Source organism: Macaca mulatta, chromosome 4 (genome assembly GCF_049350105.2).
Source record: "Macaca mulatta isolate MMU2019108-1 chromosome 4, T2T-MMU8v2.0, whole genome shotgun sequence".
Lineage (NCBI taxonomy): Eukaryota > Metazoa > Chordata > Mammalia > Primates > Cercopithecidae > Macaca > Macaca mulatta.
The window spans coordinates 82,465,330-82,609,508 of NC_133409.1; positions in this window are offsets into that span (position 1 = coordinate 82,465,330).

The following is a 144,179-nucleotide window of genomic DNA, read 5'->3' on the forward strand; positions in this document are numbered from 1 at the left end:
TAAACAAGGAGAGGAGGTTAGAATCACCCATGTGGCTGGAGACATCAGTGTAAATTCATTTTTACCTTAATGTAGATAGAAGTGGTTTATATACAAATAAGTATAAATAGGTTTTCAATTCATAGGTTAGTACATACATGTATATTTCACTGCTCTGTCAGATTAGAGGGTCTAAAAGCAATGAAACCTCATTAGCAATGAGCACATTTAGTGTACAGATCATGGTTTGTAACTCCATTTTCCAATAAATAAAACCAGGGATTCTCCGAAAAATGTCTGATTCTAAGACTATAGACATATATTTCACTGCTCTATCGGATGGGAGGGCCTAAAAGCAATAAACTCAACTAGCAATGAGCACACTTAGTGTACAGATCATGGTTTCTAACTCCATTTTCCAATAAATGGAACCTGGAATTCTCTGAAAAATGGTTGATTCTAAGACTATAAAAGATGAGCTTGGAGTACTTGAGTGTCGGCGATTAAGAGTATGCTAAAATAAAACAAAACAAAAAAACAAGAACAAAAGGCCAAAATCTACATTGAGTGGTCTATGGCAACAGGATATAAGTGCCAGCTGAAAATGATTCAAATGATCAATAGCTGTAATCATTTGAACAAAACTGATGAAATAGTATTGGATTATAGCCTAAAGTATAAAATAAATAGCCATAAATTCATATACATATACGTAAATATTTGGATTAACAAATAAAAGGGACAAAAGAGACATGTCTCCTTTCCAGAAGAATTATACATAATTTATGTAAATAAGTCTACCTTCAGTAAAGTATAGCACAAATCTCTACTTCTTAAGTGTAGACTATATAGTGACTTCTTTCAAAATATAATGTATGAAAAGAAAGAAAAAATATAACTTTAGAGTGGAGAAGCTTGACAGTTTATCGGCCAGATGACGAAAGTCAGTATTCACAGTGATAAATCATATTAATAGTGTGCAATTTTGATACGATGTAATGAAAAGAGAAATATATCTCCACGGTTTTTCTCCTAAAACCCACAACCCCAATTTAACCATGAGAAAAATATTAGACAATTGCCAATAGAGAAAAATCTCACAAAATACATGACCATTACTTCGTTTAATAAAAAGTGTCAATTATTCAAAAGTTAAATATACATCTGCCACATGACTCAACCATTTACTCATAGGAATTTACCCATGAGAAAAGGAAACACATGTCCTTGCATTCTCTTCCGTTGGCCTATGGTAATACTGTTTTCCATTATTGCTAGATTTTGGGTGCCTCAACCAGCATCTCTTATTAATTCTTTTAGCCTTACAAGTTTCTTAAAGTCTCTCGACTTATGTGAGTTGAATTCTGCTTCCTGATAAAATTAAGCCTGAGAATATTGCTTAGATAATCAAAAACATATGTCATCATTACAGGAATTAACTTTTTGCTATATTTGTATCTAATCTATTCCCCAGATTATCATTTGCTTTTTTAATTTCAGGAATGATATTAGTGTATTTATTAAAATTTAAATAAACATTAATAAGTAGTAAGTTAAATGTCAGTATGTTTTAATGCATATGTTAAGAGACAGGAAAATATTGATAAATTTCACATAAACTTTCTATTTTTTGTGCCACCTATAACTTTTACACTTGGTCTGCCTTTGCAGAAATTTTTAAATGTCATATTTATGTGATATTTTTATAATTATTTCTCAATGAAATCTCTTTCTTCTTATTCACACTATGGTTATACTCAGTACAGCTCATGCCATCATGTTTCTGGATTTTATTGGTGCCAGAATATCAGTTCAATGATTTGTATTCTTCATAATATACTATATGCATAGACAAAGACCTTTCTCATTTGCAGGAACTTGGAAAATTATTATTACCCTCAAACAAAATAAAGGACAAGGAGGAGTCAATCCAAGCATTGTCTCATGCCTTTCTTAAAGTTGTGTTTTTTTTTTCCACCATGAGGCAAACATCCCTCTTTTTTTTGTTTTTATCTTTTCCAGATACCTCAAATACCTAAATTTCATAACACTAGTTTTAAGGAGTCATAGGTGATCCTTAGCTTGAGAACTATTGCTTCTAATATTTTTACCAAAGACTTACTAACTTCTCCTTGTGAAATCTTGTGCATTTTGTGAGTATTCATATACGAGTCACAAAGAATCAAAGTTTTACTAGGCTAGTCTCTATGTGACTATTTCTAAATGTCCAGATTTAGGAGGTTGATAGCCAAGCACTAAGAATTGCATAGGTTATATATTTCAATTAAACATTTCAAAAATAATTTAAAATAAAATACAAGTGAGAGATCTGAATGGAATGATCACTTCAAATTCTAGAACAAAAGTGAGGATGTTTAACTCTGTAACTGTTAATGTTTAATCTCAAATATGAGCTATTGTAGTGTATGCTCTCTGATTTCAGCCAAGTATAGAGCCGTGGTAATATGTGTGAACTCTGGAATCATAAGAATGTGTGTTCAGAACTGTCACCCATCAATTTCCCAGCTGAGTGACCATGAAGAAATTATTTTATTTCTCTAAACTGTACTTTCCTTATCTATAAAATAAGAATATTAATGTCCATGCTTTATGTATCTAAGAACTAAATTAGATAATGTACATATGTAATCAAACTAATACCCAAATTTCTTGGTATAGAGTATAGAGTTTGTGGTATTTCGGTCTCTGTCTACCTTCCTACCCATATATTTCTGTATATTCATCCTCATTTACAGAGTTTCCAGAAAAAGGGCTCCTGATCCAAACCCCAGGAGAGGGTTATTGGATCTCACACAGGAAGGAATTCAAGGAAAGTTGCAGAGTGCAGTGAAAAGAGACAGTTTATTTAAAGCTACTCAGATACAGAATAGGGTAGCCTAAGAAAGCAAGGGGAGGCACATGCCATCTTTCTTTTAAACTCTTCTTATATAACATATTATCTATGTAAAAGCTAAGTTATGTCTATGTGCTGGTGGACTGACAGCATGACAACCTTTAGTATTTTATTCAAAGTTATTACTGGCATTTTAGTGTGTAAACACATCAAAGCATGACTATAATCATCACAAAAGAATATACTTTTATGTGATATTTGGGCATTTGGACATTTTGTTGTTGTAGGAGTTTGTCCTTTCAGGTATTACTAACCTGTTTCCTTAGCTGTAAACATCCTAAGACCATGGGTCATGACTGGCAAGAAATGTGCCTTTCCAGAGGCATAAAATCAACTCATAGGAGTTGATTTTAAAATGGTATCACCCTACACCTGTAATCCCAGCACTTTGAGAGGCCAAGGTGGGTGGATCACCTGAGGTCGGGAGTTCGAGACCAGCCTGACCAATATGGTGACACTCTTTCTCTACTAAAAGAACAATATTATTCTGGTGTGGTGGTGCATGCCTGTAATCCAAACTACTCCAGAGGCTGAGGCAGGAGAATCACTTGAACCTGGGATCCAGAGGTTGTGGTGAGCCGAGATGGCACCATTGCACTCCAGCCTGGGCAACAAGAGAGAAAAACAAACAAAAAAAGGTATCACCCTGGCTCTTCTATGCTCCTTTTTTTCCCCAACATAATCCCCTTTTATGAGAGAACCCTTACTCTTAAGGGGAGATGAAGGATGCAGGTCATTCTTCTGTAACTTCTCCTACTGACGATGGATGTTGATCTTTGGGGCAGGATTCTCTTGGAAATGTTTGCAGCTGGCCTCTAGGGAGCCAAGGGAGTTCCTCGTTTGTGTGATGTTCTGATGATACCATGGGCATAGGCCCTGCCTAGTACTGGAAGAGCAAAAATCTCTGGATTCCTGATCTAAGAGGACTAGAGGTAGGATGTCTTTATTTCCTAAGTGAGAAGATGGGATGGTTTGGAAGCCTTGTGCTACCATCATGTTTGTTTAGAATTGTTGTCATTTGAAGACACAAACTTTATCAAGAGTTAAACAAGCAAGGGCCAAAAATTAGTAATAACAAGTTAGCTATCAAAGGTATAAAAAGGACAAAAAACAAGGGAGACTCAGGAAGGCTCTTTCAATTGTGGACCAAATATAGTTGGGATCAGTGCCTTGGTTATATTTGTGCCCCAGACAGCTTTTTCATATATTTTCTGTATATCTTCTTCTATTTGACCTGAAGTATTTACACAACTGCAGCAGGTTTGATTATAACATATACTCCTTCTTGTTCAAGCAACCAGTAAGTAAGTGTTAATTTAAGATCCATTGCTATATCTGCTAATAAATCAAGGAAGAGTTTTAATGTGTCGCCTGTTTAATGGACAGTGCGTAGAATGAAGAAGTAAAGTTTTTAAGAGTTGCCTTATGGTAGGTAAATTTTCCCCAAAGAGCCAACAAACTGACAGCAACTTCAATCCCAGCCAATATAAGGCCCATTGCTTGCTTAATGCTAGGGTGAGTGACGTTATACAGTTGTATATTAGAGGGCTTTGCTTGTTCTATTGTACACTGACCCCTGAAGTAAATGTTATCAATACACTGGTTTCATGATCCCAAATGAGAGACAAATCACTTATAGGTTAATTGAATGAATGACCACATAGCCATGGATATGCACTGGGGGTACAAACCTGTATGGATGGGAATCATTAATAATGTTGAGTAGCAGTACAAAAGACTTTGGATGTTACTTATCTGTTTATTTGCAAAACAACAGCCTTAGGTCTTCTAAGGGTTCAAAAGTGTAGGTCTTGTTGTCTTTCTCAGGAGTCTGCTGGGACTCTTAAGAAACAGGTTTAATCTTGAATAGGTGTACCCAGCTAGTGATTCCCCGAATTTCAACAGCAATAGGAGTGCTTAACAATACCTGATAGGGGCCCTTCCATTTTTGTGATCTACAGGAGATCCTTCTTTTCAAGTTTTTAATAAGACTAAGTCTCCTGGTTAAGCAGGAGAGCTATGAATATTTATGAAGGTGGTTTTTATACATCTATATTGAACAAACATGTATGTGAAATATACTTTGTTTATGTTGGGGTGGACACTCAACCCTTGACTGATATGATCTTAGATTCTGTTTATAATTCGATATCTTATTACCATAAAGAATCGGTTCTGTAAGTCTTATGATTTCTGTTTTAATGTTAATGCTGATCTATTGTGCCTGATTTTCAAGTTGGGGGGAAGGTATAGGAGGTGTATCCTCCCTCCATCCAACCCTGTTCCCTGTCATGGCCTCAACTAGTTTCTCAATTTTTTTTTTTAATTCCCTTTGTCCAAGAGGCAAATACACTCTGTAGGAGGAGGGGTGATTAAGGTTAATTAGTTTATTTTTATTAATTTTAGTTTATATTTCCCCTTTTTAGTTAAGACATGCCAGAGGCAGTATAAATGGCCAAGCTTTTATTTTGTTCCATAGTGATGTGAGGGTGGTGTGCTACCTGCCCCAGGTCCATCATGTCTCTTGGTGGGAACCCTATGGTGAAGAGACTTAGAGTCAAAAGACATATAGCCAATTAAATGCTCCAGGCCAGATGCAAATAGAGGTAGGCAGGCAGTAATTAATTTAAAATCTCTTTTAAGCAACATAAGAACCAAAATACTAAAAGCCAAAATGCAAGGTTATAAAATTATCTTATCTATAAATTCTATGTATTAAGCTACTATAATCTTGACTTGCAGCAATTAGCTATACAAAACACCATCATTTTGTTCAGCTGTTGAGGCATTTGTGTGCCAATCCTTGATTTGGAAGGTCTAAATTAATTTTAGCCCTCAAAACTGGCCCTTGCAATGCAATAGTCTCTAGGCCTGGAGGGATTGGATAGTTTCAAATTCTGGAGCTAAAACATGAGGAGTTAACAATATTTTAAATGAAAAGCTAATACATTATTAAATTAACCTTAATGTTTTTGAATACAAGCCTGACCATATGTCTCATGAAAGCTGTTTATTTTGATTGTTGCTTTTGCCTGAATCTGAAGATGAAGTTTGTTTAACTTGAATTTGGTATTAGAAACTGACAGGAATCAATGCCTTCTTTAGATAAGATAAATGCACTCGGGAGTTGAAGCCCTGTAACTTAACAGCACAAGGATTTGTTAATAGCACCTCATAAAGACATTTTCTAGGGGGCTGGAGGGAGTCCTTTGACTGATTTTTTTTCAGCATATGTAATTATCAGGTTGGGAGTGGTAATACTGGAGTTCATGGTCTGACTGGAAGCTGTAAAATGATCCTACAACCTTGCAGTGAGTAATTTTTATAGCTTTAAAAAGTCCCAGCAATAAAAAGTAAGTCAGAGACTTAATCAAGGATTTTGATTTTGGGGACATTTGTTAAAAATGTAAAAAGACTCAAAACATTTGATTAAAAGAGAATCACCGGTCATTGTGAAATAATAGTTATTCATTTTATTGAAGTGATAATCAAAATGACTTTGAAAGTCAATAGATGTAAAATCCTTAACCCTTTTAAATCTTAAAATTTGGCAACTAAGAACCTAATTCAGACAGTGTAAGAATTATAAAATCTTGTTTCCAAAGCCAGTTACCAAAAAGGCAAAACAAAAAAATCTTTTGCACCATGACTGCTTCTCCTTAAGGAAAGCCCATTTATATAATCTGGAAGTCAAACTTGATGAAAAAAGTGCTTGGTTTAATCAGACACAGAAAGAATGTTTTCAAGGTTATGAGTATAGCAGGGGAATACTTGGCTCTTAAGAACAGCATGGGTTTTCTGATTACACTGAAAATTTAGATATATCAAGAAAAGCCAAGAGTAGAGAATCAAGTTATACTAGACGAAAACATTACTTTTTTGCTTGACCTTCAAGATAAAATATTTCAGTATCAAGCCATAACAACAGTTAGAACCAGAGGATAAAACATTACAGGGGCTGATGAAAAAATCAAAGGAGAGAGTTGTCATTTTAGGTCTTCTCAAGGGGAAAAAACGCTGAAAGCAGTGAGACACAGCAAAAGTTGAACTTTTGAGATATGGGATTCTGAAAAGTTTTTAAAAGAGAAAGATTTTAAAATTAAAAGTAAAATTTCTTGTAATTCCGTTGAGAGCAAATCAATACCTTGAAAAACATGGTTTTATGTAGGAGACCAATCTTACAGAAACTATTATAAATGATTTCCTTTTAATTATAATCAACTTAATCACATACAAATTCCTTTATAAATTCTCCTTCACAAGCCTTATTGTAACTTACACAGGCCATCTACAACATGCTTTGCCTTTCTTGTTCTAAACTTCTGTCTCTCTTAACTAATCAGTCATTTTAATTTAAGACAACAATTTAACATACATGACCCTTTTTCATACAAAATTATTCTCTTTTCTTCATAACTTTTCTTACCAAAAATACACCTTTATATTCATAATTTTCTTCATCTCTCTCTCCTCCCTACATATTGGTTCCTTTCTACCTTGTTTCACAAGTAACTATTTTCAAGTCCATAATTTAATTGACCTTTAGATAATTTCTGATTTAGACAAAATTATGTTTTTACTAAATAAAACTAGATCCCAGAAGGCTTTTGGCCTCCAATGCTGTACACAGAGATAACAATTAAGCAATCCAAAGAATAAAAATCATCAAAACCAGAAGGAAAATGATAGGTATAAATTTCAGGGTGATATGAATCACTAGTGAGGCACAGACAGCAAATATGCAGCCAACAAAGGAGACACGGAGATCAAGAAGCAGAAGGTTCTGGCAAACATGCCTCTGAGCCACAGTTTATCCATCATGGCAACATTGTAACCTGATACCTCTAAAGGCCAAAAAATATTGTACAACAAGGTGGTGGAGAACCTGGGAGATCCCACCAGGCCAGGTTCCCTAGCAGACATAGCCCAAAGGATCCAACAACTCTGGGCAGGGAGCTCTAATCCCTAGTCTCTGGAGAATATTAAGGAACATGGTATCCTTGTGTCTCCTGGGACTCAGAAGACTAACTGCATTGCAACAAGGAAAAGGGACAAGAAAGGGAAGGGAAGTGACAACAAAGTGCACTCACCCAGATCCTACTTACCAGAGGTGGCCAATTGGTGCTGCAAACTGAATTTCCTTAGCCTAGGGCCTCATCTTAAAAATCCCTTTGATGCCAGGAAGAAGTTATCAAAAAAAAAGGACTCTGATCCCAATCCCAAGAGAGAATTCTTGGATTTTGCACAGGAAGAAATCTAAGGCAAGTCACAGAGTGCAGTGAAAAGAGCTAGTTTATTGAAAGCTACTCAGATATGCAGTAGGGCATCCTCAGAAAGCAAAAGGAAACACCCATCATCTTTTTTTTAAACGCTTCTTATCTAGGGGTCTTGTCTATGTAAAAGCTACTTCACATTATGTCTACATGCTGGTGGGTTGACAGCATAACAACCTTTAGTACTTTGTTGATTTAAAGAAAGTTATTCTTGCCATTTTAGTGTGTAAGTGCAACAAAGTATGACAATAATCATCTTAAAAACATGAATTATTTTGCAATATTAGATCATCTGTACATTTTGTTGTCAGAGGAGTTTGTCCTTGCAGACATTATAAAACTATTTTCTTAGCAGTAAACATCTTAGGACCATGGGTCATGATTAGCAAGAAATGTGCCCTGCTAGTTTAAGATGGAGTTGATGTTAAAATGTTTTCAGTCTGGCCCTCCTATGTTCCTGTTTCCCTAATAACAACATGCCTTCTGCTTTACTGTGAGCATAACTAATAACCTTCAGTCTCTTGAGCATGATAATTTTTTTCTTTTTTCAATAAGTTAGTTCATATTATTTCCACTGCCTAAAATCGTCCTCCAGTTTCATTCTTCTCAGTGAATTCATATTTCCACCTTGTCTGTAAAAACTTTTCTTATCCCATAAACATAATGGACCACTTTTTCCTTTCTCTATTGAGCTACATATAAACATTGAACACCCTAACTGGTCAAATGTGTTAGAATTATTGATTTATATATTTATTCCTTCTGATTGCAAGTCTTAACAGATTGTGACTGCATCTAATTGGAGTTTGCTTTTCCATCTTGTAGCACATAATGAGGGCATAACAAATACCTTATTACATGAATTTCTGACTTTGTAGATTGATTTTAGAATGTTTCATCTTGTCATATCTAAATAAGTCTCTTGCTTGTTTCTATATTGGACAAAAAAGGTGATATTATTTCTTGGAGACAGTCTTCTACCTATGTCTCTATCCATTTTTGAGGTAGGAGTTCAGCAGGACTTGTTTTCTGAGCCTTAGTTATGACCCTGCTGAACAAGAGAGGATGTAGCAAAGAAACCAGCCAAAACCTGCTAGAACCAAGATGGCGATGAAAATGACCTTTAGTTCCTGTCACTGCTTATTTGCATTTGCATAAGACACTCCCACCAGCTATATGATGTTTTGCAGATGCCATGGCCACAACCCAGAAGTTGCCTTACGTGGTTCAGGGAACTCCCCATTCCTTTTCCAGAAAGTTCATGAATAACCCACTTCTTAATTAAGCATATAATTGAGTGGGTATAAATATAGGCAGTCGGTAATTTTCCAGGGCTACTCTGGAGCACTCTGCCTATAGGATAACCCTACCCTGGCTGTGGAGTAGCCATTTTGCTTTACACTGTTGCTCTAATAAACTTGCTTTCTTTCACTGTTGGCTCGCTCTTGAATTCTTTCCTGAGTGAAGCCAAGAAACTTCCCGGGCTCAGCCTTTATTTTGGAATACGTCTGCACTATTTTCATTATATGTTAGTTGAGTGTACAGATGCTTCTTGACTTATGAAGAACAGGCTTACAACCTTATAAACTCATTGTAAGTTGAAAATATTCTGACTCAAAAATGCATTTAATATATAGCATAATGAATATCATTGCTTAGCTTATCCTGTCTTAAATGTGCTCAGAATATTTATATTAGCATAGAATTGGGAAAAATCCTCTAGTGAATAGCTTATTTCACAATCAAATGCTGAAAATGTAATTACAATGAAAGTGAAAAACAGAATAACAGAATGGTTGAATGATATGTGAAGTACCGTTCTACTGAATGCACATCACTTTTGTATAATTGTAAAGTAAAAAAATCATAAGTCAAACCATTGTAAGATGGGAATTGTCTGTATTTAATGTTAGTTATTAATGTTGTGGAGTTTTTGTTTATTAAAATGTATGTTGCATGTAGAATTAAATTTGACCTGAGGCTGCCTTCATATATTAAGTTTTTATGTAACAAACTGCAGCCTAACTTAATACACAAACAAACCAAAACCTAATTTAGGTCTCCAAAAAACAACCAAGCTTCAGCTAATCACAAACAGGCAGGGTTCAGCCAATCATAGGGATCCAATTCATCACACCATGCCCAATTAAGGGAAATGCCTCATTACAAGATGCCCAAATAAGGCAAATATATCACTTTAGCCAAAACAGCTGTCATAAGAAAATATTGCCATTGATTATTTTTGACAAATACTCTGGAGATAGGCTTTTTCCATGGAGCTGGATTTCATTTAGTCAAATAACAGTACCTGAGAATGGATATTTCTATAGAGCTATGAGACAGTTTCTAAGTGGCAATGCTATGGAATAGGATTTTTTGAAAAGTCCCAAATCCAGTCTGCTTTCTCCAGAGCATTCAAAGCAGCTGGATTTCTTTTCTTTTGTTTTTCTTTCTTTCTTTCTTTTCTTTTTATTTTAGACGGAGTCTTACTCTGTTGCCTGGGCTGGAGTGCAGTGGCACAATCTTGGCTCACTGCAACTTCTGTCTCCTAGGTTCAAGCCATCCTCCTGCCTCAGCCTCCCTAGTAGCTGGGACTACAGGTGTGTGCCAACATGCCTGGCTAATTTTTGTATTTTTAGTAAAGACTGTATTTCACCATGTTGGCCAGGCTGGTCTCGAACTCCTGACCTCACAGGATCTGCCTGCTTCACCCTTCTGAAGTGCTAGGATTACAGGTGTGAGCCACTGCACCACTCAAGCTTCTGGATTTTGAAGCTACCACAGTTGTAGAGAAGGTAATGGGAGTAGGCCAAGTTTAATGGACACAAACCATGCTCCAAATTCAGCCATTTTTCTACAATAAACACTCTTAGGTTGTTGGAAGCCTTTGGTTTTTACAATCCTGAAAACATCAGTTTTAACACTTTTTCTACTGTTTTTCTTATTTGTTTTTCAGGAATGTCCTCCCTCTGCCACTCTAGAAGAAATCCTGCTAGATTGCCTCATGTTTACAATAGTTTTCTATAAGAAATATATCACTTTGCATATGTATTTCTATGTAATCTGCTTTATTTCTGAAAAGCCTCTAACAATTAATATTCCCTCAATAAGGATATGAAAGTGGCCATCTTGTCCAACACAAGTAGATTGAAATTGCAATTTTTAAAGGTAATGAACTATTATTTTTTTCATACAGGTAAGCCATGAATAGGTACATAGTATTTTTATTATCTATCTGGATCTACTGTTAACTTTCTGTGTAATTCTGAGAGTCTATTAATAGTTCCTCTATATTGGTTTCTTTAGTTATAAAATGAGAATTGAATTAATAGCTTCACTCATGATTTATTATATGAATAAATAAAAGTGATTCATTACTTTGCATATATTGAGTACATAAAAACTAGAGTTTTGCTACAGGGGTGAAATCAGGCTCCTTATAACCATTAACTGAATAGATTGAGAGCAATGCATAGTTTTAACTTTTGTGTGTATCTGTGACCCCCTACCTATCGCACTTAGAGTTCTTTTTTTTTTTTTTTTTTAAATGTGAAGCTTTTACCTCCCCAAGTATTTTGAAACAGAATTCCTTTAGTCCATTTTGTGAAGAGATTTGATGGCAAATCATGAAGTAACTAGTTTTTTTCAAAATATTGTAATTAGTCACTTATTTTTAGAGCTGAATGTTAATTAGTCATTTCATGTTCTTAATTAAAAATGTTTCAGAATGGCATTGAGGCATAGAACAAATGAACAAATTAAGTCCATTCTGCATGATAGTTCATTTACCCTTTTAAATACATAATATATTTTAAATGTTGAAACTAAACACTAAGATTAATACTATAATAGAACGAGCTAAACTTAGTACTTAAGTGCTTTTTTTGACAAAGTCACTTTAGGGTCATACTTTTCTATCTAATATCCTTTTTAAAAAATTCTGCATAAATAGATCTCAATTATCACAGTGAATCGCCTAGCTAATCACTGTTTTCTCATTCTCATTCTACTCAGCCTATGGCATTCAGAAACTTTATTTTTTTATTACTATTTATTATTTGTTTAGCATTGTTTATCCAATTTGTATTTCATAATCATTTTGTCTCATTCACCAATATAGTTTCATTTTATACTTGTTATTGTTTTTTCTTTTTCCTTTTACATATGTTATTATTCTCTAAAATTCCATGCAAAAATAAAAAATTTTATCAATTTTTATTTGGGAAAATTTCCAGAAGATGAGCAGTGGTTGGGATCTAAGAAGCAGACAAGATACGGGAAGAAATGAGACAGTTAACTTTTAAAATTTTAGGATTATCTTCACTTAAGTCTAAGATTTTCTTCAATAGCCCAGAAAGGCAGATTTATTTTATTACTTATGCTCTTGTTGTTTGACTGAAAACTAAGATACAATTGAAAGGCTAGTATTTTCTGTTATATTTCTGCACTTACAACAAATTTCCTCTGTAATTCCTGTGTGGTAAAGATAAGATATGCAATATACTGACAAATGCATTTGTCTGAGTGTTTGTGTTTATTGGGCACAGAGGTGGTGCAGTTGCCAAGGATAGCTGAATGTATATAGCTATGGTATTCTTGACTTTTGTTTCTTATACCACAGTGTCTCTGTAAGATTTTTATTGGGCGTGTAGTCTGTGTGTATTATAAACCTGTTACAAACCTGTGTCTTTGGATGTTTGTCATTTTGTGTGGGTTTATGTTTGTAATATAGACTTGTTCCTTTGATATATGCCTGCTCTCCCTGATAAAATTTATTCTAAATTAAATGTATTTTGCCTTGGAAACACTTCTCATACTTTTTGTTGTGTCTAAGTGACCTCTCACTACATTTTAGTTGTAGCTCTCCAATGTTCATTTCTCATCAGCCTTATTATTACAGAAGCCCTGTGAAGGAAGACTGTTTATTGCTCTGTGAGCATGTTTTACTCCTGCCTTCACAGATAGCATCAATGACACAGATACAACTCACAGCTGCTCTGCCCACCTCCCAGTATCCCAGCAGCTTGAAATGGAAAGTGTCATTACAATTGCTTAACAAGGATATCTCATAACAGCTGCAGAAATCAACATGACAGAATCCAAAAGAACAGACCTAAATAGTAGAACTCTCAAAAATATTAATTCAAATAGTGAATTCCACAACCTGCTTCACTTGCATGCTTTGCAGTCTGGTTAGGCTTAATTCCTGATATAACTTCTTAACTAGAGCTGTCCTAACAGGAAATCTGGCCTGTGATGTCATAAAATTCACATTGTATTTTCTCTTTTTTTATTTTCATCAGGAGGTTTTTTCTATACTTGGTACATATTTTCAATAAAGCACTGACAGATGCAGATGTACATGTCCCATTTAATGAAAAGTGTTGTCCTTCAAGGAGGCCTAGATTGATTGTTAGAAAATTGTATCAAAAAATAAAAGAAGAAATAACATTAATAATATATAGACATTTTAAGAAAATAGAGTAGTGAGGGGACACTCACTAAGTTTTATAAGTCTAGCATACCATGATATAAAGAATTTGACCAATAGACCCATCTAAAAAAACTTAAATCATAAATTTCTCATAAATATGGACACATTTGAATCAAATGCTATTAAATAATATACAGTAGTGTCTCAAAAATTTTTAAGATAACCACGTGAATATTATTGATGAGAGAGAAGTTGTTTTCAACATCCTAAAATCAATCAAAAGGAAAAAAAGGCACTTAATCTCAATAGAAAAAAAAATCCCTTCATATAATCCAACATCTATTAGGGTGAAATTCTCAACAAAATAAGAAATGTGTCATTGATAAATAAATAAATAAATACACAAACAAACTAATCTATGAAAATTCTACTTAATAGTAAAATACCAAACACTTAGCCTCTATGATCAGAAAAAATGTAAGGATGTCTGCACTGATCACTTCTATTAAATACTTTACTAAGGGCTAGCACAATATAGCCAGAAAAAAAATAAAGGTACATAATTCCGAAGTGAAGAAGTAAAATTATTTTTGCCAATTACATATATTATTGTTTACATTGAAAACTTTAAAGTATCCTTAAAGAAAATTTATCATAAATAATGAGTGACTTCAGCAAGGTAGCCGGCTACAAAGTTGATATTCAAAATTGTTCTATTTCTATATGCTAACAGTAAATAATTGGGAAATAGATTTTAAATTAACTTAAAATTTTCAAGCATAAGTATAACAAATGATGGATTCTCTGAATCTTCATGTTTAGAGGAACTTTAAATCTTCAAAGTATTTTTGAAAGAAATTAAACAATATTTTAAAAATCCATGTTTATTGTTATAAATTAATTCACAACACATCAATTTATTGATTTAGCACACCCTCTTTAAAATCTGGAATGGCTTTGCTGTAGAAATTGATAGGTTGATTATAAAACTTGTTTGAAATGCAAAGGACCTAGACTATTCAAACAATCTTAAAGAAAAATGTAGACAGAGTACTCAAAGAAGTAATCAGTAATCAGTGGACTATGGCAATGCCATGAGAATTGACATAAAGTTCAATGGACATAGACCCCTACATATATATGGCCAGTTGATCTTAAAGACACTATGACAATTCAAAGTTGAAACAAAAGTCATTCTCAACAAATGGTGCTAGAACAACTGAATAAACATCAAAAAAGGCATCAATTCTCACTTCACATTATATACAGATATTAATTTGAGATTGGTCATATACCTAACATAAAATCTAAGACTAAAGAAACTTCTGGAAAACGAATGAAGCTTCTAGAAGAAGTCACAGGAGAATATCTTCACAACCTTGAGGTAGGTATCTATTTCTTTGAAAATATTCATAATACGTGTATCTGACATAGAATTTGTAAGAATACATAAAGCACTCCCACAAATCATTTAAGACAAACAATCTATTTAAAATGGGTAGAGATTTTAGACAATTAACACGATAGGATACACGAAATGTCAGGAAAGTTATGGGAAGTGCTTATTGAGAAATGCTAGTGAAAACTGTAAGGTGCTCAGCAGGAAATCAAATAGAAAATACAACTTTAGACATCCTGGATTAGCTAGAACTAAAGAGATTCAACTTTTAAGAGAATGTGAAACAACTGGAACTCTCATGCACCACGTGTGGTGGTGTGACATAGTACAACTACTTTGGAAAACTGCTTGGAATCTTTTTTTTTCTTAGATTTAAACATGAACCTAGATAACGATACACTAATTTTACTCCCAGAAAAACAGTGAAAATATATGTCCTTAACACATGTATGCAAGAATGTTTGTAGTAGCATTATTTATTATGGCAATGGGTAAAAACAAAGGCTGCATTCATGAAAAGAAGAATTTATAAACACATTATGATATAGTCATAAATGGAAGGCAGTTCAGCTATGCAAAATGAAGACAAAATTATCAATAGAAGCAACACGTTTAAATGTCAAAACACTACGCTGAGCAAAAGAAATCAGATCTAAAACAGAATATATTTGACATTATTCACAGGATATTCAGAAACAGTCAAAATTTATCCAAAGAGATAAAAGCTGCATGCTACTTAGTGTCACCTATGGAAGGTTAGAATAACTGTAGGAAGGAACAAGGGAAATTTTTTGAACAATGGAAACATACTATATTTTAATAGGATTGCTAATTATATACATGTAAACATTTGTAAAAACTCCTTGAACTCTACATTTAAAATGGGTGCATTTCAATGTATGTAAATTACACTTCATTTTTTAAATATATGTAAATTACACTTCATTTTTAATGTTATTTCTAGAAATTACTAGAAAAATACTTCACTATGATTTAAAATGGGCCATCAATTTTCAAAATAAAATTTTACCTACATTTATGATTTTAAGTTATTTTATAAAGATGTATAAATGAAGCAATCACTTCTATAATGTTTATTATTCAAGAATATGTTCTTTAAAAATAAATTAAGGTTGTTAACGAAAAGATAGAATACATTGTAGAATCCAGTGATAAGGAATATCAGAAGCATCAAGACCTAAATAAAATAGTTCCCGTGCAGAAAGGTTAAAACTAAGTCCTAAATAAACAGTTAGGAATTTTATGAACTACAGAAATTTTCAAGAAGAAACCTAACTAGTCAATAATCAATTTCTAGTGTTGCAATTTATTTCATTATTCCTGGCTGAAATTATGAATGTATTTTAAATATAAACTTGAAGACAACATCTGTTTTCAGGTAGATAAAAGATTCCTATTTGATTTTTAAAAAATTACAATTAACTTCACTTAATATTATATACTGAGATTACAATTAAATAAAAAACAGTATCTGTTTATTGGATATATTTTCTAAAATTTGATTTATAGCTTTGTTATACAATATTTTTCTAGAGAAAAACATGTAATTTTATAAAGAAAATAAAACTCGAGTTTTTGTGAAGTGCAAAACCATATAATGTTAATCATGTAAAACTTTACCAAGACATATTTTCTGTTTTTGTTGCAGAAATTGATAAGCTGATTATAAAACATATTTGGAAATGCAAAGAATCTAGAACCAAAATATTTCAGTTTAAAAATCATGTGTTCCTTTTTAGTGTAGCTTAAATAATCTTTATTTTTATGCTCTTTCTTAATTTTTTTTTAAAGATATGTCATTTAAAATTAAGATAGAGAGTGGTAATTTGCTTCACAGGCTTTTAGCACTAATAACCCTATATTAGGAATTAAAAGAATGTTTTGTGAGGCTATAAACATTCAAAATTTTGATGTATATTGGAGATAAAAAGTGCCGTTTAGGTGAACGTTGGATGTATTTATCTTCAAATAAACAATTTTATTTATTAGATGAGAGATTTAAAAATGTTGAGTCAAATTGCTCATATTAAGTTCCAGATTCTTTTAATATTTATACTTTTTTTGCCACTTTCACATATTAGTCTGAATTTATATTTAAATAGAGTATACTACCTTTTATAATTAGCAATGGAAATTATTTCAGTTATCTTCATGAAAACTCCATGTTTTCTAAAATATTACTTTTTAAACAGGAATATAATAAATGATTACAAATAAAATATATCATTCGTTTTCATTTAAAAATTTAAAAATGTTATCTGTAGCAATGAATGAAATTCTTTTAGCTAAAGATCACCATATGAGCTAGCAATGCTTGACCTGAAAGAAAACTATTGGGTTAGTGCCTCATCATTATTGTTTACATTGAAAACTTTAAAGTATCCTTAAAGAAAATTTATCATAAATAATGAATAACTTCAACAAGGTGGCAGACTGCAAAGTTGATATTCAAAATTCTTCTATTTCTATGTGCTAACAGTAAACAATTGGGAATTAGATTTTAAAATTAACTTAAAAATTTAAAGCATAAATATAACCAATGATGGGTTCTCTGATGATGAGGATGATAATAATAATAGTCACTATTTAGTGGTGATGATGATATTTTATTTAGAAACAGTAACACCTTTTATGATTGGTGTATCTTACTTCTTCATAAGCATCATTCTAGCAAAGAGAAACATCTGATAAAAATACACAAAAAAATGAAAGTAATTACCATGTGTTGCACATTCTGAGGAAATAATTTATTTGGGAAATAGAACACACTGAATTACCAGTTTCTAGTTTACCTAAACGTTTGCACTTAACCTAAATTTTTCTACTATGAGCAAGGAATTTATTTAAAAACAAATACACATTTTTTTTTTAAATTTGAAGACCCAGAAAAAAGATGTTTGACAAATCAATAATGTGATTTTCAAAGAAAGAACCCTTTTATATTTATTAGTAGTAAATGTATTTTTTTTACATAGATTAGAACTTTTGAAGGTAAACTAGATAATCTTTCTTTCTCTTTGAAGAATTTTTTCCCCTGTCAGTCCATGGCCTATTTGTGCCTGTTAAACACTTAGAACAATAAAATTGCCTTTCATGAAACAGAAAAAAAGGCAAAATGCTCTATAGTTTTACACTGAGGTTACTATTTGAAATTTTTAAACCTTACTAGTTTTTCTCTTTCAAAATTTTTAATTTTTCTTTTCATATAGAGAAGGGAGGAATTATTGGAAAGAATGCTTTTTATTTCTTTATTTTAATTTTAAGAGGGAGGTTTAGCTGCATCACAAGTAATACAAAATATGACAAACTTTAGTAATAAAAACGACGATGTGAGGTTTATTTCTACCAGAATCTCAAGAAGACATGAAATGCTCCCATCTTGAAGTTGAAGGTACGCGGCAAACCTATGAATGCCTTTGGTTATTCTGTAGGGGGCAGCAAAATCTAAACAAAATAAGTATTGAAGGCCTACTGACAGGAACCATTTAGCAGCTGGTTTGTTCTATGAACAAAGGGGTGGAATATACCTGAATTGCTTCAAAATTATCATCATGGCTAATTAAAATTCTTTACATTCACAACAGGGGTTGCTTGTATTCCCCTTTATCTAATCTCTTCCTTTATATACACAACTACTGAAGCTGAACAAAACCAGTGAGATAAAATTAACACACAAATTGTTTTTCCTCCCTTTGGGCAGGACAAATCCTGTTTACAAGGAAAATGATATTATACATAAATATTTATGAAAAACAACAGAATCAAAATGATTGTGTTTTTGTGTAAACTAACAAAAAATAACATGAGGTAGAATATTTGATACATTTATTAACTGTTCCACAGTGTCCAAAAAAAAAATTTATTTAGAACATATAACCATTTGCTATCAATAAATAATTTTAAGTTGTGCCAATTAAGAGAAACTAAAGACTTAATTAACCAATACATTTATTCACATTTCCTGTCCATCTTATAATGGACATTTTAGTATATTGCTTTATAATGCTTTCATTTTAGTATATTGTCAAAAGATGATCTCTTCATTTCCTTCCCCCTCACAAAAGTTTTGTTAGGAAAGAATTAAGAAAGCAAAAAGATACATTATCTTTGTTAGGATTCTAGGGGCGAAATTTAATCTAGTCAGAAGTATAAGTGGAATGACTTGAAGGACAACATTTTTCATTAAATGGGACATCTACATCAACCTATAAAATCATGTGATTTCAAAACTGCAGTATTCATTATCTTTCAGAATTAAATCACCAGGCTTTTGTAAAAAAAAAAAAAAAAAAAAAAAAACTTACATAAAACGCTTCTTATATCATGTTCTTTGGCTTTATATTTCACTTATTGATTTTTCAAACAAATAATGTGTGTTAACATTAGACACTGATCATGATATTTCTTAGGTATATATAAAATCTGTAACTGGCAAATTAAAGAAATACAGTAATTTATGACATGGAGGATGTATCTTTAAGGTATTTAAATAAAAGTGAAACGAGATAGTATTAAATTAGCCAAACCTCAAATAATATCACATAAACAAAGTTTCACTTTTTTCTTCTATTTAGAAAGCTTATATACATATCTTAGTTTCTCTAAACTTTCAACATTAATTTTATTTCTTTTCTATTAGTTACTGCTTATTCAATTTCTTCTCTCATTAGAACATTCTATGAGAAACTGTATTCAGTACTAAGAGTGTAATTAAATCCAAAGTGTTTATTTTTTTCTCCAATACTATTAGGTTGGTTGAAAGTAATCGTGGATGTTGTCATTACTTTCAATGGCAATGGCATTTTGATGTATAAAACCTATAAATGGTAAATTAAAGAAGCACAATAATTTGTGACGTGTGGGGGATGTATCATTAAGGTGCGAAAATGAAAATGAAGTGAGATATTAAATTGGCAAAAAATCAAATAATATGAAATGAACAATCAAAATTTATCAACGTGCTTTCATCTCCAGAGTTTGGATAGACACTCCTTATCCAGTCTCTGGAACTGAAGACATATAGATAAATTGTTGTAATGAAATCGTTTCAAGGAAACACTCTCTCTGGCTATCTGACCTTTTTGTTCTAACTTGGGAATCCAGCAGATTTGTATACTGAGAGATACATGCATCAACTTGAAATTACACTCTTTCTGTGTTCTTGTTCTTAACAGTATACTTTCTTTAATAAAATGGAAAACAAATGTGCATGAATGTGTGTGTGTGCGTGTGTATGTATGTGTGTTTGGTTATTGAATCCATTCTTACAAATATGTTGGTCTCCAATTGCCTTAAAACAACTACACCAAACTGCCTCTTCTCAAAATCACGATAGTAGGAGTGTAAAAATATACAACTCATGATAAGGGAACTTTGCACCAACCTAAGGTAAGAAAGTGAAATATTACGAGATGGATACTATTATTAAGAAAGAATATTAATTTATGTTGTTTCTGTCTTATACTACTTAAGACATTGTTTAAATCCAATTTCAATTTTCATTCTTAATTCATCAACATTTCAATATGATTTATTGATATTATTAGTTGTGTTTTTCTCAAATGGATAGAACAAGCTGTGGGTAATGTACAGACTGCACCAAGAGAGCTTTAATTTACTCAGAATATTTCGTGCACTGTTTTGTAAAAATTATATTTCACAGGAAGAAAAATCTTCCATCATTTAAAAATTAGGATTTTTCCAGGTTATACTTACATATTTTAATGTACAGGAATAAATGTAATGGGCTTAAAAGAGCAAGACTCTCTCGTACATTTTTAAAAAGGGCTGAACATAGAATCAGAACTCTGTTAAATTATGAACAATTAATTTAACTTTGAAAATATTTATATTCCTTCAATTTCTAAAATTATATGTCTTATTTTATTTTGTTTTATTGTAAGCCTGGTTTTTAAAGTCCATTGATTTATCTACATCAGCAATTTATCAAACATATTTTTCTTGCAATCTACTAGTTCAACCATCATAAGCTGCTTGCTAATTGTGATAATGTTTCACTGGACTCTTGTAAAAATAAGAAAAATAAAATCACTGCACAAACTTTTCCTTAAAGCCAAATGACAGATGTATTTTACTATCTAAACACTCACTATCCAATCTCTGGAGCTGAAGACATGTCGATAAATTGTTGTGATGGAATCGTTTCAAGGAAACACTCTCTGGCTATCTGACCTTGCCGTTTCAACTTGAGAATCCAGCAGATTTTTATACTGAGAGATACATGCATCAATTTGAAATAACATTTTTTCTACATTCTTGTTCTTAAAAGTATACTTTCCTTAATAAAATGGAAAACAAATGTGTATGAATGTGTGTGTGTGTGTGTGTGTATGTGTGTGTATGTTTGGTTTTGGAATCCATACTTGCAACTACGTTAGTCTCCAATTGCCTTAAAACAACAACAACAAACTACACCTTTTCAAAATCATGGTATCAGCAGTGTAAAAATATACAACTCATGATAATGGAACTTAACAGGACAAAATTTTCATGGAACTACTCTAATACCTGTTTCCCCAACTCCTGGGATACTGCTTGTTAAAATAATATGTATTCCTTCTTTTCCCTTGTCCCTCAAGCTTCCCAAACAGTTTACAATAATTTCTATGGTAGATTGAGTACTGTTTATTTTCATGTTCCTTTATTGCTGAAATAAAGACTAATACTTTCAAACTTCCAGACTGCTGTTATTTTTGCTTCAAAGCACTTAAGAACCAGTTTTTCAAAAGGTAATGAAATTGATATTCTCACGTAAAAGTCTCAAGTAAAGGCTTAGATAATTCTGAGACTCACATTTAGAGTAACAAGTAGTCAACAATTTTCCGTTTGTTTATGAAAATGCTACTAAAGCACGCTTTGATGGACATGAATTATGAGTCATTTTATAGTGGTTGCTGGTAATGATGTGCTGGATTTCATTAAACAGTCTGCATCCTTTCATTTTATCTGTTGAATCCATAGCTCATAAACACAAATTAGTTGGTTTAAGATTGGGGGTAGTACATAAAATAATCATGCAATAATTATAGTAGCTCATTTATGTATACATTAAACAGAAAGAATGGAAATTAAAAAAAAAACTATTTCAGTAATTTCTTGTAACACTTATGATATGAAAGGTTTACAGAGACAGTGGGTTACTCAGAATAACATAACCGCCTAATTCAAGAGCCAGAACCACATCTTGTCTCCTTTATCTCTGTCCAACACTCCTTTTACTAAAATGGTAGCATGCTACAACTCATATGAAAGTGTTGAATAATCACAGCTAAGGCATTTGAGACTGAACAAAGAGCTAAATAAAATGACATCACACTGATCATACTCAAACCTCTGACATGTAACTCATCAAGGTGATATTCTGCAGGTCATTCAAACTCTCTGATCTTGGTCTTCATTTTCATATCTGAAAAAAACAAAGATAATATTATATACCCAATAACCACGTAAAACTTTCAGTACAGTGCCCTTCACCTGGTAAATATGTCACAAACATTTATTACTATTATTATTATTATTACTACTCAATTAGTACTCTTTCTATTTTTATCTTAATGTACATAGTGTTCTGGGACAATTACTCTCTTCAAGTAAAACACTTAACAATAGTATTTTGTTCTTATATCCAAATCTAGAAAATTACATTTTTTCATATATATACATTCTTTTCACTATGGGTATATATGGTTATATGTAAGTGATTACATTTAAAAAGTCCGCACCAAAACTTTAGCATTAAATTTGCTGTCAAGTTTTTTTGAATTTTGTCTTTCATTTTTCCATGAAACTAAATTGGCTATTTTCTCTACAGAGTTTCCCATGAAATTTGTGGAATTATTAATTTAAAATATCTCCAGTATGTGCACTGCCCCTTGAGTTGTCACTTGTGACAGTTGACATTTTCTCTCTAGGAGTCCCTATCTGTAATAATGGTTTGAGAAGAGAAACTTCTGTTAGAGGCTCCTCAGTGATCATAAGGTAGGCTTTGCAGGTTGACAAGTCAAACAAATGTCATTTATTATATTTTTGGCTCTTCTTCCCTCATTGGGATCATTTAAGTTTCCTTATTCTGTGATCCCTAGAGATCTGTGCAACTCCATTTGAATTAGATGCTGTCAAAATCATTACATCTGTCGAGAATTCAAATTCCTTGCAATTCAATATTAAATTTTCCTTGTCATTTCAAAAAAATACTGAAGACAGTTTTCAGCAAATGGAGATAGAAATGTCAAAAATTCTCAGCTCTCACACTTTAAATACTGAATTAATGAGTGTCAATCAATAATCTTATATCAGGTCATCTTTCCTCCATGAAGTGACACCTAGGAATAAAAATACTCTGCCACTCTGTGTCATTACTATTGTAAATATTTGCATCTGAGAAATGGTCTACTCTAGGAGTGGAAGACTGAGAAGATACTTGCTGTTGGATGACTTTCTGGCAGAAATTGAAAAAAAATATAATCTGAAAAAAGTAGCAGTTAATAGTTTATGTAACAAATAAAAATTGCTAGTTTAGAAGACTCTGGAGAGCTTTATTCTAAAAAATTTACTGTAATAAAGATCTAAAAGTATGACAGGAAATTCAAACTTCTGATCTTACATTCAAAAATCCCACTCTTGTCTTTCAGCCTCTCCAACCCTTATGCTCCAACATACCGTTCTTTCCACGTTGTTAAAAGTAGACAAAATTTCAACTCCAGCTATATCAACTTGCTTTCCCCTACATTGCCAGGTTTAGCTAATAAAAAGTTCCTTTATAAAAAATGATACAATGACTTTACGGTTTTCTTTTCTGACCTCAGCTGTGATTCAGGGCTGTTTCTCATTTCATTTGCTTTTCCTAATTATAATCTCCTTCTATCTTCATTATTGCTGATCTAAATGTTTTCTTTTGGATTCAGGTTCTGAATCCAATTCTACCTAAACTGCATTTGGCAGACCAGAATAGGTGTGTGAGCTCTTTGACACTTTTAAATACGAAGGCAGGAATCCACAGAAATATTTAGAAACTTTTTTATAGCAATTTGACAGAGTAATTTCATGCTGATTAAATTTTATATTAATACAAAATTGGATGGTTTGTACTTTGTGATTTTTCATCTACTTTTTCAACTGATTCACTTTTCTTGCATTTTGCGTTAAGTATCAGTTTACACCACATTAGGATTTTTAAAAATAAATATCTGATCCTTTACCACAGATAGTTTAGAAAATGTGTTCTAATTTATCTCCAACTTACTGCCTCTCAAATAATGACACTGGATGTTTAAAATATGTCTCCATCATATGTAGTGCTCTTTGAATTTCTACTTATGACAGATGATGCTTTGTTAGTTTTGTTTTTACTTACAGTAAAATAGAGGCCTGAGTTCAAAACTGCTCTGAAATACATCAGTAAGGTAGGCTGCATTGTACTTTTTCCTAGACTTAAGCCAAGTTTGTAAATAAAGCTACTGGAATCTGCATTCTAATTAAAGGAAAGACTGGTTCAAATTATATACTCCAGGGCCAGAAAAATAAAATTCAAAGATAACTGAGGTTGAGAGAACCCGCATTTGCTCATAATGCGTGGGATTGGAGCTGACTTACGGCAACTGTCCCAGACCTTCTTGCATTGAAGCAATAATTCTAGACCTGTTTTTCATGTGGAGAGGACAGAGGTTATCATAAAGTCTCAAAACCTTCACCCCCACCCCGAGTGTATGATCATTAATAGCATGTCCTTCTACCCAGTCTAACAATAAAAGATTTCATAACTACTGTCCATTTCTCTTTCCCGTTCCCAACCACAAATAGGTCACCTGGTCCAATTCACTCTACAAATATTTATTACTCTTATCACTGCCCTTTTCCAGCTTAAGCCCAGACTCATCACTTAAAGCACTGCAATATGCCCAACTCATCTCATTACATTTGCCTTGTGCATTTTCTAGTAGAAAGCAGTAGAATGCAGACATCTCCACTTGGGATTCTCTAGCATTATGAAGCTTACTAAAATCACTGATTTCTGCTCTTGAGTGGTCTCCTTAAGATGATATTATCAAAGGTTGTAAAAGTCAGAACAAGACACCCAGAATATTTTCGGAAGCTTTTAAATGGAGTTTAGTGTCAACATGGCATCAAGCTTTATATCCTAATAATGTGACATCAGTGACAGCTTTAAATTTCATATTAAATGATAGGTTGAGCAGGACCAAATGCTTTCTGAACCTTTATTTTGAATTGCTGAGGAAAGCAGAATTGACAGTTTCAGCTCTGTAATCATCCTTTGAAACTAGTTTGACGATAGAAAGGGTTTCAAACTCTAGTTAAGAATTGTGTAAATGAAATGCAAGAAAGTTCTAGGAGTTCTTATTCCAGTGTAAATTTGGAAGAGCCCACGTGCAAATTTTATTTTGCTTAATGGCAGTTAATAAATTACTCTATCTTATTTTAAATTACCACCTGCAGTATAATTACACCATAGGAATCGTAAAGTACTTCTGAAAACAAACAAAACACTTTTGTTTTCCTTTAACCTATATAATCATCAAGGATCAAAGACAAAAATGACAATATGACTGGAAGGGTAAGACGAACATTTGTTTCAGGAAATGTAAACCAATTGTTCTTTCTAGCTAGAAACAACCCTTAACATTCTTCAAGGGCATATTCTATAGTGAATTATATATGGAAAAATTGGAAACCATTGTTAATGTAGATTTTATTGTTATTAAACCAGAATACTTGACATATTTTCTGACAATATTAATAGATATTTTAATCCAAGATTCTTGTAAAATACAGGGATTACAATCTTTCTACCCAATATTTTAAAATATTTTCAGTTTTTAAAAAAGTTTTATTTCTTCCTCCTATTCACATTTTGAGAAATTAATTAAAGTACGGGATTGGATAGAATTTCTGCAAAGTTACTGCCTGATTTCTAGCCAAAAAACTAGGGCCTATTTAGTTGAAAAGGAGCCTATGTTAAAACAGAATAAACTTCTTCTGGTCCTGACATTCCAATTCATATATTTTCATACAGGTCTGAATTAAATCATAAATCATGGTTTAATTTTGAATGTGGAAAATACTTTGTGATCTTAGATTAGCAGTCATCTTCATCACACAGAAGATTTCAATTAATGTGTAGAATTTTATGATGAAAAGCAGATAATTGTTACTGAAACTGACATAGATACCTAAGAAAACAATAACTTTACTCAATAATAAGGCCAAACATTTATTGAGTGTTATGTGCTAGAACAATTACTTGTGTTTTACAGTCTTTAACATGTTTAATTCTCACAATAACCTTACCTGATAGCTACTATTCTATTCTATATAGAAAATGACATTGATGCACTGAGAGATGAAATTATTTTCTAAGGTCTTACAAATAGAAAAAGGCAGTACTGAAAGGGGTCAAGATTTACCTAGATTTTTGTGTTCTGGTATGCTTGCTATATGTAACATAATTACTATCCTGTTTTTCAAATATTTATGCACCTACAAAACTTCTTTGTTATTTAATATGGTTTCATTCATTCAAACATTGCTCATTAAGAGCAAGAAATGCTTCTACATAATCCAGTTATAATAATGGGTATACAAGAGAAGTTTGCTGTTCTTATGAAGTTTACAGACATATTAAAAATTCAATCCAATTACAGATTCAGGAATAATTTAATTATTTCATGAAATCAACACACTATTTGGGTTTGGGAAATGAGAATAACTTGGATCTTGGTACCAAGATAAGCAGAGCACTATGGAAGTAAAACTTCTTGAGGATAAACAACCTTGAAAAGTAGAAATTTTGAGCAATTGGAAAAACAGAAATGAGAGGTATACTAGATTTAGACAGTATACCATTTGTAACATGGTTGTGGACTTCTGGACTTTTTTGTGGAGATATTGTGAGACACTTGTGGTCTTTAAACATAAGCCTTGGGGCAATGTTTTACTTTTATCTTTTCTTATTTCCTCCAGGATGTACTGGCAAATGGCATGCAGCCTCATTACATTTAACTTAATTTAATCTCATTTAGCTAGAGATTTCATTAATTTACAACTTGGTATAAATTAGCTCTCAGAGACAAATATGTCCACACATGTATGGTCTCTTACGGTGAAGCAGTTTAGTGTCTATGAACTTGTCCCAGAATTGGTAATTATTCTTAGGGCTGGAGTTCAAATTTGATATTTTTTTTTTTTTTGGTGGACTCTGAATAGTAGTGATGCCAGACATTTTCTTGATCCCTTCGCAGGACTTGCAAGATGGGTGCCTCATTTACTCAGCCTAGCCCGGTCAAATCCTTGTGGGAGGGAGCGTGCGAGCAAACGAGTGCAGGCACCAGAACAACCTAGTGTAAGAACCAGTTGCTTTAGCACCCGCAGGAGCGAAGTCTGGGCGGGCTTCGCAGCAGTGTCCAGGTTAGGGGTGCCTGTGGCCCCAAAGTTCCAGAGGGCATGTTACAATGCTTACTTAGCTCTGCCGTCTGCAGACAGCAGTGTGTTATCAGCTCAGGTGGCCCTTGGCCTCGTCACGTGGGGAAGCTGCTTTTCTCCAGTGAGGGCAAAGGGCCAGTGTGACAGCCTTTTTGGGTACCCGCATCCAGTGGATCCCAAATTCTTGTTCGGTGCCCAAGAGGAATGAGGTCATGCAGATGAATTGAAGGATGGTGAATGTGGAGAATTGTACTGAGTGATGAAAGCAGCTCTTAGCAGAGAGGGAGCTGGAAAGGGAACAGGAACGGAAGGTTCCTCTCCCCTGAAGTCAAGCCGCCTCTTGGCATCTGTCTTTCGAGGTCAAGTTGCCTAGTCCAGACACCATCTCTGAAGTGAAAGCTGCCTCTCCCAGATATCCAACTGCTTCTCCCTGATGTCTGGCCACTTCTACTGTCTGCCAGCTGAGTCTGGGGTCTTTATAGGTACAGGATAGGGGCGGCCATAGGTAATTTTGGAAAAGGCAGCATTCCATTGGTAAAAAGACATTATTCAGAAAGAACCAATCCGGAGAGAGCAGGCACACAGAGATGGAAATTCTCACTTTGGGCTGTAGGTTTCAGGCCTTTTGGCTCAAAGGTGTTTTGCCAGGGACCCACCCCTGTCTGCCTAGACGTTCCCTCCCTCCTATAGCTATCAGCAGTACAGTTTTCAGAGTTTCCCAGTTGAAACTAATATTCAGTTGGGAGTGAAAATGGAAATCCTAAAGAATATCACCCAAAATTTTATATTTCCTAGAGTCTTTCATCTCATGAAAAGAATGGGAACTGTAGAGGTCTTGTAATTTGTAGTCTTGGCTTACTTGGGTTGAGTGATATTGGTGACAGAAGAGAAACATAATTTATCTGGTATTTTATTAAAAGATAATGATATAAAGGTGATTAAATGACAGTCACTGTTCCCAGGAACTATACACTACAGTTTACAGTATAATGGATAATAGTAGTTTTATAAACAACTAAGTCTAAATTTGTGAGAATGTCTTTTATAGAGATGTATACCAACTACCAGAGTAACAAGTGAGACCATTGTTCTCTCAGGATGGATGGGGTGCATAGATAAGAAACACCTGACTCAGGACTTGAAAGAAGTAGAAATTTGACAGATAATAAAGGGATGAAGAGAGTAAATGTTTTAGAGAGTAATAATGGCACATATAATATTAGAGAGAAATACATAAAATATATTTCAAAAATGATCCTTGGCCAGGTATGGTGACTCATGCCTGTAATCCCAGCCTTTTGGGAGGCCGAGGTGGGCAGATCACTTGATGTTAGGAGTTCAACACCAGCCTGCCCAACATGGAGAAACCCGGTCTGTACTAATAATACAACAATTAGGTGGACATGGTGATGTTTGCCTGTAATCCCAACTACTTGGGAGGCTGAGGCAGGAGAATCACTTGGACTCGGGAGGCAGAGGTTGCAGTGAGCCGAGATCATGCCACTGCACTCCAGCCTGGACAACAGAGCAAAAATCCATCTCAAAAAACAAAAAACCCAGAAAAACAAAAATGATTTTTAATTTAGTGCAGATAAAGCATAAAGTGGAAAAAGGAATAATGACAGGAGATCAAGTTAGCAAGGCTGACCCAAGCAAGATTGTAAAATTTGCATCCTACCACAGCAGTGAAACCAATATATTTCTCCTAACAAAGCAGCCTAGAATAATTTTAAAAAGAGAGTCTACATATTGAAAATTTTATCTGAAATGTCAACAGCCTAAAAAACTCCACATATTTTAATCTTCTTAAATATGAATTATGTTGCGTTGACATATATCAAATATTATTTAGTCAAGCAATTTCACTTAAACTCATGGTTCACATTTATTTTGAACCTTTCAGCAAACTTTATGTGAATTGTGTGACACGTTATAAAATTGTTTATCAATAAATTCTCAACTAGTTTAATAGAAAATAGGAATAATGAAATATTTAAAAAATAAAATTCTGGCATTGCATAGGGAGTTCACAATTTAGTGCATAAGCAATAAATGTTTTAATAAATGTTTATCATGCTAATGTAATGTAATGATACTTATTTACTTTAAACCTACGACTTGACAAAAGTAATTAGAATTAAAGCAATAATTGAGTACATTTTAAAGTGGAAATAAAAAAATGTTTTGTCTCATGTGGAAACAAGTGTTCAGCATTTTGAAATAAGGTTTATTGAATTGTGTTAATTTTCAATAGAGCAATACATTGATAATTATTTTTCAATGTATAGAATGCAGTTTCTACATACATACCTTCTATATACATAATTGTCTATATCTACATGATAATTAGTTCTAGATCACAAATAAATATATACAAAAATATAATAATTTGAAAATAACAAGCAATTTGACTTATAAAGAAACTGAATTATTGAGCCATCTTGCCTTTTCTAATTTGTAAGTTTAAAGTGGTGTATATTTCAAAGCAATAAATTTGAATTGATCAAGTTAAATTGAAGGATGAGTACTGTTTACTGTGATGAAAGAATCTCATAAAAAGAACAATTACTAATTATTCATATGAAAGAAGACCCATTTAGCATAATAGTTAGCTGTTTATAGTAAAAGAAGGTAACTTCAAAATGGTTCTATACACATACATACATACACACACACACACACACATACATACACTCACACAGACAGGAGCCTCAGTCAAGGGCCTTGTGATATTTTTCAAATCACACTTAACATTTTCAAATTCAGAAAGAATTTTAAAAGAATAAATTTTGAACAAATTCAATTGGAAATGTTTTAGTAATTTTTACAAATCATAGAATTACAATATGAAATTTTCTATTATTGTCTCCTTTATATTTAAAGGAAGGAAGGAAGAAAAGAGAGGAAGACATTCATGTTTTCTTTACAAAATTCATGGAGTCTTATGTTATTTTACTAACTAAAGTTTGTATTTCATAATTACATCACAGAATATAAAAATATTGATATTTTTGAAAAGGGCTTTTTATCTATGATTTTGATAAATTAAGGTGAATAAATACATGAGATGACCATTTTTAATACATGAGATGGATTAAAGGAAATGAAAAATATTATTTATTGTTAGAAAAACTTTAAAGTTAAAGGGGAGCTTCTGGATGGTATAATCTCTATATTACCAACCAGAGCATGTCAAGGAAAATAGACATGATCTTACCAGAGAAGATACCCTCACATACACACATGCACATGTATTTAGCTGAATTGGAGGGTGGTACTGTGCACCAGATTCTAAGAGCTTCTTGCAAAATGAGGAAATTTTTTTACTATGTTAGATGACTTACATATAGCAAAAGTGCTAGCTCTTAACATGAAGGGAAAATGAAAGAAACTAAATTAAGCACAATTTCTAATATTTCACAGTCACTTAGACATGTGAAGAAAAGGACTGATATCAGATGAAAATTACTCAGATCTTCTCTATTTTGGTTAAAGGATGGATAATAATGTCTTCTCCTGGAATGAAGAGTGAGAAGAGTAGCAGATTAATTACTTCGTCTTTGGTATCGATCACTAATGCATATGTGATCTAATATTCAGTTTCGTTGCTTAGAGAAAGGCAGATTGTGGGAGTAAACCAAGAGTTAAGAGACTTATGTTCATGGCATTGCTCCTTGGTTAGTTAAATTTGATAAAAGATTTAAAAATAAAAAAAGAGATTTAAATTCAGTTGCATCCCTGTTAGCAAATATCATTCCCTAGAATATAATGTAAATATAATAGGCTAAAACCAAAGCAAACCTAGAAAAGCAACATTTGGAGACATAGTGAAAGTGTCCAGAAAGTTAGAAGACTGAAAAGTAAGAAGAGTATTTAGAAAGCCTCGTTTGAAAATGGTACTGAGCATTACATTTATTACACTGTATTATAGACATTAATGGTGATAGTGATATTTCATGCCATTATTTGATTCCACTGGTGAATGGAATGAAATAGCACAAATGGGTATTCAGAAATCTTCTGTTCAAATCTTTGGCCTAATGGCAGATCGCTGTGTAAACAGTGTAGAACAAGTGTGTGTGTGTGTGTGTTTTTCTTTTTGTCTTTTTGGGGGTCTCAAACATTTCTAAAACCTATATTAGTAATTTGTGCCTGTGTTTTGTCTTTTGTTGCCTTATCATTTCTTTACTCAAAAATCATACTTGCTGAATCATCCACTGTGTTGCACACATTGCAGACACTGTTAGAGGTGATCAAAAAACTAAAAATTAATAAAAACAAAAAAGAAAAAAATTGGGCACCATCCCTGTGATACTTACAATAGAGTAAACTTTTGCTTGTAACTGGAGCTTTGTGCACAGTTATTTTCTTTAAATAAGAGACAACCCAAAATATAAATTAATCACGGTTTTGGTCCTCTCTTCCTTAGGTTAAAGAAGAAACTGTCCTGGCTGGGCGCAGTGTCTCATGCCTGTAATCCCAGCACTTTGCAAGGCCAAGGAGCCTGGATCACGAGGTCACGAGTTTAAGACCAGGCTGTCCAATATGGTGAAACACGGTCTCTACTAAAAATACAAAAAATAAAAAACCCATCCAGGCTTGGTGGTGTGTGCCTGTAGTTCTAGCTACTCCAGAGGCTGAGGCAGGAGAATTCACTTGACCCCAGGAGGCGGAGGTTGCAGTGAGCAAAGATTGCACAACTGCACTCGAGGCTGGGCAATAGAGGGAGGCTCCATCTCAAAAAAGAAAATAATAATAATAATAAACTGTCCTATATTTAATAATTTCCCCAATTTTCTGAATTATTTGTTTCAACACAGTCACTTATGACTGTTGTTCTGTAAATTTAGGCACCAGTGTCTAATAGGGCTTGATAAACTCTTCCTCAAATTTCCTGTTGAATTCACGTGGGTATCTTCTACTGTATGCAAATGTTTTAGATCGCAAAGCCTTTCAGAAAATGAAAAATAAACACATTTTAAATAAAAAGGAACATCATTTCTGGAACTTTTCATATATATGTATATACTTCAATACTTTGCAAAGTGTTGAGTCAAGTCCTCATTGAGTATGCAGCTAGAAAGACTCACAAAACCAAAAAAAGCAAACAAATAAATAGAAACAAATTTTGCCTTTTTGCATCATCATGTATTGTACAAACACATATACACATAATATATAACAATGAATCAAACAATCATCCTAATCAACTGTCTAATTTTGTTTTATTGTAGCCTTCCTGCTTGGAGAGATGGGATCTTAGTCCCAGCGCATCAAAGATGGAATGAGAAGCAAAATTCTAAGACATATTTTTATATAGACAATTCTGCCTCTTAGAAAGAGGTTGGGCCGGGTGCGGTAGCTCACGCCTGTAATCCCAGCACTTTGGGAGGCCGAGGTGGGCGGATCATGAGGTCAGGAGATTGAGACTATCCTGGCTAACATGGTGAAACCCCGTCACTACTAAAAATGCAAAAAAGTAGCCGGGCATGGTGGCGAGCGCCTGTAGTCCCAGCTACTCGGGAGGCTGAGGCAGGAGAATGGCGTAAACCAGGGAGGCGGAGCTTGCAGTGAGCCGAGATCGCACCACTGTACTCCAGCCTGGGCGACTGAGCGAGACTCCATCTCAAAAAAAAAAAAAAAAGAAAGAGCTTGAAAATTGTGTGCTGAATTTCTGAAATGTTACTTCTTTTGTGTTTTTAACTATAACATTTAATATATTGCATAAGGTAGCATAAATGCCTTGTTTTATGATTGGCATCAATTCTTAAATACTTTTTTGTTGTACTCATTCACTTATTTTCTGTATTTTCAAAAGCACATATTTGTTTTTTTTTTTGTCTGTCAAGGCAGAGAAGGGAAACGTAGTAATTTTCTATGTCCTCTATTAGCTGGAATTCTCTGGTTAAACGACTTAATTATCTAAATTTTCTTAAAATGTACCAGCTTTATAATGTTATTCTAAAGACTAAATACATTTACACGTTGTTAAAAAATGCTTAGCATATTATATTAAAAAAAAGATAGCAACAGTTCTTATTTTAGATATTGTTACAATTATTGTTGATTTTCAAAAATTATACAGATTTATTTATTTATTTATTTATTTATTTATTTATTTATTTATTTTGTATTTTTTGAGATGGAGTCTCACTCTGTCACCCAGGCTGGAGTGCAATGGCACAATCTCGCCTCACTGCAAACTCAGCCTCCCAAGGAGCTGGATTACAGGCACGTGCCACCACGCCTGGCTATGTTTTTTATATTTTTAGTAGAGACGGGTTTTCACCGTGTTAGCCAGGATGGTCTCAACCTCCTGACCTCGTGATCTGCCCGCGTCACTCTCCCAAAGTGCTGCCATTACAGACGTGAGCTACCGAGTCTAGCCATATTTTTTTATTGATTAAATGTACTTTGTGTTGCATTTCATGGCATAGAGAATGGACACATTTATTAGATTCCAAAAATAAAAACTTCAAAAACAAATAGAAGACAAAAATTGAAAATATAAAACAAGTTCTGGATATAAAGAAAGCTTTGTGTATTATACACACGATTTGTTAGAAAATTGGAGAAGCATTTTCACGTTTGGAAAAGCTAATATGTAAATATGAGATGTATTTGGTTTTGACTTCTTATAACATTCGAACTTCCAAGAATTTTCTTATTACTGAGAAGTGAATTTTCCAAATGGAAATTTTTATATTTGGACAAAACATACCAGCATTTTAGGAGATCATTTTTTTCATATACAAACAAGATACAGTATTTCTGTGGGATATTTGAATGTGTATATTGTGTGATTATTTTTCCATAAATCATTTGTTGAAAAAATGAAAATCTATAAATAAAACGTTTTAGGACACCCAATATTTTTATATATTTTTGTCTCAAATATAAATTTGACATTTTTTATATATATATTTGTAAAATTATACATTCATGTTTATAAATAAAGAGTAAATACTAGATTAATTATAATTTCTTAATTTAGCCACTAATTATTTCTAGAATTTTATGTGCAAGATATTGAGTAATCAGTGAATCATGGAATAAGATCGCCTATTTTCTAAATTCAAGGCTAACACGTTAGCCAATAAAATGTTATTTCTTTCTATGAGATGATTTAAAACATATCTGTCATTGAATCTTATTAAGTAAAGGTTTTATAAGAAAAAGCCCAGGTTCCTGCCGAGCGCGGTGGCTCAGGCCTGTAATCTCAGCACTTTGGGAGGAGGAGGTGGGTGGATCAGGAGGTCAGGAGGTCAAGACTATCCTGGCCAACATGGTGAAACCATGTCTCTAGTGAAAATACAAAAATTAGCTGGGTGTGGTGGCACGTGCCTGTAATCCCAGTTACCGGAAAGACTGAGGCAGGAGAATTGCTTGAAGCCAGGAGGCAGAGGTTGCAGTGAGAAGAGATCGCGTCACTGCACTCCAGCCTGGGTGACAGAGCGAGATTCCGTCTAAAAATAAATAATAAAATAAAAGCCCAGTTTCCAAATGTTAAAATATTTAAAAATTATTTGTAATTTATCTCATTATTGACATGTTTTTGAATCTTAGATTTTTAAAAATGCTACTTAAACATTAATAACAATCTTTGAGCTTTTATAATTTAAATATTTCAGTAAAGATCTTTCTATATATACTACGTTAAGGAAAACACATACGCAGAGATAGACAAAACCACTTCACAAATATAAGAAATTGCTATGTATTTGTGTGTGCATGTTTCTGTGTAAAAAAAAGATGAGTTTATTAAAAAACCACTTATTTATAATTTATATTATATAAAAAACATGAACTTTATAACACATGTAGGCTGAAGGTATAACCCTGTTCTGAATTTTTTCTCATGGCATGACTGTTTTCGTTATTTACATTTCTGTTTGAATGGAATCCTCATAGGTCCTTCCTTGCTAAAAATAGTAAGTTTATTCCTCTACCCAGTTTTATTCTTCCCAAAACTACAACAATAAAAGTGATATTATTTAATTAGTTTTTACTCAATATCCTCCTCAACTAAACTGTAAGCTCAATATAGACAGACTTTCTTTTCATAAACTGTAAGGTCAAGAGCCTACAGATAGTAGATGCTCAATTAATATTAGGAACTGGGTAGAGTATTGAATTAATTAGAAAGTTACTCTGAAAAGAATGCAGAAGCCAGGATGTTGATTTGATTTCAGGACATGAGAGTTACTTAGAATTCAAGACAGTCTTTTGTTTTGTTGTTAGCTATCTATATACAAGCTTTTGAAAATTACTTAGTTTCTCTGCCCTGGGTTTCTCATATTCAATATAAAAATTTAGGTACAAGTTTGTGTTTGTAATAAAATATCTCTCTAAAATGAATAAGATATGTAAAATCTAAAAGTCTGGGCCCTAATTCCAATTCCAGTTGTGCCAGTTACTAAGGCCAGTTCTTGTAAATGTAAAGGGAGAATGATTAGACTTAATTGGATTCCTAAAGCACGTAACGCAGAGCAAAAGATCTTCTAAATGAGTCCAATATATAACTCTGTATGTCATTTTTTCATTTTAAGGTACTTTTAGCTCTAAATAATTAATAATTTGCTTACATAATTCTGTACTAAGGTAATCAGGAGGAAGATGGGTATTATCAAGCCAAGCCGTTTTGGAAGCCTAAATCTCCTCTGTTTGGATCCTGGATGGTACTCAAGACCTCACTGACCAGGTAGGTTATAATGTCAAATAATGAAAATATCATACACAGGTCTACTTCTGTATAATACTCATTACAACTTCCTAAAATCAAACACATTAGTAATGTGCATCTCTGGAGGAAACTAATCCAGAATAAGTCTGAGCATAGTTTTTAATGCTGACTGTAACTCAGAATGAGTAGAGAAAGACAGCACTGCATGATATTGGCTTGAAACACATGACCACTGAGCTGTCATTGTATTAGCAGTGAGGTGCAGTGACAGGTGTATTGGAGCTGTGAGCAGTATCAAATATATCCAGGACATTATGCAATCATAAAGCAGTAAGAAGATCTCCTCTCTGAATGTAATATTCACTTCTGCCTAAAATCAGAAAATATACACGTGGATTGCAGCATACTGACAATGACATGACAGAAGTTGGTTAAGTTTGTGATAAAGCTGCCTCTAGCTCAACTCTAAATATAGTCATCTCTGACTGCTAGATACTGCTGATGAAGCTCCCAACTTATTTTGCATAGGAATCTAAATATTATCTGAAGACAACTTCTAAATAGATATTTAAATCAGTATTCACTAATTGGAATATTCCCTGTTGTCATCAACTTGCAAATGTTGTAACACAGTTAAAATTAATTCTAAGTTCATGTGTGTTTTCTGCTAAAAAAAAAAAATGCACACTTTTAACAATCCATTACATATTGAAATAAGAGAAAGAATTGAGAAAAGCAAATAAGTTTAAGGAAGTTAACTTTGGTAATTGGTTCTAAAGGAAAACTATGCAGTAATGTATTATTATTTCTCCTACAGTAAAAGATTTTCTATTCTGTATAAATGAGTTCAATTAAATATGCAACTTTCCTTGATATTCACTAGCTGATAATGTTATTAATAAGTATTTTTTATTCTCTTCACTTTTGCGCACATCTTTATGATCCTCTGCCTCTTAATGTTAAGTGTGTAATATAACTTGTTTTGGTTATACAATTTGAGAAGTGATATTTGTCACATCAGGATTAAATCTTTAAGATTTAAGGAAGCATTCAATTGTTTCCTGTCACTATAGATTAGTTTTAGTTTTATAGAAATGAGTATATATAAAATAATATGTTATTTACTCTTTTGACTGGCTTTTATCACTCTACATATTTTGATATTCAGTCTTTTGTTCAGTGTCTCTCTAGGTACTATTTTTATTGTTGAGTAGTATTCCATTCTATAGATATGCCACCATCTTTTTACCTAATATATTATTCTGGGCTCTCCAGAGAAACAGAATCAATAGGAGATACGTATCTATATCTATCTATCTGTCTATCATCTATCTACTTATATATATATGTATACTTACATATAGAATTTATTATGAAGATGTAAAGGCTCTCATGATTATGAAGACTGACTAGCATCATAATCTGCTATCTGTAAGCTGGAGGCCTAGGGAAGCCAGTGACACAGTTTCAGCATGAGTCTAGAGGCCTGAGAACCAGGGAGCCAATGAAATAAATCCCAAATTTCCAAGGTCCAAGAATCAGGGGAGCTAATAATACAAGTCCCAATATGAATGCAGGAGAAGACCAAAGTTCCAGCCCAAGCCATCATTCAGAGAGCAAATTCCTCCTTCCCTAACCCTTTTGCTTTATTCAGATCTGCAAGGATTGGATAATGCCAGTCTACCCTGAGGAGGGCAATCTTGTTTACTCACTCTATCAATTCAAATGCTAATTTCATCAGGAAAAGTCTATACAGATACACCCAGAAGTAATATTTAGTCAAATTTCTTTGTACCTTGTGATATGATGGTCAAATTGACACATAAGATTAATCATCAGACTCATTCACCTGTGGATTGGCATTTGGGTTATATCTAGTTTTGCCTATTAAAAATAAATCTTCTATGAATATTCATGTACAAGTCTTTGCATGGTCGTGTACCTTTATTTCTCTTAGGAAAACACCTAAGAGAATGCCCTTCTGTTTTCTAAAGTAGTTGCACCATTTTACGTTGCAACCAGAAGTGTATGAGAGCCTCTGTTCCTCCACATTCCCACATAACTCATTCTAGTAAAGTATTTTTAATTTGCTTCTCCTCAACTATATTAGTGATGTTGAGCATATCTTTGTGTGCTTATCTGTCTTTGTCATATCTTCTTTGATGAAGTATCAACTATTTTTCTTTTTATGTTGGTTGTTTGATTTTTTATTATTGAGTCTAGGAGTTCCTTATATAAGCTGGATTTTTTTTTAATACAACATATGGTTGTAAATATTATATTCTAGTTTGTGGGTCTTTTCATTTTTTTCTTTCTTTTTTTTGAGACAGAGTCTCACTCTTGTCACCCAGACTGGAGTGCAATAGCGCAATTATGGCTCACTGCAACCTCCGCCTCCCATGTTCAAGTGATTCTCCTGCCTCAACCTTCCAAGTATCTGGGATTACAGGCACCCACCACCACACCTGGCTAATTTTGTATTTTCAGTAGAGACAGGGTTTCACCATGTTGGACGTGCTGATCTCAAACTCCTGATTTCAGGTGATTTGCCCGCCTCGGCCTCCCAAAATGCTGGGATTTCAGGCGTGAGCCCCTGCGTCTGAACCTTTTCAATCTTATAACAGTGACTTTGTAATTTCTGAAAAATTACAGTTTATCTATTTATTCTTTTATGGAAAGTATTTTGGTGGCATATCTAAGGAATCTTTACCTAATCTATGTGTGATGATTAATTTTACCTGGCAATGTGTCTGGCTATGAGGTGCCTGCATTAAACATTATTTCTGTGTTTATGCCTATATGAAGGTGTTTCTGATAAGATTAGGATTTGAACTGGTGGCTGCAGCAAAGTAGGTTGCCCTCCTCAATGTGGGTAGGTATCATCTAATCCTATTAAAAGCCTGGTATAGAGCAGGCAGAGAGGAAAGGAATTTGCCCTACTTTTTCGCATCTCACTGTTTGAGTTGAAACATCTCATCTCATTTTCTTCAGCTCTTGAACTGGGGATTTACGGCATTGGCTTCCATGGTTCTCAGCCCTTTGGACTTGAACTGAATTATACTAACAGCTTTCCTGAGCTTCAAGCTAGCTGATCTCATGAGAATTCTCAGCCTCCACAATCATATGTGCCAATTTCTCCACAATCTCTCTCTCTCTCTCTCTCTCTCACGCACACACACACACACACACACACGATATTAATTATGATAAATTATACTGATTCTGTTTCTCTGGAGAATCCTGACTAATACATTAAAGTTAAAAATACTCTATATTTTTTTCCTAGAAGTTTTACATACATCTATGATTTTTGTTTATAGTTCAAGGTAAGTATCAAACTTGACTTTTGCATATGCACATCTAATTATTCTAGCACAATTTGTTGAAAAGGCTATCCTTTCTCCAATGCTGTGTCTTTGAACCAGTATTAAAAATATATCATCCTTATATGTGTCAGTCTATTGCTTGACTCTCCATTCTACTGATCTATTTGTTTATCTTTATAAAGCTCTCACATGGTCTTGATTACTATAGCTTTATAATACATCTTGGAAAGACTAATACTGCAACTTTGGTCTTATTTTCAGAATTGTTTTGCATGTTCTAAGCCTGTTGAATTTTCATTTGAATTTTAGAATATGTTCGTCAATTTCTACAGAAAAAGCCTGCCAGAATCCTGACTGGAATGATACTAAATCTAAGATTAGGCCGGGTGCAGTGGCTCACGCCTGTAATTCTAGTACTTTGGGAGGACGAGCCGGGCAGATTACAAGATTAGAAGATCGAGACCATCCTGGATAACATGGTGAAACCCCATCTCTACTAAAAATACAAAAAAATTAGCCAGGCATGGTGGTTGGCACCTGTAGTCCCAGCTACTCAGGAGGCTGAGGCAGGAGGACAGCGTGAACCCAGGAGGTGGAGGTTGCAGTGAGTTGAGATCGCACCACTGCACTCCAACTTGGGCGACACAGTGAGACTCTGTCTTTAAAAAAAAAAAAAAAAAAAAAAAAAAAAATCTAAGATCAAAATGAGAATTGACATTCTAATAATATTGTGTTTTCTTTTATGCTAACACATATCTCTATTTTTATTTATTATTATCATATTGTTTGATTATTTGTTGGTGAAGTTTAACTTCAAGACATTATTTATATTTTCATATTCTTTACTTTTAGAACATATGGAATAAAGTTGTATTAACTGTCTTAAAGTACTTTAGCTCTAATTCTAACTACTGTGTTATGTCTGGGATGCTTTCAATGGATTATTTTCTTTAATTATGGGCAATATTTCCCTGTTTCTTTAAATGCCTGGTAATCTTTGATATTATGCCAGACATTGCAAAATTTTTGTCATTGTGTTTTGAACTTTTTATTCCCTGTAAGTGTTCTAGGTATTTTTTTCTGGGATTTAGTAAGTTACTTAGACATAGCTTGTTCCTTTCAGATCTTGATGTTATGACTGGTTAGGCAGCTGCAGAGAAGTAACCAGGCAGCTAATTATTTCTCATTAATTAGGTATGGTCTTTCTGAGTTTTTAACCTTTTGCTTCATGAATTATGAGTTTTTTTCTGGTCTTACTAATGAGAACATACACTGTTTCTGGACCTATGTGTGCACTGGTCATTGTTATTGCTGATCCTTTTTTGTAGTTCTTTACCCAGTCTCAGGTAGTTTTCTCACAGATATGTACGGATTAATATTCTGCTCTTTGAGGGGGACTTCTGTGGATTTCTAGGATTTTATCTCCTTGCCCCTCTGCGGTTGTCTCCTTTGTGGTACTCTGTGCTGTGAACTCTTGCTACCTAAGTCTCCTGGTAGTCTTAGCTCCATCTCCTCAATTCATGGAACCTGCCAGAATCCTCTTTCCTTTTCGTGAGCACGTCCTTTCTAAAATGTAAATATGATCTTTTAGTTTTCCTACTTAAAATCTATGTTTTAGAGCTTGGCGTAATTTATAGGAGTTCTTGTGATCATGTTCTTGCCTACTCCTCCAAACTTGTATTGTTGTACTCTGACACACAGAGAAAGAAAACAAAACAAACAAACAAACAAAAAACCAACACACTGCTTATGTAATAAAATCTCCTGGGTGCATTTATTTACATTTTTAAATATATTGTCACACTTACTACAGGAATGGTTGCAAAAAAAAAAAATATAGATTTTTCATATTCCCTTACCAAACTTTCCCTAATTTTAACATCTTACATAGCCATACTAAAATGATCAATACCAGAGAACTAAATTGTCACATACTTCTCTCTCTCTCTCTTTTTTAAAATAGATAGAGTCTTGCTCTGTCTCCCAGGCTGGAGTGCAGTGGCACAATCTCGGCTCATTGCAACTTCGAACTCCTGGGTTCAAGGGATTCCCCTGCAACAGCATCCCTAGTAGCTGGGACTACAGGTGCACATCACCACGCCTGGCTAATTTTTGCAATTTTAGTAGAGATGGGTTTTTTCTTTCTTAGTTTTATCCTTTCTTAACAGTTGCCAGGTCTTTAATTTTCCTTCGCAGCATTGATACTTTAGAAAGTACTGGTCAGTTACTTGGAAAATGCCTATCAGTTTGAGTTTTATTGATACTATCTCTTATTAAAATGAGATTGTGACATTTTGGAAAAAGTACTATAAAAATGATATTGTTCTTTTTAATGAATGATGTCAGGGACTTCGCAATGTCAATTTATTTTATAAGTGGTGATGTTAGCCTTGACCACTTGCTTAAGTTAGTATCTGCCAAGTTTATTAATTTTAAACACTATTTTTCCCATTGAAATTTATACATATTTTGGGGGTACATATATTTAAATTACACAAATGTTCTGTTTGTTTTCAAATTTCCTTCACTATTTTTGTTCATATATCATAGGTGTGCATATTTTGGTGATATGTGCAATATTTTGATACATGTGTACAATGTGGTTCCCCCCACTAATTTTGCCAACCATAGAAAACTTTTTCCTAAAATAATTATTACACTGGTGTTTAGTGTGAGTGGTTTCTTCTTTCCCTCTTTTCTTCTAAATTTTCAAATCAGAATTCTTCTATGAGAAAGAATTCCTTCTCTCTTATTTATTAATTCAATATTTGTTTGATTCATGAATTTTTATTATATAGACTATAGCTAAAACTATCATTATTTTATTGTTTAAATTATTTGGCCATTAGGATCTACTACAGGTTGCCTCCTGTGTTCTTTTGTTATACTGTTATCCTTTTGTGATAACTTTTTTATATTCTGGCACCCCAAGATGCTTTAGATATATTTTGTAATTTCCTCACCCTAGTCCTGCATTCAACCATTATTTTAACATGAAACCCTAGTTCTTTTTATTGGAGAATGATGTTTAGGATAAAAGATTGTTTAGGATATAATACTAATATAGATTATTTAGGATATAATACTAATTGTGCTCATTGCCACTGGAGTACTATTAATACTTGGTCTTCGCCTTCTCAATAAACAGCTAGGGAATATGTATATATATATATATATATATATATATATATATATATATATATATATATATATACATACACACACACACATACACACACACACACACACACAAGATGATTGTTGACTGGATGATCAACATATGTTTATTTATCCATATTTAACCAGTCAATCATCTTGTATCATATACCGTATAATTTTTCATGATCAGTTTAACTGACACCTCCAGTTCTATCATTTGAGCTTTTTCCTTTTCTTATTTTCAACTTCATTCTCCGATACTTAGATAGCCAATTCTTATTTTTATTATCCATTTTTATAGCTTTGTTTAATGCCAGTGTGTAATAATTTCATAAATTCTCACTCGTCTCTGAGTATCTATTTTTAAATTTTATTGCACAGATTACAATATATATTTATGTACAGAGATTTTGTTTTGTTTTGTCTTTATCTTTAGAAAGTAACTTAGTTTATATTTTGCATTCCACATACCCTTCAGTGTGGTTATGTTATTGATTTGCAATACAGTTAGGTTAAATTTTTATTCTGGAATTATATTTTTGTTTTCTTCAATGTCCTGGTAAGTTTTAATCATTTGTTCATAGTCACAGTTACGCAAAAAATATATTCAGAGATGAGTCACCATCTTGTTATTTCTACCACCCATTGTCCTTCCCCTCATCTTTCTACCCCTTTTCGCCCACTCCTTACCAGGTGATCAACATATATCTGGAATATTTTCAATTTCACCTTTTTTCACTTACTTAGCTCTTTCTCATTATTTATAACAATTATTTTTTAATTTATTGGGCCTAATCCTAGGCCTGAGATCATGCTACATAGTACATAGTTTGATTCTCAAAAAAATCTTATGAAGTAAGTAATATTCCTAGCCCATTTTTAGGAAGAAGGGAACAAAAGCTTAGAGTGGTAAAGTAAATTGACCAGGGCTTCACAGGCATGTAAATGATCCAGCTCACATTTATGTTATCAGGGGTGTCTGATTTAAATATGCACTACTATCTCCCAAATATTTTTTAAGACCCAATGATACTTTTACATTGAGGCCTTTAGTGATCTCCCAGGGCAGCTAGGCATTCTTTCTCTTCATCTTCCATGGTCACCTGCTTATTATTCATGTAACATTTTGAATCCTAATTCTGCCACTTACTATGTTTATAACTTTATGTAATATAGCTAACCCATCTGTACCTCGATTTTTTTATCTGTTACGGTAGCTACCTCACATGGCTGTGGTGAATATTAAATTGGTTAATATTTGTAAAGATCTGTATTTCATGTAGAAGATACAGTGTAATAATTGAAAAGTGTTTTAAACACACCAACTTCTGATTGCTAGTTTAATTTTTAAAACATTCGTTTCTCACTTCCTACTTTTTATTTCACACTAGATTAAAAAGATTTTTTTTGGTCACCCTTGCAATTATTTCCACTGCATAAAAAGTGCCTAGAATATACATCAGTGTTCAATGTATACCTGAAAAAAAAAATTTCATAAAAATTAAAATCTGTGAATAGCATTCCAAAGGTTAAAAAAAGATAAAATGAAGTGTTAATTTAGCAGTCATTTTAAAGCCAATATTAAAATTAAAATATAATTAAATATCTGCATTGACATACAAATGTATCCTGGGAAACTAGTGAAGTTTTTATTGAAGATTGCATGCATTACAAAATAAATTTCAACTGAAAAATAATTTTTACCGAATGATTTCTGGATTTTCTTTTTCCTAATTTAAAAATTATGAAAAGTGTTAGCATTTTTTATAAGACTTTGGAGGTGAATCATTACATACTGCTGGCTTCCTTTCTGCCAACATCAATAAAACAGTAAAGTTCTTTGGCTTTGGGGTCCTGAGGGACAGCCATGAACCTGAACTTGATGCCCTTCTCAAAACTGTTTCCTGAGAAAACTCTGGAGTGAGCCACAAAAGAAAGAGAGTGAAATATTTGTGTTAACCAGACTTTCTGGATGTCAAAAGGTCAAATATTACTGTATAGATAGATATTTGAACCTTTTACACAAATCAAACTGTTATGCTTCCATGAGTTGTTCAGGGTCTTTATCTCTGCTCACAATGAGGAGGAAAGGTAAACAAATATCTTTATATATCAAATAATTTTATGGAAAATGAAAATGAAATGGTATTAGGTACATTTAATGTATGCTTTATTTAATATTTTTAATTGTATAAATGTGGGGGTACAATTGCAATTTTGATACATGGATTTGTTATGTAGTAGATCAGTTTGGGCTTTTAATGTAACCATCATTCAAATAGTGTACATTACACCCACTAAGTTATTTCTCATCCCTCACCTTCCTCCCACCATTCCAAGTCTCCAATATCTATGAGTCCACTCTGTATGCCCATGTCTACACCTTATTTATCTCCAACTTACAAGTGAGAACATGTGATATTTGATTTCCTATTTCTGAGTTATTTCACTAAAGATAATGGCCACTAGTTCTGTCCATCTTTCTGCAAAATACATTATTTCATTTTTTTTTTTTTTTTTTTTTGGCTGAGTAGTATTCCAAATGTGTGTATGTGTATATTTTGGCTGAGTAGTGTATGTGTATATTTTGACTGGGTAGTTTTCCATGTGTGTATGTGTATATATACATATATAACATTTTATTTATCCAATTATCCATTAAAAAATGTATTAGTCCTGGCCGGACGCGGTAGCTCAAGCCTGTAATCCCAGCACTTTGGGAGGCCGAGACAGGCGGATCACAAGGTCAGGAGATCGAGACCATCCTCGCTAACACGGTGAAACCCCGTCTCTACTACAAAAATACAAAAAAAAACTAGCCGGGGGAGGTGGCGGGCTCCTGTAGTCCCAGCTACTCGAGAGGCTGAGGCAGGGGAACGGCGTGAACCCGAGAGGCGGAGCTTGCAGTGAGCTGAGATCTGGCCACTGCACTCCAGCCTGGGCGACAGAGCGAGACTCTGTCTCAAGAAAAAAAAAAAAAAATGTATTAGTCCATTTTCACACTACCGAGAAAGACATACCAAGACTGGGCAATTTACAAAAAAAAAAAGGTTTAATAAACTCACAGTTCTAAGTGGCTGGGGAGACCTCACAATTATGATGGAAGGTGAAAATCACGTGTCACATCAGAGCAGGTAAGGGAGAGAATGAAGGCCAAACGAAAAGTGTTTCTCCTTAAAAAAACCATCAGATCTTGTGAGACGTTTTCACTACCAGGAGAACAGTATGGGGAAACCACATCCATGGTTAAATTATCTCCTACTGGTCCCTCTCACAACATGAGGGAATTATGGGAGCTATAATTCAAAATGAGATTTGGATAGGGACACAGCCAAAACATATCATTCGGTTCCTGGCTCCTCCCAAATCTCATGTCCTCACACTTTAACACCAATCATGCCTTCCCAGCAGTCCCCCAAAGTCTTAACTCATTTTGGCATTAACTCAAAATTCCACAGTCCAACATCTCATCTGAGACAAGACAAGTCCTTTCTGCTATGAACCTGAAGAATCAAAAGCAAGTTTGTTATTTCCCAGATATAATGGAGGTACAGGCGTTGGGTAAATACAGCCATTCCAAATGGGAAAAATTGGCCAAAACAAAGAGTCTACATGCTCCATGCAAGTCCAAAATTCAGTGGGCAGTCAAATCTTAAAACTCCAAATGATCTCCTTTGACTCCATGTCTCACATCCAGGCCATGCTGATGGAAAACGTGGGTTCCCAAGGTTATGGGTAACTCCGCCCTTGTTGCTTTGTAGGATAAATTCTCCCTCCTAGCTGATTTCACGGGCTAGCATTGAGTGTCTGCAGCGTTTCCATGTGCGTGGTGCAAGCCGTCAGTGGATCCATCATTCTGGGAACTGGAGGAGGGTGGCTCTCTTCTCATAGCTCTACAGGCAGTGCCCCAGTGGGCACTCTGTGTGCGAGCTCCAACTCACATTTCCTTTCCACACTGCCCTAGCAGAGGTTCTCTATGAGGGCCCTGCCCCTGCAGCAAGTTTCTTCCTGGACATCCAGGCATTTCCATACATCTTCTAAAATCTAAGCAGAGGCTCCCAAACCCCAATTCTTGACTTACCTACACTGAAAGACTCAACATCATGTGGAAGCTGCCAAGGCTTTGGGCCTGCACTCTCTGAAGTCGCAGCCTGGACTGTACCTTGGCCCCTTTCAGTCACAGCTGGAGCAGTTGGCATTCAGGGCACCAGGTTCCTAGGCTGCACACAGCATGCACAGCATGGGGACTCTGGGCCCAGTCCATGAAACCAATTTTCCTCCTAGGCCTCTGGGCTTGTGATGGGAGGGCTGCCATAAAGAGACATGCCTAGATACATCTTCCCCATTGTCTTGGGAATTAACATTTGGCTCTTTGTTACTAATGAAAATTTCTACAGCTTGCTTGAATTTCTCCTCAGAATATGGGATTTTATTTTCTGTCGCATTGTCAGGCTGCAAATTTTCCAAACTTTTATGCTCTGTCTTCCTTTTAAAACTGAATGACTTTAACAGCACCCAGGTCACCTCTTGTATGCTTTGCTTTGCTGCTTAGGTATTTCTTCTGCTAGATATTCTAAACTGTCTATTTAATTTCAAAGTTTCACAAGTCTGTAGGGCAGGGGCAAAATGCTGCCAATCTCTTTGCTAAAACGTAACAAGAGTCACCTTTGCTCAAGTTCCCAATAAGTTCTTCTTGTCCATCTGAGACCACCTCGGCCTGGATTTCGTTGTGTGTATCATTATCAGCACTTTGGTCAAAGCCATTTAACAAGTCTCTAAGGAGTTCCAAACTTTCCCACATTTTCTTATCTTCTTCTGGGCCCTCCAACCTGTTCTAGCCTTTGCCTGTTACCGAGTTTCAAAGTTGCTTCCACATTTTCAGGTATGTTTTTAATAGTGCCCCACTCTACTGGTACCAATTTACTGTATTAGTCTGTTTTCATGCTTCTGATAAAGACACACACAAGACTAGGCAATTTACAAAAAAAAAAAAAAAAAAAAAAAAAGAGGTTTAATGGACTCACAGTTCCATGTGGCTCATGGGCCTTACAATTATGGCAGAAGGTGAAAGGCACATCTCACATTGCAGCAGGCAAGAGAGACAAGGAGAGCAGAGTGAAAGGGCTTCCCCTTATAAAGCCATCAGATCTCGTGAGACCTTTTCACTACCGTAAGAAGAGTATGTGGGAAACCGCCCCTCTGATTCAATTATCTCCCATAGAGTTTCTCCCACAACAAGAGGGAATTATGGGAGCTACATTTCAAGATGAGATTTCGTTGGGGACACAGCCAAACCATATCAAGCAATATTTAGGTTGATTCCCTACCTTTGCTATTGTGAATAGTGCTGTGATAAACATACAAGTGTAAATATCTTCCTGATATAACAATTTTCTTTCTTTTGTGTAGATACACAGTAGTGAGGTTTCTGGGTCAAATGGTAGTTCTTTTTTTACTTCTTTGAGAAATCTCCATATTGTTTTTCTGTAGAGATTGAATTATTCTACAACCCACCAACAATGTATAGACATTCCCTTTTCTTCACAACCTTGACAACCTCAGTTAATATTTTGACTTAAAAATTATTTTAAACTCAGAGGAGATTTAGGCATGTTTGTTACATGGATACGTTGCATACTGGTGGGGGTTGGTCTTCTAGTGTACCTGTTACCCAAATGTGATATTTTATTAATAGCCATTCTTACTGGTATAAAATGGTTCTCATTGTAGGTTTATTTTGCATTTCTCTGGTCATTAGTGATGTTAAGCATTTTTTCATATGTTGTCTTTTCTGATTTTACTTATTTGAATCTTCTCTTTTTTCTTGGTTAGCAATCTATCAGTTTTGTCTGTCTTTCCAAGAACAAAATTCTCATTTTATTGATGCTTTTATTGTTTTTTTAGTCTCAATTTTATTAGCTCTGCTCTGATCTTTTTTATTTCTTGTCTTCTGCCAGCTGTGAGTTTGGTTTGTTTTTTATTTTCTAGTTCCTTGAGGTACAATACTAGGTTGTTAATTTGAGATCTATCTTTTTGATTTAGGCATTTAACAGTCTAAACTATTTTCAGCACCATTTTCACCGTATCTCAGAATTCTTGGTATATTTTGTCTCTGTTTTCATTCATTTCAAAACAATATTTGATATTTGCCTTAGTGCCATTGTTCACCAAGTTTCATTCAGGGACAGGCTGTTTAATTTTCTTGTTAGTTAATAATTTAGAAAGTTTCTCTTGACACTAATTTCCAGGTTTTTTTTTTTCTTTCCACTGAGAAGTGGTCTGAGAAGATACTTGACAGGATTTTGAAACTTGGGAATTTATGTAGACGTGCTTTATGTGTAAGTATATGGTCTATTTTGGAGAATGTTCCATGCACAGATGAGCAAAATCAATATTCCGTTTTTGGGGGGTAGAATGTTCTATAAATGTATATTTGGTCCATTTGGTCTACAGTCTTGTTTAAGTCCAGAATTTCTTTGTTGATTTTCTAACTTGGTGATCTGTCTAGTATTGTCAATGAGGTGTTGAAGTACCAATTATTATTGTATTGCTGTCTGTCTCTTTTCTTAGGTCTAGTGGTATTTGTTTTATGAGTCTGAGTGTTTTAGTGTTAGGTGCATTTAAAGCTGGGCAAGGACATGACAAAAAAGAAAACTGTAGGCCAATATTTCTGATGAACACAAATCCTCACAAAATACTAGTATGCCAAATTCAACACCATATCTAAAAGATAATACATCACAATCAAATGAGTTTTGGTCCAAGGATGCAAGGATAGCTCAACATTTACAAATCAATAAATGTGATTCATCACATAAATTCAAAACAAAAAATATATAATCTTCTTAATAGAAGCAGAGAAAGCATTTGATACATTTCAGCATCCCTTCATGATAAAAATTCCCAAGAAACTAAGCATTGAAGGAATATCTTTCAAAATGATAAAAGTTATATATGACAAAATCACAGGTAACATCATACTGAATCAGAAAAGGCTGAAAACATGCCCCTTAAAAACTGGAACAAGAGGAGAATGCCCAGGTCCTCACTCCAATTCAACATCATACTAGAAGTCCTTGCCAGAGCAATCAGGCAAGAACAAGAAATTAAAAACATCCAAATAAAAAAAGAGAAAGTCAAATTGTCTCAGTTAACTGACAATATGATCTGTATTTAATATTTAAGAAAGACAATTTTGCAGTAGTTAAAAAAAAAAAAAAAACTACAGTGTAGCCATCAACAATGAGCTGCTTCTCTCTTTCTCCTTTCTTTTCCAGTTTTTTAACATCAGATGCATCAGAACATTAATGTGGTTATGAATAATCAAGACCTTGTGCTATAGGAGAGGACGCTGATAATAGCTGTAGTTCCAAAGGGGAGCTAACCTCACTTAGCAAGTTCTGCCTCAGAGAAGGCCATTGTTAGATTCCTCAGTGTTTGCAGAGCCAACACGTGATAAGATGTAACTCTATACTTCTTGAGACAGGCTATACTGTTTACTGACCAAATATTCTGGGCGCAAATATGAAAACTGTTTAGTGAATGAATAATCTGCTTTTGGCCATTTAGAAAAGCACTATTAATTCTAGAAAAGTCAATTTTGTTACTATTGATTAAAGTGAGTCCATGGATTTATTTCAACTAAATTATAAAATTATTGATAATTCTTATTGCTCAGAATCTATGGTACCATCCTAATCCTTAAATGAAAAGGATAATTGCAACTTCATGTTTTGCATGTGCATGAAATATTACCTAATGTTTCCCCACCCACAACAGAAATTACTGACTCTAAACAACAGATTAAATAGAACAAATTTGTTTCTCTCAGTTACCAACAGAGTTCTATTTTATATTACTGATTCTTAGTAATGTGTGTATATATATATATATATATATATATATATATTTATTTCTAATATATATTTATAGTTTACATTTATATTTACTTCTATTTGTATTATAATACTTAGATCCTGCAAAGGCTCTATGTTGGGTTCAGCAAAATGTCAGGAAAAATCTCCTGGGTTACTACAAGGTATCAAAAGGTTGAACCTTGAATTCAGGGAGTTTTGCAGTTTCTGTACTACTATACTTTTACACACAATAATTCTCACATACTGAGCACCTTACTCCTCAGCTGTGCTGTAAAACCAGCCAGGCCTTCCGAGGTCTAGTTCCCCCAAACAATTCAGGTGATCCTGCCACTGAGTTTGTAGAACCCCACTCCTCACATAGAGAACAATATATGGTTTTGTTCTTTGTGCAAAGTTTTTCTTTGCAATCCATTTTCTTTTGCTTTATGTTTTTGCTTTTTTTTAAATCTTGATTTTGATGTTCAGCTTTGTTTTATTTTGTTTTCTCAATTTTTCAAGTAATTTACTTACAGAGGGATATTGGAAAGCAACTATGCTTACATAGTTTTCAACATACATAAAACATATAAAAATATTGTGTTAGTTTATCTCTGTTTGTGGGAGTGTGAGCAGTTATGCCATAAATATATTGATTTTGAAATAAAAGTAATGTGGTTGGTTAATTAAAACATGGGTACTCTTCATGAAGTAGGGATTAGGATGGACATTGAGAGATAACTGCTAATGAACAAATCTTTTTAAAAATGTATTATTACTGTACTTTAAGTTCTGGGGTACACGTGCAGAACGTTCAGGTTTGTTACATAGGTACACACATGCCATAGTGGTTTGCTTCACCCATCAACCCGTCATCTATGTTAGGTATTTCTCCTAAAGGTATCCCTCCCCTAGCCCCCCAACCCCTGACAGGCCCTGGTGTGTGATGTTCCCCTGCCTGTGTCCATGTGTTCTCATTTGAACAAATCTTTTCTTAAATTTTTTGTCCCTTCTATTTTCTAGTTGTCTTATAGATTTAGAGGGAGGAGTCAGTAAGATAGCATTTAGATATTAAATTTTTCAGTGCAAGAAATGTATAGTTTATTAAAAAATATTTTATAGTATATGTTCATCTGCTGTAACTCTTGTGAATACATAGGAAGGATTTTGCACTAGTTATTGGAGTTATAGCATAAAACATTATGGAATTGTCCTCAAGTGCCCAAAGTTTAATAGTGAAGAAATAATTGAACCTTTCTCCATATGTAAATTTAACTTTCTTTTGTTGTTATTGTTGATTTTTTTTTTTTTTTTTTTTTTTTTTTTGAGACGGAGTCTGGTTCTGTCACCCAGGCTGGAGTGCAGTGGCGCGATCTCGGCTCGTTGCAAGCTCCGCCTCCCGGGTTCATGCCATTCTCCTGCCTCAGCCTCCCGAGTAGCTGGGACTATAGGCGCCCACCGCCACGGCTGGCTAATTTTTTGCACTTTTAGTAGAGACGGGGTTTCACCTTGTTAACCAGGATTGTCTCAATCTTCTGACCTCGTGATCCAACCGCCTCGGCCTCCCAAAGTGCTGGGATTACAGTCATGAGCCACCGCTCCCGGACAACTTTATTTTCTTATTAGTGAATATGAGACTATTAATGATTGGACAAATTTTACATATTTTAAATGTCTTATTGAGACAATAAAATTAATAAAAATATAATTTATATTCAGCAGTCTACTTCTAATTTTGAAGGCATTCAATAATTAAGAGTGTGTTTATATATGCAATGTTTGAATGATCAGTTTTCAAAGGTTCAGAACAAAATAATGTGCACTAAAATCCATAATTAAACAGAATGTAAATTTTTCAATTCTTCAATTTGTTTAGACACTCATCTTATTTTTTGTGACCACCAATAACTTTTCTGTGATGTTTTAATTATATACAGAAGTAATAAATGTGTTTAAATCTTATGAGGATACTTGGGCCTTTCTCATTTTGAAATAAATATTATGTATTGTTGCTTAATATTTTGCCATTATTTCACATTGAACTGCAAATAAAACCCTTGTTAATGTTTCTGATTGGTTAGATAGACTTTTTCTTTGTCTTAACTTTCAAATATGTGTACGTGTACATGGTTAAAATATGGTATCACAATACACTTTTCATTTCTGAATCGTTGTTTTTTAAGCTAGTGAATAAATAAATTGCATAGTAATTCTCACTACAAATGTTAATGGGAGAGCAACTCTAGCAGTACTGCTAAGAATTAAATACGTTTAATTGTCTCTAAAATTCTTCCTCTTCTTTGAATTATTCTCAGGTTTATTACAGAATTCAACTGATTCCTTTCCCAACTGAATTTATCCATGATAGTTTACCTACCTATAGTTATATAGTTATTAGTTTTCCTCTGATCTTAAATTTAACTCTCGACAAATATCTAGAAATTTGAATTATTTATTATTCCCTTTTAAAAGAATAAGGCTTATATTTTTTAGTGTGTGTTAGGCTATGCAGATAGCCTAGCTAGGCACAGCAGCCTAGGCTAATTTTTTGCATGTGCCTAGTGCAATCGCATGGTGTATGTATATTTGATGAAAACTTTTTGATGATTTATGATAACTCATTTTGCATGCCTAAAACATACAAAAAAAAGTTATTTGATACTTTTTTTTGAAGTTTTTTTTTGTGTTTTTTTGTGTGTGTGATTTTTTTTTGGTTTTAAAATGTGAGTGTGTGATTAAAGCCAGTTGTAACACAGCTGGCACAGAATTCCTAAGGTGTTTACTCCCTAGGGAAAACAGCATTTTTATGACAACTCTACTTAACATACACAACCTTTTTTCCCTAGTAAGAAAAACTACATATATTTTAAAATGTGATATAGTAGAAGACCTGATAGTTCATACGGTTTACGGAAACATGTTCTTAGATATTTTAATTTCTAGGACTTGTCACACCCTCTGTAATTATTTCTACTCTTCCCCCAAACTGTCAAAGCGTGTTTTAAAAATTTCATTTAATCTGTATTAACAGTGTTCAGATTTCATTTTACTCAATAGTAAGATAGATTCAGTGACAGATTATATTGTTACATTTTAAGTATTTCATCTCTCCGTCTTTGGTCTTCTTGTCTGTTTCTCTCCTATTCCTAATCTTTGTTAATAACATTGCCATTCTTTCTGTCATGAGAATCAAAACCTTAAAGTCATGTGTGACCTCTCATTTACTCTCTAACCCTTATATAATTGAGTGCCAATTTCTGACAATTCTACTTCTTCACCTTCTTTCAATCTCAACCTCTTGTTTCTATTTCTATCACTATGACCACACTCCCAGCCTTCAATCACTTTTGCCTGGGTTTTTGACATCCTCTGAATATTTTCTGTGATTCAAAGCTATACTTTCTTATGTTGTAGACAGATTTTTCTCTTTAAATCAAATCCGTGATCAAGTAATCCTCCTTTTCAAGAATGCATCATTGTTTTTTGCACAGTACATAATAAAATGCACAGATTTCAATCTTTCATTTAAGATATTCAAGAGCCTAATTCAAATCAATATTTTATAGTTTTTCTGTTTTTAGTTACATTTGCTGGATGTTTTATGGTAAATAAAATGCCTGTTAAGGAGATTTGAAAACATAAACAGTACAAAAAAAAAATAAAATCTTTATTTGTAATTCTACTATAAACAAATACCATAACCTTACTTTTACTTCTAGATTTTTGCATGAATGGCGTAAAAGATACCAGCATGACTATTCACAATTTTACTTTTTAAAAATTTATGCAAGTTTTCTTAGAAAAATGATTTTAATTGAAGAGTATTATAGCTTCCATAATGATCACATATGATCATAGCAAGATGCATAACCCTTTTTCCCATGGTTCTTATTTTGTAAATCACATTTTTCAAAATTATATTTTATTTTCACATGCATTGTCTTATGAAATAATAGAGTAGTAATTCTATTTTCTATAGTTTATACTTGTATGTCTAACTTCCTGTTTCTTGAGTTACTAATTTTGATTCAGTTCTTGAAATTTCTTAGTTTTCATAGCAGTATCAACATAAAGTTCTGGAAGCAATTTGCTACAGAAAAGTAAATATATATTTTGTTTTCTATTCTCTCCTATATTAAATACCTTTCAATTGTCTGTATAGTTAAACAAAATTTTATTTGTACATAAAAAATCCTGGAGTTAGATATTGAGCCTGAAAACATTTATTGGTAATGCACATTGTGTTCTGTTATTTGTAGGAGTCTTAACTCATGAATGGTTTTTGTTTTCATTGATCTTTGAAATTTTATTTTTATTTTTGCTTTCTGATTGCTTGCAACATATTTTAAACTTATAATTTAAACATTTGATAATAAGGGTTTGGCTTACAGATCACTTTTAGTTGACTTTATATGAATCATTGAGGGTTTTCAATTTCCTATATCTCTTGTTTTTATTTTTCCCCTCTCTGCCTGTCAATAGACTAATATTTTCCTCTAAAAGGTAACAGATAGATAATTGGTATTTGATGTGTTAATGATACCCTAAGTCTGGTATGCCTTTGTATACAACACAAAAAGCAATATGCCTACTCATTTTCTGTTGCCTGTTATCGTAATGAATAATTAGATGCACCTTCCACACTATTTTGTATGTGAAAGCCATCTACACATATTTATAAAATTTTAATCACCTTTTAATCTGAATAGAATACATTTGAGTATGTTTTTATTTCAAATGCCAGAAAACCTCTGGCATTTGAAATACAAAAAAAAAAAATCGTATATGTAAATATTTTCTTACTACTGACCAAGAAAATAATTCAGTGTTCCTTGAAAATTTCTACTTTAAGAAAATGAGAAATACTCTTCTTAACTAGCTGATGCTTTAAAATAATATCTCTAACAAACTCCCGTAGTGCAGAGCATGATGAGTGGATATAGAAAGTGCACTAAATTGGGAACTGGCCCCTAAATTCTAGAGTGAAGTTTGTCACTACTATTTACATGCTGCTTATTAGTCAACCAATACGATGGAATTTCAAGTTTCTCATCTTTAGAGCAAGAACTGGTAAGGTGTAAGGGTTTTTTAATGTTAACACTCAAACAAGTAGTATTTTTGAACTGTTTTTTAATTGAATGTAACTACCTATTATTTTCACATTCTATGTTTTCTGCTATCTGCTGTTAAGACATGCCACAATTTTCCCTAAGAAAATTACCCCATGTGTATTTTGTTTTATTATTCTCACATGTCTGATTTCAGCTTCTGGATGTCTCTAATATTTTTTTTCAATTTCAAGTTTTAGAGTTGGCCCCATTCATTTTCTGATTTTAAGCATTCTTCAGATATTATAAAATATACTTAGAATAGACTTTGGTTAAGACAGCATATTAAATAAGGTAAAAAAATAGCATAAATGACCCTCAAAGCTCCTAGAATGGAAAATCATACATTCACAAAATTTGAATTTGTCTGTTTGGTTCTTTACTTTTGCAAAAATTTGCTATAACATGTGTGCTTTACTGTTCTTTATTTTGACACCTAAATGTTCAGCAAAACATTAGCAAACATGAGGTATTTTCCTATAATAATTCTTTTTGTCACACACACAAATAAGTACAACTTGACTTAGTTAAGTCTAGTTATGTTATTTTTGTTTAAATACTGCTAGCTATGATGTTTAAGAAAGCATTATCACACTTTACAATTACCCATGCAAGATTTATGACAATTGTAACAAAGTTATTTAATACAATATAAAAACTGAAGTTACTTCCTTTTTCTGGGAGGCTAGAATCTTATAAAAAATTGAGTAAGAACTTTCCCCACAACTTTATATAAGAAGTTTTATTAACAGAAAATATTGGATAATAGGTATATTAAATCAAAATATAAACAATAAATGAGTAAAATTTCCGTGATTGACACATAATATAAAACTTAGTCAAGGTTGGGCGCAGTGGCTCACACCTGTAATCCCAGCACTTTGGGAGGCCGAGGCAGGCAGATCACGAGGTCAGGAGATCGAGACCATCCTGGCTAACATGGTACAAAAAATTAGCTGGGAGTGGTGGTGGGCGCCTATAGTCCCAGCTACTCGGGAGGGTGAGGCAGGAGAATGGCGTGAACCCGGGAGGTGGAGCTTTCAGTGAGCCGAGATCACGCCACCGTACTCCAGCGTGGGTGACAGAGTGAGACTCCCTCTCAAAAAAAAAACTTAGTCAATAAAACTTTGAAAACCTCTCAAACAGGATCTCTTTGAGAGACACAAAACTTGATCAAATTTGCTTATTTTGCTTTTCTTATTAAAATTGGTATAAAAATAACTGCAACTGCTAGCCATTTTCTGTATGCTTGCATTAAAATCTATTCGACTTTATACCTACAAAGAATCTCTGCTTTAAAGTAGAGAGATGTTCAGCTGGAACCCAGGAGAAGAATTACTGTTAGATATCTGAAGTCTAATGATTGATGAACATAACACTCTTCTCAAATTCAATTTTAGATCTGAGTTGATGGCTCTACTACTAGAGCAAACACCTTAGGGCCAGATAGCACTTTTCTCCAAAGTTTTCACGTATTAGGAAAAAGGTGGAGCTCTGTCATTTACAGAAAAAGGAGATTTTTTTTTTTCTCAACTCAGGGAAACTACAGTGGCTTCTTTATAAGTCATCAGTAGATTATCTTCTTCTCATATATATACTTTTATTGTTAGTTCTTTCCATGACAGAATTGATCTCAGGTGAGTTTATATGTTTTTATAAGTTGGCCAGAAAATTTTGTTTTAAATTTTTTAAAAATGTGATTTCATAATACAATGCAATTTTATGTATTATTTATAAACATTTCTTATGTACTTAAACACAAAGAGTAACTTATTAGATAGGAAAAATGTTCAGCATATTGATAATTTTAGTGTATAGCTTAAAATTGTTAATTACTATTCACTGGAAAATTAAATTAAAAAGTAAAATAGCATTATTAAAATTATTCAGAAAAACAATGAACAAATACTTAGATTAAATATTATGAAATAATAAAATCCTACTCAAAGGAAAATGTGCAGTCTTTTCTCTCTCTCTTTTTAATTTTTTGAGATGGTCTTTTCCCAGGCTGGAGATCAATAGCATGATCATGACTCTCTGCAGCTTCAAACAATTCCCCACCTCAAGAGAACCTCCTACCTTAGTCTCTCAAATACCTGGGACCACAGGCACACACCACCATGCCTGACTAATTTTTGTTTAAATTTTGTAGAGAGAGGGAGGTCTCGCCTTGTTGCCCAGGATGTTCTCAAACTCCTGGGCTCAAGTATATATAATTATTAAATTTTAGAAAGTAGGAAAATAATAGTGAAATAAGAAAAACATGTGCAAGGATAATTTTAATAAAATAGGTTGAAAATAATTTATTAAAGAACAGGAGATATAAAATTATACGATAAAGTCCATAGCAGGTCCATCCCAAAATGGATAAATCAAATAAGCCCTTGGTAATACTTTTCTAAAAAGCTTGATTAAAATAAAATTCATATGCCACACAATTATCTGATTTAAAATATAAAATCAATTTTAAGTGCATTTGCGAAGTGAGGAAAACATTGCCACAATCTAATTTTTTGTTTCCTTCATACACATTAACATAACTGCGTCCCACCCTCTCCTCCAGGCACAAGAATCCAGTAACTTTTTTTCTGTCTCTTTATATTTGCTTATTCTGAACATGTAATGTAAGTGGAATTGTACTATATGCAGTATTTTGTGACTAGATTCTTTCACTTACATTGTGTATTCAAAGTTCATGTAATGATATGATCACCTGATTTTTCTTCTTACAGCTTATTGGTGTGATGAAGTACAGTAATTGGTTTTTGAATATAGAACTTTGCATAGCTATCATATTTGCTTGTGATATATATTTTTTAGTAATTTCGTGGAAATTAGACTAAATTTGCCAATATATTGCTGAGGATTTTTGTATTTATGTTCAAGAGAAATATTGGTCTCTGGTTTTTCTTTTTTTTTTAAATCTGTTTTTGATATTAGGGCAATAGTAGCCGTATTAGTCCATTTTCACACTTCTATAAAGAAATACCCAAGACTGAGTAATTTATAAAGGAAAGAGGTTTAATGGACTCACAATTCCACATTTCTGGGGAGGCCTCTGAAAACTTATAATTAGGGCAAAAAGCAAAGGAGAAGCAGGCACTTTCTTCACAGGGCAGCAGAACAGAGTGAGTGCAAGCAGAGGAAATGCCAGATGCTTATGAAACCATCAGATCTAGTGAGACTCACTCATTATCAGGAGAACAGCATGGGGAAAACTACCCCATGATACAATTACCTCCACCTGGTCCCACCGTCGACATGTGGGAACTATGGGTATTAAAATTCAAGGTGAGGTTTGGGTGGGGAAACAGAGCCAAACCATATCATTCTGCCCTGGCCCCTCACAAATCTCATGACCTCACATTTCAAAATGCAATTATGCTCTTGTAGCAGTCCCTCAAAATCTTAACTCATTTCAGCATTAACTCAGAAGTCCAAGTCCAAAGTCCCATCTAAGACAAGGCTAGTCCCTTCCACCTTCGAGCTTATAAAATCAACAGCAAGTTAGTTATTTCCTATATAAAATAGAGGAATAGGCATTGGGTAAATACACCCATTCCAAATTGGAGAAATTGGCCAAAACAAAGGGGCTACACGCCTCATCCAGGTCCAAAATCCAATAGAGCAGTCACATCTTAAAGTTCTCAAATTATCTCCTTTGACTCCATGTCTCATATCCAGGTCATGTGAATGCAAGAGGTGGGCTTCCCAAGACCTTAGGCAGTTCCACCCCTGGCTTTACACCCCTGGCTTTACAACTCCTCTCCTGGTTGCTTTCACAGGCTGGCATTGAGTGTCTGCAGCTTTTCCAGGTGCATGGTGCAAGCTGCCAGTGGATTTACCATTCTGGGGTCTGGAGGGATAGTCATCCTCTTCTCCCGGCTCCACCAGCAGTGTCCCACGGGGGACTCTATGTGAGGGCTGTGACCCCACATTTCCCTTCCGCGCTGCCTCAGCACAGGCTATGAGGGCACCACCCCTGCAACAAACTTCTGCCTGTATATCCAGGCCTTTCCATACATCCTCTGAAATCTCGGCAGAGGTTCCCAAACCTCAGTTGTTGATTCCAGCATATGCACAGGCCAACACCACATGTAAACTACCAAGGCAAGGGGATTGCACCCTCTGAAGCAATGGCCTGACCTGTACCTTGACACTGCTAGAATGCAGGGTACCAATTTCCAATATTGCACAAAGCAACAAGGCCTGGGGCCTTAGGCCTCCAGGCCTGTGATGGGAAAAGTGCCATGAAGGCCTCTGACATGCCCCAGAGATATTTTCTCCATTGTCTGGATGATTAACATTTGGCTCCTTGTTATGCAAATTTCATAAGCAGACTTGAATTTCTCCCCAGAAAATGGGTTTCTCTTTTCTATCACATTGTCAGACTGCAAATTTTCCTAACTTTTATGCTCTGTCAACACTTAAGAGCCTTGCTGTTTAGAATTTTATTCTACTAAATACCCTAAATCATCTCTCTCTTCAGAGTTCCACAGATTTCCAGAGGTCTCTAGAAATATTTGAGATCAACTCAAATATTTATAATTTGCCTGTAGTGAGAATATTCAAAATCCTATCTTCTAGCTATTTGGAAATATACAATACTGTTAACCATAGTCACCCTGCTGTTAAATAGAATACCATAAATTATTCCTCCAATTTAACTGTACCTTTGTAACCATTGACCAATCTCTCCATTTCCCTCCAGCTCCTCCACCCCCTCATAGTGTCACAGCTTTTTCACTCCAGGTGTTCAGCTAGTGAGAGAAAGTGTTACAGCTCATTTACTCCCACCACTGGCAAGCTTAGGGTTCCTGTCCCATAACCAAGAATAATAAGCCACATGCACACCAGAGAGTGAGTAAGGCAGAGTTGAATTTGTTAAGCAGCAGAAGAGCTCTCATGAAGGAGAAGGGATCTGAAATAGGGTTTCTGGCTGTGAGGCTAAGTTCAGGGTTTTTATAGGCTTGGAAGGAGGAGGAATGCACTGATTGGTCTGTGGGCCATCTTGGAGGAAGCACCAATCAGAAAGAGACATGTTAGTAGAAAGACAGAGTTGAAGGCAGAGTAAAGGCTCAGCCTACAATCAATCAGGGGCTGCAGTAATGTTACACTTTATGCAAATGAATGTTCTGCCCATGACCAAACACAGAAATATAGGTATATGTAAAATAAGTGAAAGATAAGGACAATTGGGAGGAAGTGTGTGAAATGGGACAGAGGGGTAAGCCAAGGAGAGGGAAATGTGTCCAAAACAGGAATGGAGTTTGTTCATCCGAGTTCAAAGACTAGGCATTTCCATCCAAGGATGCAGACTCTTTCCTATCTTATGGGGTCTGTGGTTTTATTTTCAGGCTGTTCCTAATTTAAAGGAGTTTTACTGAGGACCCACTCTAACTGCCTGCCTGACCAGTGTCTTTCTTTCTCCTCTCTCCCTAACTCTGGAAATCACTATTCTATTCTCTACTTTTATGAGAACAAAATTTTTAGTTCCCACATATGGATAAGATCATGAAATACTTGTCTTTTTTTGTGCCTGGCTTAACATAATTTTCTTCATGTTCAACCATGTCTCAAATGACAGGATTTCATTTTTCAATAGATGAATTATATTCTATTGTGCATATATACATTTTGTTTATCCATTGATCCACTGATGGACACTTAGGTTGGTTTCAAATTTTGGCTATTGTGAATAGTGCTTCAATAAACATGGCGTGAAAGTATCTCTTCAACACATTAACTTTCTTTCTTTCTTTTTAATATATACTCTGAAATGGGATTTCTGGATACTATGGCAGATCTAGTTTTAGTTTTTGGAGAAACTTCATATTCTTTTCCATAGTAGTTTTACTAATTTACATTCCTTTCTCAGTGTGCAGGCATTCTTTTTCCCATGTTTATGTCAGCATTTGTTTCATTTTGCTTTTCAATATACCCAATCTAATAATTGGGAGGTGGTGTCTCATTGTGGTTTTGATTTGCATTTTCCTGATGATTAGTGACATTGAGCACTTTTTTCAAATACTTTCTAGTCATTTGTATGTTTTCTTTTAAGAAATGTCTATTCAGTCTTTTGTCCACTTTTGAAAATAAGTTATTATTATAATTATTATTGTTATTTGCTATTGAGTTCTTTATATATGTTGAATATTAAAGCATTCTCAGATACATAGTTTGCAAATATTTTCTCTCATTCTGTAGGATGTCTTCTCAATGTGTTGATTTTTTAAGTTTTCATGCAGAAGATTTTTATTTTGATATCATCACAGTCATTCATTTTTCTTTTTACTGCTTGTGGAATCTTATTCAAAAAATTCTTGTCCAGACCAATATCAGGAAGCATTTTTTCCCCACATTTTCTTCTGGTAGTCTTATTGTTTTAGGTCTGGGTTATCTATTTTGTTTCATTGATCTATGTGTCTATTTTTCATTCAGCATCATGCGGTGTTGGCTACTATAGATTTATAGTACATTTTAAAATCAAGTAATATACCTCCAGTTTTGTTCTTTTTACTCAAAATTACTTCGGCTATTCAAGGTTTTTGTTGTTTCATGTGAATTTTAGGATATTTTTTATTAGAGAAAGGACAGTTTTCTAAATAAGGGATGCTGCAAAAAACTGGCTAACTGTATGCAGAAGAATAGAACCAGACTCCTGTCTCTCATCATACACAAAAATAAAATCAAAGTGGTTTAAATACTTACATGAAAAACCTGAAACTATGAAACTACTAGAAGAAAATGCTGGGGAATGCTCAAGGATATAAGTCTGGGCAAAGATTTCTTGGGTAAGAACTTAAAAGCACAGGGAAACAACGATATATGGGCAAATATGTTCACATCAAGTTAAAAGGCTTCCGTACAGCAAAGGAAACAATTAACAAAGTGAAGGGATAATTCACAGAATAAAAGAAGATATTTGCAAACAATTCAACTGAAAAATTAATAATCATAATATATGAGGAACTCAAACAACTCAATAACAAAAACCCAAGTAATTAAGAAAAAAGTGGATACAATAATTGAATGGACATTTCTCATCGAGAGGACATAAAAATGGCCAAGTGGTGTATGAAAAAATGATCAACATCACTAAACATGAGATATGCAAATCAAAACAATGAGATATAATGTCACCTCAATTAAAATGGTTTTTATTAAAAAAAAAACTAAAAAAAAGATACTGGTGAGGATGAAGAGAAAGGAGAAGATTTTTATACTATTGTTGGGAATGTAAATTAGTAGAGCTACTAAGGAATTACAGTGGAAATTTTCCCAAAAAAACTAAAAATAGATTTATCATATGACCCACCAATCACACTGCTGGGTATATATTCAAAAGAAAGAAAACCAGTATGTTGAAGAGACATTTGCACTCCCATGTTTACTGCAGAAGTAGTCACAATAGCCAAAATATGGAATCAACATATGTGTCCATCAGAGAATGAAAGGATAAAGAAAATTATATATGTTTACACATACAATGTAATACTATTCAACCATAAAAAAATAAAACCCTGTTATTTGGAAAACATGGACAAAACTAGAGGACATTATTTTAAGTAAAATAAAACAGGCACAGAAAGACATATATCATATATTCTCACTCATATATGGGGGCTAAAAAAGTGATCTCATGAAGATAAAGAGTAGAATAATGACTACCAGAGGCTGGGAAGAATTATACAGGTAAATGGATAAAGATGGGTTGGTTAATGGGTAGAAAAATACAGTTAGAAAGAAGGAAAAGGATCTACTACAATAGGTAGATGTTATTAACTATTAACTACAGTTGTCATAACAGGTGTTTCTAACATGAAGAAATAATAAATGTTTGAAGTAATGGATAACCCAATTGCCCTAATTCGATCATTACAAATTGTTTGCTTTTATGAAAATATCACATTTACCACATAAATATGTATAACTATTATGTATTCACAAAATTTAAAATAAAAATGTTATTCCTAAGTATTTTGTAGCTATTATAAACAGAATTGTTTTCTTGGTTCTTTTTTCAAATGGTCATTTATTCGTGTATAGAAATGTTACTAATTTTTATAGGTCAGTTTTGTATTCTAAGCGTTACTGTATTTGTATACTGGTTCTAACAATTTCTAGGGTGGTCTTTAGGGTTTTCTCTATGAAAGATCATGTCATCTGCAAACAGGGACAAGTTAATTTCTTCCTTTTAAATGTGTATTGCTTTATTTCTCTCCCTTGCCTAATTGCTCTAGCTAGACCGTTCAGTATTATGTTGAATAGAGATGACAAGGATGGGCATCCTTGTCTTATTCCAGATCTTAGAGAAAAAGTTTTTCAACTTTTCCCTGTTCAGTATGATATTAACTGTGGGGTTGTCATATTTGACCTTTATTGTATTGAGGTACATTCCTTCTATATCTGATGGGTTGATAATTTTTATTATAAAAGTGTCTTATATTTTGTCAAATGCTTTTTCTGCATTTGTCAAGATAATTATGTGGTTTCTGTTCTTCATTCTGTTAATATAGTGAATCATATTTATGTATTTACACCTTTGAATCATTCTTGCATCCCTGAGATGAATTCCACTTGATCACTGTGAATGATCTTTTTAATGAGCTATTGGATTCAGTTTGCTAGTGTTTTGTCATTTTAATGTCCATGGGATTTATAGTGATGATCCCTCTATCTTTTCTGACATGAATAATTTGTATATTTTCTCTTTTTCTCTTAGATAACCTTCCTGGAGGGTTCTCAGTGTACTGATCTTTTGTAAGTACTCTTTGTTTTGGTGTTCTTCTCTATTTCTTTCTTATTTTCAATATTATTGATTTTATTTAATTTTTATCATGTATTTTCTTCTGTTTGCAGTGCATTTAACTTGCTTTTCTTTTTCTAGATTTCTAAATGGAAGAAAGATGTTAGATCTTTCTTGTTTTATAATAATATGCATTTAGTGATATAAATTTCCCTGTAAACACTATTTTTGTTGCATCCTACAAATTTTGATCAGTAACATTTTTATTTTTACTTAGTTCAATACATATTTTCAATTTCTTTTGAGACTTCTCCTTTGACCCATCTTTTATTTAGAAGTATGTTGTTTAATCTGTAAGTGTTTTGGGTGTTCCAGTATTTCAGTTATGGATTTCTAGTTTCATTCCATTGTGGGCTGAGAACATACTTTGTAAAATTTTTTTTATTTTAAACTTACTAAGGTGTGCTTTATGGCTCAAATCTGGTCTCTCTTAGTAAACGTTCTCTGTGACCTTAGAAAAATGTCTATTCTACTGTTGTTAGATGAAGGAGTCTATAGCTGTCCATTGTGTTCAGTTGATTGATAGTACTGCTCAGTTAAAATATATTTTTACTAATTTTCTTCCTACTAGATTTATCAATTACTAATAGATGGGTGTTGAAGAGTCCAACTATAATATCGAATTTAGCATCTCTCCCTGATGTTCTTTTAGTGCCTCACGTTCTATCGGTTTTAAGGCTCTGTTGTTACGTACATATAAATTAAGAATTGATATGAGTTCTTAGAGAATGGATTCCTTCATTATTGTGTAAAATTTGTAAATTCTTTGTGTTATTTTCTTGATGTTCTTTGGCTTACATTACACATCTTATCTAATCCGAATCTACTTCAGTTTTACACAAACTTAGTTTCATAATATAAAGTTTATTTTTGTATTGCTCCACCACCTGTATTTTCTTGTGCTATTACTATTATACATATTACGTCTATTTGTGCTGTAAACCCAATGGCACATTGTTGGAATTGTTACCTTATATAAACATATGTTTTAAAGAAGATGGAATAAGGGAATTTTGAAATGTAGCTTTGAACTGGATCTCCTAATTTTCATGTAGGCATTTAAAAAATTCGCTGGATATGAAGAAACAAAGGCATTATCTGGATATTTGGATATGAAAATATCTTTTGATGGATAAGGGGATACATTAAAACAGGGATTCTACCCCTGGCTAGTTTTATGGTAAATTTATTTTAAGACAGATAATCACATAGCACAGGTCTTAAATTTTGCTTTGTAAAAAATAAAAATAAAACAAATCTCTGCTAGGAGATATCTCTCAATGTTTGGTATCAAGTACCAAATCTGATAAAGCACGGTCACATTGATATTAAAGATATTGACTACATATGGTTTTTATTTTATCTGTGTTTACTGGAGAAATGACATTTTAAATCTTCTCCTGTGTACTGAAAGGTATGTTGAAACTATGAGATGATGTGCAAAACAATGTATTAATATTATACAAATTTTGGGGTAAGAAACATCAGAAGACTGTGTTCACAAGAGACTGTGAATATGAGAAAATAATCTGAATTTTAGGTCAAAAAGATTAGCATTAAAAATCAGTAAGTTAGAATAAATAAGAACTAGTACTTGATAGCACAATACGGTGAATACAGTTGACAATAAATTACTGTATATTTTAAAATATCTCAAAAACGCAATTGGAATGTTCCTAACACAAAGAAATAAGAAATGATTTAGGTGATGTATATCCCAATAACCCAGATTTGATCATTACACATTGTATGCATGTATCAAAACATCACATGTACCCAATAAACATATATAATTGTTAGGTACTCATAATCATTAAAAATATTTTTCTAAAAAAATTGCTTCTCAGGAAAACAAATAAGTAAGCCTTAATCTGTGTTCATATCAAAGTATTGTGGTAGAGTTTTAACTATGCAAATATCTTAACAACATAATAGCCTGTCATAATACAATAAGTACACTAAATAATAACAGAAAATCTAAGTAATACAAAAGAAAATGTGTGAGAATAAGAACATAACTAATATAGGGAAGAAATAAAATAGTCAAATTTTTTTCTACTTGAATAGAAAAAAGTATTATGACTCTGCAAATACATGTTCTTTCCAGTTTATAATCTTTAAAGGATGCTATTCCTTCAGTAGAAGCCTTCTGAATTCACTACAGTTGATGATAATTGCCTACAGTCATTTTTAGAAACTATAAGCATAAATCTAATTATTGCATCTAAATATGCATAAATGGTTGCTATCATAGCTATCCATTTTAGCTTACTATTAAAAAACTTTTTCCCTTATGAAAATGAATCTTATGTTTGACTGGAAATATTTCTTTAATTTCGAGTTATGGGGAAAACCCATTAAGGTAATAGAGCTTTAAAATGAAATAAATTTTTTATCAGTAAAAGCTATATTTTATGTTTCTGTTTTGAATTATTCATGGAGTCCTAGAATTTAGATATTGAAAAGGGCATGAGAGATGATCTATTCAAGTAAAATATTTAATCTAAGTTATGCTATCTCTTGGGGAAAAAAGCCTCGATGCTCTTGTATAAAATCAACAAACGAGGTATTTGCTGAGGCAAAGAGCTATTATTATAAAATGATATAAATCTTATATAGTATACTTTTTGTTTATGTTATATACAAATATTTTATATTATATGTTATAATATAAATACTACATGTAAAAATATATAAATATATTTAATATTCCTTCTATATTTTATAGTATATATTCCTCTGGTATATATTATTTACTATGGTAATAAAGTAGCAATAACTAAAGTTACAAAGTCATTAGGTAATTTTTCAAGGCCTAAATATAAAACCTAAATATAAAACTTAATATTCTTCACTCCTGGTGCAGGACCAAAATCAAGAATTACTTTTTTTTTCTTTGTGTCTAAAATTTAATATTTAATTGGTTAGGTTTCCATGAACACACACTTATTCTCCTCCCACTTCAACAGAGTTATATATACATCTTAATAATTTCAAACATGCTTGTACTCCAGTAATACATTTATTTTCTTTTTCTAACCTTTATGAGACATCTGCCTCCAAGTGCTCCTGTTTACAGGCCAGACTGTGAAACTGACTGACCATGTTGCTTGCTCTGTAACTGTCATCTTGGGACTTTATTCTGTAACATCAACCTGGAATTTCCCCTCATATAATCTTTTTACTGTTCCTCTATTCTGTTTCACCTGGTCCTTTCCTTTTTCTACATTTACTTTTTTATTTGGTAGAACATCCATCCTCTAGTGGCTTTCTGTGGATACCTGGAAAATAACATTTTGACACATTGTATATTTCATAAAAGTCTTTTTGAATCTCCACATTTCCTAAGTAATTTTCCTGAAAATAAAATGTTCAGTTGACACTCCCGTTTTCTTGGAAATTCAAAGACTTTGCCCCGTTTTGTCTTTTGGGTTCCACTATTGCTCTCGCAAATTCCTAACGATATTGTGACTCTTTTTTTTTTTTTTGATGTTTTCAGATTTTTTTTTAATTTATTTATTATTATTATACTTTAAGTTGTAGGGTACATGTGCATAACGTGCAGGTTTGTTACATATGTATACTTGTGCCATGTTGGTGTGCTGCACCCATCAACTCATCATTTACATCAGGTATAACTCCCAATGCAATCCCTCCCCCCTCGCCCCTCCCCATGATAGGCCCCTGTGTGTGATGTTCCCCTTCCTGAGTCCAAGTGATCTCATTGTTCAGTTCCCACCTATGAGTGAGAACATGCGGTGTTTGGTTTTCTGTTCTTGTGATAGTTTGCTAAGAATGATGGTTTCCAGCTGCATCCATGTCCCTACAAAGGACACAAACTCATCCTTTTTTATGGCTGCATAGTATTCCATGGTGTATATGTGCCACATTTTCTTAATCCAATCTGTCACTGATGGACATTTGGGTTGATTCCAAGTCTTTGCTATTGTTAATAGTGCTTCAATAAACATACGTGTGCATGTGTCTTTATAGCAGCATAATTTATAATCCTTTGGCTATATACCCAGTAATGGGATGGCTGGGTCATATGGTACATCTAGTTCTAGATCCTTGAGGAATCGCCATACTGTTTTCCATAATGGTTGAACTAGTTTACAATCCCACCAACAGTGTAAAAGTGTTCCTATTTCTCCACATCCTCTCCAGCACCTGTTGTTTCCTGACTTTTTAATGATGGCCATTCTAACTGGTGTGAGATGGTATCTCATTGTGGTTTTGATTTGCATTTCTCTGATGGCCAGTGATGATGAGCATTTTTTCATGTGTCTGTTGGCTGTATGAATGTCTTCTTTTGAGAAATGTCTGTTCATATCCTTTGCCCACTTTTTGATGGGGTTGTTTGTTTTTTTCTTGTAAATTTGTTTGAGTTCTTTGTAGATTAGAGACTTAAATGTTAGATATTGTGACTCTTAATTCTATGTATAGGATTGTTTTGGCTATTTGAAAACTTTTAGAATCATCTATTTATGGTTTTCTAGATGTTTAGGGAAATTCATTTTAGTGTGTACTTTTAAAATTTATTTTATTAACATATGGATCCTTAAAACTGAACACTTCTGCAGTAATATTTGTAGAGATTCACTTGTGTAATGTTTTTGAATTATTTTCTTCCCTCAATTTCTATTTTCTTTCTTTCTGAGACTCCTCCTAGTCATATGTCTAACCTCCAATTTGATCATGTAATGTTGCCAGTTTGTCTCACTTACTTTTTATTGTATTTGTCTCTTTTTCTACATTTTGCAAAATTTCCTTAACATTAACTTTATTACCTTTCCATGAATTTTCTCTTGAATCATATCTTTAATTGACAAGAACACTTTCTTGTGTATAGAACTCTTTAATCTTATTTGATAGATGTAATATCTTTTAACTACCTAAGAATATTAACTATAGCTCATTTAAAACTTTTTGTTCATTATTCCTGCTTCCTCTGAAATTCCTTTGTTTCTGACTTTTATGATAGATAACTTTTTCCATTTCTGATGATCTTTCCTATCCTTTCACATTGTTTTCGTCAAACCTCAACCGGAAAAAAAAATGAAATACTTTAAGTATTTGAAACAGGGAATTGGTACAGGAGGTTAGCGACATAGACAGTGGCTCATCTGATAATGCAATCATGGGGCAGTGCCTCACTTTGGCAACATAGAGATGGTTTTGGAGAATGAAAATATGAAACCAAACAGAGCAAGATATGGAAGGAAATTAACTTTAGGGAAAATAATAATAGAACTAGCAAACATATTTAAAAGAAAGTTAGGAGGATTTTATGCAAACTCTTACATGGGTGAGACCTCTCCAGTAGTTTTATTGTTGATTGATTTGGTTTGAACCAAGCATTTCAATTGGTATCTTCAAAATTGAATGACCAGGAAATATTTTTTCACGTGATGATCCACCTCTCTAGACAGGAATATTTTAACCTCCTTTCTGGACAGTATAAGCTGAGCTGGAAGTTAAGCATGGAAAAATGGCTAGTGACCTCACCATTCATCAGCAGATGCTCACTCAGTGGCCCAGCTTTCTGCCTTTGCCTAAGACTCACACAGCCTTGTGAGTTTTCTTTTTGGATCTCATCCACAGAGTAAACTCCCTGTCTCCAGCTACTGTCAAGAAGTGATAGTATCAAACTGAGTGATTTAGTGGAAAAGAGGTGGAACTTAACACTCTTTATGTGGGGTTTCAATCACTCTTTCTGTGTTTACACCCAGTTCTCTTTTTACATTTGGTGGTGACTCCAATTAGTGAATCTTTCCGGTGGTTCCATGGCACAACAGTATGCCTCTTATTTACATTTTTCTCTGTAAACCGATTTTGGCTTTTGTCATAAGTAACCCAACTAATACCTATTCATTCAAATTCCCACCTTACAAAATTGTGCTTATTTCTCTCATTTGTTCTTGGTTTCTCTAGATGCTTGTGGATTTACAACTTGTTCACTTTGGTTTCATTTTAGTGAGAATTCAAAGAACAGAGATTTGTATGAGTGTATAATATCTATCTTTTCTTTTATCATCTTAATGACAGGTGATATTGTATAGATAAGAAACTTAATGAGTGAAACCTTAGTAACAACACTGCTTTTAAAAACAAAAGAAAAGCTTTAACTAGCTTCTTATTATTGCAAAATTATGTTATGCATGTTTATTTTGTTCAAAATATATATACAACTTTTATTTTTAATATTTCTCTCCTAATCATATTTGCATGTCAGGATTATAGAAGTCTTATCAGAAACTGATAGATCACTTATGTAGAAATGTCTGTTATTTTAGAATGCATTATTATTTCACAAATGCTGTGAAATTAGAAATAGTATAAATATTATATTTTGTGTTACTTTCTTCAATGTGTTTGTCAAAAAGAATAGCACATCTGTGGATGGTTAAACAATACGTACTGTCAGTCTGTGTCTTAGTGATTGTCCACTGATGAGAAACTCCAATTAGCCTATTATCAAAGCATAATTTCTCATGAAAAAGTTTGTTTTTCTAAATTTTTACTAGATACAATCTATACTTCAATGATTAAGTGAAATACAGTTCAGCAATTCACACATTTCACATTTACTTTTTTGATTACTAAAAATTACATGTTATTAAATCCATGTGTGCAAGCAACACAATAAATTTTTTGTGCCTTCACTTTGAAGGTAGAAAAATATTTCTTGGGTTACATACTTGATCAATGCATGGCATTAAGGGTGAAGATTAGGAACTTAAGGGTGAGCTGATTTGAAAATATCACTTCAACATTTGCAAAAATAATTGGTATTCATGCATAGATTTTCACAGCTTGAATACGCATAAATTGTTCATTCAAGCATTGTGTATGATCTCACTCACCTTACTAGAGGTAGTTTACAGAAGTGGAAACAGTATTCAATTGTACAGGCTTTTAAAAGAATTATCACTCTAACATTTGAGATAGTTTGTGAAAAGTGAATTTTACGTTATTTTGAGTGAGAAGTTAATGCCCACATGCCTTTCTAAATTCAGAGAACCAGAGCCAATTTTTCTATATCAATTTTTCCTCTGAGAAAGAATACAACTACATTGTCAATGCAGGGACAAAGTTTTAATCAAGCTCTGCTTAAACCAATACTTAATGCAAGTAGCAAGAATACCTGTTCTTCCATGAACTGACTGGAAGCTTTCCTGCTGACCGAGACAAAACTCACTAGGAATGGGTATTGAGAGGACGTCTATTCACTAACAGGTTTGGAGTCAACTTCCAGAGTCATAGAACACTGCAAGGCTCATGAGAGTAAAGTGAGAAAACACTGAGAACTCCTTGAGTATTTTGAAAATTCCAAGAAAAGTGCAGCCAGACAAAGCAATTTGAACATTTCATGGGCTCTTATTTTTGACATTTCTATAATTTTGCAGTTGTGAATATGGGTATGATATTTTCTCCTTTTCGCTTGCTCATGTTGAGTACCTACAGACTTAAATGATTTTCAGGCATTGCAAAGATACCCCCTGCAACTTCAGGCAAAGGAAGTAGGGTTTGCTCAGCATAGACAGCATTTATTTGGAGAGCAGGTCCGTATGTTTTACCAGAGTCTCAGAGTGGCATCTATATTAAAAAATGATTTAAAAGGGACTTCAAGCTTCCCCCTGAAAGGAAAGTAAGACCATCTCAGTTTATCAAACGACATAATAAATCCTGGGTTATGTTAGTTTTGCATTTCTCTTCTAGAGCCTGTATGTATTGACTGATAGACAAGTAGAGTATTCTATATCGGTGATTATGCTGCTAATTGAGTGTAGAAGATAATATTTATTGTTAAATGAAAATAAAATAAGCTCAATAAACAATTCAAGTTAGAACTTCACTCTCATGGCAGCCTTATTTTTGGTCTTATTTTACTCTTTAACCTCTAATTTTATGTACATTTACTTACATCTTAAGATTTTAATCAAAATATATATATATGCTATGAAAATGGATGCCTGGCTTAAATGTAGTCTCACACAGAAGAATATGTCTTAAATTTTATTTAATAATATTTATGTAATCAATAAAATAGATGTAATAACCAGAATATTAAATATGTATGGTTTTATCTTTCTTAATCAGGAATTATGAACATAGATGTAGTTGTTTTATATTTCTTTTTACTCAACGAAATATATACCATTAGAAAAAATGTCTTAAAAGTAAAAGAACCTTTCCAAAGGGAAATTTATATAAATATTACTAAAGGATCTTGCTAAAATAAATCAAATTTAAAACCTGTTGAAACCCCCCAAAGCACAAAAGTCTTACATTGAACAATGTTGAAATTATCTTAAACTTCCCTAAACTTTGTCTATATAAACAATCCCAAACTTCTGTTCTATGAATGATTGACTCTCTGGCAGGGTAGATCCTGGTATACTTGTTTGTTTGTTTGCTTTGTTTTTTAGCCCATAGCAATTCACTCAACAGCTGTGAACTCCATTTTCTTGCTGTTTGTTCCACCTCCTAGAGTTTTTTCATTTGCTTTTTATGACATAATATGATATCATTAAAAATGAATTTTGTAAACTATAAATTAGATAATCATATTTTGTAATGTGTAAATGTTTGGGTGACAAATATTGCTCATGGAATTATATCAAAAAAGTTAACCTTGTTTTACTTTTACCTCTATATTTATCACGCTGTTTTCATGGCAAATGCACATCTCGTATGAGTTGGTGAGGAATTATTAAAGCTGCAAAAGTAGGATCATTTTATTCTACATTTATGTTTAGTTGGTTCTTTATAAAATGAAGTTTTTACATAATACCTTTTTAAAAAGGAAAATTGCATGTAACTAACGTACATTTACTCAAATGTTTTAACTTTTATGACAGAATCAATTCAGACTTGAATACATGTTGTGAACTACTTCTAATTACCAACAAACAAAAAAAATACAATTCAATTAAATGTAATTAAATTAAATGTACCTATTGTTGTTTTGAATATAAAGCAAGAGAAAGCAAATGTATTTATTTTCAAAGAGGGAGGTAAATTAAAAAAAAAACTATTTTGAAAAGTTCTGCATAAAAGGGTAACTTTACATTGCATTAATTTTTCAGTGAAGCAGCAGTTTAATTTTATACACATCTAGCCAGTTATTATTTTAAGATTCCAATGAAGGCTACTGAATAAATAGGTAAGTTAATAAATCCTTGTGTTTAAACATATGGCATTTAAATCACAAAATAAAATGGCATATTAGTTAGTTAATCAAAATTAATTGATGCCGCTGAAGAAATTATGCCCATCTGTAGCAGTTTCTTAATAAATATAAACCTGAAAATAACTAAGACCAATAGATTTTAAATTGCAGCAGTAGTTTTAATAACATCATTAATTTCCTTCACCTCTAAAATGTCAAAGATCCTATGAGTTAAATTAGATAGCATTTGGATTTGATGATGTTAGATATTTTAGAATATATTTAAAAGAAATGATTGTTAATTTTATCCATTTAGTAAATTCAGTGGGAACTTAGTGTTCTCTATTTTCTACCTTCAGCAATTTCAGCATTTAATTTACATTACCTATTCCTAATAAACACACACACACACATACTCAATTGACATTCGCAGATTTTTTTCCACCTAAAAGATGTTGATAATCTTCCTTCAGGATAGGACATTTATCATAAATTTGTTCTCCCATAATCTATGTCTATTCAATGTTCTTAAAGTCACTCACTGTCCTTAGGACACCCAGACATCCAGCAGTTAGGTAGCTTGCCCAAGACTACAAAACTCCTAAGTATTTGAGTTGAGTTAGATTCAAACACAGTACTCTTACCCTCTTATGAATGATATTGCTTTTTCAGCAGAATTATCTTAGCTCCTGAGATAGGCACAAAAATATTGTATAAAACAATGGTTCAAAAGAGAAAATAAGGATATCAATATTATTTCTTAAACATCATAATGATTTTTAAACTATCTATATACTTTTACTGTTTTGAAATCAGAAACTATGAGAGGAATCTACTTTTAAATAACATATTAAATATAATTGAAATTCCCACTGTGTTTTACTCTCCTTCAGGAAGAAATCTACAAAATTTGTCTCGAGGGTATATTCTGGCAGGACATAATGTAAGATAATGTAAAGCTAGACAGTTTTTACAAAGAAGTTGCCCACTTGTAAGTATGTTCTAGAACAATAATTGTTTTAAAACAGGGCATTGAGATATTTGGGTAGGCTATCAGGACATTTAAATGCAACAAGAACATAACATGCACTATACAAATATAAACCTCATTTACATTTTTTTCACACCAAAAGAGCTCTTTGAGAAAAATATATAAAAGTATTAAATTTGCAAAAAACTTTTCCTGTGAAATGCCAGTCACTCAACAGAAGAATCTTAGTTTTAAGATAAAATCTTTCCTCCAAAAGTGTATTAACGCCCCTCCCATAGTTATTATGTTGAGATTTAGACAAAATTTTCTCTATTTGATCTTGAAAACTGATTTCAAAGCCACTAAGTCACGACAATAACGTAAGGGAAAGTCTAATCCCTTTATTACTTTTCTTTTTTAAAAACTTGGCTAAAGAATTAGAGAATATGGAGTAAGTTCTTATTCCCACAGTAGTACAACTGCCTTTGCTCTGAAGATATGATTGGTGCCGTCAGCAAAAACAGTGATAACCTACAATGACTCAAGCTCACAGCTGTAGATAGCTCTGGTGTGGGGCAACACACCTTCTAATGATTTAGAAAGTAAGATTTTTTAAAAAGCAAAAGAGTAAAGAGAATGCAGACAGAAAAAAGAAGTCATACTACAGTATAAATGAAATACTTATATTTTATTTATCAGAACACTAAAATATAACCATAAAATACACTCATATTCCAACTGATTCAAAACTAACCTCTAACAAAATGCCAAGGACATGCATAGGACAATCTACTCTTTAAATGAAATTTATTAATGTTGTTCTGCTTGGTTATCATTAAAAAAGAAGGCTTTAGGAAAGCAAAAGAAAGCAAATTCTAAGGATTAAACAAAAGTGTCAGGAAAACAGAGAAATTAAAAGTAGTTTTATAGGCCATTGCTTGGCATTATATTATAAGCAATTTCTTCTTAAGTTCTAGTTTTAAAAATTCTTTTTTTCTCTTTTTAAGAAATTTAGTAACAATATAGACAATTTCTTTCATTTAAAAAGTATATTGCATAAACAAGCAAGTACGATTTATTTGTCAAATGTGACAAACAGCTGTTTTAATTAATATTTGCTAATTTTTGTTTTTTACTGAAGTATAAAGTTTAAGTACTTAAAAATATATATTGACTACTCGCCTGTCAGCAAGTCCCTTTGTGCTTTAATGATTTGATTTAAATTTAGTATTTTAAGTTTGTTCTACATTTTCTGAAGAAGAGAGTAATGTAATGGATACTGAAATAATGTAATGTAAAGACAACTAGTGTATAGAAAGAGAAATATTGTAAGGGAAAGAGAGCAGGCATCAGAGTCAGAGCTGGTTTTGAATTTGAACTGTATATATATATATATATATATATATATATATATATATATATATATAAATGTATGACTATGAGTTAGTTCCAAATGTCTTTTCAGTCAATTTTTTTTTGTGTGTGTAAAATAGGAATAATACTACTTATAATGAAAAACGTTTACAGGAATTAGAAATTCTTTTCATGATATGTCAAAATATAGTTGATTTTCTAAGCCTGTACTCTTCAATGTAGTAACCACTAGCCACATGTGCTACTAAACTAAAGAACTGTGGATGGTGCAACTGAACTGCTGAGTTTTTATTTTATTTAGTTGGTTAATGTAACTTAAAATTTAAATTTAAAAACTAATAATTTTACTTTAAAATATAATCAATATAAAACCTGATGAAATGTTTGATGAAGTATTTGTGTAAAAGGTAAGTAGGCTTAAAACAAATTGTATATGTGAATCTAATGTTTTAATCATAAATTTTATACAATAAAGATCCAGCACTTTAGAAACTTTGTCTAATTTGAGATGCATACTAAATATTTAATATGTCAAAATTTTAAAATTTGGTAGAAAAATAAATGTAACTATCTTATTTTAAAAATTTTGTGTTACTTACATTTGAAATTGTAATATTTAGGACATATTAAGTTAAATATTTTTGTAAAACTAATTTTATCTCATTCTCTTTACATATTTCACCTGACTAGTAGAAAATTTAAAGTTACATGTATCTTTTAATATATTTCTATTATTCAGCGTTGTTCCATAAATGCTATTTCTTATTAAACTTACTGAAAAATAGCAAAGATTTAATATGGAGAGAAGAAAAGATAGTTGTTTTGTATTCATATAATCAGTAGTTCTTTACCTTGGCTTCATATAAGTCTTATCTGGTTTGCTCAAAAAATATACACCTGGACTATATAATAATTATATGGGAAGTTGAGAACCACTCTTCTAGCTTTTTAAAAAGCATATTCTTGTCACTAGAAAAGAACAGAGCAAAGATACTCATGTGAGAGACTTTTAACTTCTTATTTTAGAATACTAGTGAATGGACATCCAAGTTGGGTTGACTATTCATCTATATTACCTTTTCTCAGCCTCTTTTAATTCTATTTTTCACAGAGAAAAAGCTTTTAGAATTATTTCAGTATCATGAAAAATTAAAGTGGTAAGGACTTTGTCAACCATGACAATCTTTCAGCCACCAAAGCTACCTTCAGTAAACTGCCTGAGCATAATGTACTGAGTTACGTATCTTCTTTAATTCATTTTTCCCAACTGAATTTATTTGTGATTTTTTTTCTTACTTCTCTTCATTGAACAATATGCTTGGGTGGAGATTGTGTATATTTTTCTCACTAATGTTTCTATATAACTTGACAGCTACTAAAATTTAAGTATTTTTTAAATTAGTAATTAAATATGTTAATGTGTAAATAATATTAATTGGAATATGATGTAAATTAATAATTTTCATTTTCTTGAAAATATGGAAACTTCTTGCCAATATTATCAGACCATTTTTCCTATTTCTAATCATGTCTGGATTATTAGTTTTTGATCTTTCTTTGAGGCAAGGATATTAGTATATTTTTATCACGGATTATTATATGTTTTAGATAAACTTTAACTTTTGTGTATCATCAAAAGTAAACCTGAATCATAAGAAAACTTTATTTTCCACCAAATAAACTGAAAAAAAAAATCACCACTTCTTAAAGTATCACATAAAAATGGCACTTCTTTCTGTGTGAAAGGTGGTCCTGCAATATACCATCTGCTCTGTGAATTTTGTACTCTCGGTCAGTTGTCTCTGTCTTCTAATTTCTTTTACGTAAAAAAGGCTTTCTTTCACATTGGGAAAAGTATCTAAGTACTATTTCCTCATTGGAGTAAAATGTTGTAATATTACTCATCTACAACTAGTGAATGTCTCCCGCTTTGAGAATAGATCAGTATATGACGTGTCTAATTAGCAGTAATTTATTATTTTCACTCAGTTTGGCCGAGTCTTTTTTAACAGGATTAATCAAACATTAAGCCTTGGAAGAAAAAATGAAAAGTCTAGTCTCTGGTTTCCAGCTTCTGTCACAAAATTGTCATTCATGATTGCAGTTCTGGGAACAAGATCTTCAAGCCAGCCTGTTTGTCTATCTAAAGCGTATCTCATTCTCTCCCTATCTCAATTTCTTCTCTTAAAATAAAAATTTAAAAATATATAACAGTTATCAATTCCTAATAAAAATATTAATTTGAATGCAAGAATTTGGGAATTCATTAAGTTTTTTTTCTCTCTTAACTGGCCATGCATGTAAATTTCTCTGCCCCTTTGACACTTGCGAAATCAATGTAATTTTGAGCAGAAAATAAATAAACTAAGGATATGAAGAGTATAATATGGAGGCTTGTCCTGAGTATTTGCTGTATAATTAGGAAAAGATGATGTAACCATAAAAGAATAAATGACAAGTATCATCAGCCAAGACCAAACAATTGAGTTAATAATTGCTAAAGGAGTTGAAAAGAGGAGAAAAGACTGTGGCATAATCAGACAAAAACTATTAGAATAGTGAAGAAGGCACTCCAGACAGGAGATAAAGTGTGATTAGCTGCATGACATACAGGTAGTAAGGGCCAATAGGACAAGCTGGAAATAAACTATTTGCATTGAAGGATATGTTTTGATTGAAGGATTAGTTTACTTATTCATTCATTTGTGTGGATCATTCAATTAAATTATAAATATATTGACACAGTTCCCTCAGTGGGACGAGGGAATGTTTTTAACTCTCAAGGATTAAGAGAAATGGGGCACTTGACATCTTTAAATTTGCAAACTAATAACAGGGGCCCAATGAATGAAACGTCCAAGTATAAAAATAAAATGAATACTTCTGCTTCCACTTGAAACAGAGTAACAGGGACCAAATTTGCCTTCAATCCTTAAATAAACTAAAAATATAATAATAACAATTGGCAAAATATATGAAACTATACATCTCAAGGTATCAGTAAAGAAAGAACCATTTTCTCTGAGAATTGGATAACAGAAGATATGAATTCTATTATTGCCCAACTTATAGCTGAATGCAAGTGCAATTCCCTTTTGCATATTGGTCTTATGAAAATTTTATTAATTTTTATAACTCTATATTTCTGTAGAATACTTCACTCCTATGTAGAAAACTGTATTACAAATCGTGAACTATTTATTTATTTTCTACCAGTCTTTTAGGTATATTAGTACATAGAAACTTGAACTTTCATTTGAAAATAAGTGGTGATATGGGATATAATTGTCTTCTCCCTTCTTAAAAAGTCCTTTTTATTAGAAATAAAACGTATGCACAAGAAAGCACAGATAATAGTTCACAACCAATATCTTCTCACGAATTGAACCCATTGTGTACAAAGAACATGGATCAAGAAATAGAATATTGCCAAAGCCCCTGAAGTATTTACTGTGTCTTTCTCTGATTTTACATTTGAAACCTGGGCAGAGTTCTGATTTCTAATGTACAGATTTGTTTTAACAGTTTTTAAATTCTATAAAAATAAAACCAACCATATGTATTTTTCGATTTCGGATTGTTTTTCCTTAAATTATGTTTGGGATATTCTTATTTATGGAGCAATAGTTTTCACCCTAATTGCTACATATTATTCAATTTTATGAATACAGATGGTTAATTTATTCATTTATGGTTGTTTGATGTTTGTCTTTAGATTTTTGCCATTATGACTACTACTACTGGTAATATTTTCTCTGTATGTATATACATGTGCATATATATATGTAGTATTTTGATTAAAATGTATTAATTCTATCTGGTATAAAGAAGCATAGGCCAGGCGCGGTGGCTCATGTCTGTAATCCACTTTGGGAGGTCAAGGCAATTTACTTGAGATCAGGAGTTCGAGACCAGCCTGAACAATGTGGTGAAATCCCGTCTCTACTAAAAACAGAAAAATTAGCCAGGGGTAGTGGTACGTGCCTGTAATACCAGCTATTTGGGAGTCTGAGGCAGGAGAATCGCTTGAACCTGGGGGACAGTGAGCCAAGATTGCACCATAGTACTCCAGCCTGAGTGACAGAATGAGAATCTGTATCAAAAGAAGAAGAAAAAGAAGAGGAAGAAGAAGAGGAAGAAGAAGGAGGAGGAGGAGGAGGAAGAGGAGGAGAAGGAGGAGAAGAAGAAGAGGAGGAAAAGTATAATTCCTGGGTCACAGAGTCGGCATATGATTGGCTATAGTAGGTTATGCCAGTGTTCCAAAATGATTGCTTAAATTTACATTCTCTCTGAAATGTTCATTTTCCAGTTGTTGAACATGCTCACTAGCACTTGATATTGGCCAATGTTTATAACTTTTAGCTATTCTGGTGAGTTTGTAGAGGTATATCATTGTAGTTTTAATTTATATCATAGAAACTAAACATCTTTGCAATAGTTGCCCCTAGATAACTTCATCTGTGATGTAGCTCTTCCAGTACTTTGCTACCTTTTTAAATTAGATATCCCCATGCTTTCTAAATTGGTATAAGTACTCTATATATTCATAGAGTTTTGCTGATATCACGTTTCTGGTCTTTTCTATTTACTTTAGGCTTATTTTGTTCTTCTTTTTCTTTAAACCTTTTAATTTCGATGTTTAGCTAGTTAATTTTCACTGCCTTTTCTTAAATAATTACACTGAAGGCTATAGCCTTCTGTTTAACCAAACTTTATTTTGTATTCTTTGTTTTTTAATTATATTATCTATGAAGTTACATTTTAGGTAAATAAAAGATTATTTTATAGTGTTTAATTGAATTGAATCTTTTATCTGTGTGTATATATACACATGTACACACACATATACATTGCTATATATAATAAAGTTTACCTTATTGTCTGTTTGGTCTAACATAAATTGAGTTATACCACTTTCTTTTGATTAGTATTTGCCTTGGCACCTATATTTTTATGCATTTCACTTTGAAATTCATGTCCTTATATTTTAGTTTTTTTTTTTTCATTTTAAAAGCATGTCTCTGGATTACTTTTTCTTTTATTGTGATATAATAGTCATCTTTTAATTGATGGTACAGTTCATTTACATTTTGGTAATTAATGATGAAGTTAGAGTCATTGAAACTAAATTTACTGAAAGTAAATTCACTGAAAGAATTAAATTACTACTACTAAAAAGTAATTTTACAGTTTCAGGTCTTAAATTTAAGTCTTAATCCATTTTGTGTTGACTTTTATATATGGTGTAAGAACAGGGTCCAATTTCATTCTTCTGCATGTAGACATCCAGTTTTCCCAACATCCTTTTTTGAGAAGATTGTCCTTTCCACATTGTGTGTTCTTGGCAACTTTGTTGAGCATCAATTCACTTTAAATGTATGGGTTCATTATTGCCTCTCTATTCTCTTCCATTGATTGATGTGTTTATTTTTGTAACAGTACCATTTTTAATTACTGTAGTTTTGCAATATATTTTGAAATCAGGTAGTGATGTCTTCAGCTTTCATTTTTTTAAATTCAGGATTGCTTTGGAAATTGTGTGTGTGTGTGTATGTGTGTGTGCATGTGGTTTCATATGAATTTTAGGTTTTATTTTTTCTGTGAAAAGTAAGTTTGGAATTTTGATGAGAATTGCATTGAATCTGTAAATTCCTTTGGGTAGTATGAACATTTTAACAATATTAATTATTCCAAACCATAAACATAGAATATTTTTCTATTTATTTCTCTCTTTTTAAATTTATTTTATCAATGTTGTATAGTTTTCAGCATACAGATCATGCACATTTTTGATTAATTTTATTCATAAGTATCTTATTATTTTTGGTAGCTGTTATAAGTAGGGTTGTTACTGGATAATTTTAATTTTTAATTTGTTCATTACACAAAAAGTTGAAGATGGACATGTATCCCTTCAGTTTCTAACCCAGGACTAGGTTTTGTTTTGTTGTTGTTTTTAGTATTAGTTTGTTTTGCTTACTCTTCGAAGAGAAGATAACTTTAAGAAGATAGGTGTTTTGGTTGTAAATGGGGATATCAAATACTACTTCCAATTTTACTTTGATTCCCATTTTTTTTCCCTTTCCCCAAACTCTGAAGTCCATTAATACTACTTTGTCTTTTGCCTGAATTTTGAACAAATTAACATTCAGCATATATGGTAATGCAAAGTATATGATTTCATAGAGAGATATTATTCATAAATTTAATCAATAATTTAACTCAAAAATATGGCATCTAGTTAACTACACATCTTATTGCTTTTTCTATTCTGCTCACTGTCTATTAATAATTTCTTCTCTAAATGACTTCATTTTCTTTCTCAGGGATACCTAAGAAGTTCTTACTACTCAGTAGGCGAGGTGAAAATATGTGACTTCATTTTCCTTATAAACGTCTAGGAAACTCTCAAGATAATTCTCAGATTATTTACATGCTTTTCCACACATTTTACTGAGAGTCTTACGTTTGATTGTATCAGTACCTGAAGTCACATACTACTTCTGTGAAATGGCTAGTGGTATCAATAACATTGTCAAATTTTAACATTCATCTTCTCCTCTTGAGGGTGTGGTTTAAGTTGTAAAGGGGATATAGCAAAAATTATTTAAAGTTAAGCCTTCCTTGAGAATACCTTAGGATAACTATCAAATATGAATAAAAGTAATCATTTTTCAACTAACTCAGCACAGCAGCTTTTCTTTAAGGGTTAGAAAAGATCACTGTTATTTTACCAGGCAATCATGTTAAATAACTGAATTCGAGTTTGAGGCCATGATGAAATATATCTTTATGCCCTTGATTCTCACACAAAGTGGTAGGAGCCTTGCACAAAATTAGTTTACAGAGTTTACAGATTCACGAAAATACCTATAAGGAGTAACTCTTGGGTTTATACTAATTTCATGAAATTAGAATGACCGTCTCTTGAATTTTACTTCTCATTCTCCTTTGCTGTGTTTTTATGCATACCTATGAGTCATAGACAAATTCTAAAAAGCTAAGTGTTCATACAGTGTTTACTTGATTTGTACACCATTCATTATTTTCTGTCTCTTTCTTCTTATAGTTTTTTCTCCAAGAATATATTTATTAAAGGTTATATGTAAGCCATGAATCCTTCTTCTTGGTGTCCTACTGCTTTCTTTTCACACTCAGTTCTGCAAGCACAGTACCAATTATCCTGCCTAAAATCTAATCTAATTATACTAAGCTAATGACTCTTACATATTTGTATTCAATGAGCTCTCATATACACTCTCATATATTACTCACAGATATGCTTCTGAGTCATATTGTACCAATGCCTAAACATCAAATAAATTTATTTTCCCCCAGATCCACAGTCTTCAATGTTAAATTTATAATATATATATAATTATATATAACATACATAATATAAATTTATCATTTATTCAGGTTCTCCAAGGATTTTTTAATTTTTGTAGAATAAATTATTATGTTTAATTTTTACTTTTGGTCATGTTTTTATGTGTCCTCTAAGACACAGAGTTTACTTTTTGGAAGTTTACACATGCCACCTTTTTCTCTTGATTTTCTGCATAAATAGTACTATCCCTTCCTCAATGTTTGATTGAAATATTTCAATATTATCTAACTGCATTTTTGTTGTTGTTAATAAGAAAAAGTTATTTTAAAATTCCTTAGTAATTGGAGCTACAAATTCTACCACTTCTTGCATCTCTCTCCTGGAGTCAGTCTCTTCATCAAAAAGTTATACTTCATGATATCTTTTTATCAAAATTCAAATTTAACTCTTACTGTTTCATGACAACATACATATAATACTATATACAATTTGTTATAAATTGCATTGTATAATTATTCATTTTGTAACATACAAAACATATGTTAATACTACATAGTTTTTTAAATACTAAATTATTCCATATATAATGAAACTACCTCTCCTCTAAAACATGTTTCATAAAAATAATTTCCCCTGTGTCTTCTGAAGATGTTTATACATCTCTTCTTGCACTCATCATCTTGTATAGTGGCCAGCTAGGGGTTTATGTGTCCTCATTGCAAAAGACTGTGTTGCCTAATGGGTACAGACCATCTTATTTATCTTTATTCCCCTAGCACCTAACACAGTGGACAGTACATTGTATGTATTTGGTAATTGCTTGTGAATTGAACTGAAATTGGTTTACAAGTGTTTCTCAAAATTAAATAGCCAATAACACATAGCTTTCAAATGATTCTAGTAATTGGAACTGATTATATTATACATTTTTCTTAGACTATCATATATTGTATAATAAACATTGTAATTCTATTTTATGATAATGAAACATTAGCACAGATAAAAATAAAGGTGCCATTAAATTACTCTTTATTGCTGTGTTATGTTATTTTAAGAATTGGACACAATGTTGCATTAAATTTTTAATTATTTTTGATAAAAGGGATATGAGTTATCTGTACTCTGAGATGTTTAGGAAATATGTTGACTAGTAGGTATTTTTAACTGTTTTAACTTCCACAATTTAGGGATAGGGCTTAAGAGGGGATAAGGACTCAACTCAAATAATCAGGGCTGATCATTAAGAATATGTTATGCCTGGTAATTTAACAGACCTTAACAAACTTATATACTTAATAAATTTTAAAATCGTTTCTGAAAGCTGATAAACGACATATAAAATAGGCATTTTCCAATGTAAATTTTTAACAAAACATAATTTTTAAAAATGAAGTAAAATACAAGTATTTATTAAAATATTAATGATATCTAATTTTCTCCAGCTCTGATATTTCCTCCCCTTTTTCTCTCACTCTTTCTATTCTCTGTCTTTTTCTCTCTCTCATGTGTATCTTTGAATAAGGTACTAAAGTATAACAGAAGTGTAACAGAATAGTTTGTTTTTCTACATTTCCCTATGACAATAGGGAAGGACCACTTCTTTCCAATTATTTCTAAAAGGTGATGGAAAGGAATCTGCTAAACTATAGTGCAATTTATTAAACATCGTACTCCACTGGCAGTCACTGCTTCCAGACATCTTTCTGTCTTACTGCTGCCATTGTGCCTGTCTTTGAGTCTGCTATTAATTCTCTTCTCCAATTTCATGTTTTAGAGTATGCTTCTCTGAACAGATATATATAGAGAGAGTAATTGACTGGGACAGAGATACACCAGGCTTATGGATGCCAAATTGCTCAATTTAGGGGAGGGAGGTAGATAAAATATGCATTAGTCCATGAAATGATTCCATGAAGTTTGCAATGTGTAATCAGCATTCTCAGCAGATGCTGTGGCTCTCAGTGGGCTATACTTTGTCTTTTTCTAGCTAAATTCAGGTGAGTGAATGCTTTACATTATTATCTGTTCATGGAGCTTCTGTGTTTTGATTTAGGTTTATATACAGAAGACAGTCAAAAATAGTTTCTGTTAATTGGTCATATTTGTCTCTTTTGTCTTAAAATATTTAGCACCTATTTTAAAATCAGCGTGGTGACTACAGTTAATAATAATGTACTTTTTATTTCCAAATGATCAAGAGAGTAAATGTCAAATGATCTCACCACACAAAAGCATCTGTTGAGTGATGAAGTGATGGATATGGTAATTAGCTTGCCTAATCATTCCATAATGCTTACATATATCAGAATATCACATTGTACCCCACAAATATATAAAATTATTTGTTAATTGAAAATTAAAACATATTTTAGATTAACAGTCTATTTAATGAATATGTTGTCTATGTTTTATTTCCAATGTATCCCTTTACTTGTATTTTGCATGCTATTTCCTAGACAATTACTCTTATCTTTGATCTTAAATTTACTTTGCAGGGAATGTAATGAGAAAATGGCGGCCAGAAAAGTGAAGTAACTTCAGAAACATCAAATAAAAATGTAGTGTACTTCAGCGTTAGGTCTTGAAACTTAGATTCTTGGCTACTAGTCCTGTATTTAATGTGTGACAGCATAGAGATATTGAAGAGTGACATATGGGTGACTGGGAAGTCGGCGCAGCCTTGTCTGAAAAAAAAATCGGAATGGTCTTCAGGAACTGGATAGTGAATCATGTTTCATATCCACAAGAGCCATAATGGATGAAACTCTACATCACTAAAATATTATTTATTTCATGAATTCTGTAGATGAGTACATTTGTGGAATGTTGAATTTACATGTTGAGGGTATATTCATACCCTACTAAATTTTCTGGAAAAAGAAAAATAGAGTTCCTAGAATGGGAAAGTTAATGCCTGCAAAATCTTACCAATTTTAACTTGGTGTTAACAGAAAATTTAACACAGAGTATATTATAACAAAAAGAACTTAGCTAAATCATGTATGGAAAGTTAAATTCCCTACTTTTGCTAAATAGGCTAGGAAAGTTGTCAGTGTGACTTTACCAGTGACTTCCATGATATGTTAAAAGCAGTTCTGTATTCTTTTCAACTTCCCCAGGTGTGGTCAATAGCTACTAGCATTTCCATAAAGTAAAAGCACAGTATCCTTATTGCACATCCTCTGGTATATTTCTTACTCTGGTTTACCTTGAAATTTGATGAATATATCATATGGCTTTAATAGTGAACAACAAGTAAAAGTAATTATTTTCTTAATAGCATGACATCTCTTATTTCACCTTATTCTGTGAAGCATTTCTTGGCACCGTATGGTTTATTTAACTGAACATCAATTTTAACCTGACTTAGAGTTTCTCATTGCATTATACATTTAGAAATGGGCAAGGAGATTATTTGCTCTGTTCTTGTAATTTGAAAGAGTTCAGATGTCAGAAAACTATATATATATGTCACTGTCCCTCGGAATCTGGCACTCAACACTGGCAAAACATGACCTGTAACCTAAACACCAACTCACAGGGTGACTAACAACAGAGTCATCTTTACATTTCTAGTCCTGTGTTTCTGAAACAAAAGACTAATGCAGCCAAATATTATAAAAATTTTACGTCTGACATTGTAGACTGATGCTGGTTACGAGTAGAGAAAAGTTTCAAGGGTAGGGGTGCTTAGTTAAAAAACAAACAAACAGGCCAGGCGCGGTGGCTCACGCCTGTAATCCCAGCACTTTGGGAGGCTGAGGTGGGCAGATCACGAGGTCAGGAGATCAAGACCATCCTGGCCAACACGGTGAAACCCTGTCTCTACTAAAAATACAAAAATTAGCTGGGCGTGGTGGCGCGTGCCTGTTGTCTCAGCTACATGGGAGGCTGAGGCAGGAGAATCGTTTGAACCCGGGAGGAGGAGGTTGCAGTGAGCCGAGATCCCACCACCGCACTTCACCCTGGCAACAGAGAGAGACTCCATCTCAAACAAAACAAAACAAAACACACATACTTAACTTGTCAAATGCTGCCTCTCAGATATCATGAACACAAAAGATTCTTGCACATTGCAGTATCTGTGTATTATTTTCTAAGAAAGCAAAACATGAAGTTTATTACTTTTCTTAGTATTCCAATTCCAGTTTTTAAAAAACTGCCTGAATTTACAATATTGAAATGACATGTATAGCAGCTGATTAACAATGTTTAATATTAAATAATTGACACTATACTTCAAATTTGAATACAGGTACATTTATTAACAAGTGTAAAGTATGGTATTTATTCATTTTATTAGCAACTAGAATAACATTGAATGTCATAATTTTTATTTAAAAAATACAATATAATCCACATTACTATTGTGCGTGTGCCATGCATCTGTTGTGCGGGTATGTGTGTGATGAGGACACTTAAACTTTGCTATTTTATCGAATTTCAAGTAGACAATGAGGCATTATTAACTATAGTCACCATGCTGTACATTTGATCCCCAGAACTTATTCATCTGATAACTGATCAATATCTCCCCATTTTCCCCAACTCCCAGCCACTGGGAGCCACTCTTTTAGTCTCTGCTTCTGTGAGTTAAATGTTTTCAGATTCCACATGTAAGTGAGATCATGCAACATCTGTCTTCCTGGGTCTGGTTTACTGCACAGAGCTTCAAAGGTCCTCCAGGTGCATCCATGTAGTCACAAGGACAGGATTTTTGTGTGTGTTACTGGACAATATTCAGTTCTGTCTATCATCTCTCTAGCTATATATCTACCTCTCTATTATTTTAAAATTTATTCATCTATTGATGGACACTTAGGTTGTTTTCATACCTTGGCCTCTGTGATTAATGCTGCAATGAATACATGAGTGCAGATATTTGTCTGATACTGACTAAGTGAGATTGCTGGATCATATGATGGTTTTATTTTTAGATTTTTGAAGAACTTTAATAATGTTTTCCATAATGGCTGGACCAACTTACATTTCCACCAGCAGTGTACAAGAGTTTCTTTCCTCTACACCATTGCCAACACTGGTTTTCTCTTTTCTTTTTGATAATAGCTATCCTAACAGGTGTGAGGTGATATCTCATTGTGGTTTTAATTTGCATTTCCCTTATGATTAGAGTTGTTGAGCACTTTTTCATATAACATTTGAGTGTTTTATGTCTTTTTTGGAAAAATATATGTTGAGGTCTTTTGCTCATTTTAAAAAGAAATTATTTGGTTGTTCGCTACTAATTTATGTGAGTTCTTAATACATTTTGAATATTAACTCTTCATCAAACATACAATTTGTAAAGATTTTCTCCCATTCCCTAGGTTGTCTTCATTTTGTTGGTTGTTTCTTTTGCTTCCAGAAGCTTTATATTTTGTAGTCCTACTTTTTTAGTTTTGCCTTTTTGCCTTTGAATTTGATGTTATATTAAAAAACATTGCCAAGACCAATGTCAAGGAGTTTTTTCCCTGTTTTCTTCTAGGAGTGCTATTATTTCAGATGTTACATTTAAGCCTTTGATTTATTTCGAGTGAATTCTGTATGTGGTGTAAGACATGGGTCTAATTTTAGTATTTTGCATGTGAATATCCAGTTCTCCAAATACTATTTATTGAAAAGACATATACAGATTTTCATAGAATTGTTTAGTACTTTATTACTTTTTCAAACATTTGTATAAAAATTCATTTTTATTAATTAAACTAATATAGATTTGCAATTCAAATAGTTTCATTATAACTTACTCTTTAACTTTATTGAATAATATCAATTTTTGTTGTTGTTGTTGTTGTTGTTGTTGTTGTTTGTTTGTTTGAGACGGAGTCTCGCTCTGTCGCACAGCCCAGGCTGGAGTGCAGTGGCGCGATCTCGGCTCACTGCAAGCTCCGCCTCCCGGGTTCACGCCATTCTCCTGCCTCAGCCTCCCGAGTAGCTGGGACTACAGGCACCCACAACCGCTCCCGGCTAATTTTTTTTTTTTTTTGTATTTTTAGTAGAGACGGGGTTTCACCGTGGTCTCGATCTCCTGACCTTGTGATCCGCCCGCCTCAGCCTCCCAAAGTGCTGGGATTACAGGCGTGAGCCACCGCGCCCGGCCTCAATTATTTTAAAATACTATTTACAATATTAGAATATTTGAAATTTTTGCCTTATGTCATTTGCATTAATTTTAAATAAAGTATTTACATTTTGCTCTCTTTTAATGTAATTGCAATTTTTAAAGATGAGCACTATTAATAATATAACCATCAATTACATCCTCATAATAAAAGCTGAAGCATATTACTATTCTCTCCACTAAACATAATTATGCTATTCTGGTAGAAATTTATTTTAGTCATTTTATTTGTATGATTTTTGCAGTGTAATAATATCAAGAGTTTGTGTAGTTTCGGGAATCACACATGAATAGTAATCTACTTGGAATCAACAAGTTTATTCAGTTCAAATAATTTATTCTAAACACCAATGTAACATAATGTTTTGAACACTTTATGCATATAAACATGGGTTACACAGATACTTATGTAATAAGTATAATAGTTAAACAGTAAATATATTATTGATGATGTGATTACATTTTTCTCATTTAAAAATATGTATAGAAATTTTAAATGGGAAATTCAAGACATATTATTGATTCAAAATTGAGTGAAGGTGTACTTAGTAGATATCAGTGAAGAGCAATATAAATAAATTGAACAAGTATCAAAAACCACTGTACCATACCAACTCCTGTGGGCATTTTACTTATGGCAGACCCTATTAAGAGTTGTATTTATGGTTATCATGTAGGTTGTAGATAGGGCTTAGACTCATTCAAACTAAGAGCAGGTCATTATAAATATCCAAAATTGTGTCAGGTTTTCTAATAACTTAGAGTCCTAATAGAAAAAAAAAAAAGTCCGTTTATAATACCTGACAGTAAGTTTTTTAAGGTTCATTTAGATTCTCAACTTTTTAAAATTTTGTTACTTTATTAAGCATGTAATAGTTTGTTTTAACTTATTTATCTTATTTACTGTACATATATATTTAGTATATAATAGTATGTTTTAACTTATTTATCTTATTTTATATGTATCTTGTAATATATTCTTTAATCCACTGGGTTTTGCTCTATTTGAAAAACATAGGGAGAGTCAAATCTTGACATTCTCGAAGGCTATTTTTTTGAAGAATTCTGACTATGTTTTAATTTCTTTAAATCACTCCTGAAATCCAGTTCCAATTGGATTAGATTTGGATTGAAATTGTAATTTCTTAAGAAAATTATTAATATTATTCAATATTAATGCAATATGTAGTGATGGGGAATAAGAATAGAATTTACATTCATGTGTAGAGGTTCTGACACTATTCAATTTCTCCTGTCCTCAAGAAAGAAATCTAAGCCTTCTTTGCAATTTGTTGTAGTACTTATTTATTCTTGGCTCAAAGGCCATTACAGAACAATTTGCATATTTAGTCAATTTAATACTATAATATGCTTGCATAAATGAATAGTAAGTATTTCATCATTATGTGCCCCACAAAATCATAAGAAGTTACTAAAATTGATGAGATGAGAATATTGAGGAAAGCCATGATAGATGACAGTTAGGACCGCATTATTAATATTATACAATTATTCTGTTAATAAATGTTTTATGATAAACATTTTATATACTTAGAATACATATAAACAAAATGTATTGAATATACGTACTAATCTCAACATATCTATCTGTTGCTCATTCTCTTACATAATTTTAATACTGGCATGTAAATTTAAAATATTATTTTAAAATTATGATATATTTTTCCGCATTGTACTTTGGCACCCGGGTTTATATTTGTAGGGCAATTATCAAATTGTTCTTAATATGCATTGAAACAGTTCCTTTGCAGATACTATGCATCAGTTTTTCTGTCACTATAGAGTTAAATCATAATAGAGTTTACCTTTTTTTATTTAAATTAAGATTTTTGAATACATTATTTTCAGGCTTAGAAAATATTATGTATGACATTCTTAGAGAATGCTTTGCTTGGGTTCTCTGTTTCTCGTGAATAATTTTGATTACTATTGAGTGAAATGATATTACAAATTAAGCCTTTATAGGCCATAAGAAATAATTCTCATGTGTGTTGTACAAGCATATTTTAATAGTTTTCTAAATCATTACAAAAATTTGTAACAAAAATAGGTTATGTATACATATACACACACACACATTCACACACATACATGTGCACACAATATAGTGAAGAAAACCAGCATAATGAACATCCTTATTCAAAAATAAATTTGAAAATAATAAATATGTTACCTTCAACTTTATATGTGAAATCAATTATAATCCCTAAGGAACTTTTCAATTATTATTTTTCAGATTGAGTTTTGTACTATGAGAGAAGTACCAAGACACATTTTTGTAGTTTACCAAGGGGAAAAACTGCTCATTTTGTGCTTTCTGAAAATGCAAACTAAATTATGCTACAGGAGATATAAAATTGTGTCATCTACATGTAAATTGGTTTTGGAACCTGAGGAAGGGGTGTATTTTGTATATATTATGTTAAGATCTTATCACAGTATCAAATGGATTAGATTTTATTAAGAATAATATAAACAACTTTTTTAAAGAAACTAAATTGAACAGAACTACACAATTAATTACTAAGACTCATTAATTCCTTCACAATACAGTTATAAAAACAGTAAAAGTGTAATGTTTTATGAACATTAAAGTATACATTCTTGCCTAATGAAGCTTTTAACCCTCTAGCTACTAAAGAAATTATGGTTTAAAAATTCAATTATATCTTAAAACCCTTTCGAACTTCAAATAGCTAATGAAAGAAGATTGTTTTCACTACTTTTTTGTCTAATCACAAAGGGCATTGCCACTGATAATTACTTGGAAAGGTCTCAATTTTAGAAGTCTTTAAAATACTAAGTGTAATAACTTATTCAGACATAAGAGCAATTTAATAATTTCCTAATGCTTGAAAATATATTTCAGCTGCAGGACATCCAATGGATCCAGTAAACTATCCCATATTGCCTACCCTTGCATTATGAAGATAACCTATTCTACAAATACTTGTGATTTGGCTGATATTCAGGGGTGGCTATAGTTTAGATGTTCATTCCCTGAAGCCTCATGTTGAAATTAGATCTCAATGTTGGAGGTAACTTCTTAATGGGAGATGTTTGAGTCATGGGAGCAGACTCCTCATGAACAGATTATAATGCCTCACAGGGCAGGGCATGTGACTGAGTTCTTGCTCTGTTAGTTCTTATAAGATCTGGTTGTTAAAAAGAGCCTGGAAGCTCTCTTTTCTCTCTTCCTTCCTCTCTCACCATATGATCTTTGCCCATGCTGGCTCCTCTTTGCCTTCCAAAGGAGTGGAAGCAGCCTGAGACCCTCACCAGATGCAGATGCCCAATCTTGAACTTTTCTAGACATCAGAATTATGAGCCAAGTAAACCTTTCCATTTTATAAATTACACACTTCATGTATTCCTTTAAAACAACATAAAAAAGTCTAAGACAGAAAATTGGTACCAATCAGTGAGACACTGATGTAAAGACACTTGAAAATGCAGAAGTGGCTTTGGAACTGGGTAATGGGCAGAGACTGGAAGAGTTTGAAGGGCTCAGAAGCAGACAAAAACATGAGGGAAAGTTTAGATCTAAGTGGTTGTGACCAGAATGCTGATAGAAATGTAAGCAGTAAAGGCCATGCTGATGAGATTTCAGATGGAAATGAGGAACTGATTAGGAATTGGAGCCGAGGTCACTCACGTTATGTTGGAGCAAAGAAGTTAGCTGTATTCTGTTCATGCCCTAAGGTTTCGTAGAAACCTGGACTTTAGAGGGATGACCTAAGGTATAGCAGAAGAAATTTCCAAGCAGCGAAGTGTTCAAAAAGTGGTATGGCTACTTTTAACCACTTACAATCAGGTACAGCAACAAAGGAATGATCTAAAGGTGGAATTTATAATTGAAAGGAAGGCAGAGAATAACAATTTTAAAAATGTGCAGTCTGTTCATGTGGTAGGAAAGAAAATAGTATTTTCGGGACAGGAATCCAAGCATGCTGCGGAGCAACCATTTACTAAAGAGATTAGTGTGACTAAAAGGGAGTCAGGTTTTAGTAGCAAAGAAAATGGGAAAAAGGCCCTGAAGTCATTTCAGAAATCTTTGAGGTTGCCTCTATCATCCCAGGCTCAAAGGACTAGGAGGAAAGCATGGTTTTGGGGGCCAGGCCTGGCATGCTGCTGCCCTGCATCACCTTGGGATGCTGCTCCCTGCATCCTGGCCATTACAGCTTCACCCATGGCTCAAACGGCTCCACAAACTCCTTAGTCCACCACTTCAAAACACAAAGCTGTAAGCTCTGACAGTTTCATGTGGTGTTAAGTCTGCAGGTTCCCAGGATCCAAGAGTGGTGGAGGCTTGGTGGTTTCCACCTAGATTTTGGAGGATGTATTGAAAAGCCTGGGTGCCCAGAAGAAGCTAGCGACAGAGGTGGAGTCAGCTCAGAGTTTCTACTACAGACTTGCCTAGTGGATGTTTGGGAGTAGAGCCACGACCCTCCAGTCCCAACAATTAGAGAATTATAGAGCCATTGGAAGCCTGCGCTCTCACTCTCAAAGACCACAGGCAGTTGACAACAATCTGTGAGAGTAGCCACTTGGGCTGTGTCCAGCAAAGTTATTAGGTGAGGCTGACCAAGGCATCGGGAGCTGACTCCTCACACCAGGATTCCCAGGATGTGGGACATGGAATAAAGGAAGATTTTGCAGCTTTCAGATTTAATGTCTGCCTTGCTGGTTTTTTTTTTTCTTTAAATGGATATTTTTATTTATTTTGCTTTTAATTTTCACGGACACAAACAGAACATATAGAAGATCTTTCTAGAGATGTGAGGTATGTGTGAGAGTTTCTTTTATTTTGTATACCTAGAAGTAGAGTACCAAGAAGAAAGGGTCAGCATGTCTCCAATTTTGTTAGATGTTGCTAAGTTGCTTTCCAATGTGTTTGTACCAATTTGTACTCCTTTTTTTTTTTTTTTGAAAGCACACAATAATTCCTTTTATTTTTGCAGCAATCACCTAAAACTTGAATTTGTTTGCAAAATACAAAACTTTATCTTGTAATAATTCAATAGGACTGGTTAATTTATGGCAATAAAAATAATCCTCAACTGTAAATATCATCATTACTTTTGTTTCTCACTCATATAAACATCATGAATACCCTATCTGACTCAAGACTTGGTAGTAAACTGCAATAGTTGCATTCTTTATATTTGAAAATACATTTTCCTCATTCAATTATTAACCCTTTCTTTCACTATTTATTTATTTTCTTAAAGAGACAGCATGAAAAAAAGAAACTGATCTGCTCATTAGATTCTTATTTCAAAATGTCTTTGTAAAAAGTCCATCTCTCTTGATCAGGAACCCAATTGTCCACAGATTCTTAATATACATGTCTTGTATATATACCTATCTAAGTGTACATCTCTTGGTACCTACCAATACGGAACATCTATTTTTCTTACTTTAGTAACATTACTGAACAAGCTATTATTCTAATATACATGTACATAATAATGATATATCATTTTCCAGCATAATACCTTTGTACTATAATTTGTATGAATTCTTTTGATAATTTTGGTATTTTAAATGTATATGGTACCTCAGAAAACAATTAATTTTAGAAACTAATTTATATTCTGATTGGATGTGGTATTTGTGTGGGGACTGAGACCCTTTTGTTTTGGACAATTTCTTCATTTTGAAAAGGAAATGTTTACCCAATGCTTGCAAAATCATTGTATCTTAAGAGTAAATAAATTTTTATTGATTCTAAAGGCTCATAGCTGAAAGGAACTTGCCTTGAATCTCACATGAAACTTTGGACTTTAGAGTTGATGCTGGAACAAGTTAAGACTTTTGGGGACTACTGATATAGAATGATATGACATTGTATTGTATTTTGTATGTCAGAAGGACATAAGATTTGGAGAACCAATGTCGGAAGGTGGTGTTTTGGTCAAAGAAGCAGACCTCTCATGACGAGATTAATGTTCTACCTGGGTAGGAGGCAGTGAATGAGAGTTCTCTTTCCATTAGTTCTTACAAGAGCTGATTGTTTAACATAAGTTGGTACCTCCTTTGTCCCTCTTGTTTCCTGAGTCTGGGGCACTTACGGGCTTCAGACGGGAGGAAGTGCATGCTGATTGGTCCACAGGTGGCCATAGGCAGACTGGAAAAAGCACCACAAGTCCGGGGAACTGGCAGTCTGGCCCCCAGGCTTCAGGCCCTTCCCAGCTTGAAGGTGGGGTCTCAACAAGGACACACCCTCTTCTTTTCAGAAGCCTGTCTGCCTCCTGCTGCTGTTCATGGTGCCCAGGATGTTTATGCCAAGGGGCGCCTGCAGACCAGTACAAAGCTGCCCTCAGCACAACCTCTGCCTCCCTTCCATGCTTGTCTATGCCCAAAGTCTGGACGGGGCTGAAGTGCAAAAGGGCTGGTGTGTAAACATTGCCCTGAGTGTACGCACACCTGTTTGGGCTGCAACAGCACCCTGGCTGCTCAGCCCCAACCTTGGTACAAGATCAGGGTAGGTGCTGGGAGTAGGTTGCAGCCAGGCAGCACAAGCAGACACCTCCAAGTCTGTGGGGGTAGTGGGGGTCTTCTGTGTCCCCAAGAGTGCAGATATGGCCATTCCACAACCATGACTTGGGCAGCTGCAGCTGCACCCAGGAGGGTGGAAGTCCTGCTTGTTCCCAGACCCCAAGAGCACAGGGATGCCTGACTTCACAGCTGCAACTTGGGCAGCTGCAGTTGCATGCAGGAGGGTTCTCCCAGCTCCCATCAGCTCCATGGAGCATGCAGCCTAGCTGTGCTTTCCCTGCTGCAGCTGGCATGTTGGCAGCAGTGGCTCCAGGTGAGCCTCCACTGCCATCATAAGGTTTCCTTCTTCTCTTAAGACTATGATTTTTCTTTTAGCATTATGACTTGTTTGGTGAAAGTCAGATACGATGTATTACACAATATAAATTCAGGTAAACAGGATTTTAGCTTCAGATTGTATGCTAATCTAAATGAATCTTAGACAGAGTTGAATCCTTGCTGTAGCTGCAGGTGCCAGAGGATTCAAATTCCCTCTTAGCCCTTACTTTGTCTCCATTTTTGTCTTTAGCTTTGTCTTAGAATTTCTCCTTACATGGAGTCTGTGCCTTGATGTTCTTTCTGGTATAATCCAATATTATTTAACTGGAGCCCTATTGGTTAGGAAGTAAATTGTTGGGGAGTGGAAGCATTCTATAATCTTATTATTAAATCTCTATCAGTGTTCCTAGGCTGTGTCCATAGACCTTCACAAGTGTTTGCTAGCTTTCTTTTCCTAACTTTTAGATGAGAAAAGAAGGCTATGGGGGCTATAATGAGATAAATGTCTCTTCACAAGGTGAGATAAAGGGCTGCTGGCTGGGCGTGGTCATGCCTATAATCCTAGCACTTTGGGAGACTGAGGCAGGCAGATCACTTGAAATCAGGTGTTGGAGACCAGCCTGCCCAACATGGTGAAACCCCATATCTACTAAAAACACAAAAAATTAGACAGATGTGTTGTTGGCTGCCTGTAATCCCAGATACTAGGGAGGCTGAGGCAGGAGAATCGCTTGAACCCGGGAGGTGGAGGTTGCAGTGAGCCAAGATCACAAAAGTGTATTCCAGCCTGGACAACAGAGTAAGACTCCATCTCAGAAACAAAACAAAACAAAATAAAACAAAACAAACAAACAAAAAACTCTGCTAAACTCTTTTACCTTGGAGAATAGGCCTGCGTTATGAAGAAGGATCTGATTTTATTTCAAAATGTTTACTCTTCCCTTTTCTCTACCAGCACCACGAAGAGATCTCTTTAAATTCTTCATTATGAGAACTTGATGGAGTTTCTAGAAGTAAAATCTCCTAAAGTGTATGGGCCTCCTTAAGACTGAAGTTCTTAGTAGTTCCTCCATTTCAAACCTGTCCCAACATGCAGACTAGTATGGCACATCATCAAAATTACCATTTAAATTTTACTACCAATTGATGGCTCCACCAGGTTCTGCTTGAAGTAACCATAACTTGGGTATGACTTCTGGAATTGACGGTGTTTTCACATTTTAGGGTGACATTTTTGTCCTGTGACCTCAGTTATCTAATAAGTTTAAAGAAAGTTGTTGATTTCAATTCACTTCGCTTTTTCTTTATGTAAGTATAAGAAGCACTGTATCCAAGATCTTTATATGTGAGAGCTAAAAGAAGTCCTCATATCTAGTTTTTTTTTTTTTTTTGGACTCATTCATTTAACCACCCAATCCATACTTTACCAGCAGTTTCAAGTAACCTGTGTTTGAGTAATCCATTATTATTATTTTATGAGACAACATCTATCTTTCTCTTTACTTTCCAATTTGGGAAATGCCTATTGGCATCAGTGAAATCTGAACTTTGGAAGAAATATAAGCAGATGGGATTAACTGATAGAAAATTATCGGTTTCAAACCTTTAAACATATTATTGGAGGTAACTTATTTTGTAAGGTAAGAAAATTCTACAGTAGATTAAGAGTCCGAGTTAACACCTTCTTATAACCTCTTAGGGCTACTGGTAGATGTTCAATGTAATCCAATTGCCGGCTATATGGCAAGTCTTATACTTTTAGTCATAGCCACTTGCAAGCCATCCTCACCTTTTGACACTGAATGTAGTTTCTTATTTTACTATCAGTTTCATCAAGTACAAGGGGAATGTGCAGTCCGTCAGCCTACTGTGCATGGCATAAGCAACTATATACTTACATAAAATATATGTACATATATATGTATATTTTATGAATCCTGATAACTAATTCTGGGAATTGTATTTAGACTTTTGCCTTAGCATTTTCATTTTCGTCTGAGACTGCAACTGTTTTGCTAGTTTTTGTTGGTTATTTAGTGGACTCATTTATTCTTACTCTGAATTCCTATGGAGATTGTCTATGAAGAAAATATTAGTTGGGTAGGTATGGTGGTTCATGCCTGAAATCTCAGCACTTTGAGAGGGTGTGGCGGGAGAATTACTTGAAGCCAGGAGTTCTGAGACCAGCCTGGACAACATAGGAGACCTCATCTCAGCAAAAAACTTAAAAATGAGCCAGGTATGATGGCATTCACCTATAGTCCCAGCTACTCAGGAGACTGAGGCTGGAGAATCACTTGACCATGGGAGTCCGAAGTTGCAGTGAGCTGTGATTGTGCCATTGCACACAGCCTAGGTAACAGAGCATGACCTAGTCTCTTAAAAAAAGGAAAAAAAAAATCAAAGAAAAAAATGAGTCCTCTTTAAATAGGCTTCTAGAAATGGCAAGTGTATTTAGATAGGAAAAACAGAAAATAAAACAACTCTGCCAAAACAAAAGAAAAGTAAACCCTGTGTTCTAGTTGATAAATTTGTTTTTCTTAGATGTACCAATTATTAATACCAAAACCACTTCACATGTAAACTAGGTTAAACAAATATTTGAAAAAAAATTAGATACTAGATGCGAGTTTTTGCTGTTAGAGAAAGAAGTTACAAATAAGCAAAAAATGTTGTCTCATATTAACTCTGTTGTTCATAGAGTCAAAAATATCAATATGAAAAATAAATTTAAAGATTATTTATTTTATCTTATAAACATAATACATAGTATATAAAATAAAATTAAAAGTTTATTTTAACATGTATATCCAGATCAGTTACCACAGAATAAGTATAAATATATTGGTATATATGGCCAGATCTTGGTTTCCAAGTACCATTTTCTATTGAAAGAAACCAGAGGTCTTCGGCAAGATGGTTGATTTTAGTACTGGGGAAGAGATTATATAAGACAATTCTGGAACATCTTATAGTCCCCTCCCCAAAAAAAGGATATCAAAAACACGCTGGAGTAAACCTGAAAACTTGAAAGCCTTTCTGATTATGAAAACTGACACAATTCGAACCACATAATGAATAATATTACTACTGGATTTTAACACAGAGAATAGAATAGATATCCATGAGCCTATACTGATAGAAATAAATGGAAAAATAAATGAGAGAGACTAATGTAATTTCGTACAACTTCTAAATAACATTATAGATACCTCTTCTTCCAGGATGCTTCTCCTCCTCTTGAAGGCGTGCTTGATTTTGTGACTTGCTTTCAAAGAAGAGGCAGGCTCTGAAAATCCTTATATTTAAAAGGAGATATTAAATATTTTTAACTTTGCATGCCAGAGATCTCTGTGACAAATACCCAACTCTGTTATTGTAAAAATGTTTCAAAGCTTAGATAAAGCATAAACTAATAGATATGGCAATGTTTCAGTAAAAAGTTCATTTACAAAAATGAATGGTAAGCCATATTTGGCCTTTGGGTCACAGTTTTTCACCCTTTGAATCGATCATGGAAAAAGGAAAAAACTAGTAACTTCACCGTGGATAAACCTGTCAAACAGAACTTTAACCAAGTGATGAAGATTAACATCAACAGTGACAAGGCATGTAAATATTATGTGCCTCTTGATCAGATGAAATGAGATGAGCACTCACCTTTATGATATTCTTCGCCAAAACCCACAACCCCTGTCTAATTATGAGTAAACATCAGACAAATCCAAATGGAAGTGCACTTTACAAAAGCCTGCTCTTAATCGTTCAGAACTCTCAAGGTCATGGATAACAAAGAAAGACCCAAAGATACCTCTTAAATCTCCTATTGAAATAGCTCTTTATACTTCAGTGTGAATGTATTTTAATTTAATTATGAGGATTAATATTTACAGTGGAAAGTTCTTTAACAGAGAGTTGAATTTATCCCCTAAGCTAAAACCAGGGGGTCTTAAAAAGATTAAAACTGAAAAAGGTAGAACAGGATGTACTTTCCCAACACTTGGGCTGGGAGACATTCCCAAATAGCCTCAGGTGAGTGTGAAAAACTTTTTGTGATTAATTTTTGGGCACTCTTCATGTCTCAAAGTTGATACTTGAAGATTTCATGGTGATGGATAAAGTCATAGGAAATGTATGATTCAAAAATTGACTGTAAACAGTTTTCTTGTTTGTATTCCCATTACCTGGATGCATAATTGAAAAAAAAAAATAGGTGAAAATGGAAGGCTCTGCCTTTTCCATCTTCATATGGAATGTCAAATGTCTGCTTTTTGTCCAATTTTAAACGGACGTGCTGAAGGGAGACTTCAAAATATCCCATATTTACCCATCATAAATATTAAGCTATATAGGATGCAACAAGAGATCATTGCTATTTTTGGAAGTGATCAACACAACAGCAATACTTTCCATTAATTCCCTATTTAATATTTCTATTAGACTAGTGTTCTAGCCAGATCATTCATAGAGATTAACAATATGAATAACTATTTATAGAGACTCATCACAAACTTTCAGAGATTAAACAAAATGGTTCTCCAGAGTCCCTCAGCCATGTCTGATACAATAAAGACTACACAGGAACTGAGGAAGGCCAATGATGATTAGTAGAACACAGTACGCTGATTAATGCTTTATTCTCAATTTTTATCTTAGAATACAGTAAGGCAAAATTTGCATTTTCCAGAAATGATATTTAATATTTAAGGACTTCCTGTAGGCATAGTGACTTTGCCTGCATACCATCTTAATCTAGTTCAGTGAGGCTTGGACTTGGACTTGCTAAATTTTAAAAGCAAGGTAATGTACTACAATGCTTATCTGATAATTCCCTAGAGGATGAACTGAGATATTTAGGAATTTAGTAGTCACTCATATGACCACTAAAGAGTGGATCCACATTCAGCTAAATTTAAAGTACAACCCCGTTCATGATGTGTTTTGTAACAACATGGGTAGAAGTAACTGGAAACATCCCTTGAACTGTGAGGAATAAATTATTTCTTACAGTGCCACTAAAGAGGAAACCCAGGGACTGGTGGAACCGTTTGGGTTTGGACAAAATCACATTGCCCATTTAGAAATACTGCTGGTCTCTATTCACAAACTCACCAGAAAGAAATGTGAATTTGAGTGTGGCTTTGAACAGAAACAGGCATTAAATGCTTCACAAAGGTTTACAGCTCAGGCTTTCCCACTGAGATCTTATGACCTGACTGCTCAGATGATTTTAAAAGTGACTGCAACAAGAAAGCACATTAGGAGCATGTGGTAGAAACTGAATAATGCAACTCAGCAGATACTACTGGGAATTTAGATTCAAAAGCTGCCTGATATGGTCATTCATTATAGTCTTTTGGAAGATAATTGATAGCTTTTCACTGGACATTTGTAGAAATGCCCCCAACATAGAAGTATACAAAATAATCCTGAAACAGGTAATACCTGGTGTGTTTGGGAAATGTAATAGAAACATGCAAATACAGAAGGAGCTGCTCAGCAGAACTCATTGATAAAATGGATGTGTTATATTCAAGACAATGAAACATAAAGAAGATCAGGGTGATTTACCACAAACATGAACAGATTGCCTGAGGACCATGACTTCATCCCTCTGGGGATCTCCCAACTCATTGTTCTATTTCTAAATTTTGTAATCATCTCCTAGCCAAGCTAAAACAAGCTGCTCGATTCTCCAATGGGAGTCCCCAAATGGAGATTTACTTGCTTTTTTTTTTAAATTGACTTGGCTGTATCCAGCAGATCATAAACCTCTGATAGAAGACAGTTAAGTCAAATGTGCACAATAAGCAGAGCAGTGAACTATTTATTTAGGGATGGAGGAGGTATTACATTTGTATTCTCTGAATAGTTTGGATATTCGTATAATCTTACCCCTGAGCCAACAATATTGTAGAAAGGTGGAGTAGTCAGGCAAATGGGCCCAGGATAACCTGACAATAAAATATTCAGGTGGGGAACTGTTGTTATAGAATTTAGAGGAAGGTGAATTGCCTGACATAATAAAGGTAGACCTTGGAGACGGACTACTGAGAATGTGCTGGAATTCTGAGAATATTTCTTCTGGGCTTTGCTCTCCAAATGGTGGAAGCAACAAGAAATAATGTAATTAAAGTTTTGAAACTGTAAATTGTCTAGCATTTTGACCTATTTTAATATACTTTATCAGATTATGTACTTCATTGCATAATTTTATTCTATTTACCACTTTACCATTTTACTGCCACTAATGTACAAAAAATCAACACAGAAACATGATATTACACAGACATATCACATTCTTTATCAGCCTAAAAACAAAAGTTAGATTTAGAATGGACAATTAAAATACATGCTGCTTAAACAGATGGTGGAAAAACTTTGGAAAAGCTGAGTAAGTTGATGAAAAACTATATCCTCACACTAAATGAGACAGGAGATGCGGTGTAGTGGGAACTTCAGTGAATTTTTTTTGCAATGGGACAGTTGAAATAAAATATGAGGAATGATGCAGTACATAACTTCGTGTATTAGCCATGTAATATTTTTCTTTTATCTTTCCTAATTTAATTTCATTGAAATCATGGTTGTGTTGCCTGTATTCGTAGAGAGAACTATCAATATACAATTGACAGAGTGTATTTATTCCTAAAGGAATTTCATTATGGCCATAAAGTCACTCCATCTAATCATAGTAGAGTTAACTAATTATAGCCCCTTTACCAAATGGAAGAGAGAGTTCTGTGACTCTTTTTACCTCCTAAATCCTACTACACTTTCCTAGGAGCTGATGTTACTGCATATACTAATGTACTAACAGTATAACCTAGCCAAGCCAAACCCACACCAAAAGAAAAACACATCAGGAATAGGAGTGGGGAATATGAATTAAACAGATAATAAAGGAAAAATGCAATAAATTATGAAAATAATGAAAGGGCTCACAGATGGGTTATCACCCCAGGGAAGGAGGCAACGGTGTTATTCCCAAAAGTTTGTGTCACAGCAAAAAAATAATACTCGTATTTATTGCTTTCAGATCTGATGCTAACAGATGGCTAATGCTGGAGGAGCAACCTCACTTCTTTCATATACAGAAAGGAAGCTGGTTGGTAGCTCTGCTTTAAAAATCCACCAGGATAATCTGAAAGAAAGATAAGATTCAACATCTTCTGATTATTGAACTGACCAAGAGTTGACTCAAGCTACCATGTGACTCATGAGTTATAAATTTTTTTAATATGCTATTTTTTTCAGGTATGCTAAGAGAACTGCCATCCTTGAATTGCATAGGTAGGGGGCTGATTTGCAGTTAGGAATTTTTTTCACTGTGGCTGTAAATTATGGTGACACCTGCCAAGACAAATATCTGGATATAATGGGAAAAAGACAGCTGCTGTACTTGCCCAATATGTCAGAGCTTGATTTGCTTCTTCAAATATATAGACTGTGAATGTGGAAAAATACTTATAAGGACAGTTTTTACACAGCTTGCATGACCCAAAAGGAGTGATATAGAGGCCACATAACACTAATGATTATCTTTTGAAGCTTTCCAGGGGCACCTCATGGCACAATCAGACTGAGTTGTACTTAAGGCTAGAATATCCCTGATTGGCTGTTACATGGCATACACAAAAGTTTTGTGTGCACATGGCATACTCAAACTGTCCTGAAACCAAGAATATATAATGTCAACAGTACATGGCTGGTCCCATTGTGCTAAAATTTTAAAGCTAGTCTCAGGTGACCATGTCCAGAAAAATTACATTCCTGGAGACTAGTCATTATAAGATACATCATTCATCAAATAGGGAGACTACCTAGCAGGGAGGTAATCATTTTATTATGCAAACAAATATTTATCACATAGTTACTATGTATTTGGCATTGTGCCAGATGTTGGGGTGGCAAAGTCATTGTTACCGAAGCTGTGATGTCCCTCCCATATCCTCAGGCCAACCACCAAGCTTGTGACATTCATTTCCAGGATATTGGCTACTGTTGGAAGTCAGCTTGGGACACTAATAAAGACATTTAAAAGGATTGGATATGTCATCAAGTTGCTAGAACAACATGGCTGACAACAATGCCTGAAGGGTGCTGCCTCCTCACCGAGGAGGGTCTATTGGATACTTTAATCACTTTAGAATTTAATGTGGCAACAGAGTTTATCTGAAGCTAAAATGAGAATGTGCTTTGTCTCGGAGAATGCCTGAATCTGCCTGGACTCTCAACCAGGATAAGTGCAGTGAGATTTATGATGTAGTGTTAAAGTCTGAAACTTCCCTGTCGACCTTCAATGTTAGCTTCTCTGCTGATGACTTACAACGGGCTAGTAGTTTTGCCAACCCTGTCTTGACTACTTAAAAAGCCACTGAGATCTTTTACTGGCTGTTGACCCAAAGTCAAGATTTCTGCCACAGTTTTTGGTGGTTCAAGTCAGAGGTAAAACCTTAGTGCAGTATATGTGCACAAAGGTTGAACCTGAAGGGACCTTGTGCTATGGGATATCTCTTAGATCTCACTTCAGACACTTTCCCGCACTCTTTCTCTCTCTCTGCACTATATCCTTCACCTTTAAATGAAAACCTTATGTGAGTGTACTCTGTAAAGTCTGATGAGACCTTGCAATATTCACACTGAGAAAAACAATACAAATGTTCCTATGGATCAATGCTAGAAGTCTAAACTACCAGAGCACATTTATGGGGAGATGTCACTGGACAATGGCCACATTCTTGTTCGCTAATCACATTGGCACAATGGATAAAATTGAACATGTTTTTCTTGTTATTGAAGAGCCTGTCCTTGTGAGGGAGCCTGTCCTTATGGGGAAAAAAGTGTGCTTTATAATGATACTTGGAAGCTGATGTCACTGAAAACCTGTGCGATGATGCCTATGGTACAATTACATCAATCATATGGCTTGGCTCTGTGTCTCTACCCAAATCCCAGTGTTAGAGGAGCCTGGTGAGAGGTGATTGAATCATGGGAATGTACTTTCCCCTTGCTCTTCTTGTCATAATTAATGAGTTCTCATGAGAGCTGGCTGTTGTGAAAGTGTGTAGCATTTCCCCCCACCTCCCTGCCGTCCATGTGATGATACGCTTGCTTCCCCTTCACCTTCCACCATGATTGTAAGTTTCCTGAGGCCTCCCCAGAAGCAGAAGCTTGTACACCTCACTGAGCCGTGAGCCAATTGAACTTCTTTTCTTTATAAATTATCCAGTCTCAGGTAGTTCTCTACAGCAATGAGAGAATGGACTAATACATTGTATAAACCAATTAAAATAGAAAATATACTGAATAATACTATCTAGCCCCATCCCTATCACTGAAGATGGGTAGTACATAGAATAAGGTTATTTCTTTGGGGAAGAAATAGGAAATGATACTGTAAATTAATTGATTTATGGTGTGTTAAACATTATTTAAATCAGTGTGGCTATATGGTGTAACAAGGGGCTATAGATTTATTAATAGAACTAAGTGGAAGTGAATGCATGTAGCTAGAGATCTTCCAGATTAGAAAATATTTCATGTGGCTAATCTGAAGCCTTCAGTAGATTTGATAGCTATGAAAAATAGTATCCAGTGGAAAAAATGAAATTGGCCTTAGAACAACTAAGAACACAATTACATCTCTTCATCAATACATGTATAGATTTTCAAGAAACTCTCAATGATGGAAGAAAAGAATAATTCAGTGGTTAAGAGAACATCAAAGAGCCTGTGAAGAAGGAATATGGTTGCAACTAACATGTCATATAGAGGAAATTATCACTTTCTATTGAACGGCTTAAAAGCAAGACATAATTAGGGATTTAGTAGCTTATTGTTTAATATAAAATATCATGTAAAACAAATTATCCAAAATAACTGAGAAATATGTGGCAAGGAGATAATAAGTAAAGTCAAATGAGTGGTAAGGACCTGACTCACCTTTTCATTGAAAAGAGATGTCTGAAGGAATGAATAACCTGGACAAATTACCCTTGCTAACACATAAAACAATCCTAAAAAGATTACTTTCATAATATATTAATGATACTTAGTAGCATAAAATTTTAGGAGTTCCTATATATAAAACATACATAGTGTGGTATATCTAGTGTGTCTCAAATGCTTATTAAAAACAAGAAGTAAAAACCAACCCATACATTATGAATATATGTGGCAGGGCTAACGGTGATGACAGGTCATCATTACAACTGTGTAATTAGTGGAATCTCAAATGAAGTCAAACTAAATGGCTTTATTTGTGTCATTGTTTTTCCATGGATTGTTTCAATCTCTCCTATTTATCTGAAATAAAAAGGAATCTGAGTACAGGAGAAAAATAAATTTTGGAAAGTGAATGTGGCAGTATTCTGATCCTTCAGGACAAGAATTTTTCATCTATTTCTGAGGTTTTCCTTATTATTTGAATCATTCCTGAAGATTGGTGTCACATAAGGTCAGTGATTTCCATTGAGTTTGCTTTGACAATTAAACCATTTGGATTAACACAAAATTCATGTTATAAAATGGACATCTTAAAATTCCACTCAAGAAGAAAAATATAAATATATACTATTCAATTAAAGACCTAAATTTATTAATAGAATTAAGTGAAAAATGAATTAGTAAGAAAATGAATTAGTATCTTAAAATACACCCACCAATGTATTCACAATTACACAAAAAATAAGCAGCCTCTCTTATGGAAAATAAGACATGTTCAGCAATAAACACAATTATAATGTAAAGCAACTTATGAAGCAATTTCAATTAAGGTAAATTAAAACCCTTTAAAATATTAACAAACCTATTGAATCAACATTAAAATGCACACACACATTTAGACACATGCATTACACATCATCATGCATCATTGGCTGAATAAATTCTAATGGTGAAGTGAAAGTTGGTTTTACATCAGCAAATATATTAATGCAAGGTAGCAAGTAAATGAGGTCAAGGATATAAAATATGATCTCATCAATAAATGCGTCAAAGATCTTAAAGGTCTTTAATAAATTCAACCTAAGTTTTATGAAAATAACTCTCAGAAAGTTAGGGATTGAAGTGCATCTACAAAAATATAACAAACAAAAAATATATATATAAGAGAAAGGAAGGGAAAAAAAGCAGTCAACTAATTATCATCAAAGGATTAAAAGTTTAACTACAAGAGTAAGAATTAATCAAAGATATCCACAACTGCCACTTCGCTTTATATTATAGAGGAAGCCAGAACTAGTACAATAATGTACGAAAAACTTAAAAATTGATAAGTACAGGATATAAAGATGCAAGATTGTTATGATTTATGGATGATGGACTTATATATGTTGGAAACTAAATAGAACCTACAGAATAACTATTAACATTTCTAAAAGAGAACACTTTAGCCAATTTGCTGGACATACAATCTTCACGAAATAGTTAAATCTGTCAGGAACTTAGAAAACAGAATTTTTAAAAAGTTAAATAGTATCAAAATATCAACTATCTTTGAAAAAATGTAAGAGAATGCTTTATTCTTGATTGACATAGACCTGAAGATGTTTTGCAATAAAATAATAATGTTACATATATAACTTAATTTATATAAATATATTAATTAATTTATATATAATTTGATTTATATAAAATATAGAAAAATATAAAGTATTACGTAGTGATACTAATATAATTTAAAATTTTCTGGATACAGTGGCTCATGTTTATAATCCCAACACTTTGGGAGGCTGAAGTGAAAGGATTCCTTGAAGCCAAGTCTTCAAGACCAGCCTGTGCAACATGATGAGACTCCATCTCTCCAAAAATATAATTTAAAAAAAAATCCAGTCACGGTGGCATGTGCCAATAGCCCCAGTTGCTTAAGACACTGAGACAGGAGAATCACTTGAGCCTAGAATTTCAAGACTGCAGTGAACCGTGAGCATGCCACTGCACTCTGACCTGGGTGAAAGATCAACACTTTGTGTCAAAATAAATAAATAAAAATAGGAAAAAATAAAATAAAAATAAATCAGATTATATTACATTTTGGAGAAAAACATTATGATAATACTTAGGGAATTTGCGACTCCAACTTTGCCGCCCAGTAATTTCACTGTTGATTCTGTCCCAGAGGACCATTGAACATATGAAGAATCTGTAATTGAGCTTGTTCTGTGAACAATAATTATAAAAATAAAACACGCTAATAAAACCTATTTTTCAGTAATAGAAAGACTTTCTAAATCACCTTAAAAGGGAACACTATACAGAAGTCACAGTGAATATTGTAGATGTGCATGTATATATAAAGTTCTAAAATTTATAATAAATATATAATTTTATAACAATAATTGCAGAATATAATGTTAAATTTTATGCAAATTTATATATCTAATAGTTAAAATAATTTAATGTTTAAAGACCTATAAAGTAATAGTATATTTTTGTATGGATTAAAACATATTATATATGAGAACATTAGAAATATCCATAGAATGGATATATATCGACTTCAGATAATGTTTGCTTCTGGGGAGGGAAAGTGATGAATAGAAGAGGTGTGTGACAAGACTTTAGTAGTGTTTGTGCTATTTTACTACTTAAAGTTACTGAGAGAAAGAATGAAGCATATATGTCCAAATAATTTAATTTAGTAAAGGGTGTTTTTTGCATCTGTCATATTATATTTTGTATTTTGCATTCTTTAAAATAGCTCATAATGACAAAAGGAAAAATGTCCTTTCTGAATGTATGGCAGGCAATTATGAACATTTTATATATTTTTTTAAATAGATTGATTATACTGATGTATTATAGCATTACTATAAATGTATTTAGATGGCAAATCATCAAATAGCATCCCCAACAGCAATCAATTTATCTCTTTTTGTTGCTGAGATTTCCTCCAGCTCTCTGAGTTCTTGCCCTTCATAGGGCTTTTTCATGCACTTCTTTATCCTTTGATATTCTGTGTTACTCTAATAGCATTGCCTTTATCTGCTTATTTAATTCGCATTTTTGTCCCCTGTGACTAGTTTCTATGTTCCTCTAACGAAAGAAGTCTGCTTGTCTACTGATAAATGTGCTTACAATATTATTTAGCACCTAATTGGGGCCCCCGAAACATTCATTAAATGAAAGAGTTGAATATATATGCACAAATTATCAGCACGATGAATGTATTAATGAAACAGGGAACAAAGTTATAAACTATGAACATTCATGTGCCCACCAAGTGTAATACTTTCTGAAGGCAAGCAGTTGCTGTCACAAATTTACAGGGAATGACGAATGTAAGCACTGCAGATTAGCATGGCTGCCTCAAGTAACACTGATAATTTAAATTGTGTTAACAAAATTCCAGTTTCAAAACACATCAAAATACAAATTGATATGCAAGGACTTTCCTGGACTCAACAAGATAACTCTTTACTGTGTAGCTAAGTGCTAAAACCAAGCTCAGAAATTCAATCTGTGTGATACTGAATTTCAACATCAGTTGAATTCATGGCTTTGCTGTGTCCTTTATGTGACAGTACATTTATTGCTAAGAAAAGAATGAGTATTCAACCATTATGATAACACTTTTGGAAAAACTAAGGGGGCTGAAAAAATATGTAATTCAAACCTCAATATCTTTGAATCATTTTTCTATGCCTTAGTTTCCTAAAAATATATTCCCTTTTTTATTGTACAAATTTTAAAAATTGTTCTGTTGCCTTATACTTTACATTTTTGACTGTTGATTGGAATACACACTCAACCTAGCTAGGTGGAATAACATAAAAATTAATGTAAGGAAGATAGGGATTATATTCAACTAGAACTTCAAAGATTTACTAATATGCATAAATGGATAGTTGGGAAATAATCATGGAACTAGAATTTATAGGTTTGGGGCAAAGAAATGGAACATAATTTTATTTTGAACCAAACATATATAAACGTGAACCAAATTCTGGTCCTTAATAATGACAATGAAAAGCCAGAATGCCCATGAAATAGAGGAGGAAGAATGGCCTTTTGGTAGTGCCACCCAGGTACCAACTCCTTCCTGTATTTTTCTACTGAGTCCCAATGATTTGCAAATCATTTATGACGTAGTGTTAAAGTCTGAAACTTCCCTGTCGACCTTCAATGTTAGCTTCTCTGATAACATGATTTGCAAATCATTAGGACTCAGTAGAAAAATATAGGAATAAATAGCATCTATAACAACGACATTCCTATGCTTTCTGTAGATTCTGAGTGCGAGTTGGAAGAGCTGCAAGGGAAATGGTGTTCCTGGTATCAGCAAGAGTAAGGGAAGCTTAACATCCCCTATGCCAAATCACAAAATCGAATAGTTAGATAAGAGTATGTAACAAAATAAGCTTCAAGGTAGCACAGAATTCAGCTCTAATGTAATAATGCTTCTCCTCTGCTTTATGGGCAAATGAAACATTTGGCTGCAGTGTTAAAACGTAGATTCACATCGAGTATGTCTGCAATATTAGTTCATTTTTATAGGAGTAATTTATAAAGAAAAGAAGTATAATTGACTCACAGTTCTGCATGACTGGGGAGACTTCAGGAAACTTAAAATCATGACAGAAGGTGAAGGAGAAACAAGAAACATCTTACATGGTGGCAGGAAAGAGAGAGTGACAGAGAGAGGAACCACCACACACTTTAAAACTATCAGAGCTCATGAGAACTAACTAGAGCAGCAAGGGAGAATTATGCCCCCATGATCCAATAACCTCCCATTAGGCTCCTCCTCTGACATGTGAGGATTACAATTCAAGATGAGATTTTTTTTTTGTTTTTTTTTTTGTTGTTGTTGTTTGTTTGTTTTTATTATACTTTAAGTTCTAGGGTACATGTGCACAACGTGCAGGATTGTTACATATGTATACATGTGCCATGTTGGTGTGCTGCACCCATTAACTCATCATTTACATTAGGTATATCTCCAAATGTTTTCCCTCCCCCTTCCCCCGACCCCAGGACAGGACCCGGTGTGTGATGTTCCCCTTCCTGTGTCCAAGTGATCTTATTGTTCAGTTCCCATCTGTGAGTGAGAACATGCGGTGTTTGGTTTTTTGTCCTTGTAATAATTTGCTGAGAATGATGGTTTCCAGCTGCATCCATGGCCCTACAAAAGACATGAGCTCATCCTTTTTTATGGCTGTGTAGTATCCCATGCTGTATATGTGCCACATTTTCTTAATCCAGTCTATCATTGATGGGCATTTGGGTTGGTTTCAAGTCTTTGCTATTGTGAATAGTGCTGCAGTAAACATATATGTGCATGTGTCTTTATAGCAGCATGACTTATAATCCTTTGGGTATATACCCAGTAATGGGATCGCTGGGTCAAATGGTATTTCTAGTTTTAGATCCTTGAGGAATCACCACACTGTCTTCCACAATGGTTGAACTAGTTTACAGTCCCACCAGCAGTGTAAAAGTGTTCCTATTTCTCCACATCCTCTCCAGCACCTGTTGTTTCCTGAAGTTTTTATGATCGCTATTCTAACTGGTGTGACATGGTATCTCATTGCAGTTTTGATTTGCATTTCTCTGATGGCCAGTGATGATGAGCATTTTTTAAGTGTCTGTTAGCTGCATAAATGTCTTCTTTTGAGAAGTGTCTGTTCATATCCTTTGCCCACTTTTTGATGGGTTGTTTTTTTCTTGTAAGTTTGTTTAAGTTCTTTGTAGATTCTGGATATTAGCCCTTTGTCAGATGAGTAGATTGCAAAATTTTTCTCCCATTCTGTAGGTTGCCTGTTCACTCTGATGGTAGCTTCTTTTGCTGTGCAGAAGCTCTTTAGTTTAATTAGATCCCATTTGTCAATTTTGACTGTTGTTGCCATTGCTTTGGTGTTTTAGACATGAAGTCCTTGCCCATGCCTATGTTCTGAATGGTATTACCTAGGTTTTCTTCTAGGGTTTTTATGGTTTTAGGTCTAACATTTAAGTCTTTAATCCATCTCAAATTAATTTTTGTATAAAGTGTAAGGAAGGGATCCAGTTTCAGCTTTCTACATATGGTTAGCCTGTTTTCCCAGCACCATTTATTAAATAGGGAATCCTTTCCCCATTTCTTGTTTTTGTCAGGTTTGTCAAAGATCAGATGGTTGTAGATGTGTGCTATTATTTCTGAGGGCTCTGTTCTGTTCCATTGGTCTATATCTCTGTTTTGGTACAAGCACCATGCTGCTCTAGTTACTGTCGCCTTGTAGTATAGTTTGAAGTCAGGTAACGTGATGCCTCCAGCTTTGTTCTTTTGGTTTAGGATTGTCTTGGCAATGTGGGCTCTTTTTTGGTTCCATATGAACTTTAAAGTAGTTTTTTCCAATTCTGTGGAGAAAGTCATTGGTAGATTGATGGGGACGACACTGAATCTATAAATTACCTTGGGCAGTATGGTCATTTTCATGATATTGATTCTTCCTATCCGTGAGCATGGAATATTCTTCCATTTTTTTGTGTCCTCTTTTATTTCTTTGGGCAGTGGTTTGTAGTTTTCCTTGAAGAGTTCCTTCACATCCCTTGTAAGTTGGATTCCTAGGTATTTTATTCTCTTTGAAGCAATTGTGAATGGGAGTTCATTCATGATTTGGCTCTCTGTTTGTCTGTTATTGGCGTATAAGAATGCTTGTGATTTTTGCACATTGATTTTGTTTCCTGAGACTTTGCTGAAGTTACTTATCAGCTTAAGGAGATTTTGGGCTGAAACGATGGGGTTTTCTAAGTATACAATCACATCATCTGCAAACAGGGACAATTTGACTTCCTCTTTTCCTAACTGAATACCCTTTATTTCTTTCTCATGCCTGATTGTCCTGTCCAGAACTTCCAATACTATGTGGAATAGGAGTGGTGACAAAGGGCATCCCTGTCTTGTGCCAGTTTTCAAAGGGAATCCTTCCAGTTTTTGCCCATTAAATATGATATTGGCTTTGTGTTTGTCATAAATAGCTCTTACTATTTTGAGATACATTCCAACAATACCAAATTTATTGAGAGTTTTTAGCATGAAGGGCTGTTGAATTTTGTCAAAGGCCTTTTCTGCATCTGTTGAGATAATCATGTGGTTTTTGTCTTTGGTTCTGTTTGTGTGCTGGATTACATTTATTGATTTGCGTATGTTGAACCAGCCTTGCATCCCAAGGATGAAGCCCACTTGATCATGGTGGATAAGCTTTTTGATGTGCTGCTGGATTCTGTTTGCCAGTATTTTACTGAGGATTTTTGCATCAGTGTTCATCAGGGATATTGGTCTAAAAATTCTCTTTTTTGTTGTGTCTCTGCCAGGCTTTGGTATCAGAATGATGTTGGTCTCATAAAATGAGTTAGGGAGGATTCCCTCTTTTCCTATTGATGGAATAGTTTCAGAAGGAATGGTACCAGCTCCTCCTTGTACCTCTGCTAGAATTCAGCTGTGAATCCGTCTGGTCCTGGACTTTTTTTGGTAGGTAGGCTATTAATTATTGCCTCAATTTCAGAGCCTGTTATTGGTCTATTCAGGGGTTCAATTTCTTCCTGGTTTTGTCTTGGGAGGGTGTATGTGTCTAGGAATTTATCCATTTCTACTAGATTTTCTAGTTTATTTGCATAGAGGAGTTTATAGTATTCTCTGGTGGTAGTTTGTATTTCTGTGGGATCAGTGGTGATAGCTCCTTTATCATTATTATGTCTATTTGATTCTTCTCTCTTTTCTTCTTTATTAGTCTTGCTAGCAGTCTATAAATTTTGTTGATCTTTCCAAAAAACCAGATCCTGGATTCATTCATTTTTTTGAAGGGTTTTTTGTGTCTCTATCTCCTTCAGTTCTGCTCTCATCTTTGTTATTTCTTGCCTTCTGCTAGCTTTTGAATGTGTTTGCTCTTGCTTCTCTAGCTCTTTTTATTGTGATGTTAGGGTGTCGATTTTAGATATTTCCTGCTTTCTCTTGTTGGCATTTAGTGCTATAAATTTCCCTCTACACACTGCTTTAAAAGTGTCCCAGAAATTCTGGTATGTTGTATCTTTGTTCTCATTGATTTCAAAGAACTTCTTTATTTCTGCCTTCATGTCGTTATGCACCCAGTATTCATTCAGGAACAGGGCTGTTCAGTTTCCACGTATTTGAGGAGTTTTAAGTGAGTTTCTTAATCCTGATTCTAGTTTGATTGCACTGTGGTCTGAGAGACAGTTTGTTGTAATTTCTGTTCTTTTATATTTGCTGAGGAGTGCTTTCCTTCCAAATAAGTGGTCCTTTTTGAGATAAGTGCGATGTGGTGCTGAGAAGAATGTATATTCTGTTGATTTGGGGTGGAGAGTTCTATAGATGGTTATTAGGTCTGCTTGATGCAGAACTGAGTTCAATTCCTGGATATGCTTTTTAACTTTCTGTCTTGTTGATCTGTCTAATGTTGACAGTGGGGTGTTAAAGTCTCCCATTATTATTGTGTGAGAGTCTAAGTCTCTTTGTAGGTCTCTAAGGAATTGCTTTATGAATATGGGTGCTCCTGTAATGGGTGCATATATATTTAGGATAGTTAGTTCTTCTTGTTGAATTGATCTCTTTACCATTAGGTAATGGCCTTCTTTGTCTCTTTTGCTTTTTGTTGGTTTAAAGTCTGTTTTATCAGAGACTAGGATTGCAACCGCTGTCTTTTGTTTTCCACTTGCTTAGTAGGTCTTCCTCCATCTCTTTATTTTGAGCCTATGTGTGTCTCTGCATGCGAGATGGGTCTCCTGAATACAGCACCCTGATAGGTCTTGACGTTTTATCCAGTTTGCCAGTCTGTCTTTTAATTGGACCATTTAGTCCATTTACATTTAAGGTTAATATTGTTATGTGTGAATTTGATCCTGTTGTTATGATGTTAGCTGGTTATTTTGCTTGTTAGTTGATGCAGTTTCTACCTAGCATCGATGGTCTTTACAATTTGGCATGTTTTTGCAGTGGCTGGTACCGGTTGTTCCTTTCCATGTTTTAGTGCTTCCTTCAGGAGCTCTTCTAGGGCAGGCCTAGTGGTGACTAAATCTCTCAGCATTTGCTTATCTGTAAAGGATTTTATTTCTCCTTCACTTTTGAAGCTTAATTTGGCTGAATATGAAATTCTGGGTTAAAAATTCTTTACTTTAAGAATGTTGAATATTGGCCCCCACTCTCTTCTGGCTTGTAGAGTTTCTGCCGAGAGATCCACTGTTAGTCTGATGGGCTTCCCTTTGTGGCTAACCCGACCTTTCACTCTGGCTGCCCTTAATATTTTTTCCTTCATTTCAACTGTGTTGAATCTGACAATTATGTATCTTGGAGTTGCTCTTCTCAAGGAGTATCTTTGTGGCATTCTCTGTATTTCCTGAATTTGAATGTTGGCCTGCATTGCTAGGTTGGGGAAGTTCTCCTGGAAAATATCCTGAAGAGTATGTTCGAACTTGGTTCCATTCTCCCCGTCACTTTCAGGTACACTGATCAGACGTAGATTTGGTCTTTTCACATAGTCCCATATTTCCTGGAGGCTTCGTTCATTTCTTTTTCCTCTTTTTTCTCTAAACTTCTCTTGTGACTTCATTTCATTCATTTGATCTTCAATAACTGATATCCTTTCTTCCAGTTGATCGAATTGGCTACTGAAGCTTATGCATTCATCAAGTAGTGCTCATGCCATGATTTTCAGCTCCGTCAGGTCATTTAATGACATCTCTACACTTTTTTCAAGGTTTTTAGGTTCTTCGTGATGGTTTCAAACTTCCTCCTTTAGCTCAGAGAAGTTTGATTGTCTGAAGCCTTCTTCTCTCAACTCGTCAAAGTCATTCTCCATCTAACTTTGTTCCATTGCTGGTGAGGAGCTACATTCCTTTGTAGAGGAAGAGGTACTCTGAATTTTAGAATTTTCAGCTTTTCTGCTCTGTTTTTTCTCCATGCTTGTGGTTTTATATACCTTTGGTCTTTGTTGATGGTGACATACAGATGGGTTTTTGGTGTGGATGTCCTTTCTGTTTGCTAGTTTTCCGTCTAACAGTCAGGACCCTCAGCTGCAGGTCTGTTGGAGTTTGCTGGAGGTCCACTCCAGACCCTGTTTGCCTGGGTGTCAGCAGCGGAGGCTGCAGAACAGTGAATATTGCTGAACAGCAAATATTGTTGCCTGATTTTTCCTCTGAAAACTTCATCTCAGAGGGGTATCCAGCCATGTGGGGTGTCAGTCTGCCCCTACTGGGGGGTGCCTCCCAGTTAGGCTACTCAGGGGTCAGGAACTCACTTGAGGAGGCAATCTGTTCATTCTCAGATCTCAAACTCCATGCTGAGAGAACCACTACTCTCTTCAAAGCTGTCAGACAGGGACATTTAAGTCTGCAGAGGTTTCTGCTGCCTTTTGTTCAGCTATGCCCTGCCCCCAGATGTGGAGTCTACAGAGGCAGGCAGGCCTCCTTGAGCTGTGGTGGGCTCCACCCAGTTTGAGCTTCCTGGCTGCTTTATTTACCTACTCAAGCCTCAGCCATGGTGGGCACCCCTCCCCCAGCCTTGCTGCTGTCTTGCAGTTCTATCTGAGACTGCTATGCTAGCAATGAGCTAGGCTCCATAGGAGTGGGACCCTCCGAGCTGGGTGTGACACCCTCCATACTAGGCGTGGGATATAATCTCCTGGTGTGCCATTTGCTAAGACCATTGGAAAAGTGCAGTATTAGGGTGGGAGGGACCCGATTTTCCAGGTTCCGTCTGTCACAACTTCCTTTTGCTAGGAAAGGGAATTCCCTGATCCCTTGCACTTCTCTGGTGAGGTGATGCCTCACCCTGCTTCGGCTCACACTCGGTGGGCTGCACCCACTGTCTTGCACACATCGTCCAACAAGCCCCAGTGAGATGAACCTGGTACCTCAGTTGGAAATGCAGAAATCACCCGTCTTCTGTGTCGCTCATGCTGGGAGCTGCAGACTGGAACTGTTCCTATTCATCCATCTTGGAACCACCCCCTCAATATGAGATTTGTTTGGGGACACAGAGCCAAACCATCATTCTGTCCCTGGCCCCTACCAAATCTTATGTCATTTTCACATCTCAAACAAAATCATGCCTGCCCAACAATCCCCCAAAGTCTTAACTCATTCCAGCATTAACTCAAAAGTACAAGTCCAAAGTCTCATCTGAGACAAGGCAAGTCCTTTTCCCCTATGAGCCTGTTTAATCAAAAACAAGTTAGTTTCTTCCAAGATACAATGGTAGTACAGGCATTGAATAAATGCTCCCTTTCCCAACTGGAGACATTCACCAAAATGAAGAGGCTATAGGCCCTGTGCAAGTCTAAAACTCAGCAGGGCAGCCATTAAATCTTAAAGTTATCAAATAATCTCCTATGACTCCATGTCTCTCACCCAGGACATGCTGATGCAAGATATGGGCTCCCAAGGCTTTGGCAGCTCTGTTCCTTTGGCTCTGCAGGGTACAGCCTCTTTTACTGCTTTCACTGGCTGGTGTTCAGTGCCTGTGGCTTTTCCAGGTGCGTGGTGCAAACTGTCAGTATATCTACCATTCTGGGGTCTGGAGGACAATGGCCCTTTTCTCACAGCTCCATTAGGCAGTGCCCCAGTGGAGACTCTGTGTGTGAGTTCCAACCCCACATTTCACCTCTGCACTGCCCTGGTAGAGGTTCTCCATGAGGGCTCTGCCTCTGCCACAGACTTCTACTTGGACATCCAGACATTTCCATACATCCTCTGAAATCTAGGCAGAGGTTGCCAAACTCCTGTCTTCAATGTGCCCACAATCCCAACGCCATGCAGAAGCCACCAAAACTTGGGACCTGCGCTCAGTGAAGCAATGGCCAGAGCTGTACCTTGGCCCCTTTTTGCTATGGCTGGAACTGGAGTGTCTGAGACAAAGGAAGCCACGTCCCAAGGCTGCACAGGGCAGCATGGCCCTGGGCCTGGCCCATGAAACAATTTTTCTTTTCCTAAGCCTCAGTTACTGTGATCAGAGGAGCTGCCACAAAGATGTCTGAAATGCCCTGGTGACATTTTGTTCATTGTCTTGGCTCCTCATCATTTATGCAACCTTCTGTAGCTGGCTTTAATTTCTCCCCAGAAAATGGGTTTTTATTTTCAACTACATGGTCAGGCTGCAAATTTTCCAAACTTTAATCCTCTGCTTCCCTTTTAAACAAAAGTTTTCATTTCAAAGCATCTCTTTGTGAACACACATGACTGTACACTTTTAGAAATAGTCAGGTTACCTCTTGAATGCTTTGCTTCTTAACAATCTTTTCCACCAGATACACTAAATCTTCTCTCCCAAGTTCAAAGTCCTGCAGATATCTAGGACAGGGGCAAAATGCAACAGTGTCTTTGCTAAAGCATAACAAAAGTGACCTTTACTCCAGTTTCCAGTAAGGTCCTCAACTGGATCTGAGACTACTTCAGCCTGGACTTCATTTTCCATATATCACTATCAGCATTTTGGTGACAACCATTCAAGTCTGTAGGAAGTTCCACACTTTCCCATATCTTTCTGTCTTCTTCTGAGCCTTCCAAACTGTTCCAACCTATGCCCATTACTCAGTTCCAAAGATGCTTCCACATTTTCAGATACCTTTATAGCAGTGCCCCACTCTTTCGGTACCGACGTACTGTATTAGTCCATTTTCACACTGCTGTGAGGAACTACCTGAGATTGGTTAATTTATAGAGAATAGAGGTTTAGTTGACTCAAAGTTCCACATGGCTGGAGAGGCCTCAGGAAACTTACAATCATGGCAGAAGTTGAAGGGGAAGCAAGGCACATCTTACATGGTGGTAGGAGAGAGAGGGAGAGAACTGCAACACACTTTTAAAACATCAGATCTCATAAAAAGTAACTTCTTATCACAAGAACAGCAAGGGGAAAATTCACCTTAGTGATCCAATTACATCCCACCAAGCCCCTCCCTTGACATGGTAATTATAATTCAAGATGAGATTTGGGTGGGGACACAGAGTCAAACCACATAATCTAGGATCTCAGATTTTTTTTTTCTCATGACTCCCAAATGATGCCCATTTGGTTGTCCATGGGGCCACAGTTTTGAGTATCAAGGTATTATTCAAAGTGATCTCTCTCTGAAGTTAACTAAATATAGGCTCTGAGAAATAACATGCTAAAGTTTTTCTGAGAATAGCACACCAAAGCTTTACTTGATTTACTTAATAAAAACTTTTATAAACTACCTTTTGAATCCAATAAACAAAAACACCTGATATCATTTTCCTCATCATGGCTGATGTGTAGAGTTTCATATACAGTGGTCCTGACCTCATCCAATTTCAAAACCAATTGATCAGTTTATAAGGGGATGGCATCTTGAAAAAATGGAAGGCACATTCCTTCTTATAATACCCCATATTCATAGCATTCATTTTCCTAGTCCCCCTTAGCAATGATATCCATGGTTATTTACTGTGAAAAGGAGAACCTCCAACTTTTTACAGACTACAAGATCCCTATTTATACTCTTTACACACCCAGAAGCATCATAGGCCAGTATGCAGAGTGTTGGTCAGGAATGTAGATGATTAATGTATTTTCGTTTGAATTGACTTCACAGTCAGTCCACTGAGGCCCAGAACTCATCAAGTAGTTATTTCCCTTGTTCCTGAATCTAAGATTGGGCTTGCTATCCTCAACAACCAGAACAATTCCCCCAATACCTTTCTAACCTATAAAGTAAGAAATGTCATAGTAACAAGACCCAACTGAAAGACATTTTACCGTCATTTTTCTTGTCCAGTGGTGCATCAAAAGCAGGAAAGAATCTCTGGAGAAATGGCATAAAACAGAATCACTATGAAAGATTTGAAATTAAGTTCAAAAGCTTAATTGGTCTGATAAAATGACATAATGTTATTATAAATTTACATAAATGGTAAGTTTAATCTAATCACTATTTTAGATGTGATATGCTTACCGTAACAAAATAACACAAACCTGTATATTCAACTTTTACATTATGAAGGCACTTTCTCTATGCTGATTTCAAAAAGAAACATAATTAGGTAGCTTTCACTAAGAACAGTGGTGTGTGCGACTTTACAATTCTTTCTCACAGGTAGTTTTTTTTTTTTTTTTTGCTTCAAAAAGCAAAAATTCTGCTTTTTTGCTTCAAACAAAATAAGCTATTTTCTTATGCCAGTGCAAAAAAAAAAAAAAAAATCCAGAAAGAATGAGGTGGCAAAGACTCTTGATGTCTTGTGAAGATCCATGTAAAACTGACGGTGGTAGATACATTTCACCAAAATTACAAACTTAGTCATACTAGTGAGGTATCCAGGAGTCCAAACATCTAGGAACAAAATATGGCTTGCAAACTCCAGGAATATTTTCCCCACATTTTAGCACCTTACAATTAGGAATGAGAAATAGCACTGGGTGAGCCACACAGCTAGTCTTCTTTCCACCAATATGCATTACTTCCTGGATATTTTTTATAACCAATACACACACACACACACACACACACACAAATTAAAAGTCTGAAACATGGTATATAAAAGACTGTAAATAAAATACAGGTACTATGGAGAATTACATCATCATGATGTGAGCACTCACTTAGTATTGGCATTGAAGGGCTAAAGAGAAAATTCCCCAGGAGCCAACTATTTAGTCAGTGAATTTATGTAGCAAATGCACCCTGAAAGAGAAATAGATTGAGGTCAGCACCTCCGCTGTTTGTTTGTCAGTTCCAATACTCTGGGTAGATGGGGAAAGATTATTAAGAAGCAAAAATGGATGATTTTTGAATAAGGGACCCTTCTGAGGAAGAATCTCTCTAATCAAAAATCCAGAGGATATTGTTTCTTATGTGAAAGACCCAAAAGCCTTCTATGGCAGAAGTTCTTTGTAATTACCAGAATGCCACAATGACTAATTCTGTAGCTGTCGAGCATCTATCTTCCAAGAGTGACCAATGACTCTTCTTGCACTCATAATTAAAGCTGCCATTGTGTCAAGAATGCAGATTATGCATGAGTTTGACAATATAAAGTTCCTCAAATAAATTCAACCTGGTGCTATTGCTACTGAGTGTTCAATTTGCCTGTGAAAGCATCTTAGTCTAAACTTCCAATGATAACTCACTAGTAAGAAATTAACAGTTATCTGTTGGTAAGTTACTTATAGTGACACTATTTTAGGGAGGAATCTTTCTGTTGCAGCTTAATAGAATTTATTAACTCACGATATTGAAAATTTCATAGGTAGACCTATTTTCAAGTATATCTGATTTCTCACGCTTATGCAATGTTACCAAATATCTATACATGTTTAATCTCTTAGCTCTTTGTTGATTTTATTCTCAGTCATCTCTTCAAGGAGAACTAAAAATGGTCAGTTGGCAGCTGACACAGTACTTCAACTTGAAGACTGCTGAAAAGGTATGTGATTCTTCCAACTATAGAATTAATTTATATGGCTGAATTTCCTTGTGGGAAGTGTAATTCCTGGCTGGGCAAGCCTGGAAGGATTCACCATTATGACAATGATGTAAGTTAACAGATTGGTAAGCCTGGCAAAAATCACTGCAGTGGGAGAGGAGCAGTTTCTAAAATAAAATTTCTAAAATAAAAATTAATAAGCCAAAAATAAAATTAGAAACAAATACTAGATATAAAAGGAGTAATGATTTATTCACATTGGGGCAGAAACTCAGTCTTTATTTAGATTTTCACTCTCAACTTGAACTCTTTCTCTGAAATAACTTCAAACTTACTACATGTCTTAGGTATGCACTCATATTTTATGTAACATTCTTTTTGAGCTAGAAACCCAGTTAAATTAAAATAATTAAAAATAAGAGGCCAATGAAGATATCAATGACTCCATCTTTCAAAATAGTTGGTATTATAGAACAGCAATTTTGTGTTTAGATATGGTCCCTTGTCAAGTTAGGATGCAGCCCTAGATGATATAGTCTAGGACCTGAATCAGTGATCAATGTATGATTATAATTTCCCTACCAGTTAGCGTGTGAGAGCCTGGGAAACTAGGGTTGTACTTGTGGTTGGTGCTAATAATGATTGTACCTAGCGACCACTAATTATTTTGTTTCCTTTCTGTTAATTTATTTCTGCAAAATCTAACCTTCTGACTGCTTTGCAAATGAAGTTTTATTAGAACACAACCAGTTATTCCACTAAGGTGGAATCTAGGAATGGCATTCTGGGCCTCTTTCTAAAAGCATGAGCAAAATAGTTACTTACTTTTCTGTAGTAACTAACTATCAAGGGGAGTTGAGGTTACAGGTACACATTGGAGACCACAAAACGTACTAATGGAAATACGGAAATAAACAATTCTTAAGTTTTAATTGCACACCCACAATAGGGTGGTGAAATCTGTAGCTGTTCCATTCCATCCCACACAGACTGAAACATCCCTTTGTCCAGGGTATTCATACTGTATACACTACCTGCCCTTTACCCCTTAATAGCCACCCTGGTTGTCAATCTACTGTTGTGATATCACAGTGCTTGCGCTCAAGCAACCTTTTTTTAAAAATCTTTGTGTGTGTGTGTGTGTGTTTTATTTTTTTATTTCATTTTATTTATTTTTTAGACAGAGTTTCACTCTCTCACCAGGCTGGAGTGCAGTGGCATGATCTCGGCTCACTGCAATCTCCACCTCCCAGTTTTAAGCCATTCTCCTGCTACAGCCTCTCAATTGCCTGGGACTACAGGCACCTGCCACCATGCCCAGCTAATTTTTTTGTATTTTTAGTAGAGATGGGGTTTCACCGTGTTAGCCAGGATGGTCTTGATTTCCTGACCTCATGATCAGCTCGTCTCAGCCTCCAAAGTGCTGGGATTACAGGTGTGAGCCACCACACTTGGCCGTTACTCTTATTTTACTTGTTAATTGCCCCAGAGCACAAGAGGAGTGATGCTGGCAATTCCAATATGCCAAAGAGAAGCTGTAAAGCGCTTTCTTAAAGTGAAAAAGTAAAGTTTATCACAGGTATGTATGTATAGAAAAGAAAAAAACATACTATATACAGAGTTTGGTACTAGCTTTAATTTCAGGTATCCACTGAGGGTTTTGGACTGTATCCCCCATGAATCAGGTGGGACTACTGCACTTGAATCAAAGTAGCCACTCAATGAACATCCATTGAAGAACTAATTAAACAATGGTGATGATTCTCTTTTCATCTGTACTATTTAAATCTTCAATGAACCCCAACTTTCTCAAGCCAGTCTCACTAGATCTTAAATGTGTTTCAGAGAAATGATTCAGTATTCAGTACTATATGACAAGATCCATTGTCTCTATTAATATATATATATAGAGAGAAAATAACAATTACCTATCTGCTATCAGCATAGTCTCAGATGATTCTATATTACTAATCAATTACTTTTGGTTTGAAGAACTGTAACTTTTCCTATCTGCTGTCATCTACCTGCCAATGTATGTTATCCTTTCTTTAGTGAGCTTTTGCTTAAAAACACTGGCATCTTCTAATTTCCACAGTCTTAAATTTCTCTGGCTGAGAGAGAATCTGTAGTAGAATTTAGCACCTAGATGAACCAGTAGTTTGGACTACTTACTCTCTGTAATCTATTCTTCCATTTGATAATCAGGGCTGAGTTTCATTTCTCTTAAGGTCTGGATTATTACAATTTAGATAGACTTGGATGGAGACGAAACAACTCTCTTGTAATCTCAGCTGTTCTTGAGAAGTGACTTAAGGAAGATATGAATGTGGAGAAGCAAATATTGGATATTTTGTTAAACTTGTTTCCTGGGGCAGAAGTTCTCAAAATGTAGTTTGGAGACCTCTGGGGTTACCTGAGACTTTTCAGAGGGTTTGCAAGGTCAAAAGTCTTTTTATCATAATAAAGATATTATTTAGCTTTTTTTACTTTAATTCTCTCATGGCTGTACAGTTGAGTTTTCTGGAGTCTACATGATATATTAATTAATGAAAGATTAGACACAGAAACAAATAGAAGATTCCAGATGTCTTCTATAAAGCCAGACATGACAGAAATCTGCAAAAATGGAAAACAATGCCAACTTTTTTTTCTGGAAAATATTGCCACTTTTTTTCTGGAAAATGTTGCCACTTTTTAGTAAATATTTTTAATCAATATCATTTTGATTGACAGTTCATTGTAGTATATATTTAAAGAGGTATATTGCAATTTTGTGATATATGTATCAAATATGGAATGATAAATCAAGCTAATAATCATGTACAACACATGAAATACCATTTTTGAAGGGAAACATTTGAAATTTGCTCTCTTAGTTATTTTAAAATATATAATACATTATTTCTGGCTATAGTCACTATGTTGTGCAAGTAATTAAGGTCTAAAAACCTGTTTTTCTTGTCTCTCTTAAACTTTTGGTACCCTTTGACCAACAACTTTCCACTTCCCTTCTTCCCCCTCCCAATTAACCTCTGGCAACCATCATTGTATTCTCTACTTCTAAGAGTTCCACTTTTTAGATCCCAAATATAAGTTAGATCATGTAGTATTTGTCTGTCTCTGTCTGGCTTATTTCACTTAGCATAATGTCCTTCAGGTTTGTACTAGTCAGCGTTCTCTAGAGTGGCAGAACTAATAGGATAGATGTATATATGAAGGGGAGTTTATTAAGGAGTATTGATTCACACAATCACAAGGTGAAGTCCCACAATAGTCCAATCCGAGTCCCAAAACCTCAAAGTAGAGAAGCCAACAGTACAGTCTTCAGTCTGTGGCTGAAGGCCCAGTATCCCCTAGCAGATCACTGATGTAAGCCCAAGAGTCCAACAGCTGAAGAACTTGGAGTCTGATGTTTGAGGATAGGAAATATCCAGCGCAGAGGAAAGACAAAAACTGGAAGACTCAGCAAGTCTGCTTTTTCCACCTTCTGCCTGCTGTATTTTTGTCATGCTGGCAGCTGATTAGATGGTGTCCACCTGGACTGAGAGTGGGTCTGCCTCTCCCAGTTCAGTAGCTCAAATGTTAATCTCCTCTGGCAACACCCTCACAGACACAACCAGGAACAATATCTTGCATCCTTCAATCTAATCAAGTTGACACTCAATATTAACCATCACAAGTTTCATCTGTGTTGTTGCAAATGACAGAATTTTCCTCTTTATTGAGGTTGAATAATATTCCTTTGTGTACACATACCATACCACATTTTCCTTATCCATTCATTGATTGATGGCTACAGGTTGATTCCATGGCATAGCTATTTTTAATAATGCTGCAATAAACATGGGAGTACAAGTATCCTTTCTAAAGTATTGATTTTAATTCCTTTGAATATATTCTCAGAAGTGAGATTACATTTGTTAACATGTAATGTGTTTATTGTTATTTCAAATAGATTGAGATATGCATATTTTGAAAGGTTTCAGTTTTAATTTCTAAATAATAATTATCAATATATATACTGTGCATAAACAAAAGCTCTTTGGCTCTCTTTAGCTTCCCAACGAATTTTACAACTGTGCAAAGGAGTTTAAGAAAGAGAAAAATGAGAGAGAGAAAGAGAGGGAGAAACGGAATGGCTGCCAAGGAGAGCTTGGGAAGTCAAAAGATGTGGTGTGGGAGCCTAAAAATAAAGCATAAATTATGGTATCAGAAACCCAAGGCTATCTTGCTTAAATGCTTTAAAAAACAACCAACCTCAAATTTCCTATTCTGCAAGATTTTCATGTACTATATTGTATTCACAAAAACCTTCTTCAAGTTCTTACCATCTCACGTGTCTGTTTTATCATTATACTTTTCTACTGTTGGTTCATCCTGTTTTGTTTTTATTTTCATTTTTCTTTCTGAAAGTTTCCTTTGCCTTGTTAGTGAATTAATAATATTCTTGAAGACATGGAAGTCAGACAAATGTAGGTTAAGGAAAATTGAAATTGAAATTTTTTGATTTCCTTATTAAATTTATGGGCCATTTTTAAAATTTTCCACTTCTGACAGAGCCTTTATGTACTTAAAATATTCTAATTTGTAATGCTTATCATTATGTTTTGCTTTAGCTTAACTAAAAACATCATTAGGCACCATGGAAAGGCCATGTATATTATGACATCTTAAATTAAAAGTATTTCTTTAACTATTAGAGTGGGGGATGATCTGTTAATAAAATAAACCATTTTGGATGTATTCTTGGGGAATAAAGCATGCCTAAATCCCACATGTGATTTATCATCTATTGGTTGAATCAGGCTTATTTTAGAGAAGACAATGTGCTAATGAGATAATAAAGATTTCTACATGTGTTTTGCTGACACTAATATAAATATAATTTAAATTATATCCATAAACCTTTTCAGGTTAAAAAATACATTCTGTCATGACTATTTCATCATCATCCAAATTTCTCTTTCTAACTTCCCTTGGGACTATGGTGTATTATCATAGAAATACTGCACCAACCAAAGCTCGCTCAGACTTTCATAGGAAGTCTAGCAATAGCAATGCAGTGCAATCTGCATTCCCATATGAAATAACCATTAATTCCCCTCCTACATTATCATTATGTATAATGAGAGGCAGCCCCTCACTATATATGTTTCTATATATGTAAATATATGTATGGATAGATGTATTTTGTATGTGATATTGTATTATATAAAACATTATATACATACTTATATATTATCCTATACTGTTTTTGGCAGAGAGTGTAACTTTTGCCCTTCTTAACTCGAGATTGATAATTTGCCTGTTATTATTTATTCAGTATTTCAATTGAGATTTCTCCTAAGGGAGAAAATACTCCTGTAATTCTTTGAAAATGTACCAAATATACTATCATTTTTCATAATTAAAAACGCTTGTCATAACCATATGAAGAATTCATTCAAGGTCTCCTGCAAAGCCCTGCACACAACATTAATTTACCTAACACTAAAGTTTGAGGTATGCAATTGACCTTCTTGAGATTTAAGCCTGTGACTGCATTTTACTGTGACTTTTATGGTGAGACCAAGATCCCCTGAAATAATCTCTTCTAGCCTCAAATTGTTCTATTGCTCAAAAGTGTGCTCAGAAAGGAAGAACAAGCAGAAAAAAAACAAAAACAAAAAAAACCTCAAACACACTACTGTGGATTCGTGTATAGTATTAAATTATTGGTGAGCTGGTATCAGCATAGCTACTGTTAAATAGAAATACATCCTTTCTTAGCCGGGCGCGGTGGCTCAAGCCTGTAATCCCAGCACTTTGGGAGGCTGAGACGGGCGGATCACAAGGTCAGGAGATCGAGACCATCCTGGCTAACACGGTGAAACCCCGTCTCTACTAAAAAATACAAAAAACTAGCCAGGCGAGGTGGCGGGCGCCTGTGGTCCCAGCTACTCCGGAGGCTGAGGCAGGAGAATGGCGTAAACCCGGGAGGCGGAGCTTGCAGTGAGCTGAGATCCGGCCACTGCACTCCAGCCTGGGCGACAGAGCCAGACTCAGTCTCAAAAAAAAAAAAAAAGAAATACATCCTTTCTTAACGGCTAAAATGTTAACGAAACATTTAGTAAAATAATTTTATGAATACAGTGGACAGTAAGGACTTTTAAAGGTGTTTTTGGTGGCTAGTATACTTCCCTTAAAGAATTATGTCTGTGGCTGGGCGCGGTGGCTCACACCTATAATCCCAGTACTTTGGGAGGCCAAGACGGGTGGATCACCTAAGGTCAGGATTTTGAGACCAGCCTGACCAACATGGAGAAACCCCATCTCTAATAAAAAATACAAAATTAGCCAAGTCCGGTGGTGCATGCTGTAATCCAAGCTACTTGGGAGGCTGAGGTTGCATTGAGCCAAGATGGCACCATTGCACTCCAGCCTGGGCAACAAGAGCAAAACTCCGTCTCGGGAAAAAAAAAAAAAAAAGAATTATGTTTATGTGTTTGTTTAAAATCTCACCACCTCATGAGATAATTGATTGGACGCTATAGGCACTGACTTCAGCTTAGACGTTTCTGAAAATTTTAGGCTGTAGTGTATAGTGAATCAGAAATAACCAAAGAATTATTGAAACAGATTCCCAGTATCAGTCATAAACATAAACTGTTTTAGAAATAAACAGCTTTTCCTTAAAATTCATGATAAGGGATGAGGTTGGGAAGATGGCAATTATTAAAAGTAGTTTGTTCAGTGTCCTAGGTGAAATGAGCAATTATCAAGCTATAAAGAGCTATGATACATGGGACAGAGAAAGCCAGATTTTCTTTTCTCCCTCTATATAAGGGAGGTATAAGTAATTATTTCTGACTTATTTTACAAATTGTAATTATTTCAGAAAACAACATATCAAAAGCAAAATTAATTATACTTTTTTGGATTTAATTTTAATATTAATTTTAATTTTTTTTAGAGACAGAGTCTTGCTATGTCACTATGTTGCCCAGGCTGGTCTTGAACTCCTGAGTTCAAGTGATCCTCCTGACTCAGTCTCTCAAGTGGCTGGGCCTAAAGACACGTGCCACAACACCCAGGCAACATTAATTCTGTTTTGATGATTAAGATGCATTGTGTAAGACTGTGAGTATAATTTGTAAATTGACCTCAGAAATATCTGAATACAACTTCTAACTTTATGCTTAATAGCAACGTGATGAGAATCAATTTCCTCATTTACAAGGGGCAAGGAATAATATCTACATTTTGTGACTTCTAAGAATGTAACACACAAAATACATACATGGAAAGAGAGAGAGAAGGAAAAAAAGAGAGAAAAACTAGCATAATAGTAGTGTAGTAGCAGTGGTATAATTATTTCTTTTTATTATCAATTTCACTAAAATTTGAAATTATAATTGGCATTGTAATAAAATTGATAAAACAATAAATAGGAGTAACTATATGAAATTATCTACCACCGTTCCTACATATTATGTGCTTAATATACGTTAGTTGAATTATTAGAATATTTGAAGCTTTATTTTAAGCTTTACTTTTTTAAAATGTATAATTTATATCAAATAAATAAATTGGTTCAATAGCTATGAGTAATAACAACACTGACACCAGTAAATTTTAAGTACCTAACCCGGCTTAAGAAGAAAGATATTTCATGTCTGGTAAGCCCTGTGTACTCTTTTTATATGATATCTTCTCTCTTTGTAATCCAGAGGTAACTTTTTAAATCCAGATAATAAAAAAAATCACTCCGGATATTATCATTTTCTTCCTTTTCTTTATAGTTTTGCCTGTATTTAAGCATTATGTAAATGGTATTATTCCATGCGCATTTTCCTTAGGTTTTTTAAAACAATGAACATTGCATTTTAATGCTTCATCCATCTTGATGTACGTAGTTATAGTTCATTAGTTTTTACTGTAGTATAAATATTCCATTGTAAATCACAATTCATCAATCCTTTTTCCTTGTAATGTGTTTTTTCTAGTTGTTTATTTTGTTATGATATACCCTTTCTGGTGGACATATGATGACTTATCTCATATACATAGAAGTGAAATTGCTTTTGCGACTTAAAGCCTGCTTAACTTAAATAAAGAATGTTAAATTTTCATGCTAACAAGTAAGTGGCACGGATTTACAGGCTCATCAGGGACGTATACGTATTTCTTTTGTTTCATATTCTCACTACATATTTCTTTTGTTTCATATTCTCACTACTGTTTTGAATTAAAAGATTGCTTATTTTCAAATATTCTGAGTGTATAAGAACATATCCTGAGCACTTAATATGCATTTTGTTAGGCTCAGCTCAGTATGCTTTTATGTGTTGTTAATCTATTCATTTTTTTCATCAACTTCGAAATGTGTATCTTTGCCTTCTTAATTTTTATTACTTAAATTTTAGTTTTACTCTATGTAGTTGAAATTGTGCTCTATTCAGCTGGAGATACAACTATTATTTCAACATAATTTAAGCAATTCATTGTGTAACTCTAGTTGCTGTCCTCCAGCAGTAGATCAGACTGTTAGGAAAGGTCAGTATTTTCAGGGTTTTGTTGTTGTTGTTGTTGTCGGGACAGAGTTTTCTCTTGTTGCCCAGGATGGAGTGCAGTGATGTGATCTCGGCTCACCACAACCTATTCCTCCTGGATTCAAGTTATTCTCCTGCCTCAGTCTTCCCTAGTAGCTGGGATTACAGACGCCACACACCACGCCTGGCTTATTTTGTATTTTTAGTAGACACGGGGTTTCTCCGTGTTGGTCAGGCTGGCCTCGAATTCCCGACCTCAGGTGATCCGCCTTCCTCGGCCTCCCAAAATGCTGGAATTACAGGCATGAGCCACTATGTCTGGCCGGATTAGTTTTATAATCTTATCTGTTGTGTTTCAGCAAGAAAGAAACAAAATAATAATTGACACTCCACAGGCATATTTGGTTTTCAAAGCTGTTTCATAAGCCTGAATCATAAACTGGACTCACATTAGCTTTAAAAGACAACACGATCATCTAAACTAAGGGCCTGAAAAGCAGCCTGTGATAGATACGTGACTCTTGTAACAACACACATCTGCTAGAAGTGCAAGGGTACATGACAGCAAGATGCCTGCCAGGGCCACGTACTGAACTGACATGAGATGACTCAGGGGTCCAGGCAGAATATATTCTTCTAAGGATATGCCAAAATGAAGCATGACTTCAGATAGGTGGAAAACCCTAGGAAACAATAAAAGACCAACTTACAACACAGCTAGTTCTCAAAAATCACACAAGTCAGAAGAAAGTGTGACTTCACTAAATATTAGTAAGATTTGTAAAACTGAGGTCGTTTGTTAGCAGAAGAAAGGTTTATTCATCTGTCTTTTCAAGTAAGACTATGTACATTAAACATTTTCTGCTTTGTTTTCTTTTTTAATTTTTCCTTTTTTATTTCAGTTGGTTTTGGGGAACAGGTGGTGTCTGGTTACACGAGTAAGTATTTTAGTGGTGATTTCGGAGATTTTGGTGTACACATCACCAGAGCAGTGTACACTGTACCCAATGTGTAGTCTTTTATCCCTTATCTCCCTCCCAAAACATTTTATGTTTTGAATATATAAAAATTGCTTTCACTTTTGAGATATCTTCCATTTATTTATAAGGCATGTTTCCTTGCTGTTATACAAAGTAACATCTACTTAAATTTGTTTTAGACAAAATTATTCAGTATTTCTGAAAATCATCCTGGAACACTGGTCTTTCAATACTTGTTAATGATTAATCTGGTCAGTGATAAGACTGTCTTCTTTACCTGGCAGTAACAGTTCATCTTTTCAGTAAATTCATTTTCTCTTTTGGAAAATTGACAAGGAGCACATTTACATCCCTTATGGTTAATGGCTGTTATCACTCCAGGTTTATAGATGATGGATTTTCTTCTAAATACCCTCAAGGGTGATCTTTATTGTCGGTGTTTCCTTTGCTGTCATCTCTTGAATTTGAATAGGGTTGATGGAATTATACCAGTGCAGCAATAAAATCTCCCCATGCTATTTTTAGCATGTCTAAGATTTTATCATATTATATATCGATATTATCAAAGAAATATATTATGTGATATTCTACCAAAATATTCATGAAAGCTATAGGAGTATACAAACCTACATAATAATAGCAACAATAAATCTTGTAAAGTTATTTTTCATAGTATTGAATGAAATAATGCTTTCAGTATTTAAAAATGACAAATAATGTATAAGTTACATTTACAGCGTTGTTTCTTAAATATTTTTTTCATTGAGTGGAAAATGAAAGTAGAGGAGAGTATCATCCAGTTAACTGTTTCAATCTTAATATAAATGACTTGAGAAACCATAGAGATATGTCTATTTTTTATTACTTTGTCAATGTATTTTATTAACCAAACTTCTTGCCTATCTACATTATGCATGACACAACATTATCTTTTTAATTGTAATCTCTAAGGGTTCAGGTTGACAAATTTGTATTCATGGAAATCTCATGGTATAGTGTCTATGAATTTCTAGATAAAAACATAAAACCATAGTACAACAAATGCAATGTTTCATCATAGAATATATGCAGCTAAATGTTACTGAATGTAATAATAATAATATTTAGAAATAACCTCAGAGTTTTGAAAGAGGTTTATTCTAAAATATTCTAGATTAAATATATTTTAAAGTGAATCCTGAATATTCTGTTTAAAATAATGTCACATTCTTTCCTGCGGTATCCCACTAGAGTTGTAGCATAGCCTTATTCACTGAATATCTTTAAAATTTAATCTCCAGTCTCTTCTGCGCCTGAAATGTAACAGCCGTGACACACAATGTGATCAGAGTTGGATCCTTGTGATAGTGGTATTGCTGATCTCAATTTGTTTTAGTTCTAATATTTTATGTTGGGATATGCATCTGGATTTTAGTCACATTTCAGTTTGTTGAGTGGGGAAATGCAGAAATTGATACGCAGTTTCAACTAACATTCTAAGTTATGAATTTTTAAAGCAAATTTAAGTTTTAACTAAAAGTATATTTGTTTTCATATCACATTTTAATAATACTGAATTTTGTGTGCACTTTTCGTAAATCCTAATTACTTTAGAAATATTATTATTTTAATTTGCGAATCAGGTTGTGAAAGCACAGGTTTAGAAATTACTGAAGCCAGAATGTAAGTCATTAGCCTTGACATACCTAGTCTTACAAGATCTGGAAGTACACCAAACAACACAACATGTTATTCACAGCATAAAGATCATAACACATTACACATAACACAAAATATTATTCACAGCATGAAGATCATATGAATTAACAAGAGATGTATTTACTATTATGAAGAATCATGGAGTTTGAATATAAGAAAAACATTAACTTTCAAGTTTTTGTATTACTGTGAAATAATATTTTAATATATAAGGGTCCATAAATGAAAATACATTCAACTCTTCATAATGAAAACTTCTATTGTGTATGGATTAATAAATGCATGTCACTCAAACATTTTACTGTGGAAGAACATGCATATAAATAAAATCAGTTAGTGATTACAAAATATTCAAAATGTAAGCTATTGTTTCACATATCCAAAGATATGATTATGAATGATAAAGATAGTGTTACTCAGTCTAATACAATGTCACTTAGTCTTTCTTTATGAATGATATAATGATCTAATTTTAAATTAGGAATATACAGTAATCTGCTTTTTATCAGGGCTGTTTGTGGGTTTAATTCCTGACCTTTTAACTTTCATAAGACCTAGTATATTTTTATAACCTATTTCAAGGAAGCACAAGCTACAATACACACAATTCTGAAGGAAGATTGGGAAGTCATTAAGCAGAATTCTTAATTATTTAAACACTGGGGGATGCCATTCAAGTCTCTACAAAACGTGTCCCTCAATTTGTAAAGGCCAAATGATTGCAGATGTGACAGAACTCAGCCTTTCAGATAGACAGGGAAGAATTACGTGGTAAAAAAAAAAAAAAAAAAAAAAAAAAAAAAAGGGTTCTGGCGGCATTTGTTCCAAGACAGCAATCTCTAGAGTTGAGTTCACAAATCCTTACTTGTTTCATGTCCCTGTGCTCCATTCCGCCACCTCTGGACCTAGGGGATTTTCAGAGATCTTTAGACCATTTCTTTAGGACCAACATTTTATATATAGTAACTATATACTATATATAATACTATATGTATATACTATACATATAATATACATACATATAATATACTATACATAGTATAATACTATACTATATATACTATAATACTATACTATATATACTATATATAATACTATATATAGTAACTGATAGAATCCAGAAATTATGCCAGGTTGGTCAATATCTCCACTAGCCACTTTCTGTAGTTTCTATTAGTAAATGGAAATGAGAGGAGAAGAGGTAAAGTACGTATTCTTCTTTTATCTCCAATATTTTTTATTTTTTTAAATTGACAAATTAAATTGTATGTATTTATTGTATGCATCATGGAGTATATACATTATAGAATGATTAAATCTAGCTAACTAATACATGCATGTAGGGTCAATGCACCTGACGGCAATAACTTAACCATATCCTGAGAATGACCCTGTGTGGAAGACACCTGAATGTGTGTCCTGAGATAGGGAATTTGGCAGTTTCTCACTTAGAGATTCGTTCTTTGTCTATGAGGAACATCTGAACCCTGAACCCTCCCCTGGAACACAAGCTGTACAGGGGGATCAAGGCCCTGAGTTTTGGGTTGAATGAGGATTGCCAGGTGGAGGTTATTGGTGGGGGGCGGGGGTGCTAAGTAAAAATGCTGTATAAATTGCATGTTTTTTGCAAGCAGTTGAGTTCTCTTGCCCAGCCAACCACCACTGAACATTTTCCCCTGTATATAAGCCCCTCAATAAAATCCCATGTCTCTTTGCTGCTATGAGTCTCTTCTTCAGTCCCTTGGATCTAGTGCCATCCCCACTGGAGCTGATGGGGGTTTGGCACAAGAATGCCTCACCTCACTTATTTATCATTTTTTTTGTGATGAGAACACTTTACATCCACTCTTAGCATTTTTCAAGATGATGTATTGCTAACTACAGTTACCATGAATAGATCTCTTGAAATTATGTCTCCTGTCTAACTGAAATTTTGCATCATTTGGCCAACAACTTCCCACCACCGCGTTCCCAGTTCCTGGTAACCACTATACTACTCTATACTTCTGTGAGATTAGCTTTTATAGAGTCCATGAGTAAGATCATGTGATATTTATTTTTCTGTTCCTGCCTTATTTCACTTAACATAATGTCATTCAGGTTTATCTATATTGTCTCAAATGACAGAATTTCCTTCTTTTTTATGACTGAATAGTATTACATTCTGAATATATACTGCAATTTTTTTAAGTATATTTGTATCAGAAAAGCGAGTCATATTTATTGAGTTGAGATATTCTAATTCATGTTAGTTTGAAGAAGGTATAGAATTATTCTTCCTGGATCAGAAATGAAAAGTTATACTCCACAACTTTTTCCTATTTTGACGTTTGTTTGTGTATTTGGAAATATATGTTAGATTCTAAAGGCATGCAATTTAATGTATTTTTATATGTGAATGGAAGGAGAAAAGAAGGCTATAAAAGGAGCCATAGTGTCTATCCCTGCATTTGTGTAATCTTTGGCGGCTTAACTTCACAATCTAACCTCAAAAGTCATGGCTATGCACAACTGTGTGTTTGTGTATGTGTTTGTGTGGTACTTTTGTTTTTTTACGCTATGAAATAATTAGCTTGTATTCTAGAAATTCTAGTCTCTTGTGTGCTAAAATTTTATAGATCTAATAAAGCTTTTTACAAGACTTCTGCCAAGTGCATATAAAATCTCTTGATATTTTGCTTATAGTGACTGTTCTTTTTGCTGCTAAATGGAACTCTGTAATGGACTCCTGTGTGTGCAGGTGTGTTCATTTTTTAATTTTTGTACTCATTACAAATAAAAGTTTAGTTTTACAAAGTGGTTTCTGCTATTTGGGAAAGTTTTGACATTCATTACAATGTTTTATCATTGAGTTTAGCATCTCTTTTCAGTTGGAAACTGAGAAATGTATACAACAATGGTATATTACTCTATGGAGGAATTCATTTTCTCTGTAAACAGATAAAGATCTAATTATCACAAAAATAGAAGAATGAACACTCATACAATCGACTTAGGAGATCAGCTTTCCTAAGCCCTATCTTTTCTTTTTTAAGAGACACTTGCCTATTAGGTAATTGTCATTATATTGAGAGCTGAATAGATGCTAATACAAGCATACAGCCAGCACAAGCAAGAAATATTTTATATTTTTGTATTTACTTTATAAAGTCACACTGCAACTCTTCTGCATTGATCTAAGATTTCCTTGAATAATCTGATGATCTGGCTTCACGGTTAATTGTCTACCTGTTATCTTCAGAAAGTTATTGCTTTGGGCATCTAGCATTGTGATTGTTGCCTTTTGAATACTGAGTTGCTGACATTTATTTCCTCCTGGAAAGTAATTTATATTAGATTTTTTTTGACATATGGACAAAAATGGAACAAAACAGTAGGATAATGAGCATTCAATTCTAAGTTAATTGTGTCACTGTACGTAATTTGTATACATGAATTCTGCCATGGCATATAATTTGATCTGAGTTGAATGTCACTAAATCTAAACTATGTGTCTCCTAGAAAAATATCACCCTAATTTTATCCATTTATTCATTGTAAACATGCCAATTTCTGAAGGCCATTGGGCAAATGTTCAGAAATAACACAAAATTGAAATAAGTTCAGGAGTAAAATTTTAAGTTATAGTATAAAATAAAATATGTAGAACTGTTTCCTAGCATGGTTTGAGACGTGAACAAAGGTTAAATTTATCATTAAAATTAATATACAAACTCTTATACCAAAGCAAATGGGCTGTATATAAACACATTTGATCTAGAAGTGCACATTTGATCTCATCAGTTTCTTGCTCCTTTCAAAATTACCTACATCTCTTAAGAGAAATGGATTGCAATATATCATTTGTGTGTCTATAATATCCATAACATTTACCTGATGCAGTGTTGTCAATTACATATTTTTATATATTCAAATAAATAACTCTGATCAAATTAAACCAAAATGCCTATACAAGATTGTTATTTTGTGCCAGCTTATCTCACAAGCTGCTTGATTATGTAAGAAGTATCACACATAAATATTAGTGAAAAGCCCCTGCCTCGCTGATAATTTGTGAGGCACTGTGAAGTGGAGGAAGCACATAAAATGGGAACAACAAGACCTGGGCTTAAAACCTTGATGCTGCTCATACTATCTATTTCGTCTTAGCTGGATTACTTAATCTCTCAAAACCTCAGCCTCCTTGTCAGAAAGTTGACATCAAGGTTGTTAGGTGAATTATAAATGTGTTAAGTGTCTAGATTTGGTAAAGTGCTTAGTGCACTTCAAATTGCTTAAAATGCTTCTTACTATCATTATTACACGTAAAGAACATGAGGCAGTAGAGGATGTTAAAAACCACATTTTGCATAATTTAAATTTGTAAAAAATTGATTACATTAACCTATCCATTTTTCAATGTGATTACATTCATTCTATTTAAAGAATAGATTACATTAATCCATACCTTCAATGAATAGATAACTGATATCAAGATAATGAGGTAAAATATCTTGGGAAATTTACCTACCTATAGTTCATTTCAGAAAGTTTCAAAATTGTAAAAAATATGATATTACAATATATTCTTCACTTATTTATTATAATAAGAAATTAATTACTTATTAAATACATATGCATTTATCTACTGCTAATATTTCAAGGAAATCTTTATGGGCTCTTTTCTCTTTAAATGTCAATCTGTCATAGAGAATTAAACCAAGATGTCGAAAAAAAGGAATAAAATAAATCATCTATTCAGATACATAACAAAGACAATATTTTATGTACAGATTTTTATTTCAGATCATATTATAGTAGAAATGTTTGCAAATATGATTTCCCATAGCTGCATCATTATATAAATATATACATACAATTAAATAATTCTATGATATGTCACATTTAGTTTTGTGTGGTCACTTACTATAGCAGACAATGTCACAGTAGAAAAGCTGGTATAAAATTGGTTGTATTTATCTCAGACTATTTCTTTAAGATAAATTATTAGAAAGATTATCAGTATATTAAAGTGCATGAACAATTTAAAGCTCTTTACATGCAGGCAGATTCTCCATTAGAAAGTTGCAATCATTTTACACTAATATCAAGTAACTTGTTGATATAGCACATCTTAAACAATGTCATTCTTATTTTTTCTTGTTTTGTTAAATAAGTTTTTGCAATTTTAATGAGGTATTTTGTTGATACCTATCAGTTAGATTAAGTTGTATACATATTTTTTGTTATTTTGTGAATTTCATTTTCTTTTATCTCACCCAATCTTATATTTAACTATAAGAGCTCCTTATCAATAAAGATACAAACGATACAAACCTTATAAACCTTGTCACCCATGCTTCCCTTATCACCTATAATAAAACCAAATACAGGAAAATATGTGAAAGATGATCATCAATTCATATTCCTTATGAATCTAATGAAGCTTAAGATTTAGTGTTCCTCATTTACAAGACCCACTAAAGTCTTGAGACAAATCCCAGTAACATGTCATATGGTTATACAAGTTTGAAAAATTTGTGAACAAAAGACATCTTTACTACTATAAGTTAAGATTGGTGATCCACTTATGTCTTCTCTTGGTACGTTCTATCATCAATTGGGGAAGAATCATAGAAGCTGTGGCAGTTTTTAGATCTAACCAAAAAAGTTGCATTTGGGAATACATGTAATTTGACTTTATTCAGATATTTATTTTGTTCACTGTCAAAGCTCTTTATTATTATTTTTTGTTTTCATAATTGTATGCTTTTAAAAAATTCATGCCCAGATATAAAAATCTTGAACTCCATAAAACTCGTGTCCATTCCATATGCTATTATTATGTATGGTTGACAGAAGACCTAGAAGTTAATTTTCAACAGGAAGGAAGCTATGCCAAAGATATTATGCTAAGACATGAGGTTACTCCTTTTAAAAGTTGGGACTGTAGGCCTCCCAATGAGACATGCATATGGTCTCATTCATCCAACTCCCACCCTTATCCCCAATCAGTTAGGTCACTTGAGTGAAGGTGAAAAAGTATTATATATTCTTTCTCTATTGAGGAGGAGGAAGAGGATGAGGAGGCAAAATAGGTGTATTTTCATCGTTCTACTGTTCTTTATGTGTTTTTGACCTCAAGGAAGACTCTAGTGTATCATAATACCAGTAACATTTCCCCTCCAACATTGCACACCCATTCTAAAGATCTTGTCCTTACTTATCTAAGCTTATCTTATTTCCTAGAAAGACTAGAAAGAGCAGCCCTTCTTGCATACACAACAGTAAAAGCAGAAATTAGATTAGAGGGAAGGCTTACATTGGACACTGCATTCAGGTTTATTTTTTCTGATCATTTGACTCACCTTTTGTGACATATGTAAGCTTGCTCACTTAGGAGAACAGTCCTATTCGCTAGCAAACATGAAAATAATGATACGTCAAAGAGAAACATGAGCATTTCATAGAAATGTAAGAATAGTAACAAACATTAAATCTTTGAGTTAAAATAAATTTAGGGGAAAGGGATAATAGAAGAGAAAGGCCATTTTGCTGCAGATAATGTATGAATGGATGATCAATTGATGCATCATGCAATTCTTAATGTCTTTTCATATTCTTTCCACGAAGCATACTTTTCAACTAAGAAAAAACAATATATGAGAAAATTGGCAATATTTATTATATATTTATCTCAAACACTCAGAAAGTAAAATGCATATGCATAATGAATAATATAAAGAAGAAGCAAGAATTGACATCTGATTTGAAAATAAGCAGAAAATATAGGTGATAAAAAATGAGAAAACATGGTGTGCTATTGTCGAACTCATAGCATTGTCAATTATAATTTTGGTATGGTGATATCTAATGTTCAGATGATCACCTCAGAAAGTTAATGTGTGTTAATGAGAATATTATTTATTTGACAGACACCATCAAAATTTTATAGCATTCTAATTTATTCAGGATATAAACATCTATACCAAATAATAGTAGTATATATTTTAAGACAACTGATACAAACCAAATATTTGATATTATAGCAGATATAAGGAGAGAAACCATTTACTATTTATTGTTCAATTACTTTTGCTGTAACTCCAAAGAAGAGCCACATAGGACAGATAACAATTCTTATTGGATGAGTAGTTTTCTCAAATGCAAATGTTTCCATTAGTGAACAATTAGTGAAGTGTACTACAAGATTTGTACAGAAGATAGCAAAGCTGGGGAGGATAACATACTTAACCTACAAATATTGCCTCTAGGAAAAATACCGTGAGATGCTATGAATAAGAAATTGCCACATATATGCAAAAAAAAAAATCTCATACTGCAACAAAAGATCCTCCAAAATATTCTAAGGACCTCTGTATTCTTTGTGAATATTCTTTAAGCATGGCAATCAATGAAGCTTCAGCATTAATATCTGCGTTATCAATTTTTTATAATCTCAAACTTTACAATTCTTTCTGAAAACTGATGATTACTAAACATTAAATTGAAAATACTGTTAAGTCATAATTCATATAATATAGAATGTAAGCAAAGACTTAGTTTTGAAAGCAGCTTATCTAAAATCTATAATTTTTAGTCTAATTTCATCATTATGCTATTAATTAAATCAATGTTGAAAGAAAAATAATACAGTAATGGAAATTCAATATATCTTTTGGCCCCTAAAGCAAGCAAATTATTAACATTTTGTCAAGAATATCAAATTGACAACATTTGTTTTTAAAAATATATATTCATGTTATTGAGTAAATTACAAAATCTTTTGCCATTTATGATAACTTTCAATATAGAATATTAGAAAAACAATAAAGATGATTTTTGTCAAACTGCAAATATCATGACCAGCCCAACTGTGTTATACAATATAAGTTCAAAATCAATGTATTTTAATTTTCAATACAAAAAATTAAATATAAAAACCTGGAAAGTATTTTGGCCTTTTTATTGCTTCATATGGCATATGTCACTTAAAGAATAATTGGATATATGTGAACTTAAATCGAGTAAAAATATAAAATGAAATGATATAAGCATATCATATTGATGAAATATTGCTTTATAAAAACTAAAACCTTAAGATATTTTCTTAAACCTAACATAGTGCTTATAGACATATTATGAAATACTTTCAATAATAATATATTATACATGTTTGGAAATAAGTATGTAATATTAGGATAATTTTTCCTTGCAAAGAATGACCACCATAGTAGAATACAGGTTAAAACAATAGATAAAATTTATATCATTATCTTTATTCTAATTATTTTCTCCAAAATGTACTGAATCTCTTTGGTTTGTGATAACATCTTTGGCAAACCAACTGAAACACCCACTGAAATAAGCTGTAACAGTATAAAGTTCTTTAATAATGCATTCTTCTAAAGAAAGAAAGCAAAACTACAGAGAATTAATTCATTCTCTTGGCAATTGTGAAATCACAGTGTAACAAAAACAGAATAAGAGATCAAATGTATTAGTCTACTGCAACGAAATAAAATAAAACAAAATGAAAAAATAGTTAGACATGAACCTATAATTGGAATCCTAATAACTTTATCTTTTAAATTCTCTCTAATACCATACATTAAAAATATAATTTTAAGTTAACACTCACTTTATGAAATAGGTACAATTCTTCTTCTTTTCTGAGAAAAACTTAGCACTGGTGACTATGATCAGAAATAACATCTTTTATAATGATTTGTTTATAATACTTTATTATTACACTGCTTATTGAGAAAAAGTGATCGTTATGAATGTATTTACAGAAAAAAAAAATTTAAGCCGGGCACGGTGGCTCAAGCCTGTAATCCCAGCACTTTGGGAGGCTGAGACGGGCGGATCACAAGGTCAGGAGATCGAGACCATCCTGGCTAACACGGTGAAACCCCGTCTCTACTAAAAAATACAAAAAACTAGCCAGGCGAGGTGGCGGGCGCCTGTGGTCCCAGCTACTCCGGAGGCTGAGGCAGGAGAATGGCGTAAACCCGGGAGGCAGAGCTTGCAGTGAGCTGAGATCCGGCCACTGCACTCCAGCCTGGGCGACAGAGCCAGACTCAGTCTCAAAAAAAAAAAAAAAAAGAAAAAGAAAAAAAAAATTTAGACCTCAAATGAAATTTGAGGTTTCCTTAGCCACTGGGAACTGTAAGTTCATTAAATCTCTTTCTTTTGTAAATTGATCAGCCTTGGGTATGTCTTTATCAGCAGCATGAAAACGGATGAACACAGAAACTGGTACCAGTAGAGTGGGTGCTGCTGGAAATATACCCAAAAACGTGGAAGCAGCTTTTTAACTGGGTAACAGGCAGAGGTTTGAACAGTTTGGAGGGCTCAGAAGAAGACACAAAAATGTGGGAAAGTTTGGAACTCTTTAGAGACTTGTTGAATGGCTTTGACCAAAATGCTGATAATGACGTGGACAATAAAATCCAGGTTGAAGTGGTCACAGATGGAGATGAGGAACTTACATGTCATCCATGTAAGACGTGGCTTGCTCCTCCTTGCCTTCTGCCATGATTGTGAGGCATCCCCAGCCACGTGGACCTGTAAGTTCATTAAACTTCCTTCTTTTGTAAAGTGCCCAGTCGCAGGTATGTCTTTATCAGCAATGTGAAAACGGACTAATGTGGTTATGTATTGATTGAAGAGATATGAAGGCTTATAATTTCATAAATAGATAAGTTGCTAGATCATTTTTATTTTTCAAAATTGTCCCAGAGAATTGAAAAATGAGAGATTTTAAAGCCAGGGAGATATCATATAATAAGTTATGGCACCTCACATGTAAAAAATTAAATAATAGACCAACACATAAATTTTTACAAAATATTTTAATATTAATATTTTCATGATTTAAAACAAATTAATTATGGTTTATTTAAAGAAGAAAGAAACAAGAGTTGCTTTTCCATATAATAATAATAATACATGTGAATATATGTGTATTAAGACCTGTACCATATATCTCTGCTACTCCAAAGTGGATTTCTGTTAGTTGAAATTTTGGTTTTTTATTGTAATAAACATAAAAAATTACCACCAAAACACTTACTACAAAACATTCAAATCTTCCTCTTTTGTAAATGTATAAAATATGTTTGGGACCAAAACTGCTTTTAAATAAGCTCCTATTTTATTTTTTCAACTGTTTGATTAAAATTTTACCTTGATATTTATTCATTGTGACAAATCTAAAATTACATGGACACATACGTGTTTCAACATGAACTTTCATCTATAAAAAACAAAAACTCACCAATTAAATTCCTATCTCCAGAATAGGAATTTTTTATCTCTTGTATCTGAAAATTATTTTATACTTTATCTTAGAGATCTTTCTTATCTATAAACTTTTAGTATATAAATAGTCTATTTTTATATTAAAACTGGTATAAAAGTGGTTATTATATTAAACAATGATATAATAAACACTATTTTCATTTTTTAAAATTATAATCAATATTCCAGTGAATCACTATGTTTATCTTTATGGTGATCACTTTTATGATAGAATACGAGAACTGGAAATGCTAGCTCAATGATTACGCACATTAAAAACTTGTTTGATTATTTATGGGTTGTTCTCCACCAAAAGAAAATATGAATGTTCATTCTCAATAACAAGATATGGCATTACCTATTTCACCATAAGCTTTGTTTCAAAAAATAAGATTAGTCAGTTGCATCTCATTTCTGTGTTAATTTCCATGTTTCTGATTAATAGTGTTTTGAATATCATATTTTTATTTTTTAAAGTTAAGTGAGTTTCGTCTGGCTGCCTCTCTTAACCATTAACAAAGACTTAAATAAATGAAATTTATGTTGTTAAGCATGAAAAGAATACTTTTAGTGAGAAAGAGAGAAAGGTGACAAAATGACTCAATTGTTTTTGGTAAAATTATGTGAATCAATGCAAGCCGCTCAGAAGGGCACCCAGTTAACCCAGAACCAACCTGTCTTGAATGTAGATAACATGTGGGTAATTAATTCAAGATAGATAGATAACTTCTATGGGTCCTAAAAGAGGCCTTCAACTAATAAATGTATAAACAGATTTGATAGGCTTATTTTTCCTCTGGGCAAGGGCATTGTAAGTCATGGCAACCATAAGAGAAGCAGAAGATATTAGGTCTGTTCATTAATGAGGAGTGTAGAGCAGCTACATTCTATAACATAATCGTATGTGACCTAGCTTCACTTGTAAAGTGAGCATCCACATTATAAAGGTGGTAAAGCACACATCAAATTCACTGGATTAAGCCATGTACACTTAGAGGATGGATAGCAGACCGATGGTAATACATGCTCAAATTACAGAAGCACTTGAAACATTTATCTCCTCACAGTAAAAATCAAAATTACTTTTG